At 39.2% G+C, this 144,179-nt stretch overlaps 1 protein-coding gene across 2 annotated transcripts; it reads right to left on the bottom strand.

Moving 5' to 3' along the window:
• Positions 1–26,472: 26,472 nt before the first annotated feature.
• On the bottom strand, positions 26,473–133,726 carry ppp1r16b (protein phosphatase 1, regulatory subunit 16B). 2 transcript variants are annotated; one of them, XM_036571427.1, is made up of 12 exons: positions 133,577–133,726; positions 92,219–92,273; positions 91,894–92,122; positions 88,129–88,199; positions 71,179–71,324; positions 69,808–69,911; positions 56,738–56,862; positions 46,334–46,459; positions 46,102–46,177; positions 45,774–45,903; positions 45,402–45,543; positions 26,473–30,164 (listed from the first exon to the last, which is right to left on the bottom strand). In XM_036571427.1, exons 2-12 carry the CDS (start codon positions 92,264–92,266, stop codon positions 29,721–29,723), a joined length of 1,641 nt encoding a protein of 546 aa, XP_036427320.1. In that variant the 5' UTR covers positions 92,267–92,273; positions 133,577–133,726; the 3' UTR covers positions 26,473–29,720. The 2 variants fall into 2 exon arrangements, with proteins under 2 accessions (XP_036427320.1, XP_036427321.1); XM_036571428.1 differs by having other exon boundaries at positions 91,894–92,273.
• Positions 133,727–144,179: the final 10,453 nt, after the last annotated feature.

Here is a 144,179-nt window from a genome sequence, read left to right as displayed (position 1 = left end):
CATCTAGCCATATGCCAAGGTATTTGTACTCATTGACTCTTTCAATGTCAGATCCCTTCAGGGTTGTGATTTTAAAAGTGCTAAAATCAATGTTAGAGGCTCTGGAAAACAGCATAAATTTAGTTTTCTCAACATTTAAAACTAGTTTATGGTTGCTAAAAGCCAACCGTAGGACATTAAAAGAACGCTGTAGTTTATCTACTGCAGTACCAATATAGTCAGTCGAACAGTACAAGATTGTCATCAGCATATGAGTCCACTTTCAGTCAGCAATTGAGGTGGCAATGTCATTAATACAAATATTAAATAATACTGGTCCAAGGATCGAACCTTGAGGGAGCCCCTTTTGTTATTGGAAGTAGCTCTGATTTATTCTGTCCTAGGGCCACACGTTGCTGTCCACTGGAGAGATAGTTTCTAATCTAGTTAGTAGCCTTGAGATTGAAACCAATGCTTTGTAGATTTTTTAAGAGTAGGGAATGATAAATTGTATCAAAGGCTTTAGAAAGGTCAATGAAAATGGCTGCACAATGTTTCTTTTTATCAATGGCACTGAAAAGATAATCTAAGATGAGAGTAGCCGCAGAATTTAGTAAGTAAGTAAGTAAAGTTTATTTATATAGCGCTTTTTACAACAGGTGTTGTCACAAAGCAGCTTTACAAGGAAATCAGCATTACAGAAAGAAATCCAGGTCCAAGCCCCCATGAGCAAGCCAGTGGCGACAGTGGCAGGAAAAACTCCCTAGGAACAGGAAGAAACCTTGAGAGGAACCAAGACTCAGAAGGGGAACGCATCCTCCTCTCGTCGACACCGGATAGTAAACACTGTTAGTACAAAAACAGGGAAAACAGGTGGAGCAATGATTAATTTTCATTAGTTTAGTTCATGCAGCAGCAGCGGCGGCAGCATCAGCATCAGTGGGGTCAGGTTGTGAGGGTGAGGTTTGCACGGCGTAGTACAGCATGGAGCTTGATGGTGGTCAAGCCGGTCCAGAGGGCTGGCGAGCAGTGGCACCCGATCAAGGCAGAAGAGGCAGCTGCATCAGACGCACAGGATGGGCAGCTGTTCAACTCGGCAAAGGAAAGAAAGAAAGGAAAAACACAGAGTCAGTTCTGTAATGGGTGATTGATTAATTTGATTAGTTTAAATGATTGATTAGTTCAAATGATTAATTTGATAAGTTTAGCTTATGCAACAGCAGCATCAGTGGGGTCGGGATTGTGAGGGTGAGGTTTGCACGGCGTTGTACAGCAAGAAGCTCAATGGTGGTCAAGCCGGTCCAGAGGGCTGGTGAGCAGTGGCACCCGATCAAGGCAGAGAGGCAGCAGCATCAGAATTAACAGGATGGGCAGCTGTTCAACTCGGGAAAGAAAGAAAGGAAAAACACACAGAGAGTCAGTTCTGTAATGAGTGACTGACAGAACTGAGAGTCTGTTCTGTAATGGGTGTCAGTACTGTAATGGGCGACTGATTACAGATTAAAGTGTAAGCAGAGCAGCAGAGACTCTGGCAGGTATAGAACTGACAGGGAAAACTAATTACCAAAGGCTTGCATACCCAGCCATTACCATGTCTTGGGATGTTTTAAGACATGTCTAAAGACACATTATGAAGACATCTTAGGACATCTTAAGGCATGTCTTAAAAAAATGAAGACATGTCTTTAAGACGTCTATAGACATGGATCTTAAGATGTCTTGGCTATAATAACATCCCAAGATGTCTCAAGATGTAAGATGCATAATATTCATTTTTAAATTTTACCTAAACATTTTTTTAAATAAATATTTTACTTTTGTTTTTTAAAGGAATATTAAAATGTAAACATTTTACGTTATATATAGCAAAAGCTAAAAAATTGAATTTTTTAAATTATTTATTTTTTTATTTATGTAGGATGCATAATAGTATTATTGACTTTCATATATATTATTTTATAAACATACAAACATTACATACCTTAGGACATACTACAGTGACAAATCTCAGAACAAATTTAACAATAAAAGTAATAATAATAATAATGATGATAATAGGCACGTTTCCCAGTCTGTAACTTTCTCTACAGTGAGCCATTTTATATCAAACCACTAAATAACTTTGTTTACATTGCAATGACAGGATTATGCAAAATTTAGAATAATGTGGAATTGCCCTTTAAATGTTTCTGTTGCGTTAGAAAAGCTTAGGGAATCAGTGATAGGATGAAAATTTGTTTGTGAGTTCAGACCATGTCTTCAACATGGTGGTAGTGTGAGGGAAGACTCTAATGCAACTATTTTTTAATACAGTGCCGCTGCAAAATTTAAAAATCTAATTCAGTGCTTTTAAATACTATTTTTATAGTAATTAACCCTTAATGAAAACATTTTTACAATTACTATTTTACAGACGTTTCATTTCTTAATGCAAGTGTCATTTTATCAACTTTTATAATAACAATAATAACAATAATAATAATAATGCACATATATTAAAATTTTAGTTTTGTATTTCCTTGTCAATCTGTTAAAAATCTTGAATACTTCTACATTCAAATAATTTATTCAGCAATCCAAAGCCCATCCATAGCCCATAAACAGTACACATAGCCTAAAAAATATAGATTACAGTTATTGTTTATTGTTGTTTATTGTTTATCCACTGGTAAACTTTTTTTTGAAAATTCTACACCCATACATCTAAAGGCACAAAATTAAATAATAATTCTTATAAATAATAATAATAATAATAATAATAATAATGATAATAATGATAGATTTCAACTATGCCTCAGAAAATAAATATATAATTTAAACCTAGGGAAATAAGACTACTGAAAAGAACTTTTTTTTTCAATATTACAGGAAAACAAATACAAACAATGGCCATTCTGAAATGGTTGCTGCCTTCTGAAAAGGATAAACTTGCTTTTTTCAATCAATAGATCCCCCACCATTTACAACTGTGTATATGCATAGTACAATAGCATCGTCACACTTCATATGTGCTACAGACAAGGAAAAACATGTTAACTGACTTTGAATAGAAATTTGGAATATACTGCACTAAATACACAGTTCCACAAACAAATAAATCTGATTTTAAGGTCTGCTGTTATTCCGTATATAAGTTATGCTAAAGTTATTAGCAACGTAGTACTATGAACAATTATAAATGATGGGAAACAATTTTAAGACAAATTCATATGGACTGAAAAGAAAAACTGACCAACAGAGTAATACAGAGGTCTGAACCCCAGCAGCACTCCTAACATATCTGAGCCAGATAATGATCAGCTGTCAAACAATTAATACCAGACTCAGATGTGCTGGTAGCTGGAATAGAGCCAAGCTGTGGACATTTTATGTGGACATATGTGGACACAGGAAACAGGACACAGATAACTCGATGTGCATATGTCCATGCCATAATGCCTGAACACTAACATTACTGATATCACACTGCTAATGTTACTGATCTCTCCTTTTAGAGTTAAATCCATGATGAGTGAGAGAGCTGTCAGAATCACAGCCCATCGCTTCTTCCTCTGTTTTTTCTCAGTGTTAGTCTTCTTTGTCAGAGATATGAGGGAATGCATCTGTTGAAAAATCAATTTTAAGACAATAAATTTGAAATTACTTTTGGATCTGCATACACAAGCAGGCTGGATTTAAAGGGGACCTATTATGCTAATTTCCAATGTTCATAATTTTATTTTTGGGGTCTACTATAATATATTTACAAGCTTCAGTGTTCCAAAAACAAATAAATTTTTCTCATACTGTGAATCTCTACTCACCCTCTGTCTGAAACGCTCTGTTAGAGCTCCTGTGTCTTTAAACTCCTCCTTCCTGATGAACCCAGTACGCTCTGATCGGTCAACTCGCCCACTTGGTTCTGACTGGTCAAGCGGCAGAGCAGTCTGCCAATACACGGCCTCCGGTAGATGCGATGCGTTGCGTTGTGTGAGGGCGTGCCGAGCTCGCTGGTAGGTGGGCAATAAGGATAGTGTTATGGGATTACATCATCTTGTAACAAAGGAAAATAGCTGGAGTTCCAACTAACTCCAGCCCTCAGGCAGCTGAGAAAAGTGGTTTCTGTGGGAGAGAGTTTCTCCCTCTGGCTTGAACTTTCAGCTTTGTGTCTTTGCATTTACATGCACAAAATCTACATAACACACTAAATGAAAGGGAAAGCCCTTTATATTATATATTCCCTTTATATGTAGAACATAATGTACAGTATACATACTTTTACTCATCTAAAATTGACTCAGGCATTCAGTACACAAAGAAATGTGACAAGGCTTTAAATAATACCTATGTATGAACTCCAGTGTGGCACCCAGCTCACAAGCACAGCTGATGCTCAGGCAAGGATGTTCAGTGTGATGAAAGAAGCATCAAGATGAGGCCACTTGGGTAGGAGCACAGCTGAGTATTGAGAATGATATGGACTGCCACCATACTGGATGAGGCCTAAAGAGAGGATGTTCCTTTGGAAGGATTGAAAACAACATAACTGATTAGATAATGCACAATTCTATTGTTTTCATCCTCTAACATGCCAAAGTCAACACATGACAGAAATGATCATTTGCTGTTGAAGCAGGTGTGAGCTTAGTACTGATATCTGTATCTGTTAAAAGCTGTGTTAAAGGATAATTCCACCATTTTTTCTGCACAACTTCATCATTAAGATGCAAAAAAGTAGCCTGATATGAAATGTTCCACTGTGGAAAAACTTACAGAGTCAGAGTTGTTCACAGTGGGAGTGACAAGAACCAGACGTCTGAAGAGTTCAATGCCTCTAATCTCTCTCACAGAGAATTATTACATGAAATGATTATTAGTAAGTGCTAAACTGTATTACAGCATGTTTACCACATGCTGTATGCTATAAACTGTAGCGCTCTGAGACTTGCAGTATTACACATTAAAGCACCATGAAGAAGTAAATTCATAAATATTGATACATACATACATACATACATACATACATCATCTAAACCGCTTATCCTTCTGGGTCGCGGTTAAATATTGATACAGTGATATTGCCATATCGATATTTTGAACACAGTTGTAATGGCAAATAACATACTAATAAATTGAATGAACAAAGCGCAGATATTTGAGTACTCTAACCCAGTTTTACCTAAACATTCTGCTCTTCTCTATTACAATAAATACTTCATGAAATATATTTGTTTGAAATACCCACCAATTCAAAACATCTGTCTGACATTCATATAGGTTTATTTAAAAAAAATAAAACTTAAGTCTCACTCAGCTTCAGATGATTTCTGATGAGAAACATCTAAAACAAAACAGACACATGAGGTAAATGCAGCAAAACAATGAACGTAAATACAAAACAAACTGGTCATTATATATTACTGACTAAAATGTAGCTGAGTAAAAGATAGATTATTAATATAAAGCACAAATAATATCTTTTAAAAATATTCTGGAAAGTACAAATCCACCAAGACGTTACTAGAGTAAATGTAACTGAGCAAATTAAGATTATTACTACCCTCTCTGAACTACACAAACTGACAGAATATGTTCAGTTTCATTGTTGTATTGTTCAGTGTGCTAACCTTGCTGCACTGTGATCAATCTTTCATTCTGAGGCAGCCTTTCATTTGTTCCAGCTACCTCAATGCTTCAACTGACTGATTCTGCTGCACACTAGCGTAACATCTCACCTGTCCATCCGCCAAACCTTACGAGCTTCCATGGCTGCACTGCTGGATGAGACAGCTGTACAGAGCTGAAGCTGGGCGGTATGTTTACAGTGCGCAGCTGGATGAGACAGCTGTACAGAGCTGAAGCTGGGCGGTATGTTTACAGTGCGCTGCTAGGATGAGACAGCTGTACAGAGCTGAAGCTGGGCGGTGTGTTTACAGTGCGCTGCTGGCTGAGACAGCTGTACAGAGCTGAAGCTGGGCGGTGTTTTTACAGTGCACTGCTGGGATGAGAGAGCTGTACAGAGCTGAAGGTGGCTGGTGTGTTTACAGTGCGCTGCTTGGATGAGACAGCTGTACAGAGCTGAAGATGGGCGGTATGTTCACAGTGCGCTGCTGGGATGAGACAGCTGTACAGAGCTGAAGCTGGGCGGTATGTTTACAGTGCGCTGCTGGGTGAGACAGCTGTACAGAGCTGAAGCTGGGCGGTATGTTTACAGTGCGCTGCTGGGTGAGACAGCTGTACAGAGCTGAAGCTGGGCGGTATGTTTACAGTGCGCTGCTGGGATGAGACAGCTGTACAGAGCTGTGAATGTTCACAGGGCGCTGCTGGGAGCGGGTGCTAAGCGACATCTGACGCAGCCGCGAGGCATAAACAGACACGCCGCTTAGCCGCTAGGTAGCTAGCTAATTACATACGCTAACCTAACGCTGGTGTCTTCACTCGGCAGATCGACCCAGAAATACAGAAAAAAAAGTTTACTCCAGCTGACTGTTAGTGAGGCTGCTTACTCATTTTGCATTTTGTCACTACTCACCTTTTGAAAGCAGATTCTGACCGTTGCAGTCGTAACTCCAGTCGCCACTCCACTCGATCCAGTCAGTTAACCTTAGTCAGCTACGCAGCTGAAAATCCTCGTTTCTGGGAGCTGAAAACGTCACCCGGCAGGTGGCGCTGTCTTAGTAAGGAATGTAAGAGAGTCTTATCGAGGTTTAACACTCGCTAAACAAACTCGATAAAATTGCCCGCGTTAGCGACCTGAGAGACTCGCTCACTGTAAACGGCTCGTAACGGTCGCGTTTGGCTTTAAACGGAAGAACGGCGGAGAGCGCTCGCGCTTCAAAACCGAACGTCCAAGAGGCGGAGTCTCGCGCTCTAATTGGTCTGAAACTCCCGCCAGTCTTTTGTTTGTCCTCCCATAGATCTTTTTTTTCTGGTTCGCACGGCTCTGCTGTACTGAATTAACTGTGCTGTTTTGTTTTTGTTTGTTTGTTTTTTTAATCTAGACACAGAATAGAAAACTGCAAACTCTTGAAATACATAAGACAGCTGTACAGCATTTTACAAAGCGTCACTGGAGGCCATGTCTTAATATATTAAAGTCAAAGTATGAAGTATGAAGTATGAAGGACATTTAAACAAAAATCTGTTTATTATGTAATTTTACGTGGTGAAACAATATAGGTCTTTATATTACTACTCAAGTACATTTGTTTATTATTGTTTGTGTTTTCCAAATACCTGGAGATAATAATTTTGAAAGTTATACATGGTATATAAAAAGTTTGTTCTCTCTTTCTGTTGGGCCAAATTAAAAGTCCTAATGGTCTAACTGTGGGCAGCCCTGATCTGCTTAAGAAAATAAACAGAAGTGTAGATGTTGAAGAGAGTGAACCAAGTGCTTTTTTTGAATTAAGTTTTGGTGGTATGTGATCTCTAAAGTACGCAGGTTAGCTGTTAAGTACATTTACTTCCTATTAGTTCAAAGTTGTTTTATCTTGGTTCCTAGCTTGTTGTCTCTGGTTACAATTGTACATTTGAAAATAGATCAATGTTGTTTTAATCATAGCATGTTTTCTGCAAATGAGCAAAAGGCTGTGACTGACTGTGATTGTAACATTTACCAATGGAGATAAAAGTTATTCTGCCATGAGCTTCAATGATATAAGGAAACGAGTTTAAACATTTTAAGGTAAGGTAAATGGTTTAAGAATTGATTTTTTCTTTTGCTCTTTTGCTACTGTAAACACATTTCTGCAACAATCAAAAAACAAAACATCCAAGAATCACAAAAGTACAGCAAGTAAAACCTTAGTGAATGTTCTTTTAGTAATATCACACAAAAACCATAACATTACAGCAGGCTGTTTCTTGAGGACATACTTGTTATATTCTCATTATATTCTACATTAGGGAGTGCCGTGGTAATCCTCAGTTGTAATCTTCAGTTTGGCAGTACCACAGGAATACCACACTCATACCACAGGACTTTTTGTAATGGACTACTCTTTGGTCTCAACTGAACTGTCTTAAGACACAACATCTCTGTGTCTTAAGACAAAGTGATGTCTTAAGTCATGCCTCATCTTCAAGACACACAAAATAATTACTTCTTTGTCTTAAGACGTTAACCTTCATGTCGCAAGACAAAGACAGTGTCACTCATACGTCTTAAGACGTTCTTGAGATGTCTTGGCGTAAGAAAATGTCTCAAGACATCTTATAAATACTGTCAAGACATCTTAAGACACAGTGACAGCTGGGTATGTGACTATACAAGTAAGTTTTTAGCCTAGACTTAAAGACTGAGGCTGTGTCTGAGTCCCGAACATTAACAGGAAGATTATCCCAAAGCTGGGGGCCTTTGTATGAGAAAGCTCTCCCCTCTGATGTAACTTTATTAATTCTAGGTACTAATAGTAAGCCAGTACCTTGTGATCTAAGTAGGCGTGATGGTTCATAGTGAGAGAGAAGTTCACGCAGGTACTGAGGGGCGAGTCCGTTTAGAGCTTTATAAGTCAGTAAGAGAATTTTATAATCAATGCGAAATTTAACTGGCAACCAGTGTAAGGTTGATAAAACTGGGCTGATATGGTCAAACTTTCGGGTTCTAGTAAGAACTCTAGCTGCAGCGTTCTGGACTAGCTGAAGCTTGTTTAGGCTTTTGCTGGAACATCCAGACAGCAGGGCATTACAGTAATCTAGCCTTGAAGTAATAAATGCATGAACTAACTTTTCTGCATCCTGCAGAGATAATGCATTTCTCAATTTAGCAATATTGCGGAGATGCAGGAAGGCTGTTTTAGTAATATTAGTTATGTGTGCGTCGAAGGACGGATCAGTGTCTATAATGACACCAAGGCTTTTTACAGATGAGCTTGATGCAACTGAGAAATTGTTAAGTTTAAGTGTTAAATTAGACAGTCTGTTTCTAGCCGCTTTTGGACCAAGAAGTAGAACTTCTGTTTTTTTTTGGAGTTAAGAAGGAGAAAGTTACTCGACATCCAATCTTTTACGTCTTTTATACAGTCTTCAATCTTGCTAAGTTTAATTTTATCATCTGGTTTGCATAATTGAGTATAACTGAGTGTCATCGGTATAGCAGTGGAAAATTGATGCCGTGTTTACTGATAATGGTGCCCAGTGGTAGCATATATAATGTGAATAATATAGGTCCTAAAACAGAGCCTTGTGGAACACCATACTTTACTTTTGTGAGGGCAGATGATTCACCGTTTATATTAATAAACTGATAGCGATCATTGAGGTAGGACCTGAACCAGGAAAGAGCTGTTTCTGTTACTCCTACAAGGTTTTCTAGTCTGTCTAATAAGATAGAGTGGTCTATCGTGTCAAATGCCGCACTAAGATCGAGGAGGACTAACAAGGACACATTTTTTTGGTCAGAGAATAATAATAGATCATGGATTTGATTCCTATGCAAATAGGAACTTAATTGTTTTACAACAACTTTTTCCAAGATCTTAGATATAAAGGGGAGATTCGAGATGGGCCTATAATTTGATAGTTGTGTCAAATTAGATGGGCCTATAATTTGTGTTGTGTTTTTCTCTAAAACCACGTTGGTACTCTGATAAGACTGAATTTCTATGCAGAAATGCCATGAGTTGATCATTTATTAAGATTTGTAAGATCTTGGCTAAGCATGACAATTTTGAAATGAGTCTATAGTTATTAAGATCAGCAGCATTATATGTGCTGTTTTCCAGATACTGGGAATTCTGCTTGATAAAATAGATAGATTAAAATATATGTAATAATCAGGGTTGCAAGCCTCAGAAAAAAGGGGTCCAAACTGTCCTCTCCTGTATTTTTTTTTTAGTATTGATGGTGTTAAGTGCTTTGGCCACTAAGTGAGGAGAAAAAGGGTGAATTGTAAAGAGACCATGTCTTACAGAAGAGGGTGTATCTATTTCATTGAGAGGTGCTTCCATGTTAATATTATTGAATAAATGTCCAGCAGCTGCAAAGTGAGTATTAAATGCATGGCAAATCTCTCACAAAAAGTTTATTGTTAATTATAATATGATTTGAAATGGGCATTGATTTGCTATTGAGCATATTAATTGTCTTCCAGAATTTTGAGGAATTTGTAGCTGAGTTTGTAAATATCTGGAAGTAGAATTCTGCTTTAGCTTTTCTGATGTAAGAAGTACATTTATTTCTTAGCTGCCTAAAGGTAAGCCAATGGTCTCTGTCACTATTTCTTGTAGCTATGGCCCATGCTTTATTTCTTGCATTGAGCAAGGAAGATATTTCTGAATTGAACCAGGGGTTTGATGTATCTCTGATTCTCGTGTTTTTACAGGGGGCACACTGACTGGAAAGTTTTGCAAAAATGGTCTAGCGCTAAATCAATATCTGGAATTTCAGAAATGTGGTGGATCCCTCTTCCCAGAGGGAAGGGATTGGACCAGAGATAAAAATCCTTTGCCACAGTTTCTTTGATGTTGTTACAGCCAATGTGTATAATCACATTGCGAACATTTGCATGTTTAACGAGGAGGCTGGGAAGTTGCTGTGTAATGTCATTTTCCTTGGCACCTGAGAAGGAGTAGGTGTTTAGGTGTCCCCAACAATCAAGGTAGATGGTGGAGACTGCCGCATGAGCGGCGAGGACCAGTGAGAAGGCTGCCTGTCGGTGTTCAAAGATGGTATCCAGCGAGAAGTTCGCGCGACAGCGTCCAACAAGGAGGCCTTACACTGGCATCCAGCAGCGCAGACCGGCAGGAACACTGCGTCCAGGAAGCCTGCGGTGATGATTGCGGGTGTCCACCGAGAACTGCTGGAGAAGGGCACCTCAGCTCCAGCCGGTGCGACCCCGGCGACCCTCCGGGTGTGGCTGACAAAAGCACAGGGGGGCGAGAGGCAACCAGGTGAGCCCCCCGCCTGAGCGTCCACAAGCTCTACCAAGGTGGAGAATCTGTTGCTCAGGAGGATATTTTGAGCCAGAGAGTGCTGAGCCGAGCACCTATCGCTGCACGAGTTCCCACAGGCCACACTCCACAGCTTCATCTAGTTAGGCGTGGAGCAGCTCATCACCTTGGATCCTGCACCAAGTTGAGGCCAGGGATATTCGAGTTGTGACGAGGCTACGTCCACCCCGGTTACTGAAGTCAGGGCCTAGCATTGAGTCTATTAGGTTCTCATCCTCCTTGATTTGGTGCAGAAGCATGATTCTGCCCTCCAACTTTGCTATCTTCTGAGATAGATAGGTACAGCTTTCGCAACCATGCAGAGAGGTGAGTGTGGGCATGATGAAAAACAACCAGTATAAAAATAAAAATAAAACAGATTAGCTTAGCAAGCTCTGTTGCTCGCTGTGCTGTGCTCGCTGTGACATGCTCGCTGTGATGTGCTCGCTCTGTCGCTCGTTGTGACAGAGTATCGCTGTGGATTAAAGCTGGGGACCTATCCTGAGTAAGTAAATGCAGTCTGAGGGCTATCGGGCAAAGAAAAGCATAAGGCTTAGATGTGAGCAAAAATGAATGTGATTCTATGGGAGAAATGTGGGATGAAAAAAAGACAAACAGATAAGTGCAGGTCAGAACAACATTGAATCTGTGTTTGGAAGCCTGCCCTGAGGCAGTCTATGCAAAACTGTATCTTTCGGTTAAGCAGAAGTACAGTGCATTATCGTAAAATGTTTCAGCCCAGGTGTTGCTAGGAGGTTGCTATGGTTTCCCAGGTAGTAGCTAAGGTGTTGCAATGTGGTTGCTAGGTAATTCAAGATGGTTGCTAGGGTGTAGCTAAGTGAGTGCTATGATAACCAAAGTGGTTGAAGTGAAAATTGTAAACGATCTTTTATTATTCTCTGACCAAGGAAATGTGTCTTTGCTAGTCCTACTTGATCTTAGTGTGGCATTTGACACAATAGACCACTCTATATTACTAGATAGACTAGAAAACCTTGTAGGGGTAGCAGGAATAGCTCTTTCCTGGTTCAGATCTTACCTCACTGATCGCTATCAGGTTGTTAATGTAAACGGTGAATCATCTGTCCTTGCAAAAGTAAAGTATGGTGTTTCACAAGGCTCTGTTTTAGGGCCTATATTATTCACATTTTATATGCTACCACTGGGCACCATTATCAGTAAACATGGCATCAATTTCCACTGCTATGCCGATGACACACAATTATATATATCAAGCAAACCAGACAATAAAATTCAACTCAGCACGATCGAGAACTGTATAAAAACATCATAGACTGGATGTTGAGTAACTTTCTCCTACTTAACTCAGATAAAACAGAGGTTCTGCTTCTTGGTCCAAAAGCTGCTAGAAACAAACTGTCTAATTTAACACTTAAACTTACTAGTTTCTCAGTTGCGTCAGGTTCATCTGTAAAAAATTTTGGTGTCACGATAGATCCTGATCTGTCCTTTGACGCACATATAATGAATATTACTAGAATAGCCTTCCTGCATCTCCGCAATATTTATAAATTAAGAAATGCATTGTGTCTACAGCATGCAGAAAAACTAGTTCATGCATTTATTACCTCAAGGCTAGATTACTGTAATGCCCTGCTGTCTGGATGTTCCAGCAAAAGCCTTAACAAGCTTCAGCTAGTCCAGAACGCTGCAGCCAGAGTCCTCACAAGAACCAGAAAGTTTGACCATATCAGCCCAGTTTTATCAAACCTACACTGGTTGCCAGTTAAATTTTGCATCTATTACAAAATTCTTTTACCGACATATAAAGCTCTAAACGGACTCGCCCCTCAGTACCTGAGTGAACTTCTCTCATACTATGAACCATCGCGCCTACTTAGATCACAAGGTGCTGGCTTACTATTAGTACCTAGAATTAATAAAGTTACATCAGGGGGTAGAGCCTTCTCATACAAAGCCCCCCAACTTTGGAATAATCTTCCAGTCAGTGTTCGGGACTCAGACACAGCCTCAGTCTTTAAGTCTAGGCTTAAAAACTTACTTGTTTAGTCAAGCCTATGGTAATTAGTTTTCCCTGTTAGATAAAAGGTGTAGATCTGGGGGTTCATGGATATAGAGTATTATGGTAAACTGGGAGTGCTGGTGCTGTCATCCCGCTGCTCTCACACGCTCACTCAGGTTTGCTGACGGTGGACCGGAGGGTCGCTGACATCTCAGGGAGCCCTCATGTCTCTGTTACCTTTCTGGTTTCTCCCTTTTAGTTAGGCTGTAATAACTAGACCTGCCGGAGCCTGTGCTGCAGTCTGTTAATACTGTTAATACTGTAATCTGTGATCAGTCAGTCTTTACAGAACTAAATCTCTGTGTGTTTTCCTTTTCTTTGCCGAGTTGAACAGCTGCCCATCCTGGGCAGTCTGATGCTGTTGCATCTTCTGCCTTGATCGGGTGCCCACTGCTCGCCAGTCTTCTGAACCGGTTTGACCACCATTGAGCTTCATGCTGTACAACTCTGTGCAAACCTCACCCTCATGAACTGACCCTCCTGATGATGGTGATGCTGCTGCTGCATAAACTAAAACTAATCTAATTAACCACTGCTCTGCCTGTTTTCCCCATTTTGTAGTATAATATTGTATACTAATGCTGTTTGCTATCCGTTGTCGACCAGAGGAGGATGGGTTCACCTTTTGAGACTTAGTTCCTCTCAAGGTTTCCTCTTGTTCTTCAGGAGTTTTTCCTTGCCACTGTTGCCATTGGCTTGCTCATGGGGGCTTGGACCCAGATTTTTCTGTAAAGCTGCTTTGTGACAACACCTGTTGTAAAAAGCGCTATATAAATAAACTTTGACTTGAATTGACTTGACTGGTTGCAAGTGTGTTGATAGGTAGTTGCTATGGTAATCCAGGTGGTTGCTAGGGTGTTGCTAGGCAGTTGCTCTGGCATCCCAGGTGGTTGCTTGGGTGTTCCTAAGTGGTTGCGATGGAATCCCAGGTGGTTGCTAACGTGTTACCAGGCAGTTGCTATGGTATCCCAGGTGGTTACTAAGACATCGCTAGGTGGTTGCCAAGGTGTATCGGTTGTTTATTTAGTGTTTGTTAGGGGGCCAAGTAGTTGCAGGTTGGTGTTGGAACTGTATAAATGGGACTGTACGAGAGGATCAAGAAAGTAAAAAAATGACAAATAGATGAGGGTGGGCCAGGATGGCTGTGGGTTAGAGCTTGGGGATCTGCCCTGAGAGAGTACCTGCAATTTGGTGGCTGTTGGGCAAGGAAAAACACATAAATTATGTTGTGTGGTGCAAAAATTAATGTGACTCTATGGGAGGAACGAAAGATGAAAAAAATGACACAGAGAGTGTCTCTATAGCTAAGGATTAGAGCTTGAGGACCTGGTCTGAGTGAGTACATGCAGTTTGGTATCTGTCTTTCAATGGAATAATAGGGCTTGTGTGGGGGCAAAAATGAGTGGGAATCTATGGGAGGAAAGAAGGAGGAAAAAATATGACAAGCAGATGAGTGTGGGTCAGAACAACATTAAATTTGTGCTTGTGGGCCTACTCTGAGACAGTATATGAGAAACTTTCAGTGGTCTTTCGGTCAAGCAGAAGTACAGTAGATGGACATGCCACTATTGCACCCTATTCATTTCCATTTTGGATAAAAATTGTAATTTAACGAAGATTGTACGAAACCTTACATGAGACCAAATAGCTATAGACAAGCACACCATCCCCAATCAGACTGAACATTCTGGAGTTTGAAAGCTTATTCCAAGATGCTGGAAAGGAGACGCCGATCAATAGTTGAACTTCACATTGAGGAGGAAGAATGCAGATTCTGTCCCGGCCATGGAACAATGGACCAGCTTTTCATCTTTTCATGGATTGTTGAGGTGGCACGGGAGTTTGCCAAACCAGTCTACATGCGTTTTGTGGACTTGGAGAAGGCTTATGACCCTGTTCCCCGAGATATCTTGTGGGAGGTTCTCCAGGAGTATGAGGTGCCAGGGCTACTACTCCAGGCCATTCAATCCCTGTACTCCTGGAGTGAGCGCTGTGTTCGTATACTCGGCATTAAGTCAGGCTCTTTCAGTGTTAGCGTTGGACAAGGTTGTGCCTTGTCTCCACTCCTGTTCGTGATATTCATGAACAGGGTGTTGTTAGGATAGGTAGGGTGCGCTTAGTTAGACAGTACACTGTCCTTTACACACTTCATCCACTGGGGGGTGCTAGCTTGCCTCCAGGTACTCTGGGGAGCATAAAAGCCCCAGAAGTAGAGTTTCAAGGGCGAGAGTCGGCGTGACGGAACATGTGGTGGCGCAGAACTTGAAAGTGAAAAGCTGACTGCTATCCTCCTCTTCTGAGTCGTTGTTTGGTGTGGGGAATTTGTCCCAGCATCCCACTTTTAAACCTCTGAACAGAACTGATGGGCTTGTGCTCTGCGTCCTGGAGGGATTGTGCTTAGGCTGGAGTGGTGGAGGTAAGGTGGTCCCCCCCCACCCCATTAACATTCACTTTAGCTTTGTACATACTTATCAGTCACCTGCATGCACTTAGGTTAGGGGTTTCGATTGAGTATATATTTTTTAAGATCCCTAGACTAGAACAAGAGTTAGTCGTTTAAACCCTTAACAGTTGGGGGCTCATCCCGGCGTGTTAATAACAGTAAGTTTAGAGTGACGTTAATTTATAGTGATTATCCAGGGTGTAGTGTGTGCGGTGATAGATTTGGTGAATGTGTGATTTGGTAGAGTTAATTGGGACTTTTATATTAGGATTAGCATGTAGCCGAGCAGAGTGTGGTCGGTGGTCGAGGTTTATTGCTTATAAGAGGTGGTTTAGTCCATTGGCTGTGTTTTGTCCTAGCTCGTTAGCTTAAAGAGTAAGTTTGTCCTTTTGTGTCGCAGGGCTTGGCTGGATTACTAGCACATTGGTTATCCTTGTTGCATTTAGAGCGGTACTTGTTTGTTTGTTGTGTGTACTTTAAAAGTCATTATGGCGGCGTTTGATGTGCAAGAGTTTTGCGGTGGTGATTTTGATCATAGTGATGTACGGAAACTGAAAAAGGAACAGCTAGTTGCGGTGGCACAGTATTTGGAAGTAGACACAGAGGTGACAATTATAAAGACAGCGTTAGTTGAGGGGCTTACAGAATGGCTTGGTCTACCTGACCCTGTTAGGGAGTGTAAAGAGAGGGAATGAGAGAAAGAACAGCAAAAGGAAAGGGATGCTCATCAGGTACAGATAGAACAATAGTGTATGTCAGTTCAGCTGGAGTTAGCTCGAATAGCTTTGGAGCAGGAGAAACTTAAAGCTACAAATAGTCAGGAGCAGCGGAAACATGATGTGTGTTTTGATTTTAATAGCAGTTTAAGGTTAATGCCTAAGTTCAGTGAGGGTGATGTGGGTTTGTTTTTTTGACTCTTTTGAGAAGACTGCTAAAGAACTAGAATGTCCAGAAGAAAAATGGCCTTGGCTGGTTCAAAGTGTCTTGGTGAGAAAGGCTCAGGAGGCGTATGCTGCATTAGATGTTAACCAGTCAAGGGAGTATAAATCAGTGAGAAAAGCAGTTTTGGCAGCATATGAAATGTGGCCAGAAGCTTATCGTCAGATGTTTAGATCTCTTCGCTGTAAGCAGGGTGATGCATACATGGATATGGCTCGGCAGCAGGAAGTGGCATTCGATAGGTGAACAGCTCATGTTGATGGAGCAGTTTAAGGCCAGTATACCCAAACATCTAGAAATTCACCTTAATGACCAAGTGGTGCACTAGGTGAAGAAGGCAGCCATGATGGCTGATTCTTATGAGCTGACTCATAAAGATATATCTGGAAAAGGAAGTTTAGTAGGTAGAGAGTACCGTAGACCCACATATGATGGGCCCAAGTCTAGTGGGGCTGAGCCCAAATCAGGGCTGCCACCTTTTAAGTCCTCTACCTTGAGGAGGGCTGACAAGTTGTATCAGTCTTGTACTGAGGTTTTGTGTCATTACTGTAAGAGGCCTGGCCATATAAAATCAGGTTGTCCAGTTATTGCTAAAAAGGAAGGAAGCAAGCCTGTAGTTCTTGTTGCAATTGAGACAGTGGTGAGGTCGGAGTTTGCTCTTGGTCCAATGACAGATGTATATAAAGAATCTGTTTCTGGTGGTACTGTGGCTGTCTCACTAGAAGGGGAAGTGGTGCAAGTGACCATATTAAGAGATACTGGTGCTGCTTTGTCTTTATTATTGGACAGAGTTTTGGAGTTGCCCGAATGTATGTCAGCTGGGGCCTCCACTTTAGTGAAGGGTTTGGGTCGTCAGTTTGAAACTGTTCCATTATGCAACATTTATTTGAAGTCTAACATGGTTAATGGCCTGGTCACTGTTGGAGTGGTGCCGTCTCTGCCTGTAGAGGGGGTGACTCCCATTGTAAAACAGGTGCCTTGTGAGATACCAGAGACAGTAGCTTTAGAAACAGAATACCCAGAGGTATTTTCGGTGTGTGTGGTGACACGTTGAAAATCTTGGGCTGCTGAGAGTGGGTCCTCAGCTATCCAGGACAGTGCCTATAAAAGAGTGGAGACTCTGGCAGGAATGGGGGATTCCCTAACTTTTTCAAGGGAGGCACTAATAGCAGAGCAGAGTCAGAACCCTTCTGTTGCACCATTAAGGGCTACTGCAAGTAGTTTTGGTGAGTCAGATAGTGGCTGAAGGATTTTATATAGAAGAAGAGGTTTTGATGAGAAAATGGAGGCCTTTGCAGTGGCCCGCTACTGAAAGTTGGACTATGGTGACCCAGGTTGTGTTACCTAAAAGCTTTAGGCAGGAAGTGTTGTGTTTAGCCCATGAAACATCTATGGCTGGTCACTTGGGGATTTGTAAAACTCAGGAGAAGATAATGAGGCATTTTTACTGGCCTAAAATGCATAAGGATGTGGTGGCCTATTTTCACTCTTGTCATGCTTGCCAAGTGGCAAGTAAACCAAATCAGTTGATTCCTAAGGCACCATTGCAGCCTGTGCCAGTTTTGGAAGAACCTTTTTCCGGAGTCCTGATTGTGTTGGTCCTCTGCCTAAATCTAAAAGAGGAAGTGAATATCTTTTGACAGTAATGGATGTAGCCACCAGGTTCCCCGAGGCAATACCACTGCGAAACATCAAGGCTAGGGCTATATTTGAAGCCTTAATTCATTTTTTTTCTCGAGTTGGGTTACTCAAAGAAATTCAGCATGATCGTGTTCAAATTTCACTTCAGGGTTATTTCAAGAGATAATGTATGAGCTGGGAATCAAGCAGAGTATGTCATCAACATACCACCCCCAGTCTCAAGGTGCAATTGAGAGGTATTATCAGACACTTAAAACCATGATTAGAACTCATTGTGTACAGAATCCAGGGGACTGGGACAGTGCCTTGCCATTCTTGCTTTTTGCTATTAGAGACTCCACAGGGTTTAGCCCTTTCCAATTGGTTTATGGCCATGAAGTGCTTGGCTTATAGCCATGAAGAGCTTTACCAGTGAGCAGGGACATGACAAATGCTATCTTGGATGAATCAGTGGGAAAAGCAGCAGGGGCATGAGAAAAATAAATCGAGCACTGCATTAAAAATCCCTTACACAGACCAGGGGACCCGTCGTATTTATCAGGAAGGGCTAGCTTGACAGAAGGGAGTGAAGTGTCAGAGGGAGATGGGGAAAGCTGTACTGGGGGCTGCAGGGAGACTTGAGCAGACAGAGGAGCTGGAATCTAAAGGTTACGAACCACATGGAGCAATTCGTCAAGGGTATTTGTGAGGTGCACTAGCTGTTGTGTGTGAGAGCCCAATAGTTGGCCTTGAACCAAAACAGCAGCACTGAGATTAAAAATGGGTCTTCTTGATTCTGGGTGGGCGAAGTATTCTGTAATGAAGACTCTCCAGGTGGGTTTGAATCCATGATTCCTGTTTACTCAAAACACAGTCCAAAAAGTAATCATAACAGAGCAAAAGTACCAAAGAGAGTCAAAGAGTTCAGAAAAAGGTCCAGGCAATCCAAAAAATCCAACAGATGTGAACAAACAAGGCTTGGTATGCAGATGAACTGGCAATACTTCACAGAGATCCAGTGTGAGTGAAGGTCCTTATAAAGGGAGGTTAATGAGCTGCAGGTGAGAGAGGTCAAGGTGTAACTATGAAGCAAGTCAGTACTCAGGTGAAGCTGACCTCTGGTGACAAAGGCGGGTATTGCACCTGACAGGTTCCATTCACCTAAAGGTGCTTGGACCCCCAAATAATAATAAGAAAAATCAAATAAGAATACGAAGTTCCAGTAGGGCTGTACACACTGTGTGGTTGAACCTTAAAAATCCTGACATTTCCAATAGGTTTTTTTTTGATGCATGTAGTGCATCAAACCATATTGGAAATGTCAGGATTTCAAAGCCTAATAAAATTATGATATTATGAATTATGATGGTTCCAATAGGGTTCTACGCACTGCATGCTTGAACAACAACAACAACAACAACAATAATGATAATAATAATAATAATAATAATAATAATTCTAGCAAAAGCAATGGGTTCCATGCACCTGAAGATGCTTAGACCTCTAATAAAAAAAATCAGAGCAATTCCAATAGGGTTTCATGCACCTGCAGTGCTTGTACCCCTCAACATCCAAGCAAAAGCAAAAATGTTCCATGCACCTATGGGACGTAGACCCCAAATGTGGCTGCAAGCAGCAATTTGCAGGGTCCAAGCACCATTAGGTTAATGAGGCCTTAGGTGTCAGCCTTTGGTCATAGAAGACATAAAACAGACTCTTGAATTTTTAGGAAAGACCACCATTTCTTATGATGAAGATCCCTAAATTATATGTCCAGAAAAGCTTATACAGATCGATTTATTATCCCTGATGGGGAATAGAACACAGGACCTTTGTGTTCAAAGGCAGATGCTTTAATAGCGAGCCACAAGAGGCCCATGGCAACAGTGCATTTTTGAGAAAATGTATTGGTAGAGAGTAATCAGACACTTATTTAAATTATTAACAAACTTTCTGGTGATGCCCAGTTGATTATCAACAACATTAAGATAGGATTAGGTTTAGGAGTAGGTGTAGGCTTTGCCTTGAGATTAGGGATAGGGTTAGGTTTAGGGTTATAGACAGAATTAATAAAATCTTTCACACGCAAATTTAAGTTCTGTTGCATTTAATAAATATTTAGATATTTAGTTAAAGATAGACTGAGCATATACAAAGCATTCACAGTGGACCATCCAAATAAAGTGTAATTGGAACTAGTTCCCAACTTTGAACTATTGTGATTATTCAGAATACACCCTTAATTTGTCATTCTGTATATATGTTTCAAATTCAGTTATATTCAGACAATTAATGATTTATTTCTAGCCCTTTAAGTGAAAAAAAGCCAGGTCTGACTCATGGTATATTTCAACATTGCCATTTGCAGTTACTGCTGAAGAAAAAAAATATGACTCTTGATTCTGTAATCAAGATTTGTTAAAATCAAATTTTCTGTGAAGTTAAGCAACAAACCTATATTTACAAGATGCTAAGGCTCATTAAGATGTGTAACTTGAAATTATTGTCATGTGTTTATTTTAAACCTAGACAAAAATTATATTTTAGTTTGTTGGCAGCACATTAAGCAGTGTAAGAGCCAACTTAAGCCCATTAAAGTCAATTTTCATATGTTTCCTCAGCTGATTATTGTGAATGTATGTGTCAAATTTGGTCACAGTCAGAGCATCACTGATGGATTTATGGCCTCTTGAGTCAGAATAAACCAGACCAAACTGATTAATTCATATCTTGCAGTTATGTCATGCTTAATATGCAAGATGTTTAAAAATAATTATTGACCTTGAGACATCACAGGTTTTTAAGACCATGTTTGAGAGAATGCATTAAAAATCCAGGGAGGAACATGAAAGAATTACATCAGAATTTGTTAAAAGAATTGTATTTGCAAACTTTGCGAGCCCAGATTGATGTCTTGTGGCCATTCTCTGCAAGAAAGTCAATATTTTTAAAATAATTATTTACCTACAGAGCCTATAGATTATTTTAAGACCAAATTTGAGACAATTAGATTAATATCCACAGACTAGTTCAAAAAGCTCATTTTTCAAACTTTGAACAAATGCAGAAAAACATTAAAAAAATTTAAATGACTTATAACTGATTAAATGTCAGATGCAATATAAGGCTTAGTTAGATGCAATTATTATTGAACCAAAATAAAATTTATAGGACTAAATAGTGCCACCTCATGGCAAATAGAGGTAAAACTTTAAAGGCTATTAGAGATTGCCTATGTGGAAAGGTCATTCAATTTTTGTGAAGATTGGCCAGTGCTAAGCCCTTCAAATGCCTATTGAAAACTTATATGGCAGCCATATATTTGTCCAATTATTGAGCTGTTCTTAATACCTCTGTCATAAAGTAGCTCAACAAAACATCATTCAAAATTTCAGCTCAATCGACCAATTGCGTGTTGAGATTTTTGGATATTATAGTGCCCCTAATGAATAATTGGTGTCAACCTTGGTGAACTTCCTCAAAATCATGTACATCCCAATTACTTTTCATCAAGGGCCACATTCAACCAACATCGCAAAGGTATAGGCCAGTGTGTTATTCACATAATGTTTTATACAGTACGGTACATAGTTTTTATTGTAGTTGTCCTATTATTATTGTTATTATTATTGTTATTACGTCTATATAATTAGGTAGGCCTAACGACAGGTATTTGATTTTGGTCACAATTCAGTGAGAGAAGTGACAGCAGCGGGTTGAAACAAGAGACCTGAAATAGAGAAAGGTGCTCTGTTGTAGTGATGCAAAGATGCTAATCGAGGTGTGCACTGGATCGTCTGTTCCTATGCTAGCTTTTGATAATGTTCATTGAGGAAAATTATGATTTACTAATATAGGTGGAGGGAAATATTATAAGAAGCTGCATTGCAATCATTCCTGCTTCTCTGAATTGGGGAACAATGATAATCCAGAACTCACTCACGCTACCATGCTTGTGCTGGTCTTTGAGCAAATCTGATTTTGAAATTTCCAAGATCTCGAATTGAAGAGATGTTTTGTCCAGAGATGGAAGCAACCTTTTGGCCTCAGCAGTCCACTGGCCATCTGCAGAAACTGAACATCTTTTGCAAAAAACAAAAGAGGATTTTACTTGAGAGCTGGAAGCTCTCAAAACGCTTCTTGAAATTCACTAGCAGTCTCGTCATGAACGCACACATCACAAAGTCTTCTTGCATTTTGTTTTTCTCACAGTGTTGCCACAGTTTTAGAAAGTGCGGTTTTCTTATCTGTAGATCTAGTTTAAACAATGCGAACTTTAACTGGAAAGCTTCAACTGCCTTATATATGTCTGCAATGATATAGTTCTTGGCTTACAGTTGCAAATTTAGCAGATTTAGGTGAGACATGATGTCACAAAAAATGCACATATCCCACTGTTTTGCTGTCATTCAGAAAATTCAGAAATCAGAAAAGCTAACCTGCTTACCAGGCCTTTGTGTTGTCCAACCATGGGTGGAGCGCCATCAGTGACAATATACATGATGTTGTCCAAATCCAAGCCATTTTTTAAGCCAAAATGGGGTGCCGTGAGCAAAATGTTTTCTTCTTTTCTTATTGGTTAGAGCTGGTTTGAGGCTATCCAGCAGAGAATCTTGTACATTCCAGAGGTATATTTTCCTTTGTTTTGTAGGAATTACATTTGAATGTGTACGTGAACTGAAAAAAAAAGAATATAAACGTGTATAAACATGTTAAAACTTACCTGTTGATGTTCTGAGCCTGAAAGGAAAAAAAATATTAGTTATTGTGAAAGTTAATGTATATTCATTTGTTGCAAGTGAAGAAAGTGCTTGTGAGTAACAGTGAAATGAGAAGCGACGTAGCCACCTACGAGTTGAGCGGTTCTTTGAGATTCATCTTCACTACGGACTGGTGAATTAACAAAACACAAGACTAAAAGACTTTATTCTCTTTCCTTTGGTGAACAAGCACTAGTATTTCTTTTACTTGTTTTGTTACTTATTTGGGTTGTTTATTTTTTTGCTGTTGACAGCATTATTCCAGTTATTAGGGTGAAAACAAAGGGTTGAAATTAGTCAAAACTATATCAAACTAAAATAAGAAATAACAATAAATCCTAAATTATAATAATCCAACTAAACTAAAAAGATAATTTTGCACTAAACCCAAAGTCTTAAGCCTTAATGAAATCAAAGATAACTAGACCTTAAAACCATTAAACTAGAACACAAATAGGACCACATTTAATTTAAGCGCTTAAAAGGGTCAACTTGAACTAAGGAACAGAAGTGGAAAAAGTGGTTTAATAGATGAATGTCTTTTTACTTTGTGCTTTGTATGTTTTATCATTGAGTGAAGCCACACTCTTGTTCTCGATATACAGACAGAAACTCAAAACCAACAAGCCTGTTGTCACAACAGTGAAGAGGTGAACCAGTGAATATATTGAAAACCTACAGGTCGGCTTTGAATTCACAAACTGTTTTTTTAAGGAGGTGACAGAGAGCCTAGATGAATACACAGACACCATAATGTCATAAATCAGTTTCTGCAAGGAGAGCTGAACAGCAATAAAAAAATGGTTTTCAGCTGAACTCAGACAGCTTCAGAGAGAAAAGGAGGCAGCATTCAGGAGAGGGAACAGAATTCTCTATAAGGAGGCCAAACACAAGCTGGACAAAAGGATTAAAGCAGCGAAGAAGAAATACTCAGATAAGCTGAGAAGCCACATTGCTAAGAACGACCCAATATCCGTCTCGAAAGGCCTCGAAGAGATCACCAGCTACAAGGTGAGAAAGACTTCTCTTCTCCAGCTTATCAACAACCTGAATGAGTTCTACTGCAGGACTTTCTCTGCCAGTCACCTGCCATCTTCCCCCACCTCTCTCGCTTCTGCCCCCTGCTCATCTCACCATTAACAAACAGGACGATAACAGGATTTTCAGCAGACAGAAGATGAGAAAAGCCCCAGGACCTGACTTAGACTCTTCATCCACCCTAAAACACTGCTATGACCAACTTGCACCTCTTTTCACAAACATCTTCAACAAATCACCAGAACTTTGTTTTGTACCCACATGCTTCAAAACATCTACCATTATTCCAGTCCCCAAAAAACAAACTGGGCTAAATGACTACAGGCCAGTAGCCCTGACCTCTGTAGTCATGAATATCTTCAAACGCCTAGTCCTTGGTTAATACCTGTAGTTCTATATGCCTCTTCTTTAATTGATTCTATCATTTAATGTATCAACCTTGTCATTTTATATTTAATCAATAAATAAGCCATTTGATTGACGTTGTCAATTGTGAATGTGCGTTTAATTGCATTGACTAATTGCATTGATTGCAAGATCACTGAGTGCAAGGTACCCTTGACTCTAATTTGAGATTAAAGTTGTAACAAGCTAATTAAATTGCTTATTTCCTCAACATCAACCTTTGTGAAAGTTGTATCATAGTCAAAGTATATTAGCCCTTACTAAACTATTCCAGACAGGTACATATTTGATACACAACCACAACTTCTGATTTGAAATTTTCCTCAGTTTCCATGACATACTAACTTTCTGCCTTGGATTTGACACACAGCTAAAATAGACAGCAAGTGGATTTTTTGCAATGTGTGTAAAACTAAATGTAATTTCTTTTTAACAGGGAAAATAATAGAAACAAATGTTATAATCAGTTAAATAAATGATAAATATAGGTAACATTGCATATTTCCTGATTTGAGTTAGCTTTCTTGGAAAGTGATTTCCACCTTCCTCATACCATTTAAACCTGACTAGGAATGTGTTTTCTGGAGCTTTTGTGGAGAGATTCTGCACACGCTAAGCCTGCTTAGTAGTAAACCCCTTAGAACATTACGGGTTCCCCTTTGAGTCTTGATTCTTCTCAAGGTTTCTTCTTTATAGGTCTCATACAAGGAGTTTTTCCTTGCCACATTCAGTGATCCCTCATGTCCTGTGGATAGTGACATTATTAACCTGGAAGAACCCACTCCCATCAGAGAAGACATTTTTCATCATCGCATAAAAGTAATTAGTCATTATAATAACTGATAATACCTAACAGTGCACTGCAGTGACCCTTCCGTCCAAGGGGACAACTGAACCCATACCATGCCAGCAAAACAGTAATTAATTTAAGAATGCATAGTGTTTCACATTTTAGCACTGTTACTGAAACTTCTCCATAAACAAATACAGAAACATTTTAAACAAGCATGTTAGAACATAAAAAAAAACAAAACAAAACGAGGTACAAATATGAAACGAACTCAATGATGGTTATCAGCTAAAGAAAATAGACATTTTATTAAAAATATATATTAGTGCAGCAATCAATATCTTACATTTTTTTAAAAACCAGTAGTTATGACCTTTTCATTTAATTACCAAGGCTTATAGATATTCAGCTCTAGGTCACCGTATCAAACATTGTTCATGAGATAATTTAGCTTTATTACTGAGTTGATAGTCCAAGTCATTAAGCAATGAGTCTAGTACATTCACATGGAGATACAAGGATCAATTTCATAAACCTTGGCATATAGCAAAGTGAGTTTTAATTTTCATTTATTAATTTACATGCTCATGTGCCAAATGTTTGATTTGGTCTCTGGCTTCAGAACTTTATGAAGTATTTGTCTCACAGTATTTGCAACATTCATAGACATTTATTGCATGTTATTATTAGACTCAATAGAACACATCATGGAAATACATTTACAGTCTTTATATTTCTGTTATTAAATAAGGGTCAAAAGGACAGAATGATCACTGTGATAGGCAGCTATGCTTTATGTACTTATTTTATAGAAGACTATTTGGTAGCCATTAAAAGAGTATAATGTTAAAATGGGTGGAGAGGTCAGTCAACTTCAGTTTCTTTAGTCAACAAAGTCTGCATCTGCTAGACCATCAGTGACTAAATTATCTGTTGTTGACCATAGTATAAAGTTGTAAGTTAAATTTAATTATATGTGTAATTATATTGAAATCACTGTAAATTTCTCTCTTTCATGTTCGTGACAAAACAGTACTGCCATAAATCTAGCATCCACAAAAATAACATACAGTATCTTGTCTCTGTTCAGCAGGATATTCTAGTCTAAAGATTATTAACTCTTTACCTGAAGTCATTTGCTATATGCACACTTAGCCATGAAACTATATTTACATTGGTGACATACTGGTAACTAACACAGTCATATAAAATTTCTACCTAAAGTAAATAAAGAAATTCAGTCATTGATCAGTTGCAAGTGAATCCAGTGTCAGTTCATTTCCAACAAACATAATACATTTTTAATAAATTATCTTCAGAACACCTAGTTATAGTCACAACAGATATATTTATACATAAATACTGTACAGACCACAAGCTCTTTGTTGTCATGTGTAGATTAAAATTAACACAAACACAAAATAAATGCAATGAAAACACTGATTACGGTGTGTAACACTTATTGTGAAAAGGTTTTAACTACAGCTACGTTGACCAGAATCTTCCACAGCAGTGTTTTATTCTTTCTGTTTTTTTTTTTCCCCCAAGGTTGAAGGTAATGAATGTTAATCAGCATGCAAAGCACCTGAATTTGTAAAAGTTGTGGAACCTGAACTATGCAGCTGGAGAGTTTAAAGAATAGCTAGTCTCAAACTAGATCTTACAGAGTATTCTCTATATCTCTCATTCCCTTCTTGTTTGATCATGGGAGCTTTCCAGAATTACTGGTCCATTTAAGAACTTGAGAATAATTTTCTCAAAAAATATGTCACAATTATCAGTACCCATGCATGCCTTAGTACACTCCTTTTGGCAAAATATTAGCACCTAGTTTTATAATACTGGATGAAGTGGGAGTACATATTTAAACAGATCTCAGATTATTCTAGTCTTTGGTCCTTGCTTATTGGCTCTCATCTTCAGTTCACATTTTCAATAGTTTGAAGACAAGGGAATGCTCGATTCCGTGGCCAGGAAACAATTTTTTGTTTGGACTTCGAGGTCAATCCCTGTCTTAGCCACATGGCCGAGGTACCCACATTTTGATCTAAAATATCATAATATATGGCATGTATCATAAGATTTTCAGGACCTTTGGAAGAAAAAAGTCGCACAATGTCACAGATCCACCACAGTGGGAATTAGGTTATTTTCTGCTAGACACTGATTTTGCTAAACACAACTTTGCTGTTTGTGAGGCTTCTTTTGAAAACCTTACAAATTGTTAACATGAAATTGACAAATTGTAAATTGTTGACTTAAGATGCAATCGACAGCTGAAAATTATCACAGTCATTCAATTGTTTTCCTTAGCCAAAGTTTTGCTTCTCAAACCATCCCCTTCCCTGTGCTGAGGGCAAAATACACTTGTGACCTTTTCCAGGCAGGTTAATCACAGTTTCAGCTGTTTCAATCAATCTACTTGAATAAATTTACCCTGTGGAATTGTTAGGTTGATATCCTTTTCATTTTGACACCAAAGTGGTACACAACAACAAAAAGCCACAGCCTTTATTGCTTATCTTTATCATGGGTGACAGTATTTTGAAAGGTGCTGTAAATAAGTTGTGAACTTATTAGGTAGGCCTACTTTGCACATGGCCATTTTATCAGGTACACCTAGGAACCACTATATATGTGCAATTTGTAATAGGCTGAGCATATATTACCATTTATGCTGGACTCTGTAACATATTACAGCAATCTTGTTCTGTAGATGTAGATAATAGCAGTGAAAGACTGTCGTAAACCTCTGCTGCTACTCCTAATATGTTCCAGGCTGGAATAAGTGACATTATCACAAATGTGCTAGTAAATGCACAGAAGAACATGGAATTGTTGACTATAAAATAAATTAAACAACTGTCTATTTTGACCGTTAGAATGCAAGGGGATATTTGCAAACACCTGAGAGCTCTTTTGCAACTCTTTCTGAACAAAGTTTGTTGCAAGTGTTGTAGCATAGTTAGCAAATAAACTTATTTTTTATGCTATTTGAGGAACATAAAAGCTAGCAAAGTTAGCTGCTACACATTGCCAAAGATTTTTGCTACAACTATGTGTGCACATGCGCCTTCACATCACAGCCATTCTACTGTAGCTTATAATAAAAATGTGATATCACTGGGGTAAAAGATTTCGTAATTGGTGTACATAGCCTATTCATGTCATTGGTGTAAGACTTGGCTTGGTGCAAAGTTAACAAAACCTACAAATTTTTCATCTTTCCTTCGATGAAAAGGCACTATCATAGGACCACTGCTGACCAGATATTTCAAGTGAAGAAATATTATCAGTATGGCAGTGATACCACAATTGTGGTTACATGTTAATGGGTATTGCAGGCACAGCAGCATTGGTAGGATTTCTAAGCCCCTTAGTGTTACTGTTGATATGAGAATAGTTTGACAGCCACAGATATACAGCCAACAGTGATCCTGTGATGAAAACTGACCACTGAAGAAGACCTGTACACCTGACAGGTGTACCAACAACGTTAAATTTTCGAAGGACGTTTAAAAACCTTGAAAGTCCTAACCAAGGACCGAACCATAGTTTATGTTTTTCTTACCTTGTATACATTTGATTCAATTAGTTTTGGTTTCACATTGCAATTTAGCGAGTGCACTAAAGAACATAGCATTACATACCTACATCCTGCTGTCATCACCTACATGGGCTGTGTCTCCCTATAGTTAAACACTGATTGGTTTGTAGAGGAGTGTGCAACCGACGTCTGTGTGCTGTCAATTAGGCAGGTTGTCAATTCATTTTTTCCCCAATTTTCTCCCCAGTTTAGACACATCTAATTCCATCCACTAATTAGTCAAACAATATCACCAGTGCTAGAAGGGCAAAAGCTTGCACAGGCTTTCTCCGAGACTTGTGAGGCGAGCCACCGCATCTTTTTGATCTGCCACTAACACAACGTCATCGGACAACTGAATGCACTCAGAGGAAAGCACCAAACACCAATTCTTTTGCGTCAGCCAAAAGATGTCCGCGCTGGCTAGCAGTGTACTAGGTGATGGGGGAAGACAGGGGTCATCCTATCCACCCAGAGAAAACAAGGCCAATTGTGCTCTCTTCTGTGGGTAGCCTTTAACTTTTTGAACAGAGAAAAATGAATATCCTGTCGTCCTCTACGGAAATAAGGTATACAATTTGGCATTTATGTGTTTTTTTAAGTTGACTTTTAACTTTTTTTTGGACCATATTACAATTAAATATTTCGCTTTCTGTAGCGGTTCTTTTTCTTTATCTATTGTTTAATGGGTGATGACAGCTTCCTGTAATTAGTCCAGAAGTCCGAACAATGCAAATGAACCGAATCATGGTTCAGTTTGATCTGGACCAAGTGCGCCTCTTTTTGTCGGACCAAATTTTGGTCCTATGGCCGGACGATGGTCCGTGGCACCTTTCACACTTACTATTTTGGTTCGATTCAAATGCAGTAGGTGTGAAAGCACCCTAAGAGTTGAGGTGTGGCTGAAATTTGTGTACAGGAACAGATAGTATACACCAATAACTGCATACCTGCAAAGTGCATCTATACATTAGGTGTTCTTGATAAAAATGGCCAACTAGTGTAGATGCAAAGTAGGTGTACCTAAACTAGCAACGCTGTTGAGTCCTGATCACAGAGCACCAGTAGGTGAAACAGACACACATTTTGAACCCTGTTGAAGCAGAATAATCTGAGGGTAGGATTATTGATATCCTTTTTTGCGGTCCTCACTGTACCCAAACAGTCAGCTGCTAAACGTTGCTAATAACATGGCCTACTATTGACTTATGAAATGCAGCAGCACCCATGACTTTTGGTGCCCGCCTCCTCAACTGGCTGCTTCAGTTTGAGGAGAGGGGGGTCTCCACTAGCAAGAGTGAAAAATACTGTGGTGCCATTAGATGACACACATGGCATGCAGGAGTCTTCAAAACTGTTCTTAATCTCTGTTGTCGCCATGGAACCATTGCTGACATGACCATTGAGAATGGGATGGTTAAGGAGTTTTGCTGCAGCACGCTGCTTTTTGAGTTCAGAAAGTGTCTGAGGGCGCTCCTTGGGCCAGGAGTCATCAGGGGAAATGGAAAAAGTGTTGAAACAGGCCTCATTAGTCAAAGAATCACCATTAGACATGGATGGAGGCATAGGTGTGGTCAGGGTCAAGAAAATGTTATTCTGTTGCTCTCTATCCTTCAAAACATGATGTTCTCTGTGCTTCTTCACAGACTCCTGGGGGAACAACAGAAGAGAGAGAAAAGGAGAAGATGGCAGATTAAGATGAATAAAGATCAACATGGTACATACATACATAAACAAGAGATAGCTGGACTACCTTTTCATAAAAGTTACAGCTCAAATTATTGTACAAAAAGAATCAAGTCAAAAATAATACAGCACATTTATTTATTAAAAAATTAGGGTGGAAATGTTGGGTAAATTTTCTGAACTTTTAAATACAACACAAAATATGTTTACTAGAAGTATAAAATTATTAATTAAATTAAAATTACTAAAATTTAAAATATTTTTAAAAATCCACAGCTTTATTCAGTGTTTATCATATGGATGTCAACACTTCTTTAAACATGCAATGCACAAATATAGCTAAAGCAGGAGTGACGTAGTGTGAACGGCAAGCCAGAACTGCCCCACAATACTTGTTAACTCATTTGAATGTGACTCACGAGCAGATAGTATTTGCCAGTCTATGATAATAATAATAATAATAATAATAATAATAATAATAATAATAATAATAACATTTAGGCACTGCCCTATTAACTGTACAATTTGTCACTAGCCTATACTATGTGATCCTTTTATCGCTGCTGAAATAGGTCTGTTTTGATTAAGCACCTATAGACTACAAAATAGCTGGAATGTTTGACTTTGTGGTGTTTCTAGACAGAAACTGATAGTAAATCATCGGTGCAAGCGGAACATTGTATGCTGGCCATAAAGGCAAAGCAAAACCCTCATCTGACAGCACAGGACCTGCAGCAAGGTATAGCTGAGACAGCAGAAGTGTTTTTTATTCTTCATTGAAGAGCTACTAGAACGAAACCTTACTGGCAACCTCATCACAAAATTCACTGTATGAAAAACAAAAAGATAATCCAAAGCCATTTTGGAAACAAGTGCTGTGGACTAATGAAATAAAAATTGAACTATTTAGCCACAATCACCGAAGGTTTGTTTGGAGAATTAAAGGAGTAACATTTGATAAAAAAAAAGAACACCCTGCAAACTGTTAAGTAGGGGATAGACTGTGAGAGAGCTACAGGCACAGGAAACATTGATGAAGGAATGGATTCCACTAAATATCAACAAATTCTGGAGGAAAATGTTACACAGTCAAGAAAGTGAAGCTGAAAAGAATCTAGCTACAATAGAACAATAGTCAAAAGCATATCTCAAAATCCACTATGAACAAGTTACAGGGTACATATTATGAAAAACTCACTTTCGGTGTTCATGCACATACTTTTGATGTATGTGCATGAACACCGAAAGGTATACTTTTGATGAGAGACCCGATATCCCCCGCAAGCTGAAGAGGAAGAGACGTGGGAGTCGTGCCGAAGCTATGCATTGTGCCAGAAGGAGACGTTATAGACCTGTTCTTCCCTCAGTCGTCATGGGAAATGTAAGATCTCTTTCCAATATGATGGATGAGCTGACGGCGACAATCCGACATCAGAGGGAGTACCGCGAGTGTAGCGTCATGCTGTTTATGGACTCTGGACACAGTAGTCACTTTGGACGGCTTCCAGCTCATAAGGGCAGACAGGACATTGTAGAGCTGTAAGACGAAAGGAGGGGGGCTGGCAGTATTTGTGAAGATAGATGGTGTGACTCTGGGCACATCACTATTAAGGAGCAAATCTGCTGTAAGGACATTGAACTGTTAGCTGTTAGCATGAGGCCGTTCTACATCCCTAGGGAATTCTTGCATGTTATCACGATAGCTACGTATGTTCCCCCCTCTGCTAACACTGAGGCAGCCTGTGACGCACTGCACACAGTTGTGAGCAGTCTGCAGACTTTGCACCCACAGGCACTTATACTCATCTCTGGAGACTTTAACCATGTTTCTTCATCCTCCACTCTGACAAACTTCACACAGTATGTAACATGTCACACCAGAGACAATAAAATACTGGATCTGTTTTATGCCAGCACCAAGGAGGCATATAACTCATCACCCCTCCCTCCCCTTCGAAGATCAGATCATGTGCAGAGAACTCTACACAGAGTCAACCCAACCCAGAGTGCTCAGACAATGATCTGAACAGCTGGCTTGATGTTCTCATTGACATATTCAACATCTCTCTGAGCACTGCAGTCGTTCCAACGTGCTTCAAGTCCACCACCATCATCCTTGTGCCAATGAAGTCTCCAGTGTCCTGCCTCCGGTTGCACTCACTCCCATCATCATGAAATGCTTCGAGAGGCTTGTCATGAGGCACATTAAAGACCAGCTCCCCCCTTCACTGGACCTCCAGCACCACCATACTAAATACCGGTGTCCCTCAGGGCTGTGTGCTTAGTCCACTGCTGTTCACTCTGCTGACCCACTCACAGCTCAAACCACATCATCGCTGAGTTCGCTGATGACACAACTGTGGTGGGTCTGATCAGCAAGAATGATGAGTCAGCATACAGAGAGGAGGTGCAGTGGCTAACGGACCGGTGCAGAACCAACAACCTGTCTCTGAATGTGGACAAAACTAAAGAGATGGTTGTTGACTTCCGAAGAGTGCGAGGTGACCACAACCCACTGAACATCACTGGCTATGCTGAGGAAATCGTCAGGAGCACCAAGTTCCTCACTGTCCACATCACAGAGAACCTCACCTTGTCCTTTCACACCAACTCTATAGCCAAGAAAGCCCAGCAGTGCCTCTATATTCTGCGGAGACTGAAGAAAGCTCTCCCCCAACCCATCCTCACCATGTTCTACAGGGGGACTGTGGAGATCATCTTGAGCAGCTGCATCATCGCCTGGTTGGGGAATTGCACTGCCTCTGACTGCAAGGCCCTCCAGTGAATAGTGAGCACAGCTGAGAAGATCACCAGGATGTCTCTCTCCCCTCCATCATGGACATTTACATCACATGCTGCATCTGCAAAGCCACCAGCATTGTGGATGACCCCATCCATCCCTCACACAGACTTTTTTCACCGCTGCCATCTGGCAGAAAGTACTGGAGCATCCGTGCCATCACTGCCGTGCCAACACATACTCTACACTCACACACACACACCTCTTTTGATGCTCTACTTGCACTGGAACATTGCTGCCAACACTGTGTTTACTCAAGTACTGTGTATATACTACCTCAGTAACTGCTGTGCTCACGTATGTTATCTGACTGCAAATACTCACATATCACAGGATGTTAAATATCTTTGCACCTTATTCTCACTACCTCATGCTCAGAAATGAGTGCGGTGTCAGCGCTGCACTGTCCTGTTTGTTTACTGTGTCTAATGCTCTTTTAATTATCGTATTTATTGTATTGTTTCTAGTTTAATGTTTTGCACCCTTATGTCTGCATGTTTGCACTTTGTACTGTCTATTTTTGTTCCATGCTGTACCTTGTTCCTGGGGAAACGTAATTTCACTCCACTGTGTATTCGTACATAGACGGAATGACAATAAAAGCCTCTTGACTTGACCGGACCTGTTTTTTCCTCTGCCTGTGTACAAACCATTTGTGCATAGGGAGCCAGCAGTCACCCGCACAGTGAAGAAATGGTCTGGGGAAACTGAAGAGGTTATAAAGACTGTTTTGAAACAACTGTGTGGGAGGAACTGTGTGATCCTTATGGGGAGGACATCGACAGTCTCACACACTGCATAATCGACTACATAAATTTTTGTAGTAGCAGTTCATATTAAAAAATTATTTGACTGAAACTTTGTTTCCAACAGAGATGTGTGGAAAACAGTGTACCCACCAAGACTGTTCGGTGTTTCCCCAACAACAAACCATGGATTAACCCTGATATAAAGGCTCTCCTGAAGGAGAAAAAGAGGGCCTTTAGATCAGGTGACAAAGAGAAACTGAGAGCTGTGCAGAGGAAACTGAGAAGGAAGGGAAGGGAAAAGTCAGGGAGAGAAAAGCCAGCTGCAGAAAGAAGATGGAGGAACAGCTGCACAATAACAACATCAGTGGGGTCTGGAAAAGCCTAAAACAGCCTAAAATCATCTCTGGGCACAAGAAATCCAACCCCCAGGCTGTAGGGGATCAGAAATAGGTTAACAATCTCAACCAGTTTTTCAATAGATTTGATCACTCACCCCCCCTACGCACCTAGCCCTGCTGCGACCCCCCTCTTCTGGACTCTCAGGGCACTGCCCTGCCCTCTTGCCCACAATTACCCCCCTCTTCACAACTCTCACCTCACAGCCACCCACCACTGGTCTCTCTGCTGTCAGTTCAACCCCCCTATCCGCATACTCCAGCACCCAGCCCCCCTGCTCCAATCTGTGCCTTACAACAGCCCAGGTGAGAAAAGAGGTCAGAAGGATCAAAGTGAGGAAAGCTGCGGGTCTGGATGGCATCAGTGCCAGGCTCCTTAAGTCCTGCGCAGACCAGCTGTGTGGGATAGTTGAACACATGTTTAACATGAGCCTGAAGCTCGGGAGGGTACCACAACCGTGGAAAACATCTTGTGTGGTACCAGTCCCAAAGATGCAGCAACTGAAGGACGTCGGCAGCTACAGGCCGGTGGCACTGACGTCACACCTGATGAAGACGCTAGAGAGGCTAGTCCTTGTGCATCTCCGTCCTCTGGTGAGCTCATCTATGGATCCACTCTAATTTGCCTATCAACCTGGCATGCGAGTGGATGACACAGTCATCTACCTGCTACACAGAGCTCTTTCTCACCTGGAGAAGCCTGGGAACACTGTGAGAATCATGTTCTTTGATTTCTCCAGTGCTTTTAACACCATACAGCCTAGGCTCCTGAGGGACAAACTGGAGAACACAGGGGTGGATCACCACCTATCAAATTGGATTCTGGACTATCTCACCAACCGACCACAGTATGTGAGGGCACGGGACAGTGTGTCTGACATGGTGGTCAGCAGCACAGGGGCCTCACAGGGAACGGTCCTGACACCATTCCTCTTCACCCTGTACACTGCAGACTTCATGTACAGCTCACCAAACTGCCATCTACAGATGTTCTCTGATGGCTCAGCAATCATTGTACTCATTACAGATGAGGATGACAGAGAGTACAGAGAACTGATTCAGGTCTTTGTGGACTAGTGTCTGAGGAACCACCTCCTGATCAATGTAGGGAAAACCAAAGAGATGGTGGTGGATTTTCGCAGACGCAGTCACCTCCCTCCACCAGTGAGAGATTGGACTCTTATAAGTACCTGGGATTTTACCTTAACAATAGACTGGACTGGTCAGAAAACACTAGTGCACTTTATAGAAAAGGCCAGACTCTACCTACTTAGGAGACTGAGGTCATTTGGAGTGCAGGGACCTTCGTTGACACCGTTGGCATCAGCCATCTTTTATGGAGTTGTCTGCTGGGGCAGCAGCATCTCAACTGCGAACAGGAAGAGACTTGACAGACTCATTAAGAGGGCCAGCTCTGTCCTGGGAAGCACCCTAGACCCAGTGCAGACGGTGGGAGACAGGAGGATGTTAGCCAGACTAGCATCCATGCTGAAGAACAGCTCCCACCCCATGCATGAGACCCTGGCAGCACTGGGCAGCTCCTTCAGTGATAGGCTGCTTCACCCCAAGTGTGTAAAGGAACACTATTACAGGTCCTTCCTTCCCGCTGCTGTTAGATTGTACAACCAGCACTGCTCCCAGTAGAACCCTCCTCCACCCCCCATTAGACCTCACACACATACAGAACATAAACAGTGAATTGCAAAATGTGCAAAATACCTCTACAGTGTAAAGATTTTTGCTTTTCTATTATAATGTTTATATTGTTAACTCCTCACCATCCCATGTGTAATATAAATCAACACCTCATGTGCAATACTTCATGTAAATTTTGGGCAAAATATCCTTACAGTGTATATATCTTAGCTTGTATTTATTTATAATTCTTTATATTGTTAATTTTTTGTGAAGGTTATATATAGAGTTTATATTTTTGTCTTATTTTTTACTTTTAGTATTAGATATATTGTCTATATAGTAACAAGTAACAAACTCCAAAACACTTGTTAAGTAATTAACAAAGTTATTTCTTGCTTGTTAATTTCTCTTCTTGTTTCTTCTTTTCTTTTTCTTGAGTGCCTTGCTATCCCTTTGCTGCTGTAACACTGAGAATTTCTGCATTGTGGGACTAATAAAGGATTATCTTATATTATCTTGCCATCTGGACCATGTTCATCAACCCATTTGTCCGCTGTGCTTTTAAATGTCTGCCATTTGGAGTCTACTCAGCCTCAGAACATTTCCAGTAAAGTATAACACAGATGTTGGAGGGATGTGAGGGAGTGATGTGCCAAGCAGATGATATTGTGGTCTATGGCAGGGATTTACCAGAGCACAAAATGCCATAAAAAATGTTTGTGGGCATAGAATCACTTCTGAAGGGGTCGCATTGGACCCAGACAAAGTTAGAGCCATTATAGAGATGCCAAAGTATTCCTGTATTGCAAACATCAGAGGGGAAATGGCATGGGCATGTCAAACTACCTCAAGTTCTTACCCACTTTTTACTTGCCCACCGAAGGATCTTCACTCTGGGAGGAATGAGAGAGGCAGAGAAACACTATGCTCAAAATGAAAAACAGGCATTAGTAAAGACCTGAGCATGTGAACCCCTGTCTTCCTACCTCCTCTGGCTGAAAATTAGGCTGAAGACAGACCATTAACCTTTGTGGCCATGTGATGAGCACAAAGCACTGAAAGAACATCTTTAAATTTAGAATGAGATTACTCAAGTTGAATATATATGTGGTGAGCAGCTGATTACAGCAGGCACATTGTCCCAAGCACTGAGTACTGGAAGGTATAATACTGTCAGATGTGCAAAACAGACAGCGATTCAGAGTAAACCCTTGTTGACCACATCTATACCAGTGATGCCATGGCAATTTGCAGGTACTGACCTGTTTACCTGGAAGAAGAAAATACTTCATTGTGGCTGACTACTTCTCGTGCTATATCAATCTGTTACATGTTAATGTTCCCTTTGCCAACAAAGTGAGATTGTCCTCGCCGCAGAACCAAAAGTCCAGAGGGTACGGCTGGATCTGATCCAACTCCTCCCACGTCGTGTTTTAATTGGTCTAGCTAGAGTGGAGCTGATAAAACGGACAGTGAGTGTAGAAACAAGGTAGAATGAGCTAATAAAGTGGCTTATCAGGGTATATAACATTTAATATGATTTTTTAGGCATATTGACAATCATTTTTATTAGACTTATGGAAATGTGTGGCAGTGATTCCAAATCCTTTTAAAAGTATCGTTATAAAGATTTTAATTATGAAATTCCAGGATTTAGTTGATAAAACACCATTATGTGGGTTATTTTGACCTGTCATAAGTGCATTCTAGTGTTTAAAAACGTTCATCGTTTTCAGCTAGAACCCGTCTATCATAAGTACTCTTGAGATGTAGGCCTACAGAACGGACCTTGTACCAGAGTGTGAAAAAAGCTTTTCGAGTTTTGACAAATGAGTGTGAACATCGTGAATCATGAGCGATTATAAAGGCTGTGTTGTGGCGTTCAGGACAGAGTAACATCGAGAAAAACACAAAGACACCAGCAACACCTGCGGGCTTCCCACAGATAAAAACGCGACAGGGTAGACCAATGAAAGAAGTCGTAGGAGGAAAACGTAAGTGACACATACTAGTTTAAAGACCAAAAGAAATGCGATGATTTTAGACCAATGAAAAGAAGACGTGGGCGGAGTTGGATCAGGTCCGGCTCCATCCCTTTGGACTTCTGGCTCTGCAGCGAGTGATAGTTGAACAAAGTCACTGTCTTTAGTAATCATGGCACCACAGAGACAGGAATGTCGGACAGTGACCCACAGTACAGCTGTGCTGCTTTCAAGAGCTGTGCGGCATTTAACAGCCAAAGTGTACAACTGCCCAATGAGAAAACACAAGGCACAGTGGCCCATAGCCCCAGTGGTCCTACTTTGTGAAAACTGATGAGAACCAGAATCTGGAAACCGGAGTTTAAACAGCTACCCAGTGAGAAACTAAAGGTACACAAGAACAAACAAGGTACACTTACACAAGAAGCAGGAGCTCCATGTCTTACTTGGTGAAAACTAAGGAGAGACTGTTCAGGAAAAACCAGAACCACCTGTGACAGACTCACCAACCACAATCCTATAATCTCTCTGACATGAACATTATCCAAGAAGCTGGTAACGCACACACACACACACACACACTGTGGAGTGCAATGCTTATGTTGCCAAGTCAAGTAGAGTATCAAGTACACCAAAGAGCCTGTGAATGATGCTGGAAATAAAAGGAATGAGATTTATTGGATTATTCCATAAGACAGTATGTATTAGCTCTAAATGTCCCTGAAAGAAACAGGCAATTAGTGGTGTTAAATATTGTTGATATGATGACTGCAGCTCGTCACACAAACTGAGCACAGCCTGGCCACTAACTGCGCACTCCTGAGGCACAGAATTTAAAAGGTGATGCGAAATCCTGGAGCAGTAAACAATCTTGAGACAAAAGAGAGTCCAGTTATAATCCAGCTATAGAGTTTGTGAAACATGACATCATGGCCTGTTTTCTCACACACATATATTTGGGGACTGTTTCACATATTTTGCTGCTTGCACACAGAGATCTGTGAGATGTGATGATTTTTGCTGCCACAGTTCACTATTGCAGGGATATTAAAGATCCTGGTGGGCCCAGAGACCCTGCAGAATTTCAGGAGCGATGCTCATGCATGTAAGTAACATGCATCAGGACCCTATGCTTATGTAGTGCCAAATAAAAAAAAAACATTGTTAGCAAATCTCCAAGGAGAATGTGATAAACACGAATCTGCAGCACAAACAGAGGGAACAAAAATAGTAAAGTGTAGAATACCAACTTATTTAGAGACCAATTTTTATTTTAGGTAGTCTGTTTTAGTTCCGGCACACTTTTCCTCTTTAATTCTTTTCCTTGCAAGTAGAAGTGATATTGCCACATATCCTAATGTGTGCCCATGCTCTTTTTTCATATAGGAAAATTCTCTCTCTCTAAGACCAAGGCTTATAGTTCCTTTATCTTAACCAGATGGTTATTGTTTAAACAACAGCTAGCATACCACTGATTAATCAAAATGGACCACACAGTGGAAACATCCTAGAAGCATAAACAATACCATCAGCAGGTATCAAATGGTCTCTTGTATGTAGGTGCTAATATTTTTTTTTTTGAAGAGGGGGGTAGAGCAGAAGAGCATAGCACTTTTCTCTTAAAAAGTCAAATACCCATTTAATCCTCATATGTCAGGAACACAGCATGGGAGCAAGGGTAATGTCAGGTCAGAGTTCATGTTCAAATGCCAATCACCTCTTATCAAAGTAGTAGCAGCATTGGTGTAATTTCCAATGGTGGGTCAGGGGTTAAACCCCTCCAATAATTATAACTCAGCCATGTAGCTCCCCAATAATTATTTTTGATAATTATTTGGTTATAAAACATGATTAAAAATATACAATACATTATACTAGAGCATGGCACCATTAGTTAAACCATATTTTCATAAATATTGATGAAAATATTTTTGTTGCCTACCCCCCCAGTTCCAAAAACTTAGCGGCACCCGGGGCTGGAAACAAAAAAAATGTTCTCCAGATCCACAGAAGATCCTTTGTCAAGCATGTCACATTAATCTGTTGGTGTGACACTAATGACACTAGTGTATACAATATTGTAAGGTATTTTTGTATATTTTATATACAAACATAAAATATATACATTGTTATATTCTTAAAAACTACCATGGTGTCAAAGATCTATTGTTTTACTTACTTGTTTATTTCAGTACTTTGGCTTTAATTTAAATTTGGCTTCATATCTTGAAGATTTTTAATGTACTTACTTAATAAATCACATTATGTTGACACAGAGATAAAAAGGTAGTGAACGTATATAAATTCACCTACCCAGGACAGAAACAGGGAGCCACAAACACAAACTTAGCAAATCAATAAGAAAAGGAACGGCTTGCTTAAATGGTTATAAACATAACAAATGAACAGAATTTTGACCAAACCATTAAATGTGATGTATTGCAATGCTCTGTATTCGTTTGATAGTCATATTTTGCATCTGTAAACCTGCTTGTGTTGGTAAACAGTAGAACAAACAAAACAATTATTTTTTTCATTTGCTGAATTATGGCAGTAAATTAGCCCCATATGAATGGAACAAGGCAGTGAAGACTTATGTTAGACTGGTAAAACGATAAAAATGCTAGTTATGAAAGTAACTGTGGTTATGTGAGTAGTGACCGTCAGGGGCCTTAATTACTGAGTGGATATTTGCCTTCATATGCAGATTCAGACCAAGAGGATGTTTACTCAGTGAGTCACCCTGTACGCCTTGCACATAATGTCATCATGGCTATATCATCCCGTGACTTACTGCAAAGTTTCTCGAACACCTGGATCTTCTTGCTCACTCCAAATGAGCAGGAACCCTAGCGGTCATCCACTACTTACATAAACACTGTTACATTTGTACATAGTGTTATGTTTTGTTATCTCCTAACTTAGTGAGTGGATTACTTTTGCCCATGCTGTCCCTAGGAGTGCAAAGTTTGTGATGTGGAACAGAACAGCTAGCATCAGGTCTGATGACTCTGTCACATTGACATTATTAAATCAAGAAGTGCAGGTCATAGACCATGTGATTGCTGATGGACTTAATAAAATAAATCATAAGAGCACTTCCAGCAGGAAAGCCGGGTTTGGCCTCCATGTCACATTCACATTGTCTTGACCTAAATGGAGATACAGTGGGCTGACAGTTAATGCGTATAGCTTATATGCATGCTTCGCTTGGGCACAGCAAGCAAAAACACGTTTTCAGTGACAGCCACTTGAGAGTGGCTTGCGCGCCAAGGGTTCAAATGGAGCGGTGCACATGTAGTCCAGCACCTTGGGGAGCTCCCAGGGCAGTGGCCAGGATGAGCGAAAGGAGAAGCAGAGGAGATCTCCCCATCTCTGGTAGCTCCTGCAGGAATGAAAGAAACTGTCTGCACAAAAGCTGATCTACTGTATTATTCTTTCTTTAGGCTTTTTTTTCCCGCCCACAAAACCCTAACACCTGTCCTCATATAAGCCATGGGTAAAGTAGCTCTAGCATTCATGATTCATAATTATATTTCTCAGACATCACCATAATCTGAGGTGACCCAGCTGGAGAAACTCCGTTTGTGGACGCCTTACCTGGCTACGCAGCTGGCCAAGAGGGAACTGACTTCCTGGGAGAGTGGTAATGCATTAACTGTTGTGGACAACAGTAACCTTGAAAGGAACTGAGAGAACTGCAGCCTGTAGCTTGCCAACATGATGTATAAGACCCATTGGTCTGTAACTGTCCTTTTCCAATAGGCCAAATGTTGGGCTGACAGCAGCACCATAACTGGCTAAGGACCGTCAGTGATGGCCAATAGAGTTTGTGCTACAGTCACAGGGGTGGCATGCTGTGAATTTGGAAGCACAGGCAGGTGGCCATCCTGGTACTTAGAACCTGGCGATATGATACATACCACAATACAGAGGTTACGATTCAATATATTGCAATATATTGTGATACTGTAAGCAATGCATTTAATTGCAATTTCTTCAATCACCAGCTTCAGTTCAAATTCCACCGTAAATAGTGCAGCAGTTATTATTACAATGGCGCTGCACAGCGTCCAAAATTTGAAACCATTGTTTTTAACACAGGTATGCACGCTGACACCGACACAACATCCTGTAGCGTGCCGGTGCTCCATGACTCCAAGCACTGTTCAATTTTTTTAGCGTGTCACAGCGCACAATGCAAAATTTTGCCATTACTACATTAAATTAAAGCCATACTGACACCAGAGGAGGCCACAGTAGATCACTTGTGGCTTGAAATTTACACAGAGGAAGGCAACCAGTGTTTAATGTAAACAAACAGATGCTAATGGTAAGTTTAAGTTACCTCAGGTAACTCAGCTACTGTCGGAGCCTTTTTCAGCTCAAAAACAGCCAGTCTCTGGAGAGGTTGTCACAGATGCCAAGCATGTAAAAGAGTAACTACACCCTAAGACCTTTTTTTTTCTTTAACAGCTGAAATGCATTGCTCTGTAAGAATAAAATATGCCAGCCTTGCTCTAAAATTAGAACACATCTCTCCAAACTGTAAAAATATATTTTTATCGTGGTCAGTTCCGCCTCTGCAGCGCCCCTATGGTTCAACTCTGCTATAGGCGCGGATGATGTCATCGCACCACAGTATGCAAATCAGTCAACCAAAGTTACCACCTGATGACTAGAGAGGGTACTGTCTCTTCGCATGTAGCTTTTTATCCAGTGTTCTAGTTATTATTGTTAGTTCTGAGTTATTGTGTTTGTAGATATTACAGTTTTAGCCTTTTAGTCTTAGCTAGGTTACTTTAGCTAGGCAGTTAGCTAGCTATATTTACTGTCTAGTCTTTCAAATTTAGTCAGTCATTCAAGTTTAGTTGAATGAGGGGAGCTTCGCCAGCTTTATGGAGGTGAAACTGTGTTATCTGCCTGAACAACGTCTTCACCTGAAGCCTGCTGTCGTTCCTTCATCTGCAGAGCACCTAACATTTTTGGCTAGGGTAAGTTAAATGCTATGTTTTACTACAGAGCATTTCACCTAAGTTAAGCACGTTGTCAAATGTCTGTTTAAAACTGAAGGAAGTGCTTTAATTATAATATAACGCAATATGTGGATGATGCCGTGTGATTTACATTTCAAGTAATTTTGTGGTCGGGAATTTAAACTAAACAGTCTAAAAATGAAGAAGAAAATGAACTAGCGATAGCCTACCTTAGCTATAATCTGCATTTGCACCACACCATGCCGGCCAAGACAATGAGCCTTTCAGTGCAAGATACAGTCGCTGGACTGGAAAACATTTATGAAGTTCACAGCACCCGCAATCATCCTAGAGTTCTGCAAGCCATTGTGTACCACTGTGTTCCAGCTCCAGTCCTGGAGCCCTCACTGCTCATTGTTATATGTTTAAAGAAATACACTATTTGTTTGAAATTCAGGACATCTAAGAAATCAGGACTTGGGTTTTGCTGAATGTGTATCTTGCTGAACAGATCATTAGAAGCTACTTATCACGGTTTTAGTGAATTTCCTACCATTCAGATGCCTCTCTCGCTGCTAATGATTTTCTGAGGTTAACTCTTTGGTGGCTTGAGTCAGTGGTTCAAAGCGGTAAGGCTAAAGACATCCTGCTTGATCAGAAACGCCTTCCCCCATCGAAGAAATCATCAACCTTGTACGACCTCTTAGTCCTAAAGTGCTATTTGATTTTGTCACTTTCCATACTTTCTGGTAGCTAAAACACAGCAGCCCAGCTCACCCAGTTTCCCTCCCAGCCCCACATCCAAACCCATAGATCGCTGCAGTGCCCCACCCAAAGTGTCCCTCCCATTTTTGAGCATTTTTCAAATATGAGCTAGGAGTGAAGTTAGCTGAAAGTAGGGGGTGTACTTATCTTTAAGTGATGCTGAAAACTTGTTCATTCAATTTATCTGAATAAAAATGAACTTAATAAAAACACCTGAACCTGGTATTTTTGGGATCTCCATGCTATCATTCTATAGGAGCACGCTGCTATGCGACACGGTGTGTCTGGTGTGAGAGAATGTAATCTAAGGTACCATTTAAGGTAGAACTGGAAATTTCAAACAAAAAGCTGGCAAATGAGAAGCTGACTTGAGTCTGTCTAAATCTCCTTATCAGAAAATTTTACCAGCATTAAAAGAATAATCAGAATATTTTGATAGCCTAAATCACCGTCTCAGAGGGATAAATAGTAATATTAAACTGGACAATACAACAGACTGTACAATGGACTTTAAATAATGATATGGACATGCTCACTCAATATGTACTACAAAGTTTTAGAACAGGAGTGCAAGTCCTTCAGGTTCAGCCATCGGTATCAGTGGTATTACTACTCATCTACGTTTGCTAATGGTAAAATGAGTGCTGCGCCCCCTGGCTGAGAAAAGCCTTTCAGATATTCCATGTCCCACACCAGAGTAGAAAGCACATCCGCAGCTCCATCCACTGTAAAATCCCCTTGTTACTAAATTCTTTGAAAAAGGTCCCTCCATTTAGTTAGTACAGTGGACCATTTTTTCCTATGCAGTGTCTGCCCCACTCCATCTAGGAACCACTTGGCTGTTTCCCTAGCAAAGCATGGCATGGCTTGCAGCGCAGCTCCACTCCTGGCTTCCAGGCCTGCTTGCCTCTCTTGGCTGCAGGTTAAGACCAGTTTATGTATGATTTCACTAGCATCTACCCCGAGGCACAAAGGGCATAAGTCGTAGCCATTATTCTGAGGGACTCTGTGGAGCCACCCAGGTAATACATGCTGTTCAACCGGTACAAACTCCCAGCATCATGCTAGCCATAGCATGCTAACTCGCTGTATTGCAAAGCACCTTCAATTCCGATGCGAGAGCTTGAAGCCTCCGCTAGTGCAGTGACTAAGCTTGAGCGAGCTCCCCAACACCGAGCTTGCTCAAGGTCATGGGAGAACTGTACTCCTCAGAGGTCCATACCTACAACAAGATGTTCAAGGTGTGGTTGGACAAGGAGTTGATGACAAGAGCCTGTAGAGGATGAAGGAGCCGGGGCTTTTGGAACCTGAGATACTTACCTGAAGGCTCCGCTAGCCCCGTGGCAAAGCTCTTTCCCCAACACTGAGCCCACTCAAGGTGAAGCAACAGCTGCAATTATCAATGACCCACGGAGGACAAAAATCGAAGCTCTAAAACTATGAAGCTGGGCTGCATGGTTGGCCTGATGGCAAGAAGTGAAAAATCCCATTTGCAGTGAGTCACAGGATGATAGAGCCTTAGTGACATCACGTGCAGGGGTCACAGGGTGTATACATTTATATCTACCTCATTACATTTGTATACAGGGCTCACTTGGTATACATTTTCTTGGTGTGAAGCTGCGCATGCAAGAGATACAAAACATAAGTAATTGGCAAAAAAAGTTTCAAGCGAATGGTTGACTGTCATTCCTCATTTATGTGTAGCTTTTCTAGTCATTTTTGAGTCCTTAGATGTGCAACCATTATCAAACCATCTGATGCTCTTTCTGTTATCACAACATCCATAAGACTGACTTTGACCGATTGTTGTGCATTATTTACTATGTTTTATGTCTATATGGATTGTTTCTAATTACAACAAAAAGAGTAAAATATAAACAGACAAACACTCACTGGATCGCTGTTTTCCTGATCAGACTCCTTCTCTCTCTCCTCCTCTTCCTCTTTTCCTCCTCGCCACACAATAGCCTCTGTCTCATATTCTTTCTGGCACATTTTATGTCTGTCTGACAGGCTAGCCCTCCTCACCACTTTTCTAAACATTTGCAAACACACACACACACACACACACAAACAGATGCACAAAAACACAAAATGTGCAGTTATGTAATAACTGTAGTTTATTAACATGCCTGTACATCCCATTTTCCAATAACAAACCATATATTAGTTCTTCGTTTAAGAAATGCTGTTCCCCTCTCTTACTGCAGCACGAGTAGTGTGTGTGTGTATTTGTGTGAACGTTCACTTGATGTCAGTGCATACCCACGGCTTCCTGCACTGCTTGTGCGGCGACACAGTGAGGTCTTGTGCTTCAGCTGTGACTTTAAGATGATGTCATGCTTGTGCTTTAAGTCCAGAAGATAATTCCTGAAGTCCTCATCTTCACAAAGGTCTAATAATGCAATAAGCATAAAAACTGTGTCTGATTTTTATGTTTGTTTGTATAATTTATAAGTGTGCTATTAAAAATAGATTGGAATAATCTATGTAACATATTTTAATAATACTTACCTGAACACTCCCCCTACTAGAATTTGAAAGCATATGGCTGTTAACTGGAGTAAAGGGGGAATTTTAGATGTTTTGATACCTATGGGTGTCTCCTCCATGTAGGTCTTGGCATTTAGACTGGCCCCATGAGACACCAACAGCTCAGCTACAAACATCTACAGAGCGAGAGAGAGAGAGAGAGAGAGAGAGACAGAGAGAGAATGTGTGTGTGACTTAGAGAGAGGTAAATATCAAGTCATTTTTTTTTTTTTTTAGAAAATGTGTAGACGTCTATATCTGTATGACTTGTAAGTGTGCTTGTTTGATGGTACCTGTCCCCAGCAGGCTGCAGCATGTAATGGTTGCCACCCGTCAGAATCTCTCAGGTCCATCTTGGCTCCTCCCTCCAGTAATAGCTCTGTTGCCTGCATATAACCATTAGCTGCCGCAACATGGAGCTAAAACAAAAAACAATCATATGCGAAACATTAACAACAAATCAACATACCTGAAAAATCTACCTGAAACATCTAGACATATGTTGATAAGTCTCATTAATAATGGCTGCATTTCACACTTTTACCATAACCTTACCATATTATATATAAGCACTAAAATACCTGGCTATGATTCATTTATAAATTTCTACAATTAGTATATGTGAATATGTCGGTGTGTGTTTGTGTGTGGGTGTAGTGCAGAAACACTGAAGCTACTAGTTTCTATCAATGGTAATTTATGTCAAACCAGATCTTCCTAATAGTTAGCAGTTGCATGGTTGCAGACTTGGTCTAACTCTGTTATAACTATGCTATTACTACAGAGAAATGCGGTTGTAATATGTGGTTTGACACTGTCTTGCTAAAATAAGCACTGCCTTACCGGAAAAAGACATTGTCTGGTCGGCAGTATATGTTGCTGCAAAACCTGTATATATCATTCAGCATTAATGGTTTCTACACAGATGTACTAGTCATCCATGCCATCACAGCTGGCTTTTCTGAGCTTATAACAAACTGAACAGACTATCTTCTCTTTAGCCTGGATGACATGGTGCCACGATTTCCAAAAGAAATTTCAAATTTTGATTTGCTAGACCACAGGACACTTTTCTACTTCACTTCAGGCTGTCTTAAATGAGCTTGGGACCAGAGAAGGTGGTGGTGATGGTTTCCAGCACAGAATCATGTCTGTTTTAATGCAGTGAGGCCTGAAGATCCAATACTGGTTTTTGGCCTTGTCCATTGCATAAAGATTTCTCCAGATTCTTTCAGAGTCTTTTAATGATTGTAAGTACCGCAGATGATGAAATCCTCAAGTTCTTTGCTGTTTTACATTTTTTATTACTAAATTGTTGCTCTATTTGCCCAGCAGTCTTTTCCAGAGTGGTGAACCCCTCCCCATCTTGACTTCTGAAAGACTCAGCGTCTGTGGGATGTTCTTTGTACACCCAATTACTGAACTGTTGTCAATTAGCATAATAAGTTGTGAGAGTTGTGTTTTTTTAGCATAACAAAACTTTACCAGTCTTTTGTTGCCCCTGCTCCAACTTTTTTGAAACAGGTTGCTGCCATCAAATTAAAAATTTGGCTTATATTGTTCGAAAAACCATAACATATATTAGTTTCAACATATGCTGCCTTTGCACTAGTTTCAATGAAATATTTTTTTGGAAACAGGGTTGTAAGTAATGAGGTTGAAATATCAAAAGTAGCGTGCAGCAAAAGTCACTTTACACTACCACAGCCAACTAGGTCCAAAACGTTTATAATATCAGCTTTTAAAATTTGACCTACAATATGAAAATATTGAAAATGAAAATACACAGTACACCTCTTGCTGAAATGAACACAGTTGAGCTATACATTAAGCAGTTTGAGCAGTATTAACTATAGCAATGATAAAAAAAAAAAGCTGTGTTATGGCATCATCAGCTTTGGCAGTTGAATTCAAACTGTGTCAAGAGACAAAAAACAATAGGAGAACAATAGGAGCAAAAAAAGAAATCTCCATAAATATATATATATATACACACACACACACACACACACACACACACATTATATATATATATATATATATATATTATATATATATATATATATATATATATATATATAATATATATCCTTTTCACTAAATTTGAGTCCAACTTCAGAAAAAAAGACAAATGAGATTAATCACGACTAACTACACAAAATAAGGTGATTAAAAATTAGTTTAATTGTTTGACAGCTTTAGAAAATATACATTTAACACAATTGTCAACAGATTGCGTTTTTGTTATCCGCAACAAGTACATACGTGAAAATACATCTGCCGAGTGTAGGTCAGGGGACAAACAATGAAATGAAAGACATAAGATATGCAAGACAGGAGTTCACCAAACCAAGAGCCTCCTTGCACCCTGGGCCGATGAAGTTTTCTAAGCCAAGCTTCTGCGTCTTTTTTAAAGACTTGCATCTGCAAAATTGTCAGGTTTGATGGAATACATAAAATTTAGCAACTTTCTGTGCCACAAGATAAATACTGTAAAGCCCACGACAGTATGTCTGTTTGAAGTTGTATTTTGCATTTAACGCTGAAGCTCTCTCTGGTGGCCAGAGAATACATTGCCATTACTGATTCTGTGGCCAAGATGTGAGTCAAATTTCCATATTTCCCACACAATTTTGGAAATTATTGCAAAGTTTTAGATGTTAATAAGATTATCTTTATTTCAATCATAGAAAGAAAAAATGACATTTAAGTAAATTTGTGTTAGATTTAGCATTTTAGAGACCCATGGAGACCAATTTAATCGACACTTTGCATGCCTCCTCAGGTGATTGTTTTGAGCAAAATTTCAAAATTTGGCTATAATCAGAGAAAGAATGATGACTTTGTAGTACATTGTCAGAAAAAAGCAAAGCCAAACAGAGTAATTGATGTCTCACGGCCATTCTTTGCAACAAAGTCAAGATTTTTGACAATTATTTACCGAAAGACTCATTGTCTGTTTCTGTGCTTTGCATGAAGTGATTTATGTTTACCCCCCAAAAAATCAATAAGACTTATTCTTGTTCATGTTGTATAGTGCCCCCTAATGGCCAATTGAGGTCAAACTTTATAGGCTAATAGAGAATGCCTATGTGGACACATTCAATTTCTGTGATGACTGGCCAATCCTAAGGTCTCCAAATGAGTGTTGAAATTTATTTGGCCAGTGGCGGGTATATCTGTCCAATGATTTAGGTGTCCTTAAGACCTTACTTATGTTGTGGCCCAATGCTGTGGCCCTTATCATCAGGTGAAGTTCCATCAACTTTCAAGACTGCATGAGTACTTCCCATCCTGAAGAAGCCCATGCTTGACAGCTCTGATGTCAACAACTACCAACCGGTATCACTCCTTTCTTTCCTTTCAAAAATTCTTGAATGTGCAGTCTACAATCAACTGTCTCTCTCTTTCTCATGCAGAACCAGCTCCAGGACCCCAAACAGTCTGGCTTCAAACCAGCGCACTCAACAGAAAATGCCCTTATAGCAGTGACCGAGAAGCTCCAGTCAGCAAGATCAGCCAAACTGTCATCTGTCCTGATTGTTCTTGACCTCTCAGCAGCTTTTGACACGGTCAACCATACAATACTTCTGGACGCCCTCACCAAACTTGGAATCACTGGCTCTGCGTGGAAGTGGTTCAAGTCCTATCTGGTTGGTTGCTCTTATCAGGTAACATGGAGAGGGTCCACATCCTCTCCACGCAGGCTCTCCACTCTGGTGTCCCGCAAGGCTCGGTGCTGGGTCCTCTTTTCTTTTCTCTTTACACTAGTTCTCTTGATGATGTGATATCCTCTCATGGCTTCTCTTATCACTGCTATGCTGATGACACTCAACTAATGCTTTCTTTCTCACCTTCTGACACATAGGTTTCCAGTCGCATCTCTTCATGGATGGCAGCTCACCACTTGAAGCTCAATCCTAGCAAGACTGAGCTGCTACTCATCCCTGCAACTACAGGTCCTTGTCATGATTTTGCCATCTCATTTGAGAACTCTCTGACTGTTCCATCTGAAGAGGCAAGAAGTCTTGGTGCGATTCTGGATGGCCAGTTACCATTCTCGGCTCATATCACGAACCTAACTCAGTCATGCAGGTTTCTCCTGTACAACATCCGGAGGATCCGACCCTTTCTCACTCGAGAGGCCACCCTGGTGCTAGTTCAGTCTCTTGTCATCTCAAGGCTTGACTACTGCAACTCGCTCTTGGCTGGTCTTCCTATGCAGGCCATCAAGCCTCTGCAACTCATCTAGAATGCAGCAGCATGGCTTGTCTTCAATCTTCATAAGTTCAGTCACATCACTCCACTGCCGCCCTCCCTTCACTGGCTTCCTGTAGCTGCATGCATGCAATGGCCAAAACTCGAACTGTACCACGAGCCCTTCGAGCTTCGAGTACAGCTCGGCTTGACCCGCGATCCTTCAAGATGCGTGGAAGAAAAGCATCAAGACTCTTCTCTGTACTGGCACCCAGGTGGTGGAATGAACTCCCACTGGCTGTCCAAACAGCAGAGTCTCTTGCAGGCTTCAACGCAGACTGAAGACACACCTCAGCACTTAAATGAGCACTGAGTTAAGTATTCATTGTAATGTACTGTACTGCACTTACTGAAATGTATTGCACTGCACTGTGTTTAACTCTGTGTTTCTACTCTCTAGGTGTCAACATGCACTTTTGTTTCTAGCAGTATCTGAGCTCAGGACTAGCTTTCTCTCTAACCTATTGGTAACTAGCAAAGATACTTTCTCAAGATAGACAAAGCACTTTTTTTAAGTCGCTCTGGATAAGAGCGTCTGCTAAATGCTGTAAATGTAAAATGTAAAATGATACAGCATACAAAGTTTCAGTTCAACTGACCAAGCGGTTGCTGAGAAACTGATTTTTTTTTGTTGTTTTAGCACCTGCTATTGAAATATCGGTATCAAACTTTGTGGGCTTCCAGAGAATCATGTGGGGTGTAGGCCTGTTAAGTTTCATGAAAACAGGTCAGAAGTGCTTAATTGACATGTGGTGGCCAAATTTTTTTTACTTATATCCTAATTCTTTTAATAAATCTTGAGCAGGAGACTCTCGTGAACATTTTGAGACCAATATAACTTGGACATGTTAAAAATTTCAGACTAGTAGAAAAATTCATGTTCCACATATTGTGCCAATTTTAATGCAGGGGTTTGGGGTGGAGCTATATAGTGACAGTGGGGTGTTTTTATGGACTTTTGGAAAGATTTAGATCCTGAAAGAATTTTAAATCTAGGGCTCACAGTTCAGGAGATATGGGCCAAAATATAAAATGTTCAGGCCAACTGGGCTCAATTTGTTTGTCTTAGTAGTGGGTACAAAACTACACCTACCCTCAGAGTTTGGTGTTTGGATGACTCGTGGTGTCTACCCTACAAACCTTTTTAGGGAAAAATAGAATTATAATCAGAGGAAGAAGTAGAAGAAATGTAGCTGGAAACGGCAATCATCTGGGCCCAAGAGGACAATGAGGGTTTATGTAGTGGCCTTTTTAATGTAGTGGTCTTTTTAATTTGATTTTTAAGAAAGATCTCCTTTTCTTATGATTAAGAACACTAAGTTATACGTCCACTACAATTTATACTGCGACATTCAACGTCTATGACTGGGGTTTGAACCCACGACCTTAGACTTCAACAGCAGATGTTCTTATGGTGAGCCACAAGAGGCCAGTGGCACAGCTGCAATTTCTGAAACAAATTATTGGAAGGAAGTAACAAGGAACCATGCACCATTTTAGTATTAATTAAGTTAGTTAATTAAATGCATGTCCATGACAATTTTTACAGCACCATCCAACATCTATGATGAGGAATCAAACCCACAACCTTAGTCTTCAAAGGCAGATGTTTTCATTGGTGAGCTACAAGAGACCCACGGCAGAGCACCATTTTGGGGACTAGTTTCCACCTTTGCAATTATTGTGATTATTGAGTACTATAATTGCAAATTCAATCATAACACACCCTCAGTTTGTCATTTTGTAGATTTCTTTCAAATTTGGTTAGAATCAGACAGTTATTGATGTATTTTAACTTTTTAAGGCAGAATAAGCCAGGTCACACCAATTTATTCAAATGTATTTAATTTATTCATTGTGCTTAAAAGTCATGATGTTTCAATAATTATTTCTCTTCAAATTCGTAGACTGTTTTAAGAACAATTTAATTTGATTAAATCTCAAGAAGCAGTAAGAAAATGTCCATTTACCATCTTTTTTCAACTGTGCAAATACTGTAGGGTTTTTTTTAAGACTTGTACTTCAACAATTGGCTGACCTGGTGGAATGCATAATATTTAGAAATGCTCTTTGCCAAAGGACAAATACAGTAAAGCTTTCCTCTGATTGTATATTAAATTCATTCACTCAACACTGAGTGCGGTTACATGCACTTAATAATCTGATAACCGCAGAAAATCAAATTTTGTCAGTAATCTGATCAACATGTTTACATGCACTTGAGTAATCAGATAAGGAAACTGCAGGTCTACACGAGTCAGGCAGTAATCGGATTTCTGCTTTGCAACGAGCCAATAAACTCACAGAAGAGGACGTGATGTAAACGTAAGGTAAAACGTCATGCTGCAGCTTTTTTTTTTAAACATTGCGCAACTTTACCTGAAAATATGAACATTAATCATCTAGAAGATAAAGAATATTTAAATCCTTTATTTCGTTGGTTTCAGCACCACTCCAAAAGTGTTTTGTTGCCATCTTGCAGCAACTGTTGCTGCGAGATGGCAACAAAACACTTTTGGAGCGGCAACAAAACACTTATGGACTGAGAAATCCAAAAGACATCGGAGTATGAGTACACATGCACTGATCAATCTGATTACTAAGCTAAAATCCAGCTCTCTTTATCAGATTTATTAACTGGATTTTTAGTTCGGAGTATGGTGTTCACATGACAATTTGAATTTTTATGAATAATTATGAGTGCATGGATTATTGAGTGCATGTAAATGTACTCATTGACCTTTGCAGTTAACGATTTGGCTCCCTCTGGTGGTGAAATTTTGATTCAGATTTGCTTAAACCAAATTACAGGATTTCCTGTACACACATATATTTGCAAAGTGTTAAGGCTCATTAAGATGTATAATTTGAAACAATGTCATGTCTTTATTATAATCTTAAAAAGGAATAATTACATTTTAGATTGTGGCAATATATTGAGCATTGTAAGAACCAGTTTAAGCCAAATCAAGCCAAATATCATGTTTCCCTCGCTGATTATTTTTGTTAAAGTACATAAAGCATTTGATCACAATCAGAGCACCATTGACAGATTTATGGCCCAGCGTGTCATAACAGGCCAGGCCAAACTGATGAAAATCACTTTTCAAACAGAAAATTTACAGATTCACAGAAAACCAATAGAGTTTTTTTAAAAGGCTTGTCTTTGCAAAATTGTCAGGCTTGGTGGAAAGCATAACATTCAGAAATGCTCTTCACCTAAAGACATACAGTAAAGCTTTCCAATAATTGTATATTTCATTAATCCGTTCAACATTGACATTTGCAGTTCCTGGTTTGGTTCCTTCTGGTGGCCATAGAAAAATACAACACTTGTTGCTCTGATCAAAATTTGCTTAAACCAAATTATAGGATTTCCTGTAAAGTTAAGCAACCTACACATATTTGCAAAGTGTTAATTCTCATCAAGATAATTTGAATTAATTATTAATTAATGATTTGAAACAATTGTCATGTCTTTATTATAATCTTAAACAGGAATAATTACATTTTAGATTGTTGGCAGTATATGGAGCATTGTAAGAACAAATTTAAGCCGATTAAAGCCAAATGTCACGTTTCCTTAGCTGATTATTGTCAATGTACGTAAAAAGCAATTGGTCACAATCAGAGGACCACTAACAGATTTATGGCCCATTGTGTCAAAACAGGCCAGGCCAAACTGATTGATCACTGTAAGAGCCAACTTCAGCCAATTCAAGCCAAATGTCATACTTTTTCTCAGCTGATTATCATCAATGTACGTATTAATTTTGGTCACAATCAGAGCATAACTGACAGATTTGTGGTCCCCTTGTTTCAGAATAGGCCAAACCGAACCGCCAATTAATCCATAACTTGCAATAACACTGTGCTTAAAAGGCAAGATTTTTAAAACTATTATTGACCTCGAGACTTCCACGGTTGTTTTGAGACAAAGTTTGAGACGATGCAAAAACATTTCAGGAAGGAGTATGAAAACATCAGATGATTTACAGAAAAACAATAGTTTTAAAAGACTTGTGTTTTGCAAAATTGCCAGGCTCGGTGGAATACACAAAATTAGACAGATAGATAGATATTGCAAACCATATGACCATATGTATGTTTGGAGTCATTATTTGCATTTAATGCTGATACTCCCTCTGGTGGCCAGAGAAGATATTATTAGTCCTGATTCTATGGCCAAGATGAGATTAAGGCCCAAACCCATTTTTATCTTTTTACCCTTAACCCCTTATTTTCGAGTGTCACCCTAACCCCTTGGAACTGAGTTACAAGGGGCAGTGGTTGAAATCTTGCCCTACAAAATGGGACAACCCACAAATTAAAAAAAGAAAAAAAAAAACATTGTTTCATTAACAGGCTACTAGCAGTGCTCTGTAGACGACCCAGCCCATCTTCAGTGATGGCAGAGAAGGGAAAAGTTCAGCAACCTCGCTGCTGGGCTTTGGTTACAATTTAGGGCATCATATGCTTTCAAAAGTGGGTATAAGACAATTATTTATTATCGCCCACCGCTAATTCTTTGGTGATATGAAGCTGAAGTCAGCTATTCACCAGCTTCTTGCTCAAATTTTCCCGTTCCACCTTAAATGGTGCACCAGTTACATTCTGGTGTTCAGGCGTCAGTACTGCTGGAATATTTAAGGTGGAACGGGAAAGTTCGCTAGCTAACTACTGAGACATTAGCACACTATTAGCAATTTTTTTATACTTGTTATGAAGAAAAAGACCATAAGACATTGAAATGACATCAAACTAAGATAATACAATGGTTATCGTAATTTTGTAACGGAGAAAATACTTACATTTGTGGGTTTCTTTGGTCACTCACGCAGCCATCTTGCCGGTTTTACTTTTTTTCTCATAACACTCCGTTTGGAGTGTGCCTCTGAAAAACCTTTGTTTGGAGGGCTATGTAGCCCTAACACTTTGCCATACCCCTCCATCTCAACAAAAATTGGCACACCCTAACCATAGACGCGAACACGCAAAACAGAGGGCTAAGGGCTAAGTGGTAGGGGCAAGGGGTGAAATGGAATTCGGCCTAAGTCAAATTTTTATATTTCCTCTGCAATTTTGGAACATACATATAATTAAATGTTATAGATGTTAATGTGATGTGTAATTTGAAATCTTAATCTTTTCTTTATTTCACTCATACAATAATATATGCACTAGATTAAGTATTGAAGGGGTGTATAGAGATCAGTATACATGAAACTTTGCATGCTTCCTCATAAAATGTTAATGTGCATTTTTTCCATGTTTTGTCACAATCAGATAAAAACTAAATAATTTATAGCCCCTTCAGTCAGAAAAAGCTAGGCCAAACGGATTCATTGATTTCTCACGGCCATTCTTTACTACAAAGTCAAGATGACTTAAGTTGTCTTCTCCTCAATCAGTTTTAGGGAAGAAAAAGAATAAGAAGAAAAATCCTAGCAAAAGCAACAGTGTTCCATGCACCTAAAGGTACTTGGATCCGTAGAAATTAGAGCAATTCCAATAGGGTTTCATGCACCTACAGTGCATAGACCCTAAAAAGTGAAATGACGTGTGTAAATGTGCTTTTTCCGAGGTAAAAATGCAATCAGATCTTACCCAGTCACACTGGGTTTTTTTTTTTAATGAAACGTTTAAAGTGAATCCAGCCAAGTACTTTCAGATAGGGTCCAGATAAGAAACACATGTTGATGCAAGGTGTAAATAGGCTCTCTGTGTAAAAGCCTATTTCTGTAACCTATTTCTGTAAGCTTACCATAAACTATATGGGGAGGAAGTAAACAAGTAAAAGCACACGAAGTCCGACACAGTCACTAGGGTGGGTCTCTCTTCTATGGTTGCCCCCTAAATCCAATCATGGATCAAAGATGAATCACTCTGTATAGGAGTATATTTAGGCATCACTGACAATGATTTGTCACCTGTTTCATACTTCAGGTGTTAAATTAGGCGTGCTAGAACAAGAAAGTTCTGTTACTTTTTACAGCATAAATGTTTACTTGTATTTATTTACTGTATTTAGTAGTGGTAGAACACTTTCTAGGGTAGTAGAGAAAATAAAACTTGAAGCATTCAATCCCTTGATCAAGTTCAGCACATCAGTCTAAGAAATGGTCAGTAGAACCATTTACCACACCAAAAAGCAGGAAGACCTGATGGAAGACCTTTCAATGCTTTTTCATCCAGCGTTTCAGTCAAGACATATAAATGGTGAATATGTTTTTGCAAAAAGTGTTTTAGCTTTATATTCAACTCTCTACCATTGGTATGCCCTCTGCTGTTTTATTTACTTCTTTAATCCAGTTATTAGATATGCTAGAGTTTTCATTGCCAAAACTGATGGCAGTAAATGTGTAATTGTGCAAGTTTGAGTATCGTGTCACTGTGTTGAGGCACTGATTCAATAAATATCATTGTGCTTATGTGTTTACCAAAGTGGTTCCCTGTGAGTCATGCTGATTGATGTCTTCTCCATTACGTAGAATATTCTGAATATCTCCCAGCATCCTCCTTTCCACTGCTGCTCGAGTCTCATTGATCATCTCCTGTGTAATCCCTGCAATTCACCACAAATTTACATGAAAAATTTCCTATTGGATGAATGAAAAGATTTAAAAGATTAAAGAATTAAAAACAAAGTTTGCTATTTTTCGAAGACAAATGTTAGTCATACTCTATCTATGCTTGACAGGAGACCTAGATTTCTGTGAAGCTAGTACTGTTGTATTGCTGAAAGTATGACAAACAAAGCATTAGTTCATTAGTAATTGCATTAAGAACTACTACTTTCATTATAAAGAATTAACTATTCTTTACTACTTAGGGATGCATTTATTTATTAATCTTAACACTTATTATTCAATAAATTAAAAAAAAAAATACCCTGTAAACTGTATATTTATGAGAAAGAATAAATGAAATGTGGAACAGGCCAACATACAGACATTTGCAGTTTTAATTAAAATTTTTAATTAAAAGTTAATTTAAAGATTAAGTGCTAGGCTACTGCAACCTCAAGCTTCAAAAATCTTTAATCAAATTTTACAGAAGGTATGGTGCTCATTATAGTCTATGTGCCCCTGTTCTTATACTAAACATCTTGACCACTGACTGCATATAACCATCCTTCCAGTTAAAATGGCTGTTACGCATCAGGAAAAAAAAGCAGAAGACACACACACACACACACACACACAATATGTCATTGAGTTCAAGTGTTACTGAGTTCAGGTGTTCCAGCCACACACATTGCTAACAGGTTTGTAAAATCAAGCACATAACCAGGCAGTCTCCATTGACAAACATTGGCAGTAGAATGGGTCATACTAAAGGGCTGTGACTTTACATGTGGCACCTTTATAGGATGCCACTTTTCACGTTTGTGAAATTTCTGCACTGCCAGATGTGCCGTGGTCAACTGCAAGTGCGATTACTACGAAATGGAGGCATCTAGGCGCAACAACAGCTAAACCATTAAGCAGTAAGACCAGACAAACTCAGTGGGGCTGCCAAATCCACCTGGATATACACTGACGTGGTGGTGGTGTGTTAGTGTGTGTTGTGCTGGTATAAATGGTTCAGACACAGCAGTGCTGCTGGAGTTTTTAAACACTGGTGTCCACTCGCTGTCCACTCTATTAGACACTCCGACATTGTCAGTCCACCTTGTAGATGTAAAGTCAGAGACGATAGCTCATCTGCTGCTGCACAGTTTGTGTTGGTCATCCTCTAGTCCTTCATCAGTGGTCACAGGACCCTGCCCACAGGATGCTGTTGGCTGGATATTTTTGGTTGGTGGACTATTCTCAGTCCAGCAGTGACACTGAGGTGTTTAAAAACTCCAGCAGAACTGCTGTGTCTGATCCAGTCGTACCAGCACAATACACACTAACACACCACCACCACGTCAGTGTTACTGCAGTGCTGAGAATGATCCACCACCCAAATAGTACCTGCTCTGTGAGGGTCCATGGGGGTCCTAACCACTGAAGAACAGGGTAAAAGGGGGCTAACAAAGTATGCAGAGAAACAGATGGACTACAGTCTGTAATTGTAGAACTACAAAGTGCACATATATAGTACGTGGAGCTGATAAAATGGACAATGAGCGTAGAAACAAGGAGGTGGTCATAATCAGGCCTGATTGGTACAGCTACAGCTACAGTGAATGTGGCATGATCTGATATTTAATGGAATCCATTCATCCTTCTACCCGTGCAGTGTTCCCTGTGCCACTGCAACAACCACCGACAACCCCAAAGCATAACAGATCTACCCGTGTTCAATGGTTAATTGTTCCTTACTATTCAAGCAGTTCATCTTCTAGATTTTAACTTGACTTCCACTTTTCCCCTTTGCCATAACATATAATGGAAACGGCAAGCTGGAATTTTTTTTTATAGCCTTCTTCTATGTGGTAGGCATCAAACAGTTTTACTTAGATCAGATAAGCCCATGGGAGTGTTAGTGCAAGTTTTGAAGAGTCTGAGAATTTATGACACTCTGGAATTCTCATCAACTGATAATTCTTGACCTGCCTAATCAGTTCTAATGAGTCAATTAAGACCTAACATGTTAAGTTCTCAGACTTTACAACTGGAAGAGTGTGTACTTGTAATTCTAATTTTTTAGTTAATCAAATAAAGTAACCATGCACTACCATTTGCAAAAAAAGACCAAAACAGTTTAATGTGAAGGTTGTGCTTAATGTTTTTCACTTCTAAAATTACTAGAGTTTGTAAGCGTTGCCCAAATTTCTGCATACATTTACTATTTTTAACTATTATTATTATTATTATTATTATTGTTATTACTTTTTTTTACTGTTATTTCACAATAAGCCACTCTGAATGGCTTTGCTAATATTTTGTTTGTAAAATGCAGTGCATACATAATTTGCTACTGTAATAATCATCAAATTGTACTGGGTTATGCTTACTCAGTCTCCATTCTTAGGATTAAGGCTGCACCTATGAATTAATTTTCTAATATTGTATTGAACATTACCTTGAATATTAGAGTACTCTCTAAGAATATGAAAAGCTCAAAACATGTTTCACTTTCGTAACTACATGGAAAATATTTTTTGCTTTATTATTATTATTATTAGCAGTATTAGATGTAAAAGTAGTACATTGAACAGCCCCAATCAAATAAACTGGGAAAATTAACATGTATAGTGTACATAGTATGAGACACTTGTGCAATGCTTCTATTTTGCATTTTACAATTTCTAAGTATTTGTTATGTCCCCCATTTGCTCTAATGACTGCAATTGCTCAAGCTAGCATGGACTCCTTAAGTTTGTACAAAAGCCTCTGATCAGTAGAGTTTAAAAATGTGTTTCAATGGAAAGAATAAGACAAAAAAAAAACAAAAAACTTTTTGCACAAACATGGTCACTTTTACAAATTTGCTTAATAGTGACCTAGAAATAGCATAGAATATCAAATAATACCTTATTAAAAAGAGATGTTTTGAATTGTGCCCAGGTTTTTACTGCTTTCCTTTCAGCCAACCACCAATCCTTTGCAGTTCCTGTTAACACTGATGTTTGAGTAGCAAAAATTTCAGAAATCAGACAATGGATATACAGCTAAGAATTCCTCACATTTTTCAATCTAGGATTACTTGCGAGTACAGACACATTCTCACAACGGCTAACTTGCTGTGGCCAGTTTCCTGCTTTTGGTGTAGAAGTAGCAGTGGTGTGGACTCAATCTGTCTCTCTCTACGCTTCAAACAGTCGACCACTGCCTGTCCCAGATCTTTTATATTTAACTCTAGCAAGCTCTTTACTTTATTACATTCCCTTTCAAGGAGATACTGCCATTGCTCCTGTGTTGCTTTGACCTGACCTTCTATATCTGAACACCATTCATTTACTTTAACCTCCACTTGAGTTAGTTTGGTTTCTAAAGTAGTTACATTAGCTTCTAATGCTTGTATTCTGTCAGGGATATCAGTGGCTGACTTGTTTACTGGTGGTAAATTCTCTTCCTCTTCTATACCTTCTACTATCCCTACATCTTCTTCCTCTGCCTCCTGAAAAGGCTGTTCGTCTAAATACATTTGACTGAAAGTCTGCATTAGTTCACTAAGGTGCTCTGTGGGTTCTCTGAGTGTAACAAATGGTCCTGAAGTTAAATCTAGATCTGGTTCAAGATCATCCGCGTGTTACAAACAGTGGGGTTGAAGCCGTAGCCTGGGAAACAACACCTTTTTGAACTCAAGCTGTTCACTTAGTGAGATCAGTCCTTTGTTTCCTTCAAGCAGAGACTTAAACCCTGATTCAGACTCAAAGACAGTTCTTACTCAAAAGACTACACGAATACAACACTGGATGATACCTGTTTGTGTGTTTTGTAAATATTATGGGTGTAAAAACATATTTTGGCAGTCAATGGAGCCTATGTAACCATGGGCAATAGTTACAAAATATGTCTCTTATACCCATGGATACAGGACTGCTAATAGAGCCAAGAGTCCAAACTACAGACCCATCTCCAAAAATACTGGGACATTGTGTGAAATGCTAAAAAAATATATATATAAACTGATCAGAACTTTCTGACTTAAGATACAAAGAGGAATCACAGTCACCAGATGTCTGGTCAAAATCTGACCAGTCATGTTTTATGGCCCCCAAAATTCTCTAAGGAGGAGGCCTGACCATCTCTCCTCTCAACCAGCCCAGTATGACTGGAAACTTTTGACTTAACATAAGTAAATTCTGGATGCAAACTAAGCTTTATAACTTGAAAACTTTCATTCTGGGGGTCCCTCTGTTTATATCATAATAGAGGTTCACCAGAAATATCCTCAGGAAATATTAATATTAACCAGATAATGTACTTAGAATTTTGTTTACTCTATACTATTTAACTTTTCTTTCTTAGTGATCAGGTTTCTTTCACAAGTAGGATTGTTTGAGATTTCAAGTAGCCTTATGTAACCATTGTGCGAAATATGAGAACTTCAAATACAACCCCATTTCCAAAAAAGTTAAGAGGCTGTGCAGAATGTGAACAAAAACAAAATGCAATGATGTGCAAAAAAATTGGTACAGGGGGCACATTTACCACAGTGTTTCATCACCTCTTCTTTTAAAAACACTCTGTAAGCATTTGGGAACTGAGGAGTCCAACTGATGTAGTTTTGAAAGTGAGCTGTTTTCCCATTCTTGTTTGATATAGGATTTCAGCTGCCCAACAGTTTAAGGTCTCCTTTGTCATATTTTTCATTCATAATGTGCCAAATGTTTTCAGTGGTGACAGGTCTGGACTGCAGGAAGGCCAGTTTAGCACCCAGCCTCTTTTAATACAGAGCAATGCTGTTGTAATACATGCGGAGTGTGGTTTGACATTGTCTTGCTGAAATAATCAAGGCCTTCCATAAAAAAGACATCATCTGGATGGCAGCATATGTTGCCAAAATATGTATATATTGTTCAGCATTATTGTTGCCTTCACAGATGTGCACGTCACCCATGCCATGCACACCAATGCACCCCTATACCATCATGAATACTGGCTTTTGAACTGTACAATGATAACAAGCTGAGTGTTCTTTAGCCCGGAGGACAGTCTATAATTTCCAAAAAAGAAATTCAAATGTTGATTTGTCGGCCCACAGGACACTTTTACACTTCACCTCAGTCCATTTTAAATGAGCCTGGGCCCAGAGAAGGAGGCAGCATTCCTAGATCCTGTTTTAACTTGCATTTGTGGTTGCAGCGACGAACTGTTTTTACAGACAGTATTTTTCAGAAGGGTTCCACAACAGAATCATGTCTGTTAATGCAGTTCCACCTGAAGGCCCAAAGATTCTCCAAATTCTTTGAATATTTTAATAATATTATGTACTGCAGATGATAAAATTTTGCTTTACATGTTGTGAAATGTTATTATTGAATTGTTGCACTATTTGCTGTCTTTTACAGAGTGGTGAATCCCTCCTCATCTTTACTTCTGAAAGACTCTGCCTCTCTGATATGCTCTTTTTATACCCAATCATGTTACTGACCTGTTGCCAATTAACCACCAGGTGTTTTTTTTAGCTTTACACAACTTGACCAGTCTTTTGCCAACTTTTCTGGAACGTGTTGTTGGCATCAAATTTCAAATGGGCATTTATTTTTCAAAAAACAATAACATTTCTCAGTTTTAACATTTGATATGTTGTCTTTATACTATTTTCAATGAAATATAGAGTTTAAATGGTTTGCACATTATTGCATTTTGTTTTTATTTACATTTTGCACAGCGTCCCAACTTTTTTGGAAATGGGGTTGTATAATAGCTTGTATGTTCTTTTGTTTCTAAGAATATTTCCCTTTAAAACAGTAATAATGCTTATCAATGAAATTACATGCTTACAGTGCTATGAAAAAGTATTTGCCCCATCACTTGATTTCTTCTATTTTTGCTAATTTATCACATTTAAATGTTTCAGATCATCCAACAAATTTTAAGATAAAGACAACACAAGTAAACACAAAACACAGCTTTAAAATGATAATTTCTTTTCTTGAAGATGAAGATTATCCAAAACCTGTATCACCCAAATGAAAAAGTAATTGCCCCCCTAAACCTAATAACTGGTTGTGCCACCTCTGGCAGTAATAACTGCAATAAAACATTTGCAATAACTTGCGATAAGTCTTTTACATCGCTGTGGAGGAATTTTGGCCTACTCTTCTTTGCAGAATTGTTCTGCCACAGCTTCTAAATGGGATTCAAGTTAGGGCTTTGACTTAGCCACTCCAAACATTAATTTTGTTTCTTTTAAGCCATTCAGAGGTGGACTTGTTTGTGTGCTTCAGATCACTGTCCTGCTGCATAACCCAACTGCACTTGAGCTTTAGGTCATGAACTCATGGGCTTACATTCTCCTGCAGGATTTCCTGATAGAGATCAGAATTCATGTTTCCATCAATTATGACAAACTGTCCAGGTCCTGTAAAGCAAAGCAGCCGTAGACCATCACACTACCACAACCGTTTGACAGTTGATATAATGTTCTTATGGTGGAATGCAGTGTTAATTTTACACCAGATGTAATGGGACATGTCTTCCAACAAGTTCCACCTTTAACTCATCGGTCCACAGAATATTATCACAAAAGTCTTGGGGGTCATCTAGATGTTTTTTGGCAAATGCAAGACGAGCCTCTGGAGTCCCTCTGGGGTCCCAGAGCCTTATAAACAGCTTTGTTTCCAGACTGGTAGACTTCAATAACTTTGTTTCATATCTGAATTTGAATCTCTTTAGATTGTGGCATATACTGCTTTCTGAAACCTTTTAACCTGCCTCACATTGCCAGACACATTCTATTTAAGTGATGTGTAAATTCAACAGGTCTGGCAGTAATCATGCCTGGTGTGGCTAGTGAAACTAAACCCAAAAGTCAATTGAATTTGGTAAACCTCTTTAACTCAGTGGAAGCACTGGTGGTTCCAAAACGCACTTCGTCATATTCTTAACTTCGTAACTTTCATATTTCATAAGCTACATTCAAAAGGTGGGTGTCATATGAGAGCTGTAACTGTCTTCTTTCCAGTCAAATAGATGAGTAATGTAAATTCCTAGGATAGCTAATGATAATTTGACTTCAAGTAAGTTATGTCTCATGACTACGAACCACGAAATATGAATTACAATTATGAATATTCATATTATACACAAAATTAAACTTCAATCAAGTGTACAAATCATATATCAAACGAAAGGGCTGATTCCAGGACTATGTAAATATACATTATAATTCTGTAAAATGACCCAATTTTGAGTTATTGCATAAAATATGTGGCTTTCATTAGCACTGATTTTGAATTGAACAATATATTTTTTTACTTTTACTTTCTTATTTCCTTCAATACACACCTTAGACTTATAAACCTGACGTTATTAAATTCTTGAGATTCTTCTGAAACTAATGACACCTCATTTGTCCATCTATGACCTTCCTATTATAAATAATCCACTTACTTATTCAAATAGGTCATAACCTGTGAGAATGGGTCTCTTATTTTGAAACGTAATGAAAAAAAGAAAGCGATGATGCAAAGACGTCATGCCTTATATTTTCATGAAGGGAGGGCCTTGACCTTTCATATGACACCACCCATGAGACTCTAGACCAATCCCATGCTGCGGGAGGGGCTTGCGTAAAGGGACCAGTAAATAACCGTTTTATGCACAGACCAGAAAAAGGCGCACAGTATAAGCGCTAAACGTGTTAGAAACACCTCAAAAAGGTTTGGTTTTAGCGATGGCCTGTAGAAAGAAAGAATTTACAAAGGGTTTCAATCAAAAGTGAAAGAATTAGAAACTGCACATGCGCTCGTGAATCGTTCTTCTTTTAGCAATGAGCGCACGGAAAGAGACGCGCGCTGAATGAGAAAAGAGGAGCATCTTTTTAGCAGGTATGTCGGTTCGGTTATAGGCTTTATGATTATTATTAGACATTAGAGGTGTTTGTATACTAATGTGTCCTACTGATACTAATGAAGACTGCTTTCAGGAATGGAGTCTGAACTCTTGAACTGAAATAGGTTTTGAGCATCTGACAGACAGTTGCTGCGCATCTCACTCTGACAGATGCTGAATTATGTCGTGTATATATGTATTTGGAATATTCATGTTTTCCAGCAATGGACAGAAGCTCTGTGATGCTATAGAATGTTATTTGAGTTTGAGTTGATTTTGCATTTTGGAGAGATTTCTGGCCTTGGTGTGAACCCAGTACTGTCAGTATAGCATGGCAGCGTGTGCTAGTGTGAGCTAATGCCCACCAAACAACCCATACATGGTATGTTTGGAGAAATTCTTGTTAGATGCTCTTTTAGTAGTTTGGAATGAAAAGGACACTTGGAGACACCGAAAGAACACTTGGAAATGCCACCTGTCATCCTTTACTCAGACTTGAAAAACTTCATAGTAAAATAAGCTGAACTCACAATTTGTTTTTCTACTAAAAGATCACCCAGTTTTGCACAAATCTGAGCTATAAACTGGTTTTCAGATGGGATCTCTTCAGTGATTTGCTCTGTAAAAAAAAAAAAAATTCTAAAAAAAGAGGATCTAAGATTTTTGGCTTTCAGCAGTAAATTGTAAGCATATGGCATTATTTTTATGATCATGAAACACGTTTTCTGGTAATTTAAGGGGAGCGTTTACAAAAAAAATACCAACACTTTACATTTATTTCATGCAGTTCCTGTATAATTTGCCTTAAGATTTGGGCATGTAAATTCAGATGGAAAATCCAAAATATACTTTGGAGAATAAGTGGCTACCTGGTCGATTTAGTAGCTAAGGAGGAAATTACATTTTCACATAGGGCCAAGTAGCGCTGAACAGTACAGGGTATCCCAAAAAAATTGACATCATTTGAGATGTGATTATCTGAGTAACTACATGTCCTAGGCAAACGAAATTAAATAGGCTTCATGCTGAACAATCCAAGATTTATTTATCAAAATAATCACAAGGTGTCAAGTTAGGTGACCGTGGTGGCCATTTCAACAGCATTACATTAAACATTAAAAATTAAACTTGGTCAGTTTTTACACATTTTGTTAAAATTCATCATTTGAGATCTGGAGACTTGGCTATATGATTAGACTATGAAATGATGTCAATTTTTTTGGGACATCTTGTACTTTTCCTTAAATATATAAAATTATAAATTAAAAACAGCATTTTATGTTATGTGTTTGTTTTGAAGTTCTAATTATTCATTTTTAAAGTTCTGATTGTCCAACGATAGGTCATCGTGAAATCTGCAAGCATAGTTATAGAATTACGGACAGAAGTAAACAGTGCTGACTGCAAGCCCTTATACAGAAGTTTGCTTCTGCCAGCCAATGTGTAACTGTGGCCTGATGTCACCAGCCAAAAGTAAGTTGTGTTTATTGTGTAAGTGCGAAATAGGTGAATTAAACACGAATCTCCTGCTACACTTGTGTTAAATTAAAAAACAACACAAAAACATAATATTTACTATGATTTTACTTTATGAACTTAACAACACTTTATTATTTGAGGACCAAAGACACAAATTGATCCAGTTTTGGAAGTTAATTTTTCGCCATTCATCAGTCATACAACTCTTCAACTACGCAATCGTACAGAGCCTTTACTGTCGTATTTTGAGCTTAATGCACTACTTTTTAAAAAAGGAGACAGCTCTGGACTGCAGGCAGACCAGTCTAGCATGTGCACTCTGACCACGCAGGCTTGCTGTTGTAACGTACAGAAATGTGGCTTGGTGTCGCCATGTGAATAAGCATGGGTGTCCCTGAAAAAGACTGTCTAAAATGCAGCATATGTTGCTCTACTATATTCCATTGCTTTTCTGGCTGCTACATCAGTGACTGCTATGTTCACATATATCTGTTCATCTGCTAATATGTCATAGTATGTCACATCCTCCTTTGCACAACATATTCTCAGTACAGTGTAGTACCTGTGTTCTGTTTTGTATTTATTGTAATTTATTTATTGCACTGTATTGTCTGCATGTGTATATTGTATTGTTTTGCATTAATGTTCTTGTATTGCAAGAGTCCTACAGGAAAGTTGTTTCATTTCACTGTGTACTTGTATATACCTGAAATGACAATAAAGCCTCTTGAACTTCAAAATGTGGTGCTTTCACAGATATGCAAATTACCCACTGATAATCCAGACGGTCCTTTTCTTCTTTGGCTTGAAGAACAGGATGTCCATGATGTTTGTAAACAATCTGAAAGGTTGACTCGTCAGACCACAGTACACGTTTTCACTGTGCATCAGTCCATTTGAGATGAGCATAAGCCATGAAAAAGCATCAGTGTTTCTGGACACTGTTGACATATATTCCCCTAGGCATAATTGTACTGTCATAACTAGGAGTAGGAATCACAGGGCATCTCACGATACATTACAATATGCTGCACACGATAATGATGATACCACGATACTGCGATTCTGTGATACTCTATATATTGCAAGACAATGCTCTATGATACATCACAATATCTCTGTAACTGAAAAAAAATAAAATACTCCTCAATAGGAACATAGCAGGAATTACATATTTATTAGTCAGTTTCACAGAATTTGACAACCAATATGAAAAATGTAGCTTAGCTTCATGCCTCTTTAACACACATAAACTGACTGCGTGTGTCATCGTTCCAATATAGCCATAAAATAGCCATAAACTGACAGAAAGCAGAACGCTTGTGGGGTTAAATTGTAGAACACAACTGTGTCTCACTAAAATATTTTCCAACTGTGTAAACCTAAAACGTTTTCAGCTAAATATTTTTGGCTCAATATGTCGTATCTTGGTTCCAGTGTTGGAAGCATTTGGCGAGAATCTTACTTTTTGACTACACTGTATAGGCAAAGGTCCTTGCAAATAAAACAATACTGATATCCCTTGGGGATGTAAAGAGGTTTGATTTAAAACTGTTAATTGTAGGCTGACTCCGAGTTGTGGCAACATTAGCTGTTTTCTCAACAACCAGATCAGGATGATAACAAAGAAGGTTGCTATGCATGTTTGTTGTATTGCCCATGTACTTTAACGAGACAGTTCTTGCAAACTGCAGTCTTTGTCTATTTCATTTGTCCCTAGAATGTCTTAAAAGCCAAAGTGGCCCAGACCTTAAATTTAATGCTACCTTGACTGTAGTGGCAACTTAAATTCAGTGCTACCTTAAATGTGCTGCCACCTTAAATTTACTGATACCTTAAATACAGGGCTATCTTAAATGTAGTGCCACCAAAAAAAAATATTTTTGCTGTTATTGCCGTGCATTAGGCTGTAAGCATGTAAGTTTGTGTGTGTCGTGTACGAGTGTCTGTTTGAGAAATATGCATTGTGACATCACTTGTGGCAGTTACATTTGAATGTCATGAACATTGAACATTCCGCCATTCATTTCCTATGGGGGGGGGAATCGGCAATTATCATCTGCTGTACGAAAACTATATGCCGGATAAGCACAAGCTTATTATTCGGGTACAGGATCTATGATTCTGCAAAGTTTCATGCTTATACATCAAATGCTGTAGGAAGAGAAGCCATTCAAATTTTGATTGTGGAGTAATAATAACTAGAAAGGGAAGGTTCATTAATGAAAGAAAACCCTTAAATTCAGTGCTACCTTAAATGCAGTTACACCTTAAATTCTGTGCTACCTTGAATGAATTCCACCTTAAATTCAGTGCTACCTTTAATCCAGTTCCACCTTAAATTTACTGATATGTTTAATTCACTGCCACCTTCAATGCAATTCCACACTAAATTCAGAGCCACCTTAAATGCAGTTCCACTTTAAATTCTATGCAAATTAAATACATTGCCCTCTTAAATTTATTGATACCTTAAAGACACTGCCATTTTAAATTTACCGATTTCTTACAAATGCTGCCACCTTTAATTCACTGATATCTTAGTCACTGTCATCTTAAATTTACTGATTCCTTAAATGCACTGCTACCATAAATTCACTTCCAGCTTAAATTTATTGATTTTAAATACATTGCCACCTTAAATTTACTGATATCTTAAATGCACCGCCCCCTAAATTTACTGACACCTTCAATACACAGCCGCCTAAAAGTTACAGATTTCTTACAAATGCTGCCACCTTTCATTTACTGATATCTTAAATTCACCGACATCTTAAATTTACTGATTCCTTAAATGCACTGCCACCTTAAATTCACTGACATCTTAAATTTACTGATTCCTTAAATGCACTGCCACCTTAAATTCACTTCCAGCTTGAATTTATTGATATTTTAAATACATTGCCACCTTAAATTTACTGATATCTTAAATTCACTGTAATCTTAAATTTACTGATACCTTAAATGCACTGCCTTCTAAATTTACTGACACCTTCAATACACAGCCACCTAAAAATTACTGATCCCATACACTGCCACCTTAAATTTACTGATACCTTAAATTTAATGCCACATTAAATTCAGTGCTACTTTAAATCTACTGCCACCTTAAATGCAGTGCCACCTTAAATCCATTTTTTGTGCTGACACAGCTGTGCGTTAGGCCGTAAGCGTGTGAGTCTGTGTGTACTGTGTATGAGTGTCTGTGTGAGTGATGTGCATTGTGATATCACTTGTGGCAGGATTTTGGTGTTTTTCAAGGCAGATTATTCACTGATGATGATGCCAACTGTGCTTGTTTGACATGCAGTCAGATGTCCTATTTTAATCCCAATTTATAGCTTCTCATATCATAGTCACAGTATCCAACAACTTAATCTAACATCACATTTATGTCCATACTGTGAAGTCCTAATGTCTACTGATGCACCCGTTTGATTTTTAACTCTGTTCAGGTACTCTTGCTGTTGTTGTTGGTGACGATACTGATGATTTACTGAAAAAAGATAATATATAAATCAGAGGTAGAGTCATAACGGTACTATGACCAGGGGGACCCGAAGCTGCTAAAAGTTACTGCAGTCAAAACGCACCTCGGTTGGCCATAGCTGTCTCAATGATGTCAAGAGTGGAATCATCTTCACAAAGGTCATAGGGCATGTTACCATCAGAATTGACTGCTAAAAGGTCAGCACCACTGCAAAGAAAAGAACAGTTAGATATATATTACAACTCGCAATTATTGGCAAACTCCATAAGGAGAGTAAAAAAAGGTTGTGAAAAAAATAATTTGCAGTTAATTAGCACAATCTCACATTAAAATATAAGAAAAAGTCTAAAGTTCAATGTAAATCTAAGAAAAAAAGCAGATTTATTTATTTATTATTTTTAAACATGACTGTGTGTCACATTTTTCCAGCATAAAAGAAATGAGTCTTCTCCTATAATGCTTGATCAGGAGAACACAGAGCAAAAAATCTGAGACCTCTTCTTATTCACAGAAACTCTCCAGATCCTTAAGGGTTCTGAATCTTCTCTTTTTCGTTTTCCAAGCAGGTTTTGAATGTTTTTATCATCCTGCTGGAAGATCCAACCATGACCCTTTTTTTTTTTGGCAGATGTGTTTAAATTTTCATTTAAAATCTCTTGGTCATTTTTATCATTTTTATGCCAAATTCACTTTGAGTGTTGTCAAAAACCTCTTTGGTATGGTTTCCAAATGATCTGTTGGCATGGAGGTGGTGTCTAATTGTAGTTTAGGAGAGTCAGTGATCCAAAAATGGTGCTATCTTCTGTATTATCTTTAAAGACTTTTTTTAATCTCTTGCTATCTTGCTCACCATGTGTGATGGGCTAAATACACTTGCATCCTCTGCCAGGCAGGTGCACTACAGCTGAGGCTATTTTAATTGTCCTAATTATTGCTTTAACTGTAGAGCAGTTATTTGACATTTTCAAATACTACTTGACATTTTCAAATACTACAGTTTTTGACAGCCATGGATGAACCATATGGTCGCCAAGAGTGAGAAACGACTTGATGGCACTAACAATAGCCATTATCTGATTTATAAAAGTTTAACACACTTTTGATTCATTCCATTTTTGTACTCTCTAACTTTTCCAATGTTGAAGAATGACTAAGTGAATTTAGCATTTAATGTACAACGCAGAGAAACAGAAAGTCATGATTGACCAGCAGGTTCCTGAAAACTCTGTTGAACTTAAATTTAAAAATAGTGGGAACCTGCTTCAGTTACATTTTGGTCATACAAATTTCTAGGGGGCGGGCATCAATTGTTAACATAATTACTAAAATATTTTGATAAGGTTTTTTGTTAATTCATCTCTTATTCTCAGTGTGAGACTGAGATAACGAAACACATGATAATTTTTTTGATAATCACAGAAGACGTTTATTTTTTTTCACATTCATACACACACGCATGCACATGAACACTCACTGTTGGATGAGGATCTTGACAAGGCCAGTATGTCCACAGGTAGCTGCAGCATGAAGCGGTGTCCACAGTTCATTATCCTGAGCATTGACACTTGCACCTCGATTCAACAGCAGCCGAACCATATCTTCATAGTTATCTATACAACACTGGTGAAGTTTATAGAGAGTGTGGGAGGGAGGGAGAGAGGTAGAGAAAAAAATATATACAATTAAGCACATTTTATATTAGGCTTATTTTATTCTTATGTTTTAACACATTTGACATAAGGCTAGGCAACAGAGCTCAGAAACTAAATTAAAAATAATCAGTTAGCTCTGAGCAGAATCAATAAGCTTCTGTTCTTGCTTTCCAAACTCAACAATATGAGTTGTCCAACTGAGCTCTGCACAGTTTGGCATAATTTAAACACACCCATCAGATAATTAGCAATTAGCATGAGTTCAATTTGGAGTGTTAGGAAAGAGAAAATGCAAATCTCTGCTGCGTTGGGAGAAACCCAGGAAAGAACCCAGTTTAACATGCCTTGGTTAGAGTAAAATTAATAATCAGCAACACAGAAGCAGTAGTGTAAGCAAAAATACTTTTTGCACTACACATCAATGAGAAGGTGAGCTTAACATAAATCCAATGCAAAACCTATTCCTGTAAAGCATGCCATTAATTTGTTTGACATTACACAAATACAAGTTCACTGTAATTCCAAATTTGAAGCACACTCCAGTTGGGACAGAACCATGTGCACCACTGTGTTACATCACTTTTCCTTTTAAGAACACTTAATCGCTTTTGCACTGCAGACACAAACTGATCCAGTTTTGAAAACTATTTTTTTTTCCATTCTTCTGTTATATAAGTCTCAAGCTGTGCAACTGTAAAGCACCTTCATTATTGCATTTTGCCCGTTTTAGATAGGAGACAGGTCTGGACTCAAGGCCATCTGCACTCTCTGATTACAGAGCCATGCTTTTGTAACATGCACAGTGTTGTGGATGGTGTGGATGGTTGCAGAAAAAAAAAATCAGCAAATTTCAATTTTTGAGAGCAACCTTTCCACAAAATTTTACTGCCAAATGCTATGCCACTGAGACTCTAAGCTAAAACAGTGTCACTAGTGGTTGTGCAAAGGGGGAGAAAAACAAAAAAGTCTCTCACCGCCACAGATGGCAAGAAGCCTCTGACTGCAGACTGTGGGAAGATTTTCCTTGCTGTCATGATTTAAATATTTTTTTCTTTATGTCTCTTGACAAGTCAGGTTGACCTTGAAAAAATATATGAAAAACTAATTAAATATTTTTTTTTTTTTTTTTACTTTTACTGTGTGTCATGAGTAGTTTTGTAATGTTACAATCTGCTGCCAAGTGTAAGCGGCTACTTAATATCTATTTAAGATGTCTTGGGTAAATGACAGGTTGTTGTCATGCCTATTTTTACAGTTCAGGAAATAGTTAAACAGTTCCAATTAACTGTGACAAACTTGTCTGGACAAGGACCCATTTATTGTGCCTCCGTGTGCAGTGAAGAGGATGGTAAGAGATGCCGTATATTATTTACAGCACGTAATCCACTTCTGTAAATATGCTGAGATTTTCTCCATTGATAAGAGAAGGCAATGTGTTCAAGGGTCCATTGCATGCTATTATCTTTACAAATAAAGGAGGAACACATAAATTATCAAGATAAAAACAAATAAACGAACAAACAAACAAAAACAAACAAACAAACGATAAACACTTAAACTGGGCAGTGCAGTGATAAAACTGAAGATATAAAACTGGAAATATGTACTCCCTCTTCTTGAACTATCCCTGTCCAGTCTGTGCTTTTGTTGCTTTTTTGGTTCAGTACTTTTATCACATTTTAATTTGGATGAGATTCCACCGTTCTTCAGTGGTTGAAGAACTGCGAAATCTTTCTGGCATAGCTTTACAAAAAAGCTGGAACATCTCTACAAAGAAGTTGCTCTCCAAAGCCTAATTTCACTTCAATCATTTTTTTGCCATCTCACACAATGGTACTTCAGAGACTTTGACATAACTTAAACCATTACTGTGATGGTCCAGTGGAAAAGACACGTGGGTACGTTTCACGTTAGGGTGCAAAAGCGGGTGTTTATTGAATCTCAGTGAAGAAAACACACACAAAAAATGTAAATTATCTAGTGCGAAAAACAGGAAAAGAAAAAAACCTAAAGAAACTCAATAGCTACAAATATATACAACTCAGTATGAATAGTCCATTATTCAATGCCAATTTCAGCGTTTTTTGGGCTCCAACCACATTCCATCAACCCTCTCTACCAGACTAACGCACTCTGCTCCCTCTATGGCTTTTACAGAGCTAAACAGGAAGTGAAACAGGAAGGAAATTCACTATAAAAACTCACCAGACAAAGGCTACTGTTTTCTTCCATGAATGAAGACATGGCTACCTTTCTCTGGGATCTATTCACAGGTAAGTACTTTTTAGTTTTAGTAATTTAGTTACTCAATTAAACTTTTTCTTGACTTCCCCAGTCATTCAGAAATATAACAGTGCTTAAACGGTTTAGTTACATTGCTAAGGCAAGCAACATTCACTCTTAACATTTTTAAATAAACAGTTTATATTCAACATAAAGTTTTTTTCTCTTTTTTGTTAACTGCAGGTTTGCTCTTGTTCACAGTTCAACTTCAGCTTTCCAGTTTAAACACTATCAATTAATAAAGGCTATTTAAAAACAGCATGTGTCTGTTTGTTTGAATATGAAATGTCCCCAATACATAGAAAGTCTTTGCATATATATATTGTGCTGGAGGGCAGCTCCGTCACATTCCCTCCCCCATCTCCAGCTGATGGAAGGGGCCTCAGGACCCTTCCTCAGCTGCTCTGGACAAAGAATCTGCCACTGTGAAGCACCAGTCCTGTATTTAACAGTATATTTAAAAAGTTGCAAGGACGAATACCACCTGGTGATTCTAGCATTTGAATTTCTCATTTTATTCAACCACACAAGAGCTCTGTGGTCTGTCTCTAGTTCAAAATGTCTACCCAATAGGTAATATCTAAAGGAGTCCACTGCCCATTTTACATTGTCCTTGCATCTCCTTTTCAATTGTGGAGTATCAAGTCTCACAAGGACACAGTTTCCAGCTAATAAAAGCCACTGGTCGGCGTTGGTCCCCATCCTCCTGTAACAGCACAGCCCCAGTCTTAAACCTGAGGGATCGGTTTGCAGAATAAAAGGTTTTGAAAAGTCAGGACTCTGCAAAACCATGTCCTCACACAGAGCATCTTTCAGGTCCTGAAATGCCTTTTCACACTCTTCTGACCACTTCACAGTCCCTGGTGCAGATTTCTTTGTGAGGTCAGTAAGGGCTGCCACTCTAGTGGAAAACTGCAGTATAAATTTCCAGTACCAACCGACCAGTCCAAGGAAAGATCGCACCCTCTTCTTTGTTGTAGGCACAGGAAAGGACCTGCCAGTATCCTTTGCTCAGATCAATGGTAGTGATGTACTTTGCCCTACCCAGCCTCTCAACCAAGTCATCTACTCGTTGCATCGGGTATGGGTCAAACTTTGACAGGGTTTTGATCAACCTGAAGTCAATGCAAAATCTCATTGTCCCATCCTTTTTAGGTACCAGCACTATTGGGCTGCACCACTCACTATCTGAGGGTTCAAATCACCCCCATCTCTTAGTATTGTCATAGTATTGAGCTCCTCCTGCAACACAGGTAACAGTCTTTCTGGGACCCTGTAACGCTTCTGGCAGGCTGGTGTATTTTCGGAAGGTGAATCTTGTGTTAAACCATTGTGGTGTATCCAGGCTTCTCTGTGAAGAGTGTCAGGTCCAGGAAATTCACCACCTGCTCTTGTTTTTCTGATGATAAGGGAGACAGATCCACAGGCTGTCCTGCTGGCTGAGTGGGGAAATACTGCCCTGACAGCTCTTCTTCTTTTACGGCTCGTACCATGAGTTGCTGCATTGTTACAGTCCCTCTGCAATACTCTTTCAGCAGGTTGATGTGGAACTTTTGGTGCTTCTTGCTCCGCTCAGGCATAAACAGCTCATATGTCACTGGTCCCACTTTCCTGGTGATTTTATACGGTCCATGCCATTTGGCCAGGAGTTTACTTTCACTGGTTGGCAGAAGCAGCAACACTTCCTGTCCTGGCTTGATCTCTTGAGTATGGGCTTTCTGGTCATACCAGGCTCTCTGACTGCTCTGTGCCTTCTGCAGATGCTCCTGGGCCAGCGGCGTCATCTCCTCCAGCTTCTCCCTCATCTTTACCACATAGGCTACCACATTCTCTCCAGTGGCCTTGGGTTCCTCCCACTTCTCTTTCAGGAAATCCAATGGTTCCCTCATGTGTTGTCCATAAAGCAACTCAAAGGGAGATCCTGTAGATGCCTGGGGAATCTCTCTGTAAGCAAAGAGAAGATAGGGAAGCTACTGGTCCTAGTCAGTACCGGTCTGAGAGACAAATTTACGGAGCATTGACTTCAGGGTCTGGTTGAATTGTTCCACTAAGCCATCTGTTTGAGGATGATGGAGGAGGTCTTAATGCCATGTATGCCTACCAGCTTGTAGACACCTTGCAGTAAGCTAGATAGGAAGTTCGCTTCCTGATCTGTCAGAATCTCCCGAAGGAGGCCTACCCTTGCAAACAGATGTATAAGAGCATTCCCTACCTGCCTGACCTTCACAGTATGTAAAGGGAAAGCTTCAGGCTATCGTCTAGTAGAATCACATACCACCAACATATACCTGTTCCCTGTCCTGCTCCTTTCCAAGGGGCCCACTATGTCCATTCCTATCCTCTCAAATGGAGTTTCAATTATAGGAAGAGGATGCAAATGTGCGGTAGGGACTGATTTGCCTGATGTTAAATGGCACTCCTGACATGTTTTACAAAATTCGGTCACATCAAAGCATGTTTGGCCATGTGAAACGTGCACCAATGTGAGCTAGTGTTTTATGTTTACCCAAATGTCCCGCCCAAGGTATGGAATGGCCTAGCTTCATTACAGTTAACCTTAGGGCAGCTGGAACAACTAGCAGCTCAAGTTTACCTCTACGTTGATATAGGTTTCCTTTTTTCAAGACATAAGCCTCTTCAATTAGCCCTTTGCCCTTCTGCTTTACCCCATCAGTCTCAGACACCTCTCTTACACTCTGTGCTCTTGTCATTATCATACACTGTTGAGTTTTAGGAAGCAGGTCTACAATCACTGAAAGATCCTGGCCGAAAACTACAGGATGAGGTAACTGAGTTGCTACCGCTACAGTCATCAGAAATGTTTGCCCATCTACTGTTAAGTAAACCTCAGCAGTAGGGTAACTTCTTTCATCCCCATGTACACAGCTCACCCATACTCTAGCCTCCTTCCAGTCCTCTCTAGGAACCAGACTTTTCCTTACCAGTGTCTGAGTACCACCTGTATCAACCAAAGCATTTTCTTGCTGACCATTTATCAGTACTGCAATAGTTGGCCCTATCTCCTGTTCAGCTACAACTTTTGGATCTGGTCTGGGGACTGTACACAAAAGGGTTGACTTAGTTTTCTGACGCTGACAGTAGGGTTTAGTATGACCTAATTCTCCACAGTAACAGTACCTAACTTCTTCTTTACTGGCTCTTTTTATAGGCATGTCATTTTGAGGTATACTAGTAGGTATTTTAGGTGGAGAATGTCTACTCTTAAAGTATGTTTTGCTATTAGCATGACCAAGGCCCCCATCATCCCCTACAGACTTACTTAGCTCTCTAAAGCCTGGTGGTACTCTCTGCTCCTCCTCCTCTCCTGTTTGGGCACTGGCTCTTCATTGGCGTCCTCCTCAGGCCGTCCTTGCTGGCCCACCTGCTGCTGCAGTTGTGCTGTAGGCTACTCCATTGCTGCTCCTGTCTGATGGCTTCTCGCTCTGCCCGCTCATCCCTGGCGGCTTGGCTCTCCATGAATCCCTGGAGCTTCTCAGCCAGCTCTTTCAGTGACGTCTCTGATGCCTTGGCTGTTGCTTTTCCCTGCTTTACTTCACTGGGACTGGAATCTTTGCCTGAGCTGTCTGCCATACCTCAGCGTCTCAGGATCATACCACACCAATTTTAAGTGGCAAAATCTCATGAGAAACAGTTCCTGATACTCTTTGAGAAATGCCCAAAAATGTTATGCACACCTTGAAAAACCTGTAGTACTTCTGACACCAACTGTCCAGTGGAAAAGACACGTGGGTACATTTTAGGTTAGGGTGCAAAAGTGGGTGTTCATTGAATCTCAGTGAAGAAAAAAAAAAACACAAAAAATGCAATTTATCCAGTGAAAAAAAATCAAAAGAAACACAATATCTACAAAATATATACAACTCAGTATGAATAGTCTATTATTCAATCACAATTTTAGTGTTTTTTTGGCTCCAACCCCATTTCATCAACCTCTCTACCAGACTAACTCACTCAGCTCTCTATAGGGCTTTTATTGAGCTAAACAGGAGGTGAAACAGGAAGGAAATTCACTATAAAAACTCACCAGACAAAGGCTACTGTTTTCCTCCATGAATGAAGACATGGCTACCTTTCTCTGGGATCTATTTACAGGTAAGTACTTTTTCCCTTCTTATTTAATTTAGTTACTCAAACCTTTTCTTGACTTCCCCCATTACTGTTCAGAAATATAACAGTGCTTAAACTGTTTAGTTACATTGCTAAAGCAAGCAACATTCACTCTTAACATTTTTAAATAAAACAGTTCATATTCAACATAAAGTTTTTTCTCTTTTCTGTTCCCTGCAGGTTTGCTCTTGTTCACAGTTCAACTTCAGCTTTCCAGCTTAAACACTATCAAGTAATAAAGGCTATTTAAAAACAGCATGTGTCTGTCTGTTTGGATATGAAACGTCCCCATTACATAGAAAGTCTTTGCACATATATATATATATATATATATTGTGGCGGAGGGCAGCTCCGTCACATGCATTGTGCAACTAGTGGAATGCCCTTTAGTGATAGTAAACTCAACCAAACATTTTTGTAGCTTCTGATTAGCTTGGAAAGGAATAAACAGGTGTTTTGGCCTACGTATATATACATTGTATTGTCTTGGTTAATATGTCTTTTGAATATTTTGCTTGAATTGCCTGCTTCAGATTGTCCATTTCAATGTGACTCAGGTCAAATAATCGTTTAAAAACAATACGTTCAAAAAATAAGGGAAAAAAAAACATTCTAAACAGACAGCAGCTACTCTTTAATCAAGTGTTTCTTCACTGTATGAAGTATTACTCAACATGACAACTCAAAATGTGTTCATAAAAGAAAATTATAAGCACTGATGTGTTTAACTACGTAAATACCTCGATCCATATTGTGATGATCAAAATAATATCCCAAACAGAATAGCATGAACTTTTTACATTCTTTTTTTACATTGCTTAGTCCTACAAAATGTGTGTGTACCTTTCTAAACGTACAGATGCTTCAAATCATGCAGACAGCACACATACACACACAAACACAAACACACACACACCAAGAACAAAAAAATCTGTTTGTATATACGGTAAAACAGAGATTGAGAATAAAAGCAATGAGATTAAGGAAAAACCGCAAAGCATGTATTTATCTCCTCCTACAGATTTACTGCAGTACAACACTAGTTCTGTCATTGTCACCCTCAAGGGGCTGAGGGTGGACACAACACAATCAGTTAGTCACCAAATCCACAGCATGAAAGGGAGACAGTCAGAGATAAATTCAGAGGTGAACAGTAAAGCACTGTGAAGTTGAAAACCACCAACTAGCCCAATGTCTCATAGCTATAGTAAACAGAAAAGAGGAAATTTTAAACACAACGCAATTTGCTGACCTTGCATTTAACTGCCTAGCTGCTGTAACAGCTAATAGCTTACCATAGCCAGTACTGGCTAAATATCCACAGGCCCACCTTTCACACAACTAGGCAAAGATGTACGGTGCAAACAGCTTTCATATTAAAATTATTGATACCATAAGTTCACTGCCACCTTAAATACAGATAGCTACCTTAAATTTACTGATAGCTTAAACCTACTGGTTCCATAAATACACTGTCACCTTATGGTGTGTTGAGTGTGTGTTGTGTGTGGAGTGCTTGTGGTGTGGAGTGGTTGTTGTGTTCAGCGTATGTTGTGTGTAGAGTGTGTAAATGTATTATGTGCACAGTATGTGGTGTGTTTGTAGTGTGTATGTGTGTGGTGTGTTTTGAGTTTGGTATGTGTTGTGTTGAGTTTATGTGGTTTGTGGTGTGATAAGTGTATATTGTTGTGTGGTGTATGTGGTATGTTTGTGGTGTGTGTGTGTTGTGTGTCTTTTTCAAGATAACTTACTAATAATAATAGATAATAAGAATACAAAAAACAGTAAGTTGGCTTTTCCAAGCCAACTTAATAATAAGAAGATTACAAAGAACAGTAAGTTGGCAGTTTCAAGCCAACATAACTAGAAAGGGAAGTTTGTGAACGAATTTTAAGTTGGCTTGAAAAAGACAGCAAATTGCGTTAAAATATTAACATGGTAGAAGACTGTTTATGGTTGTTAAAGTGTTGATAAAATGTTGCTAGGCGGTTGAGGCAGTATACAAGGTGGATGGTAATGTGTTGCCAGGTGCTACCTTAAACTGCTACCTTAAATCCACTTCTACTTTATATTCAGTGCCAACTTAAATGTAAATCATAAATTCACTGTCATCTTAAATTTACTGATACTTTAAGTTCACTGCCATCTTAAATTCAATGCTCCTATAATCTACTGCCACCTTAAATCTACTGCCACCTTAAATTCACTGGCACCTTAACTGCAATTCTACCTTAAATTCAGTGCCATAGGCAGTGCACATGAAAAGCCGGCAAGTCTCCATGCTAGACTAATGTCTAACGGCTAACGGCTAATGGCTAACCCTGTGTTTTCTACCTTTAATTTATTAACTCATTACATTTTCATGTCTACTCTTTCGACCACAAACTGGACTAACTCATCTCGGACTGCAACTCACTACATGGCAGGTGAAGGAATTAGTATGTTTTGCACCACCATATGTATACGACAAAATTAATACCTTAAGAAGAATTTCAACAGGTATACTGGCCCGTTATTAGGTGTAGCTACCATGCAAGTATATAGTTACTGATTGTGACCCATCTGTCACAATGTGCAATTTGTCAATGGAAAGTGACTATCATATGGCCACCGCTGATCTGATACTATTTATCTCAGCCCAGAAAAGACACTGAATGGTAGAGGTAACTGTCAACTCCTACTTACATTCCACTACCATGTTGGTGTGACTGCTGTGCTGAGAACTGTCCAACACTCAAATAATATATGGTCAGCAGTGGTCCTGTGCTGGTCCCTTTCTAATGTGTTAATATAGTTTCCTTTCAAAAGTAATGAAGTTCAAAGCTCATTAGCAGTGCTGTACTGAAACACCAATATATGGAGAAAAGTATTGGGATACACCTCTTAATCACTGGATTCAAGTGTTTCATTCAGTCCCATTGCCACAGGTGTAGAAAATCAAGCACCTAGCCATGGAGTCTGCCTTTACCAACATTTCTCAAATAACATGTCATTCTAAAAAGCGCACTGAATTTAAGCTTGGTACTGTTATAGGATGCCATAATTGCAACAAATCAGTTTGTACAATTTCTTCCCTCCTGGATATTCCATGATTGACTGGTGAGTGGTTCTATTGAAAAGTTGAAGCATTTAGGAATCACAGCAACTCAACCATGAAACGGCAGACCACATAAAGTTACAGAGCGGGGCTGCCCAGTGCTGAGGTGCATAGTGCATAAAAGTCGCCTGTGCTCTGCGGACTCAATAATTGTAGGGTTCCAAATCTCTTATGGCATTAACGTCAGCACAAAAACTGTGCACCAGGAGCTTCATGGCATGGGTTTCTATAGTCGAGCAGCTGCACAAAGCAAGGTCCATAAAGGCGTGGTTGGGTGAGTTTGGTATGAAAGAACTTGCCCTGACTTAAACCCCATCCAACACCTTTAGGATAAACTAGGACAGAGATTGCAAGCCAGGTGTTCCCATCCAACAGTGTCTGACCTCACAAATGCTCTTCTGGATGAATGAGCAAAAATTTCCACAGACACACGCCATAATCTTGTAGAAAGCCTTCCCAGAGAGGAAGAGTGGAAACTGTTACAGCTGTTATATTAATGCCCACGGATTTAGGTATATCATAAAAGCTCCTGTAGGTGTAATGAGTAGGTGTCCCAATACTTTTGTCCATATAATGTCCTTCTACCTTATAGACCATTTTCATAGGTGTGAAATTTACCCAATCCAAGCCCTGTCCAAACTTGGTTACTGTTGATAGGTCAAGCCATTTGAAAAATGGTGGCTAAAGTCATTGAGTTAAGCATGTAGGGTTATGTTTATGGTTATGTTTCTTACCTCCTGACTGCCAGGGCTGGAGTGGACGGTTCTCTAGCTGTGCCAGTTGCAAGCCGAGAAAGTATGTCAAACAGTCAACTCATGACACCAGTCGAGCCTTTGTAGGCTTGAGTCACACTGCAGTCTTCCTCCTTCTATTGTCACTTCTCAGTCTGAGTAATTTGTCAACTCAATGCAACCCAGTGACTCTCTGAGCTTTGAAAACTTTCGTCTTCTACAGGCTTTTTCTTTACTGACCTTCTGGGCTTCTGGAACTTCAGGAGCAAGCCACTGCCATCTGAGCCAATCTGTCAGCAGTGCTCAGTGTCACAGCTTAAGCTCATCAGCCAGCCTGCCCTACTCAAGACCCCTTGTGCTGTGCTCAAGCTAGAGTGGTGCCCAGCAGCTTCATTTCACACCAGTAAGTGGACCTTTTACAACACTAACACCAGCTAAGCTAACAATGCTATTAGCTATGTGGTACTTCTGAGAAATCAAGGCCACCTGACTCAAAGACTACGCAAGGAAAACCTTATACATGATCGAAGGCAGGTTTGGCTAGCCCATACATCTCTAGTTGGCTCATGCAGGACCACACTTTAGATTCTGTCGCTTTGGCTGGCCATGTGTTTGGCCCCGCTGTTAAGGAGGCTCATTCGACCAAAAGGTTGTTTGCACTATGTCAGAAGGGGTACAGGCTATAGTTTTGTTGCCAGCCCCAGCAATGCCCTTGAGTCATTCTGTCATCTATCTTTTGCCTCAAGCTGGGCTAACTGGTGACATATCGGACAATACTGCAGCTTCAGGGCTTACCCATAGCTGCTGTGCAGGTAACTGCACTGGGAATGCTCCACATCCATTCTTTCCAGATGTGGATGTAAGGACTTGGGCTGGACCTGGTGCGTCAAAGAAGAGTGAGAGTGCGTATTACCTCAGAGTGCCTCAGTCAGCCCTCAGATCATGGTGCTCAAGTGTATTCCTGTCTACTCGCACAGCCATCAGACAAGATCCCTCCACAAAGCTAGGTGATGACGACAGATGCATCCACCACTGGATGGGGGTTTGTGACACAAATGGGTGCGATTTTCTCTCCAAAATATTTTCTCCCAGCCCTGTGAGGAAAACATGTTCTTGTCCACTCAGACAACCTGTCTGCAGTTTATCATGTGAACCACTATGGTGGCACCAGGTCATGCAGGCTACTGAAGCTCACATGGCACCTGTGGACAAGGTATGCTTTCCCTCCCCTATGCCTTATTCAAACACTGTTGGACAGAGTGTGAAGGGAGGGACAATGCATCCCTCTAGTGGCCCCAGATTGTTGTCTCTGTTGCAGGGGATTTTGTAGAAATTCACCATGCACAGGGACCTCATCTCAAATCTGAGGCATCAGGTATGGCACCCTTGCCCAGAGTGCCTCTAGCTGTGGTTATGGCCGTAGGGGATACCTTTGAATTAACAATGTGTTCCCCAGAGATTAGAAATACAATCCTGAATACAGAGCCCCCTTCTATTTCAAAGGAGGGCATTTATAGACTGGTGTTCTAACAGTCAAGTTCTAACATGCACTGTCAAAGTGGTACTTTCCTTTTTGCAGCCCTTGCTTGATGAGGGAAAGACCCCTTCTACCCTGAAAGTTTACGGGCAGCTCTGGCTAGCCGCTTGACCCAACCAGAGCGCTCTTCTTTGGGCTTCCATAGCTGGTAACCGACTTTCTAAAGAAGCGAAGAGATTGCGTCCACCGTGATCACTTAGTGCACCACTCTGAGGCCTTGGTGCTGGATTTCCTGTGTCACACACCCTTTAAACCTCTGGATCAGGCTGCTCTTAAGCAGTGTTCATTAAAGACAGCAGTTTTACTTTCTATTTATATGGCTAAGCGTGTCTGTGAGCTACGAGCACTTTTAATTAGCCCTATATGACTGCAGCGGGGCCTGGATAATGCACTTTTTATGTTGTGACCTATCCTGGCCTTCTTACCCAAAATTCTCTATGCTGCATTTATTAATGAGTTCATCAGCCTAGTAGCTTTCATGGACCAGTCTGATTCCATATGGTACCAACTGTGTTCAGTTCGGGCTCTGAGGACGGTGTCAGTGCTACATCTGCGCTACAAAGAACGGATCAGTTGTTTGTATGCTTCTCTGAGTCAAGATGGGGTTTGCCGCACTCTAAGTAGCGGCTTTCCCAGTGGCTTATGGAAATGATCAAGTTAGAGTATGAGGCTGTCAGCTGTTCCCTGCCCACACTGGAAGAAAGAAAAGACCAGGTTCCAAAGGAAGACTGCAGTATGACTCAAGTATATATAAGCTTGACTACATCACATGCTGGTGTCACAACGTGCCTGTTTGGCATACTTTCTCGGCCTGCAGCTGGCAGGCAGAGAAAGTAGGCTACAAATTCTTTTCTTTTGAAGTTACTTTTCTTAATAAAAGTGATCAAGGAACATATAAGAATTCCTTTTCACTAATTACAATCTATTGGCCGCCAGGGCCGTATTCTCAGTTGTTACAGGAATTCTCGGACTTTCTATCAAGTTTAATAATGTTTTCAAATAAAGCAATAATTGTCGGAGATTTTAATATCCACTTCGACAAACCTCAAGATGCACTAAGTAAGGCATTTGTATCTATCTTAGACTCTGTAGGTTTCACTCAAAATATAAAGGGGCCCACTCATTATTGCAGCCACACTTTAGACTTATTTTGACCTTTGGTGTAAACATAAATAACTTAGCCATTCTCCCTCAGAGCACAGCAGTCTCAGATCATTACTTAATCTCATATGAAATTCGCTTTAGTGGTAATGTACGTTCATCACCATGCTATCGTGTTAAGCGGACTATAACTTCCTCCACAGCTGGTAGCTTTATCAGAAACTTCCCACAATTATCAGCTTCTATCAGCTGTCCATCTAATCCTAGTGCCAAGTGCTTAGAGGATGCTTTTCAATCTACTCTAGATAATGTGGCTCCATTAAAAAGTAAAATAATAAGGCAGAAATAAATGTCCCCTATGGTATAATGATCATAGTCAAGCTTTACAACAGACTGTCAGACAACTAGAGCGAAAATGGCGCCTGACTAAACTAGAAGTGTTCCAGTCCGCCTGGAGGGAGAGCCTTACAGATTATAGAAAAGCACTTACTGCAGCACGCTCAACCTATCTCTCCTCTCTCATAGAAAACAATAAGAATAATCCTATATTATTATTTAGCACAATTTCTAAATTAAATAAGAACCAAACAGTTACTGATCTAGAGATGCCATTAGCCTATAGTAGCAATGATTTTATGAATTTCTTTAGTGATAAAAATAAAAAAATTAGGCAGAAAATTCAGAATGCACAGTTAAACTCTACAAACTTGCTGCCTTATAATGCCAGTCAAGATCTTGAGAATATTGTAACTACTGCAGAGAAGCTGGAATCGTTTACCTTACTTCAACAAAATGAACTAGTTAAAATGGTTTCCAAAAATCTTCTACTTGTATGTTAGATCCGATTCCTATAGGTTTACTAACCAAGCCTCTCTTAGCCTTGGCTATATCCCAAAAACTCTTAAACTAGCAGTAATTAGACGTCTGATTAAGAAAGCTAACCTTGATCCCTGCGAAATATCAAATTATAGACCTCTCTCAAATCTCCCCTTTATATCAAAGATCTTGGAAAAAGTTGTGGCAAAACAATTAAGTTCCTACTTGCATAGGAATCTTATACATGAAAAATGTCAGTCTGGTTTTAGGCCACATCATAGTACAGAGACAGCACTAGTGAAAATTGTAAACGATCTCTTATTATTCTCTGACCAAGGAAATGTGTCTTTGCTAGTCCTCCTTAATCTTAGTGTGGCATTTGACAAGATAGACCACTCTATAATACTAGACAGACTAGAAAACCTTGTAGGGGTAACAGGAATAGCTCTTTCCTGGTTCAGATCTTACCTCACTGATCGCTATCAGTTTGTAAATGTAAATGGTGAATCATTTGTCCTCGCAAAAGTAAAGTATGGTGTTCCACAAGGCTCTGTTTTTGGACCTATATTATTCACATTATATATGCTACCACTGGGCACCATTATCAGTGAACACGGCATCAATTTCCGCTGCTATGCCGATGACACACATTTATACATATCAAGCAAACCAGATGATAAAATTCAACTTAGCAAGATTGAGGACTGTATAAAAGACTGAATGTTGAGTAACTTTTTCCTACTTAACTCAGATAAAACAGAGGTTCTGCTTCTTGGTCCAAAAGCTGCTAGAATCAAACTGTCTAAATTAACAATTAGTTTCTGAGTTGCGTCAGGTTCATCTGTAAAAAATCTTGGTGTCACAACAGATCCCGATCTGTCCTTTGACGCACTACGTTTTACTAGAATAGCCTTCCTGCATCTCCGCAATATTGCTAAATTAAGAAATGCATTATCTCTACAGGATGCAGAAAAGCTAGTTCATGCATTCCTCAAGGCTGGATTACTGTAATGCCCTGCTGTCTGGATGTTCCAGCAAAAGCCTTGACAAGCTTCAGTTAGTCCAGAACGCTGCAGCCAGATTCCTCACAAGAACCAGAAAGTTTGACCATATCAGCCCAGTTTTATCAAACCTACACTGGTTGTCAGTTAAATTTCGCATTGATTACAAAATTCTTTTACCGACATATAAAGCTCTAAATGGACTCGCCCCTCAGTACCTGAGTGAACTTCTCTCTTCCTACAAACCATCGCGCCACTTTGATCACAAGGTGCTGGCTTACTATTAGTACCTAGAATTAATAAAGCTACATCAGGGGGAAGAGCCTTCTCAAACAAAGCCCTCCAACTTCGGAATAATCTTCCAGTCAGTGTTCGGGACTCAGACACAGCCTCAGTCTTTAAGTCTAGGCTAAAAACCTACTTGTTTAGTCAAGACTTTGGTAATTAGTTTTCCTTGTTAGATAAAATGTGCATATCTGGTGGTTCATGGACATAGAGTATTATGGTAAACTGGGAGTGTTGGTGCTGTCGTCCCGCTGCTCTCACACGTTCACTCAAGTTTGCTGACAGTGGACCGGAGGGTTGCTGACATCTCAGGGAGCCCTCATGTCTCTGTTACCTTTCTGGTTTCTCCCTTTTAGTTAGGCTGTAATAACTAGACCTGCCGGAGCCTGTGCTGCAGTCTGTTAATACTGTAATCTGTGATCAGTCACTCTTTACAGAACTAACTCTCTGTGTGTTTTCCTTTTCTTTGCCGAGTTGAACAACTCCCCATCCTGTGCGGTCTGATGCTGTGCTTCTTCTGCCTTGATCGGGTGCCCACTGCTTGCCAGCCTTCTAGACTGGTTTGACCACCATTGAGCTTCATGCTGTACAACACTGTGCAAACCTCACCCTCATTAACTGACCCTCCTGATGCTGCTGCTGCTGCTGCTGCATAAACTCAAACTATCTAATCAACCATTGCTCTGCCTGAGGAGGATGGGTTCCCCTTTTGAGTCTTGATTCCTCTCAAGGTTTTTCCTTGCCACTGTTGCCATTGGCTTGCTCATGTGGGCTTGGACCTGAATTTTTCTGTAAAGCTGCTTTGTGACAACACCTGTTGTAAAAAGCGCTATATAAATAAACTTTGACTTGACTTGACTTGACTTTACTTGACTTGTGTGTGCGTGTGTGTGTGTGAGAGAGAGAGTGAGAGTGATGGCCCAAATGTATGGTAGGAATGCATTTTTTATTTTATTTTATTTTATTTACTAGTTGTAAAATGTTTGTCAGGTACTGTGCACTTATGTAACCAAAACCAAATTCCTAGTATGTGTAAGCATACCTGGCCAATAAAGCTTGATTTTGATTCTAATGTAAAATAAAGAAAGCTAGTCTATAGAAGAGTAATATTTGTTACTTCTAGACCAAGACAGCATCAGGAAACATAATGCAATCATTTCTGTTTTCCAAGCGCGCATGCATGGCTCCTCCTGAACAAAAGCCTACCCGAGGGCGAATTCTATAACTAATCATGGCCAGTAATTCTGGTACAATACAGTTTTAAGAGCTGCATGTGTAAATGACATAAGTCCTAAGCATTATCTGTAAAGGTACCCTAATAATGTCCCAAGTTTTGGGTGTAAGAGGCTTACATAAACACCAATCACCATTACCCTGTCTTGTCCTTTTTAACTCAAGTTCTTTGGTCAAAAAGAATGATAAGTTGGATTTCATTATCCAAACAAGATCAGACTTTGCTGACTGCTTGATGATGTGTTTCACTGAGACTGAGCCTTACCTCGATTTGCTCACTATATCCTTGTATACTCCTATCTGAGCTTACAACCACAACATTAAGCAGATTTAGAACAGATATCTGAAATTCATTCCATAACTAAGGTAACAAAGGTATAGGGATCTCTGAGCTTATTATATTACATTTGGTTAGACCCATTTCATAATGTCAAGAAGGTTGTTATGTAATGCCTGTGTCTATAATAAGGTCATAATAGTGCCCTAACCCAAGCCAGGTATTTGGATGGCATGATAATCCAAAATATCATCATGCACATTAACTGTGTCACAGTTCTTACCTGGTGCATTGCAGTGAGGCCATCTTCATTACAAAGATCTGGGTTAACACTGTTCTTTAGTAGGTATCTCACTATGAGAGAGAGAGAGAGAGAGAGAGAGAGAGAGAGAGAGAGAGAGAGAGAGAGAGAGAAAAAAAGAGAAGTGATTTTTCATGTGCTGGCTGTTAGTCAAAAAAGAATGATGTTTAATATAAAAACAGAAAAAAATGACAAATGCATATAAATTGGGCATATTATTACTCTATTACAATATGCTATATTTTTATTGCAATATTTTTAAATTGATTTTCTTCAGTTAGTTCTAAATGCACCAGAGACCTGCCCATGCATGTTATAGTGATAGTTTCAAAAAGTTTACCACTGCAGTTCTCATCGATTTATATGTTGCCATTTTAATGAGATAATGAGATTCTTTATAAATCTTTATATATATATATATATATAATATATATATATATATAATATATATATATATATATATATATATAAACAACAAAACAAAACCAATGAGAGAGAGAAAGCAAGAGAGAGAGAGAACGAGAACATATCTCACTAAACTCTGTTTAAAAAACTTCTTGGGTGGGGTAGCTTCATGCCAAAGTAGGGAGTGGACCAGAGACACTTCCAGAAAGATAAAAGATAAATCAACAAACAGAAGCAGGAAGTAGAACCCCACCCCATAACTTTGTCTTATCATAAGGAAGGGAGTGATAGTGAAGAAAATAAAGAGGTGAAAACCACACTATGGACAGCTCATGGAAACCATGCTGTTGGCTTCAGATGATGTATGAAAAAGTTATAAAGCCATCTAATTCTCACATGGACCGACAGTAACTATGGCCCTGTTATATTGTGTGTGGGTGCTAAATCATGGAGGAACAAAACTACATATCTTTCTATTTCAAGATACAGTTGCAGCAGAGGCAAGTGAGAAAGGTGTGTTTCTTACAACCACTTCCATTGTATGATTTTGCCATAAATATCTGTGGAGCAAAAACTTGCCAGTAAAAATTAGAGACAACCTAAAAAGGACATATAAAATAGATGATTAAAAACAAGTACATAAAGCAGAAACTGAGAAACCATAAGGGATGGAAACAGTCATATACTATATACATTACACATCACACAAAAGTATGTGGATACCCTTTCTAATTAGTGGGTTCAGCTATGTCAACCATTGCTAACAAGCACACCGCCATCTCCACAAACACTGGCAGTGCAAAGGGTTGTACTGAGGAGCTCACAACCTTAATCATGACACTGTCATAGGATACCTCCTTAGTACAAATTCAGTTGGTCAAATGTTTGCCCTGCTAAAGCTACTTTGTTCAACTGCAACTGCTGTTATGGTGAAGTGGAACAAAAAACTGCTGCAAAAAAAGGCCATACAACTTTATAGAACAGATTAGGTTTCCATGGCTGAAAAGCTGCACTTCAGCTTAAAATCAATATGTGCCATTGCACAATCTGGAAGTTTGACCGACAAATCTTGGTTTAGCAAACATCAGGAACATGCTACCTACGCGAATGCATGGTTTGGAACTGTTTTTCATGGTCCAGGGAAGGGAAATCCTAATGCTTCAGCATACGGTGCCAATCTAGAGAATCGCTTCCAACTTTGTGCCAAAAATCTGAGGAAGGCCCTTTCCTGTTTCAGCATGACAATACCCATGCACACAAAAAAATTATTTTGGTGTGAAACAAAATGACTGCCATTCATGAAGACCTAACTTCGACCTCATGCAACACTGTTGGGATGAACTGAAAAGCCAACTGTAAGACCTAATGTCCGTGCCTGACCTCACTAATGCTCTTGTGGTTCAATTCAGGATAAACAATGAAAGGTTTTTAAACTAGTTAGAAAATTTGAAAGACCATGATTATCAAATAGCAAGGGCTTCAATTTTTGACTCATTATTAGCAACATTGTATTAAGCAGCCCAACAGCAACCATGTAGAAACCAAACACCCATATGTTGTATATGTAACATAGCCACAACCACTTTCTAACATGCTCAGTTTTTTACCGACCAACCCGTACAAGTCACATAACTTAATTGAGCATATGGGGTGAGCGATATAGCGAAAAATATAATATCCTGATACCTGAAAAATGTTTATGATACACAATATGTATCACAATTTGATAAGTTTGATAAGTTGTAACTGACAAAAAACTTGTTAGGTGCCACAACTAAAAATACTATCAACATCTATAAGTGCAATAATCTTTATTCAATGTTTGCCAAATAAACAGGACTAATTATGCTCTCTTTGTAATCAAACATGAGATTGGTCAGTGTTCTATAAATGCTGACAATATTCAAGATACGTTCAGAAAAGCATATTGTGACAGAATTTGTCAGGATAATGATAAAAATTATTATATTGCCCACCCCTATTAGCATGTATACTAAAACGTTAAGTTTAGTTTTTAAATCTCCATATCTCTATTGGCAGAACAATCACAACTATGTTAAATCATTCATTGGATGTTAAGAACAGAATAATGTATACTGTCTGCTAAACTCTGTGAGCCTGCTGGGGTGAATCCTAGCGTTCCAGATGGATTCCAGACAAGATTAAAATTATCAATAAAAATCATCTTGGTTGAGAAGTAGGGTATGGCTGTATCAAACACCTAACATTTAAGTCTAAGTATGAACCTTAAGGGTTAGGTTTCTCTTAGCCAAGGTAATTTGTTAAAGGTGTTGTACAAATCCCTAAGATGTTGCTCTTAGCTAAAGGAAGATGGTGAGGGGTTTACTACAGTCATTGAGGTTTCACTGTAGTAAAATTCTATCGTGTCCATGACAGTATTCTCTTATTAATGCAACTTTTTACTATTAGCAACTAACCTAGTGAAATAACTGACAATGCTAAACTTTCACTGATGCTATTCCAAAGGTTTGCACTTTGGGGGGAAAAAAAAAAAAACAGGTCAAAAGAGAGGCATGCACAATTACACACATTGTATTAATAACGCAAGCAAAAATGTTCTAAACAATTTTTCAAATTCTAATATTTGAGTTTTTTTAATCTTCTTAGTAATATTCCTTAGTTTATTCCTCTTAGTCAACCAAAATTCATGAGATTAACATATGATTAATTTGTAGCATTTAAAAGGAGCTCTTACTGTAACATTCAATGTGCACTCTGTATACAGTTAGATATACTTGCATAGCTGTCTCTGCTAGCCAACAATCTTCATTTAGCCCACTTGAATAGCACAGTACCAATAACAGAGTACTACAGATAACTACTGAAGTAATGTTATGTGGACAGAAAAGGCAAAAAGAGATTTATGGCTTAAATGGGAGATGTTATGTTTGGCAAAATTGAACACTACATTCCAGCATAAGAACCTCATCCCAACACTGAAACATGGTGATGGCAGTATCACGGTTTGGGGATGTTTTGCTGCTATTGGACTAGAACAGCTTGCCATCATTTAATGGAACTATAATTTCTGGACTGTATCAGGTAACAGAAGGTGGGTCTTGCAGAAAGCAACACAAGCAGACAGCAGACACAAACACCAGTTAGCCTACAAAAATAGTTAAAGCAGAAAAAAGAGAACTTTCAAGCAGCGCTGTAAATAAGCTGCATGTCCTTTGCAAATGGCATGATATGTAAATAAGGTACTACTGGGCAGAAACTTGTTTACAGTTTAAAATTTCATAAACCTGACTCAGAGTAGTCAAACCTACACCCGTTTTTATTTTGAAGATTCTAAACGCAAAAAGTGCATAACTTTCCTACCTTCCTCCACGTCATTCCTTGCTGAGGCCTCCAATAATGCCACATTTGCTGCAAATGACACACGTTTATGACTCTCTGCTGCATTCCCATGGTTTACAATTCCACGTCGTTTGTCAGTCTTTCGCTTTCTGTTCTGCATCTCCTTTTCATAGATAGCCCATCGTTTCAGCTGCTGGGTACGCCGTTTCTGAGCTGCTCGCAGGCGTTCCAGGCTGGGCACCTTGTCCAACTGTTGCAATTCAGTCAACAGTTCAAGATGACTTGTCATGCTGACCTATAGACTGGTGGCCACAGTTGGAATGTTGAAAGAGGAAAATAAGAAAACCTTAGTGAGGGCTCCTCCAGCAGTTTTCCAGCAGGTTTTGCCCATCATACGTTACCTGCAGGAACAAAAGAAAAGAATAACTCGATGTTTTGCATCCTGGATGTATTTTAAATTTCACTGTCCATCAATGTCAGTGATTGTCCATCTATGTAATGAGATCAGATTAGATTTTTTCAGGCAGAGTGCCTTTCAGAATTATTAGTATGCTTGGACAGTAATGTACATTTAAACAAACAAGTATTGTCTGCAGAATTGTTGCAATAAACAATATAAGGAGCACATGTAAGCATAACAGATGCTTACCCTATAGCCTACGCTTTTCCTGATGGTAATGTCATTACCATGTTATTACTAACTATGCTAGTTTCTAATATTACTTAATAAATCATGAAAACAATATCCTGCACTGATGGCATTTAACACTGATAACATACAGTGGTTCTCCATGTTGTTTGATTGGAAACCAAAATACTGACAAATGTCTATAGTGTTAAAAAGTGTGTCACAATTTTCTAAATAGGTGCAATGGCACTTCAGTGCCCATTAAAATCAAAGATATATTTGCTGTTTCTTTTGTGCTTTTGCTCAATTGCACATACATTTACAGGAGTTTCCCCCCCTTCAAACACAAACTACTGGGAGATTATTATGATGAGCCACCTGGTCAGATTTACCAAGGCTGATAACAAATGCTGACTGTGCATTATTTAAAGCCTATATTTAAAGTACTGCACATAGATAAAAAGGCTGCTCAAAATCATGCAATTTCCAAAAGACTGTGTGCTCAGTAATATTAAACAGGGATTTTACAATATCACATTGTTTCCAAATGCACATCCCACTAGCCAAAAATGAACATTTCAAAACAAAAAATAGAAGCTAATTTCTTATTGAAATAATCACATACTTTCTCAAGGAGTAAAAATGCATTTTTTGAGTTAGTCATTACTCTGACTCACTACGTCAAAATAATGAGTAGAAATAAGTACTTACTTCAACCTAATGAGTCACATTTTGAACCTGAACCTGAAAAAAAAAAATCAACTTTTTTCTGCTACCTAGAAGAAACTAGGTTTCATACAAAAAATCTTGTGAGCAAAACACGTGGTTGTATTGCGCTGGTAATGTTATTTATGAAGATGCACCTGTTTTCATTTGCACAGAAGTTCTAAGTACATAAGCCGATAATTTGGCCACCCCTCACCAGCACAAAATGTTGGTAGCCTGTCGCTACTTAGCACATCTCTTAGCAAATCGGCCCTTTAGTCTCTACCGGAGAGAAGATCTTATGTAATGGGGTTTCATGTGAATCTACCCAGTTATACTACAATGACTGTACAAAGAGAATGGTTAAATAAGGTCAAAGTAATTAAAATAAAATTTTATTAAAAATACACATCTTGATACATGTGAAGAAGAATGAAAGGTCAATTATTTGCACAATATTGCCAGTTTAGTACCCTATTCACACAAAAGACTGAATAAAATTCAGTTAATTATTTCTATGCTCAACACAATATCCTGTTTTCTCCAGAGCATAGCTAGACGCTGCTTCCCACTTGCATTTGCCACTTGCTAGATCCTTCCATAAGTGATTAACTTAATTTAACAGAAGACAATACACAGCAGTCCACCTTAAAATGTGCAGCACACAAAAAAAAAATTCTCCACCATGTCCACAAATATATCGACTCATAACGGAAGTCTGTAAGCTCAGTTTTAGGAGCATTGACCAGTTTTTCACTTTCTGTTCCAGAACTGAAAATGCTGTTTTTGACCATTTTCTGCAGTAATTTTTTGGATCATCTGCAGGTGTCTTGATGTAGCACTGTAGCTTTTTGTTGACCAAAGCCTCATTAACACATATCTGCCTATTCTTGAAAATGTGTTTTTTTATTTCGTCCACACCAACAGTGTTTTCTAAAATATCTTTGCCCATACAAGAACGCAAAATGACCTGAAATTCCTCATAGGAGCATGCCAGCCCAATAGGTGGCAAGAACATCTCATAAAATTTGATGTCAAACACCTTAAGAGAGACACTGTGAGCATGTGTGCTATAAAAAATACAGTGCATGAAGCTGAAGCTGAGATTCTCTGACAAAGTGATGGCAGCATGTTACAATTACAATGTTTGACTTCACACAGGCCGGCTTCCCTTCATAATTCGATATCTCACACAGATCCAATTTCTGCCAGAAAAGCAAGCTTAAAAAAGCTTTAAAAACAGCAGTTAATATCAGGCAAAAAAGTGAAGTTATTTGGGCATTTCTCTATAACTTTAAGAATTAGGGTGCCAGCATTTTTTTGATTAGTCTGTTGCTACAGATTAATTGCTAAACTAAATAATAATCTCAAATGAGAAGAAATCTGTGTGCATATTAATTTGTCATAAGTACTGCATACGGCTGCAACTGTATATATATATATATATATATATATATATATATATATATATATATATATATATATATATATATATATATATATATACACACACACACACACACACACACACACACGTGTTTCCCTTTCATGACAATTAAAAAAAAGATTTTTTTCTTTTTTCTTCTGTCTTCTTCTTCTTGTTTATTACCTCTTGTATGATTACTGGAATCTATTGTTTATATTTTTGTTTTATTTATGCTTTTTAATGAAACTTAAAATAGCCCTGACTAGGCTGCTGAGATTGTTTAAACATCAGTGATGAGTGGTGCAGGAGAGCAGAATAAACGTTATGAAACAACTTAGGTTACCTTAACTTATGAAAACAGCTTTTTTGTCACTTCTTGTGAATGAGCAAGGGGTGACCACATTTTAGATTCAATACAGATTATTTTTTCTATACTGAAGTTTTTAAGCCCCTCAAAAAACTTTTTATGCCCAAACACATGCTAAAGTCAACTGTGTCTGTCTTATTGCCTAGCACAGATTTTTCTGCTCCAGATGGATGACTAACTAGCAATCAAGTTGTTGCTTATTATTCTTGGAAAGGTAAAAAAAGTATACTGATTTAAGTAAAATTCTTTGGTTGCAGCACGGATTAAAACAAATATCGTCTCATTTGAGAAATGAGGCTAACAGAACATCATTTGCCAAGAAGTGTTGCACTGTAATAATCAGATATTTTTTTAATCAGATTACGGAAAAAGTTGTTGCACCTGGAGTGTAATGTGTAAGATACATTTGCCCTTCAATCTCGCCTTGCATATGATACTACATCATCAAAGGTTTTTTGTTGTCAGTTTATCACAAAATGCAGTGAAAATGCTTGAAAAATTTCCTTCATAAATGCTATTATGTATTATCACTACAGTAGATAAGTAGTTAGATACAGGTGTGTGTGTGTGTGTATGTATGTATATACATACGTGTGTGTATATATATATATATATATATATATATATATATATATATATATATATATATATATATATATATATACACACATACACACACACACACACATATACATACATACATGGAAATTCAGCCTTAGGATTTTCTGAGGTATGATCTTACAGATGTTTAATACTGGGCTGTTTTTGAGAATGTTAAGAATGTTAAATATTGATCTTGTAAGAAATTTGTATCCAATACATAGTTTGAAACATAGTCATTTCATGTTTCAAACTATGTATTGGATACAAATTTCTTACAAGTTCAGTATTTAACATTCTTTAACATAAAACAATGCACTATGGGAGTTATGAATTTTGGCTTTTACACCCAAATACTCCACTTTATGTCCAGTTTCAAATTGTGCACACATGGCTGAATTCAAAGTTGTTCTTTGTTAGACATAGTGTGCACAGTACTAGCTGCAGTTGCCATTATTTTAAGACCCACACAGTGCACTTTGTAGAGAGAAGGGAGGCTTTTGAGATTCTGCCTAAAACAGTTCATGAAAATGTTGAATCATCTAACCTGAACACTTTGTGCTGATTCGCTGAACTGATTTGTTAGGTTCTGCTAGAGAACAGCACTGGTGCCAGAGCAGTTGATTTTAACCTAGCTTTTAGCTTGGTCAGACTGTTCTAGCCTCTGCACTAGTTTGACTTATTTTAATCTCTACTGAAACTGCCCCTCGTTCTACAGATATGATGGGATTCATCTCAACATGCTTGGTTCACAGATTTTAGGCCACAGTGTATTTTTATTCTGTTTTTCTGAACTCTGAATGACTCCTAAATGCCAGCAGTCTTTGCTCAAATATTCTAGTAATTAAGTAGTAGGCCAAGGATTAGATATTCATCCAAACACAAGAGAAATGCTATGCAAATAGGCATTTTAACGGTTTACAAATACAAATAATCTTGTCTATATTGAGCCTTCTCTGCCGCCTCTCTACTTCTAGTCTTTAAAATCTAAAACTGCAACTCTACAAAAGATGCCATAATTTTTCAAAAAGGAAAGGGCCTAGACATAATCCACCTAAACATTAGGAGCTTACTTCAAAAGAACAAAATGGATCAACTGAAAGTTCTGATCATACAGTCTGATCCAGATATTATACTACTAACAGAAATCTGACAGGCACTCCATATGAGCTGCCAATGTGGCTTTAAATAACGTCATTCCATATGTTACGGCTGTGCCTATATGTGTCTTGTTCTTTCTGTGTTTTTCTCTGTGTCTGTTTGTGTATCCCTCCATGTCACTAGGTGGAGCTGTCCCCCGAGAAGGCTGCCAGCGAAGCCCCTCCAGGAAGTCAATAAAAAGGCGGCAAAAATCCAGACACAGACAGAGAGACAGAGAGAGAGAGAGAGAGAGAGAGAGAGAGAGAGAGAGAGAAAGAAAATAAAATAAAAATAAATAAATAAAAAAAACACTTTTGTTTTGGGCTGTTTTGTTGGCTGTGTGCTGCGTGGATGTTTGCTGTTGCTTTGTGTGAGTCCTGAGTTCTGTGCGTTTAGCTAAGGTTTAGTCTCTGTTCATTGTGACTGTGCTGGAAGAGGGTAAGCGCCATTTTCTTTGTATATACCTTTTTCTCCTGTTTCTCATTTAAGTTAGGGAGTTAGGTTAGTTGCCTGTCTTTTGTTTGATTTTGGTTTGTTTAGGTTAGTTAGATTTGTGGGTGGAGTTAGAGTGGGTTTGTTGTTTTGGCCTGGCTTACCCCTGGAGAGATGGCTTGTTTGTTTGTAAATAGTTGTAAATAATTGTAAATACACTTTGAACTGAGCAATACCTTGTGTGGTTTCTCATACACCCCACTGTACTATCATTTTCTGGCCTTATAGCCTTAGGCAGGAACGCAACACCATATGAAATAAACAGAGAAACAAAAGGTGGTGGAGAAACAGTTTATATCAGAGCAATTATTCAGGCACAAATACTAACTGCAGTTTCTGGAGAAAAATGCTTTGAAGTCCTATCTATGAAGATGTGCCTAGGGAAAAATCACTCTTTTGGTTTAACAGGAATATACAGGGCTTTTTCTGCTCCTTCTTCTGCAATGAATGCATTACCTGATCTTTTATCTCAATATACTGCTTCAGAAATGCTGAACCTTGGTGATTTTAATTTGAGATGGTTGACTAATGCATCTGATCACAAAGAAAATTTGTGTCAACTTCACCCTCACACAACTTATTACTGAACTACCAAGGCCAAATCTAAAGGATCAGTTTCAAGATACAATAATATTAAGATAGCACCGCGAGGGTGGCAGCCTGCTGAAGCAGCTTGGGTTCCCTTTTGAGCTTTTTTCCTACTTTCTGTATTTTTCTCCTTTTCTTTTTTAAGTATTTATACTATTTGATTGTTTGCCAAGGGCTCTTGCACCATAGACACCAAACTTGTACAGTTTGCCCTGGTCCATTTTTCTCTGTTTACAACCATGTCTGGAGATCCCGTATGGAGCTCTGTTGTTTACAGTAGGGATCAGCTGTTAGTGCTAGGCAACTCAGCGGTGCTGCAGGATGAGAGACTCAATACTTCCCGCAAGCTGAGGAGGAAGAGACAAAGTTGTGTTAGAGCTCTGTGTCGTGCCAGGAGATGTTAAAGACCCGTTCTTTCCTCAATCGTCATAGGAAATGTGAGATCTTTTACCAATAAGATGGACGAGCTGACTGTGCTGACCTGACAGCAGAGGGAGCACCGCGAGTGTAGCGTCACGCTACAGAGCGTTCACAGAGTGATGGCTAACTATGCTAACTCTGGACACAGTCGTCACTTTGGATGGCTTCCAGCTCATACAGGCAGACAGAACATCGGACAGCGGTAAGAGGAAAGGAGGGGGGTGGTCAGTATTTGTAAATGACAGATGGTGTAACTCTGGGCACATCACTATTAAGGAGCAAAATCTGCTGTAGGGACTCTGAACTGTTAGTCATTAGCATGAGGCCATTCTGCCTACTGAGGGAATTCTCGCACGGTATCATGATAGCTGTGTATGTTCCCCCCTCTGCTAACGCTGATGCCGCCTGTGACGTCCTGCACGCAGCTGTGAGCAGGCTGCAGACACAGCACCCACAGGCCTTATTTTGATCTATGGGGACTTTAACCCTGATTCTCCGTTCTCGACTCTGACAAACGTCATCCAGTATGTAACACCAGAGACAACAAAATACTAGACATATTTTATGCCAACACCAAAGAGGCATATAACTCATTACCCATCCCTCCCCTTGGAAGATCATAACCTGGTTCATCTTCTGCCTGTGTACAAATCTCTTGTACACAGGGAGCCAGCTGTCACCCACACAGTGAAGAAATGGTCTGAGGAGACTGAAGAAGCTTTGAAACACTGTTTTGACATGACAGTGTGGGAAGAACTGTGTGATCCTTATGGGGAGGACACTGACAGTATTACACTCTGTTTAACTGACTATATAAAGTCTTGTGTGGAGAACACTGTACACACCAAGACTTCAGTGTTTCTCCAACAACAAACCCTGGATCAACCCTGCTATGAAGGCTCTCCTACCCACATACTCCAGCACCCCACCCCCATGCTCCAATCTGTGCCTTACAACATCCCAGGTGAGAAAGGTGCTCAGGAAGATCAAAGCTAGAAAAGCTGCAGTTCTGGATGGCATCAGTGCCAGGTTCCTTAAGTCCTGAGCAGATCAGCTGCGTGGAATAGTTGAACACATGTTCAACATTACCCTGAAGCTTGGGAGAGCACAGTACCACAACTGTAGAAAATATCTTGTGTGGTACCATTGCCAAAGACGCAGCACCCGAAGGGCCTCAGCAGCTACAGGCCGGTGGCAATGACGTCGCACCTGATTAAGATGCTAGAGAGACTGGTGTCTGAGGAACCATCTCCTGATCAATGTGAGGAAGACCAGAGAGATGATGGAGAACAGCTTCCATCCCATGCATGAGACTCTGGCAGCACTTGGCAGTTCCTTCAGTGACAGGCTGCCCCACCCCAGGTGTGTAAAGGAACTCTATCGCAGGTCCTTCCTTCCTGCTGCTGTGAGACTGTACAACCAGCACTGCTCCCAGTAGAACCCTCCTCCCATCCCCTGTTAGACCTCACACACCTATAGTATAAGTAAACTGTGAATTCATCACCATTTCCTGTATAACCATAACCAAGTGAAGACAGACTGATATGAAAAATGCACTAATGATCTAAATGTTGGAGAGGAGGTTCTTCAGTGGCTATGTTTACATGCAACGATTTTTGCCAATCCGATTGAATACAATCCGATTACAGATTTAGACTGAGGTGTTTATATGCACTCTATTCAACAATCTGATGGAAAATCTTCGTTTACATGCTCACTACAAGTAATCCGATGCAAAATGACGCGCATGGGTGGAGTAGCGCTTAGAGTAAACGTTACCATGACAGCGAACATCACGTGAGGTCCAGACCAGTTTCTGCTCCGCCATGTTGAGCGGTGTAAACTTCGCCGTGACGCGACGCACATGCGCAGAACATACTTACACGTTCCGATTGGAATGTAATCGGATTCAGGCGTTTACATGGCTATTATTCTTCTATTTAACGGATTATTTAGAAGTTTACCCACCTCGTTTAATCGGATAGAAATTGTATTCCGAATGGCCTCAATCGGATTAGACTATTCTGATTGAGGTGTTTACATGGACATATTCTATTCCGATTGAGCTATTAGTCGGATTATTAACGGATTATCAGGCTGCATGTAAACGTGGCTAGTGTGATTTTCTGGTAAAAGGGTGGGAAAAAGTGGGGGAAATTCAAGGGATGGAAATTCAAATAAAAGTTATCCAAGTGCAGCAGAAACGCAAAAACAGCAGCAAGCAATCGCTCAAATGTAGTAGCAGGATTCGCTCAGGATTTCTACACTGTAACTGGCAAATGCGCACATCAAGTCAAAATGTAAACAAATCACAAACCTATCAGAGAAGAGCTCGAGCTTACAGCCAAAATGGTTGTCATTGTTACACTGTTGTGCTGAGCAGCTTGCTTACCTGCTAACATGTATCTAGCTAGCTAAGTATCCTTACCAGTCAGTGACACAAAGCAAACAGGGTTCATTTACCTCCAACTTCCAGCACTCTGGAAATTTTTCTCCAAATTGTTCTCATTCATTTAGAGATGGAATGGCAGAGAGATGCTAGCTATCAAAAATAGAAGCTATATCACAAGACCACATCAGGCTCCACACCTGTCAGCCAAGAACACGTCTGAGGCTACAGGGACACTGAAACTGGACAAGTGAAGATTGAAAAAAAAAATGTTGCCTGGTTTTTTTCTGTTGTGACCAAAAATACTTGAGTAAAAGCATAGATACTGCTGGAGAAACATTATTCCAGTACAGATCAAAGTTATTTACTCAAATTTTTACTTATGTTTAAGTACCGAAGCACTTGGTTTTAAAGAACTTTTAGTACATTTTCTTTTTAATGTCAATGCACTGTTGTATTGTTGCTATAATGCATTTACAGAACCTAATGACTTAAACAACCTAACGAATGCACTGACTTCCTTGCAGAACCTGTAGAATAAAAGCATTGTGAAATATGCTACAAAGCCTAATGGGAATGCTACATCACTGCCACCTACAAAAAACGTTACCTGAACTTGTGAACGAGTAGAGAAACCAGGTAGCTTAAAAACCAGTTGAGACATAACATCACTCCCAATACGATAACTTGGCAGGCAAATCCATAAAAATTCATAAAACGTCATTTGACCCACCACTGCATAAAAACTGCAACTCCTACAAGCACAAATAACTTAGTTTAAAATGTTTACATATCTTGGCTTTCACAGGTTGGAAAGCAAATTTTTGAAGGCATTGATGAACCCATATAAATCTTTCTTCACTTCAAAATTCTCAAACATGGACTTCAGATATGGCCATGAGTGCTCTGGTGAGGAACGTTTATCTTCATCATCTCCATCTGCCATAGTAGCAGCCATCATTACAACCGCCAAATTCCATTGTTCAAAAAATGCAGCATGCACTTACGTTTCTAAAAACAAAATTGATTCTCAAGTAAAAGTACAGATTCTCAAAAATTTACTTCAGTATTCAAGTAAATGTACCCTTGGCTGCGACATGCAGTCGGTAAGGTCAGACTTTGGTGTGAACAGCGTAAATACATGTACCTAACCTGCATTGTGTTACCAGTTCAAGGCAGTGGTGTGGTAAAGGTATGTGGAATTTCTTCAAAGCATCATTTGAATGCCACAGCCTATCTGAGCACTGTTGGAGACCATGTGTATCTCTTTATGGCCATAATTTGCACATATCCTAAAGATTACTTCAGGCAATGAGTTCATACACTTCAATGGCCTCCCCACTCACCAGACATGAATCCAGTGGAGCACCTTTGGGATGTGGCAGAACAAGAGATTTGCAGTATTAGTCAAGAAATTTAATTCAATTACAGGCAAATAAACTAGGTCATTACATCACAAAGTCTTTTTTGTTTGCCAGTCATTTTTGACCATGATAAAGTGGTTGAGAACTTGTTTTCTTTATCTCGTCAAGAGAATGTTGTCAAATAAAGAACAAGGTTGGTTATTCTGATTGAGACATTTTTGTGCTTATGCGTTTCCTCTAGCTGGACCTATGTTCGAAAACACTGGCATTAGGTGCTTCCCCCATACCAGTCAGAAATAATGCATTTTTCATCAGCTGTTCCTTATCACTTCCTCACACAAACCTCTTTCTTAAGTTGTGTGGGGGAGTTAGTGAGCATTTTTAAAACAACCCTTTATTGTGGTAAAATCACTGCTGCACAGCTTGATTTGATTTGAAAACAGGATCACAAGAAGGTAACAAATAATATCAAATAATATGCGCATATAATGTTACATTCACTTTTATTAGTAATGCATTGGGTTACTATGGGGCCCTTAAAGCCATTGGGCTACAGTAGGGTAAATTACACACTGTCTCGGCTGTGTGTGATTTACTTTGTGTGCAAAATTTGCAGTATGTTCTGTACAGCTTAAAGGATCAAATTTGTAAGATTTTTAGTTGAAGGAAAAACAATTTTGAAGTTACATCAAAGATGTCTATGTACCATGTTGCAGAGATATCTACTGGTGTTAGCAAGCTAACCAACTAGCCCCAACCATTCATGTCTCGTAATACCACTTTGTGCCTCAAGAGGCAATAGTGAGTCACTGTAGTGTCAAGTGTGCCATCAGTCCAACATGAGAGGATGAAGAAGTAGCCTGCTTACTCAAACCACATTTAGGCAGCAAAGAAACAGAAGCAACATTAATAGAAGCAAACCAAGAGTTAACACTGGTGTTGCTTTCACCACTGGAGACAGCTCTTGGTTTGTAAAGGGATTAAGTTTGATGCTGATCATGCAGTGTTTCTTATAAACAGGGGGATGGGTGAGGAGGGAGGAGGAGGAACTGCGTTCACACTGTGTGTTACAATTATGCTCCTTTAAGAATCACAGTTAGGTGAATTATGAAAACCATATAATTACAATACTATATGATTTTCCATCTATAGCTGAACTCCTAAGTGATTTCGCTATAAGAACAGAAAACACCTCATTTTTAAAAATCACGTTTGCGCAGCTTTGGAAATTGTTTATAGTCTAAAGTTTCTCTAGCAGGGAGCAGAATTAGCTGCAAATCTACACCAGAAGATTGTAATCGCACGTTTGTAAAAACATTCATTGAAACAAGAAGTAAAATAATTTTTAGAAGACATTGGGTTACTCTATATTCTAAAATTTATTATGTGCGTTAAAGGTTTCTAACTAAAAGCATATAAAAAAGCATATAAACTAAAAATATAATAGAAAGTAGGTCAAAGTGGCAGAGGGCTGCATGTATTTGTTGGGGGTGGGGGTGATATTATCAATAATCTCGAGTTTTAAACTAAAAAAATATTGTGATCATTATTTTTATATATCGGCCAGGCCTAATTTTATGCATTATTAGGAAATTATGGGCTACTTTTTATGTCCATTCTTTTAGGTGAAAAGCTGCTGTTTCATTCCAGAGCTTGGAAAAGCTGCCATCTTTAATCACCAAAGCCATTTCAGAGGAAAAAATTGAGGAAAAAACAGAGCAATGTCTTGGCTCCTGTATCAAACAAAGAGAGTACTCCCAAGACTTGCTACAGCAGCATGATGTGACCAGTCTTCCACTCCCATTCAGTAGCCCACCCCCTTCACAGACATAACAGAAACAGCAGCCTGAAATACAAACTGAAAAAACAGAACTAGCCACAGAAGTGGTTAGAGCAGGCCTTACTGCTTAATATGGCAAAGTCTAGCAACACACATTTTCAGAGTTGGTACAGGTATAAGATTAAATATTTGATTACGAAACAACCACAGAACATAATCCTTAACTGAAGTTCATGTTGGTAGTGATAAAAGAGAGCTGACGACACCAATAGCAACACCAGCTTCAGCACAAGAGGAAAACACACACTGTCTATATGTATGCATCAGGCTTTTTATTTTATTGTTCTGTTTTAAAACATTAGGTTATGAAAAAAAGACTTTAATCCCATAATATGGTGTCACACAAGTTTTAGATCAAGTCTGCATGTCTCACCACTAGCATAAGAAAGTCAAAAGCCTCTTGTGCATCATTGCGTATGTGGTAGGGTTTTCAAACTTCCACTCATTACAAGAGGAATTATCACCTCACCTGCAACAATGATGCCATCCTGCTGCATGCTCTGAATAACTTCTATGTTTGTTTTGGAACAACAAACACAAAAGAAGCAATAAGGATCACACCTCCCCCTGGCAACCGGGTATTGTCTGTGACATGAGGTGAGGACAAGCCTGCTGGAGGTGAACCCACGCAAGCTGCTGGACCTGAGCATTCCTGGTTGAGTGTTCAAGGAGTGCCCCACGAGTTAAGTGAAGCCTTAACAGACATCTTCAAGATCTCCCTGGCACAAGCTGCCTTCCCAATGTCCAAGTCCTCAGTGACATGTCTTAACAACTACTGCCCTTTGGCAATTACTCTAATTGTCATTAAGTGCTTTAAGCAGATAGTCATGGCTGATATTAAGGACCTGGACCGACACAAGTACGCTATATGGACCAAAGTATTGGGACACCTACAAGAGCTTTTATGTCATGCCATTCTAAATCATTAGGTATTAAAAATGGTCCCCTCTTCGCAGCTATAACAGCTTCTACTCTTCTGGGAAGGCTTTCTACAAGATTTTGGTATGTGTCTGTGGGAATTTTTGCCCGTTCATCCAGAAAAAAACACTTGTGAGGTCAGACACTGATGTTGGACGAGAGGGCCTGTCATGCAATCTCTGTTCTAGTTCATCCCAAAGGTGCTGGATGGGGTTGAGGTCAGGGCTCTGTGCGGTCCAGTCAAGTTCTTCCACACCAAATTCAAACCCAACCATGCCTTAATAGACCTTGCTTTGTGCACTGGGGCTTTGTTATGCTGGAACAGAAAAGGATCTTCCCCAAACTGTTCCAACAAAGATTTTCTTTCACTGAAACTAAGGGGCCTAGGCCAACCCTTGGAAAACATCCCCAATACATTTTCCCTCCTCCAACAAACTTTGTATTTGGCCCAATGCAGTCAGAAAGGTAACGTTCTTCTGGCATTCACCAAACCCAGACTCGTCCATCAGACTGCCAGATAGAGAAGCATGATTTGTTATTCCACATAATATGTTTCAGAGTCCAGTGGCAGTGTGCTTTACACCACTCCATCCGACGTGCAGCACTGTGCTTGGTGATGTAAGGCGTGCATGCAGCTGCTCTGCCATGAAGCACCTGGCGCACAGTTTTTGTGCTGTTGTTAATGCCAGAGGAGGTTTTGAACCCTGCAGTTATAGAGTCAGCAGAGTGTTGGCAACTTTTTTGCACTATGCACCTCAGTACTTGGCGACCCCACCCTGTAACTTTATGTGGTCTGTCCTTTCATGGCTGAGTTGCTGGAGCTCCTCATTACATCCTATTACAGCACCACACTCAAATTCAGTGAGCTTTTTACAATGACCCATTCCTTCACAAATGTTTGTAAAGGCAGACTGCATGGCTAGGTGTTTGATTTTAAACACTTGTGGCAAAGGGACTGAATAAAACATCTGAATTCAATAATTAAGAGATATATCCCCGTACTTTTCTCCATATAGTGTTTATATGCAAAATTGCTCCACTGAGGATGTTCACAACAAGCACACAATGTCATAATAGTATTCATCAATTTCAGTTCAACATTGAACACAGTCATATCCCAGAAGCCAGTCAGCAAACTCCCCTCACTGAGTCTAAGCTTAACACTCTGTTTACTAGGTTTTAGACTTCTTGAACAACAGACCACAAGACCTTTACATATCAAGCGTCAACACTAATTTTTGGATTGCAAAAATGCAACATTCTTGTTATTCATCCTGTTTTTGTGAACTTTCACAAACAACATGAAATGACTGGCCAGTCCCTGTTGTCTTTGGTTTTGGAAAGGCAACAATCAAGCTGACTGATAGGCTATATCCCAACAACTAGAATTTTTTGTGAAATGTCAAAAGAATTACTTTGTCTTCTGCTTGTAACAAACGGCACCTCCAAAAGCAGCTCATATGGGGTTCACACTGAGCTAATGACATCCAAGTTACATGTGGATGCACTTCTATTGATTCAGCTCCTAAATGAAATGAAGCTTTCCATGCTCCTTTCACTTTTCCAAAATGTAAAGTACCCCACTCAATGTCACCATTTGCCCATAATAATAATAATAATAATAAGTAAATACATATTTATATAGGACTTTTCTAGAGAAGGTCTCAAAGATACAACATAAATACAATAATACAATAATATTACATTAATCGCAGCAAAATACTAAAATCCACACTTCAGGAGCTATTAAAAGCAAGAGAATAAAAAGTCTTCAAATGTTTTTTAATACATGAACAGAGTCTGAGTGTCTGATGTCAGTGGGGAGAGTTCCACAATTTCAGGGTGTAAACTGCAAAGGTCCGGTCTCCCTTTGATTTTAATTTGGTTCTGGGGACAGTTAATAGTCCCTAGTTTGAAGACCTTCAAAGTTTAAAGTTCTCATATTATTTACAGGACATAAAAGCTCAGTGATGTATGTTGGGGCCTTGTTCTGTAAAGCCTGATATGTGAGCACTAATATTTTAAAATCTATTCTATAGCTTTCAGACAGCCAGGATTTTCTAATATGGTTTAATCGAGCTAAATTTCCTTCGGGATCAATAAAGTATCTATCTATCTTTCCTTCGGGATCAATAAAGTATCTATCCATCCATCCATCCATCCATCCATCCATCCAATATGCTCCTTGCATACTGAGTGAGTCCTGGTAAGAAGATGGGCTCCTACATTTTGAACAAGCTGCAGACTAGCCTTGTCTCTCAGGTAAACAAGGCACAACAGTAGTCCAAAGAGGAGGAGACAAAAGCATGAATGTTTTTTTTCCAATGCCCAGAAAAGAGTAAAGAAGCCTCTTGATGTGCACAGTGAAGTTGAGGTGGATTTTTTCACAAAGGTCTTAGCTTTCAACCCAGCATGATCAAGAGCTAACTGCACCTTTGATTAGGACCCATGATTAGGACTTCTGTTTTGTTTTCATTTAAGGTGAATTTCCTTGGTTTGTCAGGTTCCCCAGTTATGGGACTAATAAAAGATTTTCTTATCTTATCTCATCTTAACCTGAGGAACTTACTAGATATTTAGATTCTGATAGCCAACAGATGTCCTATTTGATAAAAAGGAATGAAACCACTTGTGCTGTCCCACTTGAGTATCACTTAAGTGCCTTAGGTGTCAAAGGGTATCACAGGCTGCCCTACTGTCCAGAAGAATAAAAAACAAATCTTCACCAGTATCAGTGGGCATTAAAAGGACATTTAAAACTCTAAGCATAGTTGTCTCAGTGCTACGCTTTGTGCCAAACCCAGACAAAAATTTTTCAAGAATGCTATTTATATTCCAAGATGGCGCCGAGTATGGCTGCCGTGTTGCGAGCTCCCGCTTACTTTTGCAGTTTTTTGTTGTTTTTGTGTTTGTTTTTAACTCTTTTTGCACTATATGTATATATTTTAGTTAAATTGGTTTTATCTATTCTTCTATCCTATCTATAGTTTTGTTTATCTATGTGTAAATACTGTTCTCTGCATAATTTGTGGAACTCGCACTCAAGTTTTTCACTCACCTGTGTCCCTGTACTCTTGTGATGTGACAATAAATCTGATTTGATTTGATTTGATTTGATTTCTTCAAAAAGCTGCTTGAGTTAAACCGAGACAGCATTCTCCACAATCTATGAATTAAAATGTAGTTTAGAAACGAGCCTAAAATTATCACAAATTGATGGATCGAAGTTGTTTTTTGGCTCAACACAAGCCTGTTTAAAAAAAAGTCAGGAATACATCCTGAGGGAAGTGATGCGCTTATAATATGCAGGTCAGTAGGTCACTAACCATGTTTATGAAGAAAAAAAAAAAAATCTGAAAACTTTTCACAGTCACTGTTCAAGGCTAGAACAGCAAGGGGAAGCACCATTTATGAGGCAACGAATGGTCAATCAAGTTTTTTTAAATGAGCCCCCTCACATCTCTTAATGCGAATTAAAAGCAGCTAGCAGGTCTGTTAAGTGAAGATAATGAACCTGCAGCTAGGACTGCTTCCACCTTCCCTCAACTTGTCTGTTTTTTCCCCTCAGAGACAGTAATTATGTTGTGGCTGATGTGTATAGTTTTGAAGGGAAAAAACTGTGTCTAAATATTTTGCATTTTCATATCATTTATTCACATCACATCTGGTGTTCAACAGCCTTTAAGACAGTCCAGAACAGTATCCAAAACAGGTCCGCCTGCTCAATCACCCTAAATGCTGGAGCTCCCCAGCCCTGTGGATTGAGTCCTCTTATGTACATTCTGCTCACCTACGACTGCATCGTCAGACATTAAAGCAATCAAATCATGAAGACTGCTGACAACACTGCAGTCTGCACTGTAGGGTTCAACTCTAACATCAGCAGCTGGAGGTCTGGTGCAAGAATAACAGTCTCTCTTTTAATGTCAGCAAGACAAAAGAGATGATTGTGAACTTCAGAAGGACGCATATCAGTGGTATGACAATGGAAACGGTGTACTGCTTCCTCAGAGTCCACATCACTGACAACCTATCATGGTCCTGAATGCCTCCTCCTTGTTGATGAAGGAACAACAGTGCCTCTACTTCCTGAAAAGACTGAAGGCTAACCAATTCATCGCTGGGCCAGGATTTCTTGCCATCAAGGACATCTACATCAAACAGTGTTGTAATATTATTTCATCATTTTTATTTTAAATATTTTTGCAACTTATCTGAACCATTCAGACACAAGCTATATTGAAAACATAAGGTTATGTATACAATCACTGTTCCCCGAAGGGGAGGAATGAGGTACAAAACATACTGTATGGGATAACGCCCTTGCGTGTCCGGCTAAAGACACCTTTAATCACGCCTGCAAGGCAGATGATGCATAATCACCAACATCTTTCCTCAGTTCAGGATGCTGCTTTTCACTCAGTAAAGGGCGAGGCAGGGCAGACTGTGTTGTACCTTATTCCTCCCCTTCAGGGAACAGTGGTTATATGCATAACCTTACGTTCCCCATCAGTGGATTTACTTGGTACCACACATAAACCCCATGCAACAGCAGGTGAAGACTGCTCCACATCAGAAGGGAGTGGGACAGCTTGAGAAGAGAAAATGAACACGTGCCCCCTTTCCTGTTTATGTAAGACACCACAGTGGTGTTGACTGCTCTGTGCTGTCCTCTCAGACTGGGAGGAAGTGCTGTAGGGACAAATCAACTGCGAACAGCTCAAAATAACTGATGTGGAGCGAACGCTAAGCAGGAGACCACCTCCTTGTGAAACAGAAATCAGCGAGCCTTGACACACCAGGCAGGGCTCCCTCCACAGGGATAATGCTGTCATAGACCACCACTTTTATTGATGCTGTTTCACCCAACAGCTGGAGAAACAAAAATGCAGTTTGCGCCTCAGTTGAAACTGTGCGAGGCAGCGGCAAAACACACATTCTGTGCTCTGACAGACATGCTTTGCTGGTGAAAGAGCAAATTTCCAACCTCAGAAAAAGGAGTTAGGAGGTTTTACGGGGGAACGAAGTGAGGAAGTCCAGGAACAGCAAGAGGTGGCGTTTTGCTGTTGGGACAAGAGGAAGGAAAATCCCCACAAATCTTGTTGCCTTTTTAGCCAGGTGGGGGGCAAGCCACTCCACATACAGTTTCTGCACCGCACATTAATACAGGGAAAGGAAGGAGGTATCGGCCTTGTCCTGTTTTCCCTCCGCAACTGCTGAGCCAGGAATAACCTGCAGCTCCTCCTGCTCATGCTCTGAGAGAACATGCTTGTCTACTCCGTGATCGAATGGACAGTCATCATCAAGGTCAGCTGCTGGCTCAGAGACCCAAGGCTTGTTTGAGAGAGCCAACGATGGTGAATCCAATTTGCACATTTCTTCCAAGCTCTCCGTGTGCTCAGGCCAATTAAGGCAAGGTTCCCCTTCATATTCAGCTTCTTCCAAGTGGGATGACTCAGACTGTTCACAATACAGGAGATCACAGTCCACAGCTGCTTGTCTAAGATTTTTTTCAATGAACATCACACTGCGTTCGAGGGTTGACCGCCTAAGCTAGCAACAAAACACTCATGCATCAGGTTGTGCTAAAGCCCTCCTAGTATGGATGATTCCCAAGCAGACTGGGCATGCATCATGTTAATCTTTCTTGCAAATAGCAAAACCACTCCCTTGGGGACGAGGAAAGATGGCTTTCTTGCCAGACCAAGAGGTTGCTTGCAAGCTCATTTCAGAAAGCTTTTAGCAAGGCTAAACAGGCTTGCAGAGAGTCTTTGCAAAGCGGACTTTAGAGACTTCGAAAGAAGCAGCAAAATCTTCATAACGCACCATGTAGTTGTTGCTGTTCTTGCCTATTGGAAGAGTACTTCAAGTTTTTTTTTTTTTGCTAAAAGCACTGGGTTAACTAGCTAGCTAGATTAGCAAAGAATGTGTGAGGTGTTCTTAGTGAGGTGAGGAGCATAAGAACTGATGAGAGACATTGGTGACGAGGGGTTATAATTAGTGGGTGGGCCCACCTGCCCTCATCACTATGCGCCATCTGCCTTGCAGGCGTGATTAAAGGTTTCATCAGCCAGCAACTTGAAACTACTTAAGGGATATCATTCTGAACTTATTATCTCAGTACTAAAACATTAAGTTTTTTAAACATTTTAAGAGCTACAATACTTGCAACTTTTCTAGCACCAGTTCTACCTGCTTAAAAAGCCAATTCATATTGAAAGCAGGTAGTAAGGTTTTTTCCTAGTCTCCCATCTGATGGAACAGATACCCCTCAATTTTAATCTATGTGTCAGTCAACACCAACTTTCCTAGGAATGCCCCTCAATGCTCTACCATTCAGTTCTGACTTTTTTAAGCATGAAGTCTACTTGTTTTATCTTGTGCATAAGCAAAAACTCCACAAAAATCCATTAAAATAACACCTTTCCATTTGCAACAGCATTCAACTACAATGTCATGATCATGCAGACACAGTAGTTGCAGACAAGAGCAATTAAGGCACTATGTCAATGGTATTTGTGCTGTCATAAAAACTGAGCCAGATAGCCACACAAATAGCATTCAAAACCTGTGATCAGCTGATTGGGCTGTCATGTTTAAAACGTGCTGTAAAACTGTTTACTTAGAAAAGAAGAACAGCTCTTCCAGCTATTACAGCCTCTTTATTTCACAGTGAAATGCTTATGCTTCACTTATGCTGTGATTAAGTGTTGAGCATGGTGTGAACAGTAAGCTGTAACCTGTACCACTGCACGGTTCTCTGTATGTGCATAAATAGATAGAGAATGTGAAGATCAAATCTCTTACAGGATGATTTGCCTACAAAGGCTATTTTTTCTCCTGGGAACACATACAAGGAGACCAGGGGTTTCAATCAGCAACTGCAGCTTAAGAAACAATTGGGGGTGGCTAATATGACAATATTTTATTGTTACCATGATAAATATCACAATATAAATTTCTGAGCATATCTGGGATATTGTCAGGACAAAGAACACTGACCAAACACTGTTACATTCGTTTAATTGGATTTAGTACAGTGCATCATCATATTCTTAGTTTTTGACAGTACGTTTTTTGTTTTAAATGTAGCACTTATCAATTTATCTTTACTATTTATCAAAATCACAATAATATTTATTGTGTTTTGTAAAAAGCATTGTGATTTTGTCCATGACAATAGCACTTGCTTGAGATATTTTCCAAAAATACTCATCCCAATAATTTTTCCCCCTTATAATACTCTATACTGAATGTAAAAAAGACATAGCACATCAGATTTCTGACACAGCAAAACCTCTTGCTTGTTTTAACTGGGATAATTGAAACCATCAGTAGCAAGCATATTACAAAAGCTGTGCCTGGAAGAGACCAAAAACAGCTGTGTCTTCATCACAGGAGGTGGTATTTGCCCCATGTGCCTCTAATACACATGCAAGCAAACCCACATACTAGCAAAGTTCACCACTTCCTCTGTCAATCTAATATAAGATGCAGATCTATGTCTGCTTCAGTGAAAAGAAATTAAGTCAGGCATGCAGCTATTAAAGCAGTGTTAGCCAAAGTCTTACTGAATGTATATGTGACTACTAACATCTGTGTATGTATGTAAGTGTAGCGTCTTCAACAGGGACATACTGACGACCTGAAACTCAGACACAGATTACATTAAAAACATATATACCAATACACAGGAAGGTAGTGGGTATTGCATTTCCTGTGCTTTTGCACATGTAAGAAATAGTCTGTGAGATTGAAAACAAAGTCTGTGTGAGTGTGCAGGAGGAGAGAGAAAGAGAGAGAGAGAGAGAGAGAGAGAGAGAGAGAGAGAGAGAGAGAGAGAGAGAGAGATGCAGAGAAGCAGTGTTCTTTGTACTGTTTACATGAGTTTTCCCTTTGTCCACATACTTATATATCGAATTTAAGAGTTTTGTAATTACATCCCGAAATCCTGTTCCCTTTATGCAAACAACAGTTGATCCATCCTATTAAATATTTTGTCAACACACACACACACACAGACATTTTCTAAACCACTTATCCTTCTGGGTCACGGGGGGTGCTGGAGACTCACAGTGGTCAGTGGGTGGATATTTTGTAAACAATTAAAGCTTAAATGATTTTCTCAAAACATTTTTTATTTTGAGATGTTAGGGCCACTGGTCTAAAATCATTCAAATCCTTAGCATCTTTAGGAATAACTGGAATAACTACAGCCTTTATCCACACTGTACTGGAACTTTTCAAAATCAGAAAATATCTGAAAATATAATGAAGTACCTTGTTCACCTGATCAGTGCATGCCTTCAGCACTCTATTTGGGGCAGGACTCTCTTTGACTGATAGCTCAAGGTGCATAATACAGCGATTTTTATCAATACTCATGTAATCAGTAGCAGGGAGAGGGAGTAAAAATAATTCTCAGCAGTAATTGTCAAGGATCTTAGAAAATCAATAACAATATGCCATTACTATTGTCCCTTTGAAGGAGGAAACTTTCATATTTCCATCTCCGTTGTTCCTTTTCTCACATGTCCTGTGAGAGGTTGTTAAATTCAGGAACTAATTCAGGATTGGTTGGCCTACTTGGTATATTATAAAGACAGAGGGAGAGGTAGGGAGAGGGCAGAGGAGTGAGAGAAAGTGAGAGAGCGAGAGAGAGACTCTAAGCCTTCAGTCAAGTTTCTTTTTGGGTCAGTGTCTCCCCTGTTGACAGCTTAAACCAGGCCAACTATAGAAAGGCAAAGAACGAATAAATGAGTTTAGTGAGTAAATGAACAACCTTATAAGAACACAGTTCACACTCTACCGGTGAACACACAGGATGGTGGTGTTTAACAAGTGAAGATGAGAACTTTGGGATGTTGTTAAATAACAAGGAGTAAGGTAATGGAGATCATACAAAGACAAGAGTTTCAAAGTGAAACACCTTTTATGACAGAAGCATTAATACATGATGAAAGTATGAGAGTAATATTCAGTTGCTGTCGGAACAAAACCTTATATCTCCAAAAAGTAACTTTACAGGAGGAGAAAAAAACTTCCTTCAATGAAAGGTAATAGGCCTGGGCGACAAAGCGATGTAATTGGATATTATTGATGATGGATAAGTAACCCAATGCCGATGTGCAAAAGGTGATAATTGGCGTTTTAGAGAAAGAACAGCGAGAGAACTAAGGTGGACTAATTTACCATTAAACGGTTTTTGTAGTGTTTTACGCTACAGAAGAAGATAAAGCAGTTTCTACGCAAACTCCTGATCTTTATTTAGGGCTGTATTTGGCTCCAGCCTTGCCTTATACATGTAAAGGTTCTTCCTTCAGTTTCAGCTTTGCTACCTCTCATGCTGGCCTTACACAAAAAAAATGACTTAAGTGATTTGACTGTTGCAGACAAATTTCAAACATCGGAATAAAACCATGAGTGTTGCTAGAGTTGTGGTGTGCTCCCATTATCTCAGTCATTTGGTGTAAAGTGGTCAGTATAGCGGTCTTAGCTGGCTCACGCAAATAGTGAGAGAGAGAGAGAGAACAAAGGAGAAAATGCATGTGAGAGCGCCTGAAATCTCTGTAAACAACTGAATTGAAGAAGCATCTTTTTTTTTTTTTGCTTTGTGTTTCAGTGGTTTCTTATTTTATTTTTTTTTTTTGTGATTTAGTTCAATCAACAATGCTGAAACACCATTTTTTGTTGATGTATGAATCCTTATATTAAATTAAAAAAGTAACTGCATATTATACAGATTAATTAAAAAGAATTAATGGGTGATGATGTGACCAGATCTTTACATGCCCAGCTAATGTGTCTTCCCATTTGTACTACTACAGAGTGGAGAAGGAAAAAGGTTTCTTCTCCTGTTAATTTCCACTAGATACATGATGGAAAATAATCTCAAAAATCAAACTGCAGTCTTGCAAATAGTGACCCTTCAAGATCCCCAGTCTTTGCAAAATCATAACCTGTGACTAAAAACTTTGTGATATTGATTTAGATTTAAGAGGGTGTCAGACTTCAGTCTTTTCAAAGTCTTTGCATAAGATAATATTAAACACAGTTGATTTTGTCATAGCATCAAGACGAGAAAAAGACTGACTTTAGACCACCATCCTGACAACTTTACACTAACAGATCAGGATGACACAAACGCGACGCAACTCTAGCAAGACTTTCATGCAGGGGGTATTGGCGATAATCACGGTTTTTAACAATAAAATACCATGCTATTTTTAAATATCACCCAGGCCTATAAGGTAATGTAGCAGGACATTATTAAGAGTCAGTTTTGAACCATTTCCATTGGTCTGTTCCTCATTAAATTTTGACACAATGTAAGCAGCAGCTAGCCTTTTCAAATAATATTAGAAAATGCAAAACGACAAAAACTGAGATATGAGGTGTCGTTCTGAGAGCATTGATATCATATTGAGAAAGATTAAATGGAAAGAAAAAGAGACTAACCCTGCTGGGTGGAACACAGAAAAACTGTGTGTAAATATGAGCCCATGTTAGTTTTGGAAAGATCAGTACCCACAAACAGGGACTATCATGGCTGTCTCTCTCTCCCTCACTCTCACTCACACACACACACACACACACACACACACACACACACACACACACACACAGCAACACAGTATCTAAGCTCATTTAACAAAGGGTTTAGTGCAGGGTAAGACACTGAATAGAAATCTTTGTATAATCACCATATTCATAGTTGTTGACAATTTTTTTTTAATGGCACTTTTTGTCTGTTCTAACTGATAAAACTTATTGTTATCACATATCAAGAACATAATATTGTGATAAGTACTGTAAAAACATTTAAGAATTGTGATATTGTATTTAAAAAATCCACAACAACAGCATTTAGCATTATAGAGGCATTTTCCAAAAATATTTATCACATAATGCTCAGCTATAAATTTAACATTAAATAGAAAAAGCACACCAGATTTCTGACACAATAAAATCTCATGCTTGTTCTAACTGGGTTAACTGAAACGGTCATAAGCAAGCCCATGTTTATTTTTGAAGCACTAACCTTAGCAAGCTCACTGGCAAACAGCTGTTTAAGCCACAGAACATATCACTGCTGTGTGATATTGTGTTTCAGAGATAATCAGATTAGGACAGTGTAGGCAGAATGTCCTAAATCACACATGGTCATGGAAATGATGACAGATAACAACGTAAAAGCACATGACCATAAAGAACTACATAAAATGATAGTAAAACTTTGTGATACTGATTTGTGATACTTAATTTAAATTGAACACTTTGTATATTTTTCTTGTAATCTTTGTACATATACATATATATCTTTATACTTTTATTGTTTATTCTATTTTATATATTGTTTGTATATTTCCTGCTGCTCTGTCTTCTGTGCTGCTGTAACACCGCAAATTTCCCCGTTGTGGGATTAATAAAGGATTATCTTATCTTATCTTAGTAAATAACCTTTGTGTTAGCAACCTACCCACATATGCTCCCTAGATTGTCTGGTGCCAACTTGGTTGTAACTGATTCGAATTTTGGGCTACATCTAATATTTTAGCATTTTTGCCCTTGTATTCAAGCCCCAACATACAGCCATGCTGTTGTAATACATGTAGAATGTGGTTTGACATTGTCTTGCTAAAATAAGCAAGGCCTTCCCTGAAAAAGAAGTCGTCTGGATGGCAACATATGTTGCCAAAACATGTATATATTGTTCAGCATTAATGGTGCCTTCACAGATGTGCAAGTCATCCATGCCATGTGCACTCATGCACCCCTATACCATCATGAATACTAGGGATGGGAATCTCTAGGCACCTCACAATTCGATTCGATTACGATTCAGAGGGCTGCGATGCGATTATAAAACAAGTATCGATGCATCTTGATGCATTTTTTTTTCTATTCAGGATTTCTTTTTTCTCACTGTGTGAGGGCTTGGTACTTTTAAATCAAAGTATTTGCAATGATCCATAATGAATTTACTTCTAATATCTTTTATTAATAAAACAAATGGAAGTGATGTGCAGGTTAACTGGAAGGCTCTCATTCACTGATCTTGTTTGGAGCACATGAGACGCAGGCTGCCACTCATCTGCGATAAAATGGGCAGTTACGGTGACATAAGATCCTGTGGCAATAGATGTCCACGCAGCACGTTACAGCTGTCCTACCCGTTTTCTTGTATATTTTTTTGATTTTGTAACTTCGGTTTTGGTCTCTTTGTAGAGAGTGGCGGATCGCTGTGTCAGTAAAATTTCTTCGAGACGGGACGATGAATCTCAGCTCCAAAGTGTGCAACATAGCGTGAAAGCCCTGGTTCTGAGAACTGGCATGCAGACTGCAGGTTACATAGCAACGCAGTCTTGCCTAGCTAGTAGCTAACGAAAGGGCAGAGAGAGAGATTTAAAACGAACATATTGGACATAAAATGTTGTGGCTCCCAAGGTAATTAGATTTTTGTTGAAAGAACAAAATGGTTCTACTTAACATTTGGGTTGTCAACTCCTGATCTAACGTAGCTTTAAATGCAGAGGTGCCGGTCAGATTTCTTGCTCATCCAGTTGTGTTTTTGTTGTGTGCATGTCACGGAGTATCTGGGTGCTGCACTTCCGCACTTCCAAGTTCCGTCCTTTGCATTCCGTCAACATTACATTATAAATTAAAATTTAGAAAATCGATTCAGAATCGTCCACGTCCGCATTGCGATGCATCTAAGAATCAATCCCCCCCCCCACCTTTAATGAATACTGGCTTTTGAACTAAGCACTGATAACAAGCTGGGTGGTCTTTAGGCCGGAGGACACAGCATCCATGATTTTCAAAAGAAATTTCAAATGCTGATTCGTCTGACCACAGGACACTTTTACACTTCCCCTCAGTCCATTTTAAATGAGCTCAGGCCCAGAGAAGGCAGCAGCGTTTCTGGATCCTGTTTATGCATGGTTTCAAATTTGCGTTTTAGAGTTTTAATTAGCATTTGTGGATGCAGCAACAAACTGTTTTCACAGTCTGTGGTTTTCAGAAGTGTTCCTGAGCCCATACAGTGATTCCCACTACAGAATCATGTCTGTTTTTAATGCAGTGCCGTCTGAGGGCCCAAAGATCACGGCCAGCAAATACTGATTTTCAGCCTTGTCCCTTGCATAGAGATTTCTCCAGATTCTCTGAATCTTTTAATGATATGTACCGTAAATAATGAAAAACAAAAGTTACTTGCTATTTGACATTGAGAAACGTTATTCTTGAATTGTTACACTATTTGCTAATGCACTCTTTAACAGAGTGGTGAGCCCCTCCTCATCTTTACTTCTAAAAGGATGCTTTTTTATACTCGCTCATGTTACTGTAACATGTTGCCAATTAACCACCAGGTGTTTTTTTTTTTGTTTTGTTTTTTTTTTACACATTACACAACTTTACCAGCCTTTTGTTGCCCCGTCCCAACTTTTTTGGAATGTATTGCTGGCATCAAACTCAAAATAGGCAAATGTTTTTAAAAAACATTTCTCAGTTTCAACGTTTGATATGTTGTCTTTGTACTGTTTTCACATAAATATAGGGTTTAAGTGATTTGCACATCATTGTATTTTGTTTTTATTTACATTTTGCACCACGTCCCTATTTTTTTGGAAATGGGGTTGTAATTAAATAGTAGATTCAGAGGGCTATTAGACCCAGCAGTTGTGTTTAAAAGGATGAGTGGATGGATAAGTGATCACACATGGCTATCCAATTTTACTGTTTGTGAATCAGTAAGTAATTAAAATTGCGTTGTGGACAAAAAAAGACAAAGAAATAAGGCAACAGGGCTTAGTCAGTCCCGGATCATTCCATGGGTTTTACAGGCACCACTAGGGGGCCCCCACAAGCAATTATCACAAAATCTAAACAGCTGTCTTAAACTTTACTAGCAGCACATCCAAAAATGAGCTTATTTCAAATTTGTCTTTGTGTTAGGGTAAATCAGAATCTTGACGCTCTACACATCATCATTAAATATCCCCTTTGTTTTCTCCTCTAATCAATGCTTAGCAAATGTTTCACGTGGAAAGTCACTCACATGTGGAGTGAAGCTTTTTAATGAGCCGAGTTTAAAGGCACAAGCAAAAGCGAGTTTATGTACATATAAAACTGTAAAAAAAAATAAAAAAATACCACAGAGATCACATTTTTAAATCCATGACCCACACTTCAACATGTTTACCACTGCGTCAGTGTAAGTGGCAGAGAAAACAGCAGCAGTGGCAAGTTGCTCCATGTTTGTTTATTTGGGTCTCATAGTAATGGGAGAATGCGAGTTCAATGAGATCCGTTCAGTTCAGCAGTCCCTGAATGTGGGTACTGATCTTTCCGAGCAGCTGAAAAGTTGAGTAGTGTGTGATCCTTAATAGTTTGGTGTGTGATCCCAATATTTCAGTCTCCCAAAAAAATCTGCAAAAACCAGTTGAATAGTGTGAGATACCCAGTCTTTCTGTAATCCTTGGCCTCATGTATACAAGCTGTTGAAAGCTCCACTGAAATTACATCCAGTAAGATTAGGGCCTGAACATGTCTACCCAAGAAATATGTGGGCATCTAACATTTTCCTAATAAAGGTTTTGCTGCTGTAAAAGCAGCCAGCAGTATATTTCTTCACAATGATGACAAATGAAGGGTTTGGAAAATTATTTAAAAGAAAAATATATCTAGTGTTAAATGTATGTTCTTTTTATTAGGATTCAAACACCGATAGCAGGCTGTCTCAGGAATGTTAGGAAAGTACTAGACACTGCCAAAAATAATGCCCTAGAAAATAAGGTCCCTAGAACACCTTGAGAGCATAAATTACAGAAGTGAGAAGTAGCCAGGTGTATATGGCACCATTTCAGAGGAGTTAAATAAACTCTATAAGTTTTCAATGAACAATCTGATGATTGGGGTTTTCAGAAGTCATAAGAATCAATTTCCAAGTGTGACTAGATAAGGAATCCTGTACATCAGAATCAATGTCTTTGGTCTAGATCAATGTTATACCCAGTGGAATGTACCTGAATTTACGTAAAAAAGAGAAAATATTTAAAACTGAATTGGGGAGCTGATCATTAGGAAAAATTAGCTTGCGTGGGCCACACTACACATTTCCACTGTGCATTTCAGATGAGCTTGTTGTTGACACAACTTTTATGTGCATAGTACAGTCTTCACTGGCATCTGTGGATGAACAGTGTTTGACATTGGTTTTTCAAAATATTCCCAAACCCATTCGGTGATATCAATCAAATAAACATGCCTGTTTTTTATGCAGCGCCATCTAAAGGATCAAAGGTCATGGGCATTCATTTATGGTTTTCAGCCTTTCCCTTTAAGCACAGAAATGTCTCCAGACTCTGTAAAAATTTTTTAAGATGTTCTGTACCATAGAGAGTGATATACCTCTCCTTGCACATCAATGTATATATTTTTTCTATAGCTAGCTGAATGGCTACTGCAAGTCTGAAAAAAAATTAGGTAACACTTTCTATAAGGCCTGTATGTATAAGTCATTATAAACGCGGTTCTAAGTCTTTGTAACTAGGTAATAATGCTTTGTAAGCATGCTTATAAATTATAATTTTTATCATTTGAACACTTAAATGCAAAATAATTACAAAGCATGTACATAAAAACCAACACATTATTGCAGTTTATTATTTTATAAACTTTTTTATTGCAGGGCAAAATTGAAAGGCAAACCTGTGTGCCAGCTGTGTAAAATGCACACACTCTTGTTCACTGTCAATGATTCACATATACTGAAAGAGAAAATTACAAACTAACAAATGAATCTTTGACAATCAAGAATGTTTTGTAATTGCATAATTGTTGCAGCCCTATACATAATTATCATACAGTTATAGTATTAGTACTTGTCAAATGTCAGCCTAATGAGTAACAGCAATTTTACCATTTTTCTTTTTTGTCTAGTGTGAAGAGGAGTACTTAAGTACTTAAGACTACTTCAAAGCTACCGGTTACTGGATCATGATTTACCTGGAAAAAAATAAAATTTCAGATGTACAGAAAAACTAAATTTTTTAATGGAAAGATTTTCAAACATTTATCATTTGTGCTGTTCCATGTCAAGACTGTATTTAGCCTAAGTCTTGGATGCAGGGACACGTTTGTTATATCTGAACTTCCTAATAGGTAGTTACTTGTACCAGAAATTTCTTCCATTTTTGGGCAGATCAGCTCCTAAATAAATTCTTCTTTCTTTGACAATTGTGACTGGAGATGCTCTTTGTCTTGTTTGAGTATTTTAATAGTTTCTTCTCTGAGGTTCCCTTTATCCTTCTCAGCCTCCAGTTGCAATTTTGGCAGCTCAATGTCATGGCTGGCATTCGGTGCAGCACTCACTGAAGTGGACAGGACAAAAGATAAAAGATAATCTGAGTAATCAAAGCTGCATGCATAAATGAATGTTTATGACCTTTTACTTAACTTCCTTAACTTTAACCTAGTCATTTAGAGTTTTGAATGACCAGAATGACCAGTGGCAGTTTTGTGAAGCAAGTACATCTGCTGTGATAACACTATAATTATCTGCCAGCATACAGATTTAAGCAATATGTCCAACCATTACAGAGAAATCTGGTGCATAAAGTTTGAGGATTAAAGATTACTGTTAAAAACAAATAAACAAGAACACAGGATAACATCTAAAATTACAACCTATCAATGTTTTGAGACTGAGATGCGGTGACCGAGCCAGGGCCTTTTGTTCTACTGGAGGCTGTAGAAACAATACAAATACTGGTTGCTCTCAGCATTTGGATTTTCAGTCAATTAATTTTTGGCTAAGCTAACAAAACAGCTAAACAGATTAGCTAGCTAAGTTATTAGGCACTATGTTTCCAAGCTGACGTTAGTCACAGAAATTTGACTGTAACTTTACAGTAGAGTAATGTTATAGGCTATTGAAGGCTAAGCATGAAAGTTAGGCATATCTTAAGCTTAGGTATTTTTAAATAATACATAAAAGCTTCATTTATATGATTTACCTTTAGACATCTGGACAACTGTTAATGCTGGTTCACCTAGCCTGCGAACTAGCTAGAAATCCCAGAAAAGGAAAAAAAAGGAAAAAAAAAACAAAAAAAAAAGTGATTTTACAAAAAATGTGAGCGAACGTTACTCTTTCCAGTCTGTGTTGCAGTGGCACTTATTAACATACTCTGTATGAACAGCTAGATAAAAATAACACAGATAAAAAAAGAACTTACCAGTCTGCTGCGTGCAGAAAACACCCTGGATCACAAATGAAAAGTTGTACTCTGGATGCAAAAAAAGAGGCCTTTTGGAATGCTGAAAACATTGCAGATGTTATCATGAGACGCAACTGATGAAAACTGCTCAACATGATTGATATCAACAGTAAGTATAACACAAATCATTTTATCATTATTATCTTGGTGTTGTTGTTTAATTATGTTACTAATTCTTTCCTAAAAATAGAAGACATTTTACTATTAATATTGTTCTGACTTGTAGGTATTGTATATTTCTATGTTACATGCTCCTTTTTTTTAATGAGAAAATGTTTTGAATACTAGGGAAAGGTTTTTTTTTTTTTCTTTTTGATTGTACATTGCGTGTCAGCAGTGTCCTGTTTGGTTTTTTTCTTTGACCTTGTACACAAGTATCTGAATTTTTTTTTTTCTCCATTTTCAAAAATCCTCGTCCACAACAACAGCGTTTTTGCAGATCTTTAGATCCACATAGCTGACCACGCAAAAACGATTTAAAACACTCACACGACCATGCTGGCCCAGTAGATAATACCTCATAAAATTTAATGTAACTGCAGCCTCAAGAACATTGTGAGCGTTCCTCAGAGATTTTCTTATTGAACGTGGCGTCATGCAGTAAACTTTCTCATACAAAGCCCCCCAGCTTTGGAATAATCTTCCTGTTAATGTTCGGGACTCAGACACAGCCTCAGTCTTTAAGTCTAGGCTAAAAACTTACCTGTATAGTCAAACCTTTGGTAATTAGTTTTCCCTGTCGGTTCTATACCTGCCAGAGACTCCGCTGCTCTGCTAACACTTTAATCTGTGATCAGTCACCCATTACAGAACTGACTCTCTGTGTGTTTTTCCTTTCTTTCTTCTCTTTGCCGAGTTGAACAGCTACCCATCCTGTGCATCTGATGCTGCTGCCTCTTCTGCCTTGATCGGGTGCCACTGCTGACAGCCTCCTGCACCGGCTTGACCACCATTTAGCTTCATGCTGTACAACGCCGTGCAACCTCACCCTCACATCCTGACCCCACTGATGCCGCTGCTGCTGCTGCATAAACTAAACTAATCAAATTAATAATTTGCTCCACCTGTTTTCCCCATTTTGTACTAACAATGTTTACTATCCGGTGTCGACCAGAGGAGGATGGGTTCCTCTTCTGAGTTTTGGTTCCTCTCAAGGTTTCTTCCTGTCTCTTAGGGAGTTTTTCCTTGCCACTGTCGCCACTGGCTTGCTCATGGGGGTTTGGACCCGGATTTCTTTTTGTAATGCTGATTTTGTTTTGTTTTGTAAAGCTGCTTTGTGACAACACCTGTTGTAAAAAGCGCTATATAAATAAACTTTGCTTGCTTGCTTGCTTGACTTGCAGGCAAGCAGACCTTCATAGTTTGATATTACATACTTATTCAAAGTCCGATTTATATCAGAAAAAAAAACTTTTAAAGGCAAAAGAGCACTACCACTCTCTGCCGTATGGTTGTTTACGTTGACATGGGTACGCTGAAAAGACCATACAGTCCTGATAAGGCAGAGAGCTGACTTTTTCAAACTTTTTTTATTCTATTGGAATTATGGTTGTTTTCTCGACAAATTTGACTAAATGATCATCAAGTCACATATCTTTAGAATTAGTGAGGTATTTAAAATATTTCTAATCGAAATGACATCTAAATTAGTTATAGAATGCAGTTCAATTATAGAAGTTTACTTATAAATATTATCGCCTCCAAATCATCTCCAAATTGTTAAGCACACAGAAACGTCTTCGGAAACTGCTCTACCAGCATGACCAGCTTAACCAAGTTGGACTACCAGTTTAACTAGTAGACCAGCACAGTGTATGTTTTTGTTTAGTACAGCTGGAAATCCACCTTGACCATATTAGACCAGCAAGAATCTAGCTAATTACCACCAAAGACCAACTTAGACCATCTGAAACCAGTTATTAACAAAAATTGGTCTTAGATGGATTTTTCAGCAGGGATTATTAACAGCTGAACAAATTATCATTGGTTTTCTTTCAATTTGAAGGTATTCTCAAGGTCTTCAAATGCGGCAGATTGACCTCATAGATGATGGTGTGGCTGCCAGCAGCAGAACTCTCTCAAAAATGGCATCAGACATGAGAAAAGTATGTATCAGTAGTCTGCCTGGTACAAACTGCATACACTTATTGCAAACATATTAGGGAAATATCAGTGCGTACACTGACACCTTGAGAATACCTGCAAATTAAAAGAAAACCAATGATAATAATACAATCCTAAATCAAACATCAGTTGCTCTTTGAACGCTAGAGAATGATCAATGAGTATAATTAATAAATAAATAAATAAATAAAACATTTTTACGGGCTGTCTGCTGGGCTAAATTACTCCCTGATCACCTTAGGTTAACAGAAAGGCAGAAAGTATGTTAGTAAGACTGGTTAAGTCATAAAGGGTGTTTTGGTAAAATACCAATAACAGCAACTAACAGTAACAAAAAGATGTATCTCCGTAGAAGGACAATCTCTGGAAAGGCAACAAATATCCAACAGATGTTAATCATACATTTTAACTTTGATCAATTTATTCACAAGGCACAGAGGTTGTACCTAAAATATGCTGCACCACTGTTTAGTTGTGTCTATTTAAAGGGTGTCAAACGTATAACATTTCGTTGTCCTTTAAGGTCTGCAGGCATACTATCAGCAAAGTCCGCAGGTAAGGTGCAATGCAAGTTGGTTTTCACATAAAAGAAAAGTAAGTGTCTTTGAATACCACAAGCTCAGACAATATTAACAAATTTGCCATTTATATTTTAATAAAATAAAAAAACTCACCCACTCACTGACTAACTCGCTAACCTATTCATGAACTCACTCAAAAACCCGCACGCAAACCCACCCATGAATTCACTCACACACTCATTAACTAACTTACTAACTCAGTCACTCACTCACGAACCCACTCACAAACTCATTCATCTAACTTATTCACCAATACATTAATTTATTCACTAGCTTACCAAGTTATTCACTAACTTTCATTCAACTTTAATTCACTATATCACTCATTCACAAATGCATTATCATATTAACTCACTGATGTACTAACTTCCTTCACTCATTAACTAAGTCACACACTAACTCATTAATTTACTCATTAACTAAGTCACTCATTAACACACTAACTCACTTAACTCATTTCACTAACACACTCACTCATTCAATAACTAAGCCACTCACTAACTCACTTAACTAACTCATGCACTAACTCACTCATAAACTAAGTCACTAACTCACTTAACTAACTCATGCACTAACTCACTTATTAACTCACTCATTCATTACCGCATTAACTCACCAACTGCTGCACTAACTCACTATCTAACACAGTAACTCACTCACTAACACACTAACTCAGTCACTCACTTACTCATTAGCTAAAGCATTAATTAACTCATTCACTAAGTGACTCACTCATGAATAGCCAAACTGAAGATTCTACACAAGGGGACACTATTAGCACTGATATTTGCACAATTGCAATAAATGAGGTAAAATGACAGAAACAAAACATGTACTCTTGCAACACACTTTATTTGACAAGGTTTAACATTTCATTAACTAGGTGAAATAGGGTCCTCCAATATTTTTTCGCAAATAGGGTTTGGGCTGAAATATTTAGTGAAGTGTTCTTACTTGAATGTATATGTTTTCTTTCTTAGAGCCCTGAACATGTAATTTTCTTCTATCATCATTTCATAATGTTCTGTGTAAATCTAAAATGCATGCCATATGAACAATATGAACAAAATGTTGCAATTTTTTTCATAGTACCATCTGGGCAGATTTGGCTCTGCATGGCAGAGATTAAAAAAAAATGGGTATTTGGTATTCTAGAAGTTCACCAGACCACTAGAAGACCAATATTTAAGATTGTTTGAGACCGCTCTAGAAATGGCCTTATCCTCACCATACTCCTTCATGTTCGGAGAGGTACAAGCACTGTGACAGATGAGTAGAAAGTCTATAGGAGAGCTCTAACAGAAGAAGGCTACAACCATCACATAGTATGTCATCAAGGCACTTCATTGACCCTCATACAAGAGCAAACACACAGCATTTAGAGAGAGTATGGCAGACTTTTGAGGTTGATATTTGGCACCATCAAGGAAATCGTTCCATAAAGCACCTAAAAGAACATCCAAGAGTTATAGAATGGGAGTACTGGTTGGCTAAAAAACACAAGCATGGTGTTCTTGGGCGCCTCATTCATGATATCATCATGATATTTATGAGCCACTTCAGTGTTGCTGTGTGTGGACATTGAGAGACAAACAGTTGTTCAAAACAGTTCTTAATGTACAAAACAATTGTGTATGCTGTATCCCCTTTTTATAGTTTTGGGAAAATTAAGAAATTCAAGTTTTTAAATTGCAGTAATGTGTCTGCCTTTGTAATTAGTTGGAAACAAAATGTTTCACCTCACATTACAAAAAATATGTTTATAGTACCTTATATTTTTTTTTATAATAAAGAATAACAAAATATAAATCACTTTACCTGAAGCACTCAGTAATGGCATTGCAAACATTTACAATGTGGTTATAACTTAATATGTATTATAAGTGCTGTATAATTATGCACTGGTCATAATCCACTTAAAAGGCATTATAATGAATAGTGAACCTAAGTTACAAAATAATTAGTTACAGTCCATTGTAAGAGCGTTATGAGGCATAACTGGAGTTAATAAGTATGCTCACAAAGCATTATTACTAAGTTACTAAGAGTTGTAACCGCATTCATAATGACTTATACATACATGCTTCACAGAAAGTGTTACCAAAAATTACTACTATGAGAAAATAGGGACATAGGCTATGTCTGCTATGCCTGCTATTGAAGAATAGCTGCAGGAGATAAACACAATCAATGTGTGAACACGATTTGTGTCTTGAAAAAAATGTATTCTTTCTCACGAATGGATTAAGTGAACGCCACTGGTCTATCCATAAAGAAGAAAATGAAAACTGTCTAAGTTTGAACAATCGTTTTACAAAAAACGTGTGTTGGATAGGTGCATTATTCCCGTGTATGAGGAAAGTTTGTGCAAAATTTGATGCCTGTATGTCAAAACTGTGGACCGTGAAAAGTTTATAAAATTTTTGTGTATTATAATAATAATAATAATAATAATAATAATAATAATAGATAATAAGATTACAAACAACAGTAAGATGGCTTGTCCAAGCCAACTCAATGATACTGAGTAGGCCAACATATTTGAGAACTACTTCACCTGTCATTATAACAAACATTACTGCAAACATGTGTTCATGACCTTATTCTGCTACAGATTCATTGTGACTTGTGTGCTAATAGAAACTTCCTGCTGGAGAAACTTCAGACTGCAAGGGATTTTAGCTCGCTTTTTTACTGCAGCAAGTCACCTGATGCAATCATTTTCGATTCCATTCACGTAAACTAAATTAAGGGAAATTCATGCAGTAATGCTAGCATTACAGTCCACAGCAGAGATAAATAACACAGGCAGTTTCTTATAAAACCTGTCTGTCTGTCCGTCGGTCTGTCTCTCAGAAACTGACTACTGGTGCGTGAGCCTGCACACTTCTTAAACTTGAACCTCAGTTTCCCAACATAGTTTTAAGCTGTTTAATGGTAAATTAGCCTTCTCTAATTCTCTCAGTTCTTTCACAACAAAAGCCAAGTTGCACCTTTTACACATCGCCATTGGTTTACTTGTCCATCATTGACAATATCTGATTACATCTTTTTGTCGCCCAGGCCTAGTGCACAGTTGCGAAATAAAACATAGCTACATGCTTAAAAATGCCCATATCAAAAATTTAGCTGCAGTTCTATGTCTCACATTACTTGAGAGACTTTTGACCTGATACTTATGCTCAACCCCATTTCTTGTGAAAATGTATGAAACGGAAACTCATCATGCTGACGGAATAATGGAACAATATGACAGTGGGATGCTTCTACCTGGTTTTGCAAATATTATATACCCTCTAAGGTACAGTAATGATCCTAAGGCTCAATTGTGTACTTTAATGAGTTTTAAAGGTAAACTATATTCACTTTCCCAGGGGAAAAGTGCGCTTGATCTTTTCATAACCTAATGGTTTAAAATAGAAAAGTATAGGAAAAGAGCTGTGAGTCAAGGTGGAAAATGTAACTTTAAAAAATAAATTGTGGCATCCTGCTACTGGCTGGCACTGGCTCCTAGCAACTCTGGAGGCATGGTTATGCAGATGGCCATACACAAGGGCTTATGATATGCACGTGTCCTCTGACAAAGGGTCTTGTCAATGCTGTTATTTGTTGGTTTGAGTTATGTCTATGCGTTTGCTGTGTTGTTCTGTGTCAGGAAGTGGGGTTACTGTGTGGATGTTTTGTGCTGGTGGTTGGTCGCTGTCAGAGAGAAGTGTGTAGCTAGAGGTGACATCGCCCACGTATGCAATGTGTGTCATGCCTTTTCTGCTGGTGTGCTCAATTTAGAGCTCTAATACAGTTCCAACAGCCCTACCTCACACTGCTGCTGAGATATCACCATAGTTTTGACAGGAATGGATCATTTGACTAACATGGAAAAAAAGGCTAACCATAAATAATTTTGTGTGACATGCAGGCAGATTATCTTGCTTTTATTTGGATGCACTACTGCTTTAATGAAAACAGGTAAAAGTACCAGTTACTCCATTTGCTTTTTTGTTTTCAAATATCTGAATAATCAAATTTAATGAAGTTTACTGAATATTTGTTGCAGCCCCACTATGTTTGGTCACTACCTGCCACTGAACTGCTCAAATCTGCATGAAAGAGAAAGTGTCATGGATTGTATGCAGACGAGTATCGTTTGTGCGTTGGATCTGAAGCTCAGGCTGTTCTCCTTACTCTACAACAATGCATGGAAAAGTGCTGTATGAGAGCATCCAGGCTCCAGAAACCTCCTTGCATATACACACACTCACATAAGCACACAGCTTCCTGCTGGCCCCAGATTGGTAACTAGTCCTGTGAGATCACTTCCTCTGAAGGGTGTTCAGCTTTTACTGATTTTCAGAGGTGTGCTTGCTGCTGTTATCACTCTCAACATTGAAAATGCAAAACTAAATAAATAAACATGAAAATAACAAATCATCCATTGATAAACTTAACTGCATTAAAGATATGAGTGAGTGACATCATAGATATCTTACAGCTGTCACAATTACTTATAAGCATACTCTAATAATAAGCAGCTTTGGCTGAAGTGCTGTTGCATCAAATACTGACCTCAGTTTAAAGCCCTGCCTCTAAGCTGCATACAGGCATGTTTACCAACTGTAGAGTTTAAAACTTAATTAGGGAGTGGGATTTAGCCATGGCAGTACATGTTGAAAGTGTGTATGTTACATGTGTCAGTGTTTAAAAATATATATATATAAAATAACAAGAGAGCAAGATTGACAAGAGAGACAGAGAGAAAGGGAGCAAGAGTGAGAGAGAGAGAAAGAAAGAAAGAGAGAGAGAGAGCAGGCAGGATGTGGTAAGCAATGCGTAGAGCAGAAAATCTGCAGTCGAGTTTCTTCCCATACCTATGGGAAGCAAAATTGTAGGAAACGCTAGAAAGGTGTCTGTATCCAAAAGTCTGTAGAAGTATGAACAAAAGCTGCAAAAACACATATATTGATAGTTGGTTATTTATATGAATTAATGGACTAATTATCATTTTCGGCATTCGGCTTAAATGTGGCCAAAAATGTAAAGACCTGTAACAATAAAATGTTTGGCAATGTTCTGACATATTGAAGTACTGTTCACCAGGAAATAAATTACCACCATCGAAAAAAAATGGTACTTTGCTTAAGCCTGCCCATAAATTTGACCTACACTAAATATACTTAAATGCTTGGTTAACCCTTTCAGGTGCCAGTATTCATATACTGAAATCACTATTCAGGTACTCAAAAATACAAGCTAACAATTTAATGAAACATGACTGTTTTGCTTATATTTATGAGTACAGTTTGGGTGCCAAGCGTTCTTACTAAACTGGGAAGATCTGCTTTTAGCTACAGTGCACCAGTGGAAACTCTATTTACAGGAAACTCTAAAGCTTTGCTTGCTGCTGTCACATGAACATTTTAAACTTTTTAAACTGACCACTTCCACTCAGCCTGCAAATGTTTTATTTGATTTTAGTTAACTTTTCTAATGTGATTTTGGTTTGTTTTTGGTATTGTTTTACATGTATGCTTCTTTTTATTTCCTATGAACTTTTACTTACTAGTTTCTGCTTATTTATTGTTTTACATTTTCCATTCTTTTATTTACTTATCAACATTTTTATTTAATCCCTATTTGATACGTCATTTATTATGTTATTTAAAATGTTTACAATTTTATCTGTTTATTCTCCTAAATTTTACTATTTTAAAGATTTTTATTTGACATTTTTTTTTATTTTTAGCATTTGGTTTGTTTTTACAATCTAATTTTTTTTTAACCTCTCCGATATATTTAATCCTCAATTTCTGAATAGGCTCGGCTACTTTGTAAATGAGGGTCAACCTTAATGCATTTTGATTTCAAATAAAGGTAGACTGATTGATTGACATATGCTATACTTTGCTACTCTGAAATATGAGTGCCTGAACATTAGTTCAACACCAAAGACACACTGTTTAGGACTGAGAAGGCAGAAATAGTGCAGCTGCATCTCTAACTAGGCTAGCTGCTCTAGCTGATGTTAGCTAGGTCCATCAACAATGAAGAATGTATTTCTCTGACAAATGATATAGCACATCATCCAATGAGGAAAACACATTGTGTAGAAGAGAAGATGATGAGTCCTCATCATCCAATGTGACACTTGTTAGCTTTGCTTGTTCATCTGAAGATGCAGCCTTCTTTACTCATCCAATACTTTTGATTTCCCTTGGCTGTTTTTGAATAATAAAAGTTGTTAAAGTTATAAAAAAGGCCATAGATTATTTTTGACCAAAGTTCATTTTTTTGTTTATTTTTTTTCCTTTGGTGTTGTTTTTCTTCCCTGTTGTTAACCAGATATCCATTCATGAATTCATCCAGATCCTCAAATGTTAAAATCAGTTGGAACAGAATAATCCCTAACAGTAAGCTTTGTGCGACTAGGTTTCCAGGGCGAGCTGATGACATTTTTTCCATGTGAAAACTATGTTTACGAAATGAGTTGTATTTCAAGGTAAATAACCAGCTGTACATCATTATCTAGCTAATGTATGCAACACTGAAAGAATAAGCTCGCTAATGTGGTTTTTGTAGCCTACTGAATACATCTAATCAACAGAAACTGATATAGCTTAGGTTATTCCAGTGACTAATGTTGGTAATGTAACATAATGCACTTTAGTGATTTTTGTAAGGGTAAAGTTAGCTCATTCTGACAAATCACTAATAGTGCAAACTACAGGTCTTCAGTTCAGTTTTTCAGAACACCAGCATGAAGAGAAAGCTACCATTTAATGAACGTACTAATGCTACCGAATCAACGCCAGCATGTTTTCTTTCCCGGTGGTGGAAAATAATGTTGTATTTCTGTGGAAAGTTACATCAGACTTGCATATACTACTGTATATGACTACTTTAACCTTCATCTTAAGAAAGTGGTCCCAGATATCTGCTAACAAAGGCATGACACTGTAAATGAACTGCTGCCCTCAAGGTTAAGCCACTAACTCATTCTAAGTTAGACATCGTAAAACGCTAACCTAACAAAAGAAAAAATTGTTTGTTTTTTTTAATTGTCAACAGTTTTGATAATATCAAATAATTATTTCAGTGTGAAGAGTGCCTGTGTTCATGATATGCACTTGCCTGCTGCTTCTGATAAAAAAAATCAGATAACTGTTTACTCGTTCTGCAAATCCGTACTTGGGTGTGGTGTGAGGATGTGTACAAGGCACCAATCCAAAATATCCCTCTTTTTGTTCATATCCAGCACAGACCTCTCGCTACCCATGCGTACTTCATCAAACATTTACAGTGCAGAAAAGCAAACGATATACATACCACTTCAGTTTCAAATGCAAAATAACAAAACACTGTCACTACACCCTTAATACTTTTATTAAAAATGTTTGTGTGCACACACATCACTTTGGTTTGGGAGCACCACAAACAGTTCTGTTTCACATCTCAGCTTACAAAAGAACACTACCCTAAAAAGCACGACTGGATCATTAAAAATATACAAGCATACAGTCTCAAAAAAATCCCCTTTGAAAAAGCAACCCCCACATTTCAAACTGCTTCAGTCTGAATATAAGCCATATTAAAAGCTATTTAATCAATACTAGCCATTCTTTGAGACGTCAAGTTTATGATGAGTTGACGTTCTTCATCATTCTCTGATAATGTTAACAGTTTTCTTTTTAACCATTCACACTAATAACAATTAACTGAGCCCTCATGTCCATCAAACTTCAAGAACAGATGAGCTAACACAGTATAAAGGAGTCTGTAGGAGACAGTTGTAAAAGAACATGTAGTTATAAATATTGCATATATTACCATCACACAGTGTACCTATGAGGAAAATGGGGCATTTTGCAAGATCAAAATAATACTAAGAGGGTTGGTCCTTTCGTGGCCCTCTGTGGTCCTATGATGTCGTAGCCATACATTAAGCAATTTCCTTGAACTTGACAAGAACAGTCAACGCAAATCATTTATTAATTCATCCAGATAAGCACAGGTAAACATTTATCTATATTTGTCTTTTGCCTGCGTAAGCTACGTTGGACAGCTGTTTACATATCTGTAGCTTAACTAGGAGGTTTAAGTCAAGAACAATGATGTATATACGTTATATACGTACTGTATATATAGATCGAAGTCTCCGATATCTGCGAAAATACCATAAATAACAAAATAGTCCATGACGCTTGGCACGGACGTGACGTTAAATGTGTATAGGATCTGTAATTATTTGGCTTTTTACAATTTAGGCTGAGCAATGCAGCTCTTGTTAGTAGGAGCGAAGCGAACCTTTAACACAATAGGAGAGAAAAAACATACACATCAACACACTAGAGACATGACATAACCTAACAGCAGCAGGAAAACGAAGGAGAGAGGCACATCCGCTAGGTATCAGCCGCCTGCAGAGAATTTTTACCATACACATATGCAAGCGCACGATAAAGGATTCGGCGGTGCTCTGCGACTGGAGGAATTGACTGTATCACGGTGGTGGTGGTTGCCTAACTGGAACAGAACTAAAGAAGACACTGTAGCAAAATACTGCCACAACACCCTCTAAAACGCCTTTATCAACATATGATGCACCCGAAAATTAGGTAGTCACATCTTTGAGTCGCCGAGTATTCTCACGCGGAGAAGCGCATGCAGTTAAAAAGCAAGGAGATACTTAGGCTCGTAAACCATTCTAATCGCTCTACTGGCCACTGCTGTTACAGCATGCATAACTAATCAAACAAGCAAAGAAACAAATTAACTCATTTTTCTCCACGTTTACGTCTAAACGACCTAACGTAGGGTGGATCACTGTTTATAGGGGTACTTACCGTCCACTGTTCATTACGTTGCCTAAAGCTGCTACTCCAAATTTAGTAACCGACAAAACAAGCCAGGTTGCTCACGTTGGCTTTGCAAGAGATACTTGTATTCTGTGAAGTCAGCCACCAGAAGTGGTTTGAAGAGAAAATGCAATAGTGGCGTCGCTAACGGAGCGTTCCTACGTAACACGTACGTTCCCTGGGAGGGGCCTATGGTAGGCCAAACGTGCCAAAAACTCCCAAAAGCTATCGCCTACATATTTATAATCGAAAAAAACAAACACATAGTGCACTGAATCAGATACAACGTAAGGGAAATACGCTAGGGGAAAATTACTTTTTTATATGTTACATTTCTACGTAAAATATTAATGTAGCCTATACATGTTAACAGCTTGCTTTTTGTTGTAAAGAGGGCTGAATTAATACAGTACGTCCAGCAATAATTTGTTGAATTATCGATGTTCAATCAAATCAATGTTTACACATCAAAGTTAACTTAAATCAATGTGCCAATCTGACCTTAACTCTTAATCACTTTTCCAACCTGAATTATTACTGAAACAACACTTGTTTAACAAAAGGTCAACAGAATATCACCAGTTAACACCAGTTTAACAAAACGTCAACAGAATATCAGCACTACCAAGGCAATTTTGAAAAATTCTACTACTTCAAGTAAAGATCGTGAAAGCCATTCAGCCCTATGTACAGCAAGGATTGCACTGCAAGAACCCAACTGAAAAATTAAACTTTTTAGCCTATTAACACAACAGATAACCTTTAATTAGTTTCAAACACTATGTTCAGTAAATTCATATTTATTGGGTTGCAAGAAAATGAAAAAAAAAAAATCAACAATACAAAAAAAATTACATACCCAAACTGTAAATAATCAACAGTGTTAGGGGTAATAAGATATGATTACTTTTTTTGTAATGAATCAGTGTAATGCATTACATTTTAATTGTAATATTGTAGTCATGTTACAGTTATTGATGTAATAAGAATTACATTACTTGCATTACTCATTGCTTCCAAAACAGCAATAGTATTTAAACATAATGTATTTAAATCATACAGTTCCTCTATATAGATAATCCATGCCGGTCATTGTATGTAATTTGATTGTGCTATCTGCGACTGATGACTGCATAGCTACTATTGTGAATAGATGCAGTGTATATTTGACAAGCAATCTGTCATCTAATTATGCTGATCTGAAACTGATGGATCAGAATCTCCGCACTGAAGAAGAGGGAAACCCAATGTCACCTAAACAGGCCATGCTCAATTTTCATTCAGGAACAGCTTGGTAAGCTTTACATTTTATTTTCAAGGTAACTGTTTTTCAACTATAAATCATTAATATGGAGTTGGTCCCCCCCCTTTACTTCTATAACAACTTCCACTCTTCTGGGGAGGTATTCTACAATATTTGGGAGTGTGTCTGTGAGAATTTTTGCCCATTTATCCAGAAGAGCATTTGTGAGGTCAGACAAGAGGGCCTGTTCTAGTCCCCCCAAGGTGTTCCATGGGGTTGAGGTCAGTGCTTTGTGCAAGCCAGTCAAGTGGTTCCACATTAAGTTCACCCAACCATGGCTTTATGGACCTTGCTTTGTGCAAAGGGCCCAATCATGCTGGAACAGAAAAGGGTCTTTCCCAAACTGTTTCCACAAAGTTGGAAGCATACAACTGTCCAAAATGTCTTGGTATGCTGAAGCACTTTGATGTCCCTTCACTGTAACTAAGAGGCCTAGGCTAACCCCTGAAAAACAACCCCATAGCATTATCCCTCCTCCACCAAACTTTACAGTTGGTACAATGCAGGTAACATTCACCTGGCATTCACCAAACCTAGACTCATCCATCAGACTTCAAGATAGAGAAGCGTGATTTGTCACCCCACAGAATATGTTTTCACTGCTTCAGAGTCCAGTCCATAGTGAATTTATGCTGAAATTTTCAGCATAAATTACTATGGCGGTGTACTTTACACCACTCCATTTGACACTTGGCATTGTGTTTGGTGATGTAAGGCTTGCATGCAGCTGCTCGGCCATGGAAACCCATGCCACTGTGAGCCGGCTGATGAATGCCAGAGGAGGACACTTATTGCAGTTATTGAGTTAGTAGAGCAGTGGTGACTTTTATGCACTATGCGCCTCAGCACTCGGTATCCCCGCTCTGTAATTTTATGTGGTCTGCCACTTCTTGGCTGAGTTGCTCTGGCTCCTAAACACTGTGAAATGTAAATAAAAATCATATAAAGGTGATGTACACATGATTGGGTACAAAAGGAGCAACCAGGTAAGGCCTTGTCCTTTATGAGCAAGGATGGGTCAAGCCTCGCCACTTTTCCAAAAAATGCATCAGCAAATAATCCAACAGTTTATGAACAACATTTCTCAATAAGCAATTGCAACAATCTTAGATATCTCCCCCTTCAAAATGCACAATATCATCAAAACATTTGGGAACTCTGCAGAAAGTGCCTAAAGGAAAAGATCAATACCTACAACTGAATGCCTGTCACCTTCAATCCTTCAGACAGCACTGCATTAAAAAATGGCATGTTTCTTTGATAGATATCAACATATAGTCTAAGGAATACTTTGACAAACAGCTGTAAATAAACGCTGTTCATCTATTTCCACAAATTTCTGCAATTTAAGACTGTACTATGGACAGTGGTACTCTTGTCTGACAAATCAAACTTCAGATTGTTTATGGAAATAAAGGATGTCGCGTCCTCTGAGCCAAAAAAGAAAAGGAATATCCATATTATTACCAGCATAAAAAAATCAAAAAGCCAGGGCATATCATGGTATGGAAGTGAGCAGTGAGTAACTTGCACATCTTTGAAGGCACTATGAATGCTGAAAGATATATACACATTTTCAAGCAACACATGCTACCCTAGAAATGCCATCCTTTTCAAGGAAATCCACGGTAGCAGCAAGCCAATTTCTGCACATATTAAATCAGCATTGCATCATAATCAGAGAGTGCGGGTGCAAGAGACTGCTTTCTGTTTTTATTAGCATTTTATATACTGTCCCGGCTTCTTTGGAATTGGGGTTGTAAATAATGTACTGAAAATGACTAATGTACTGAAAAGGTGTTCTTAGCTACTTTCAATTTGGTACAGAGGTGTATGGGTTTTAGAGAGTACTTTAGAAGTAATTGATAATTAATTAATTTTTCCAAGAAGTAATAAGTAAAGTAATCTAGGGCTGGCATGAACAAATACACAAGTATTGATTTATTATGTTGGTTAAAAAAGGAGTCAAAAAAAGGTCATTAATATTTTGAGCTCATAAAATGATGTTCACAAATAGTTTTACAACATGCAGTTGTATATTACTTTTGTGTTCATGTGAAAATAAATTTGCAGGCATGTACACTATATAGACAAAAGTATTGGGACACATCTAATTGTTGAGTTCAGGTTTCGGCCACACCCATTTCTAACAGGTGGATAAAATTAAGCAATTGACACACACAACATTTCTGTTCTGTTGTGAAATGGAAGCACCTAAAAGCAAGAACAGCTTAGCCACGAGTCGGTAGACCACACAAACTCACAGAGTGGGGCTGGTGAGTGCTGAAGTGCACAGTGCCTATCCTCAGTTGAATTACTCACTAACGAGCAACATCAGCAAATTAACATGTGCATCAGGATCCTAAGATCGAAATGCACAATGCAAAATGGGGGCTTGGGGTGTGGGGGGAGTAGTGTAAAGGTGTAAAGCATGCCAGCATTGGACTCTGGAGCAGTGGAAACATATTCTGTGAAGTGACAAATCACACTTCTCTATCTGGCAGTCTGCTTGACAAGTCTGGGTTTGGCAAATGCCAGGAGAATGTTACCTGTCTGTAATGTTATGGGGCTGTTTTTCAGGGGTTGGCCAAGGCCCCTTAGTTCCAGTAAAGGGAAATCATAATGCTTCAGCATACCAAAACATTTTGGGCAATTCTATGCTTCCAACTTTGTGGGAACAGCTTAGAGAAGGCCTTTTTCTGTTCCAGTATGACTGTGTCCCAGTGCACAAAGCAAGGTCCATAAAGGCATGGTATGGACGAACTTGACTAGCCCGCACAGAGCCTTGACCTCAACCCCATGGAACACCTTAGGGATAATATAGAACAGAGATTGCGAGCCAGGCCCTCTCATCCAACATCCAACGTCCAACATCTGACCTCACATGCTCCCCTGGATGAATGGGCAAAAATTCCCACAGACCAACCCCAAAATCTTGTAGAAAGCTTCCCAGAAGACTGGCAGCTGTTATTAGCTGCAAAGGGGGGACCAAGTCCATATTATTGCCTAGGGTTTAAAATGAGATGTCATAAAAGCTCCTGTGGGTGTAATGTGTAGGTGTCCCAATACTTAAAGTGTCCATAAAGTGTATCTGAATGTGTGAACTTGTATCTCACAAATTCATGTTTTGTGCACACAGATATAATTTCCACATGTTACAAAGACTTTGTTGCTGTAGAGATATTTTGTGAATGTGTAATTAAAAGTCATGCGGTAATATTTTCAGTAGTCTGAGACACAGACACATAAATTTCCTATCTTCGTGTGTGATGCTGCAGTTACAAGCTAGGAGCTACGAAATACTGCCAACTCTGCTGCCTCAGACTACAATTTTCAGAACCCCTTGCTTCTGCCTTGACCTTGATTTTTGCCTTACTCTTTTGTCTTGTTGGGGATTTCTGGTTTTTGACTTTTTGCTCTGGCTTTTAGATTTTGTCTTTGGATCATCCTATTGCTATTAAAGATCTTATGTGCAGCCTTGTCTGCGAGCATCTGTTTCTGTCTGCCACTGTTACAGGATACTTTGCCATCATGCAGACGGTGGACATTGAGGCTGTTAAACAAACAAAGGTCAGCTTAAGGGACATCACCAGCAGATATTGGCAGGGGTTACTCAGTCTGTTGGGACCTCACACAACAACAAGCCTCTCTGTTTGCTCACCTCACTCTGTATCTGTCCCACTCTCTCCTACTACGTAAACCACTACAGTGAATATTAATTCAGTTTTTCCAGTCTGTAAGCCGATAAATTTGATGGATCCTGACAAATGTCGAGGTTTTCTGCTACAGTGCTCTGTGTTTTTCAGTAACTCCCCGTCTAGTTCTGATCAGGCTAAAATAGCATTTGTGATTTCCCGCTTATCTGACAAAGCATTAGAGTGGGCTACTGCTGGGTGGTTTCATCTTCAAAGCCTGTCTTATGAACAAATTTTAAAAGAATTTAAGACAGCCTTTGGTCATCCTCATGATGACTATGCTTTTGGAGAACTGTTGTGCAAGCTGAAACAGGGTAATCGCTCGGTGGCAGCCTACGCTTTAGAGTTTCGCACCCTGGCTGCAGGCAGTGGAGGGAATGAGCCTGCACTATTGGTAGCTATTTGTAACGGACTCAATTCTGAAGTATTGACTGAGTTAGCAAGCAAGGATAACAATCTGAATTTGGACCAACTCATTGATTTGTCTCTCCGCCTGGACCATCTATTGCAAAAACGGCCTATGCACAAGAGTTCTCCTATAAAAACTATGTAAACCTATGCAAACTCCAGCTCCTGTTCTAGTCTCAATTCCAGCTCCAACACCAGCTCCAGTCCCCGTTCCTGTTCCAGTTCCAGCTCCTGGTCTGGCACCAGTTCCCGTTCTAGTTCCAGATCATCTCCTGAACCCATGCAGTGTGATTCGTCCAGGCTGAGTAGAGAAGAGAGTTTATATGGAGGCATGTGCATGTATTGTGGCGCAGCTGGTTACATTCTATGAGACTGTCGCACAGGCCTCACAGGCCTTTTAAAACATTACACAACTTTACCCGCCTTTTGTTGTCCCCTTCCCAACTTTTTTGGAACGCATGTATTTTTCACAAAACAATTAAATTAGAGAACATAGCTCTATGACTGCAAAGTCATATAGATCATATATACTTATCACATTTCACAATCACTCTGGGTTGAAAGAATCTCCTCCTATACCCTTAGTAATGCTGCTTATATTCAGGTAGCTCCTCCCCTAGGATAAACCATTACTAACCTGGGGTAAAACAAGAGTACTGAATATTTATATAATTTACATACATCAGTAATTATATTACATTTACTCCACTCACTGTTCATATTCACAGTGATTAGCATTCTTTTACAACTACAGTGTACACTTATTAACACCATTTTCTCTTTTACAGGTTTTGTTCCTACCTCCCCTTCTACAGATGATGGACTCATCCAGGTAAGTAAAACTCATGCGTACACACTCAGTTCTCTTTTCATTTCTTAGAGATAAGGATGATCAGTCCACAGGGAAGAAAAGGTAAGAATATACAATAGTCTATACTTGTGATGTGTAAGGAGTAGTTACATCATCACAACTCATCCAAATTGCCCCTCATATTAGGTCTCCCTTGACCAGAAACGTCACAAGTCACTCACATTCCCCCCGAATATTCTGATTTGGCTGAGGTCTTTCGTAAAAAGAATGCCACAAAACTCCCTCCTAATCGTTCCTATGACTGTGCTATAGACATTGTAGAGGGAGCCACTTTGCCCAAAGCCAGAGTATACCCCTTAACTCAAGAAGAAGAGAGCATCATGGGAGAGTTTATCGATGAGGCTCAGGGTTACATTTGTCCATCAACTTCTCCTGTCGCATCAGTATTTTTCTTTGTTAAAAAGAAAGATGGAGGTTTAAGACCATGCATTGATTACAGTGCATTTAATCTCCACAAAATTCGCCTACCCTTTACCACTGATCTCCGTAGCACTGGAACAGCTGAGAGGTGCTCAGTACTTCACTAAACTTGATCTTTCTAGTGCATATAATTTGGTTCCAGTTGAAGGTGATGAATGGAAGACTTTCATTACCACAAGGGGCATGACGAGTACCTCGTAACTCATGTTAATTACGTTAGGCAAGTATTTCAACGTCTTCTTGACAACTACTTGTTCGTTAAGGGAGAAAAATACAACAGGTCTCGTTTCTCGTTTCTATGGATGATCACAAGGTCGAAGCAGTTGTTAACTGGCCCATTCTGAACTCTGTTAAAAACATAGAGAAGTTCCTTGGTTTTGCGATTTTCTATCAGAGATTTATCTGAAATTTTAGTGCCATAGCCGCTCCCCTGATAGCTCTCCTAAAAGGAACTGCAAAGATACCCTGGACACTGAGACGGCCTTTCAGAATCTCAAGACTGCTTTCAGTCAGCCCTATTCCTAAAACACCCTGATCCCTCCAAACCGTTTGTGGTAGAGGTAGATGCCTCTGAGACAGGTGTAGGTGCTGTACTGTCCCAACATAGTGGTATGCCAGAAAAGCTGTTCCCTGTCGTGTTCTATTCACACAAACCCCACCTGCAGAACGTAATTATGGCATCAGTGACCAGTCAAACTAACTCTTGAGGAATGGCGCCATTGGCTGGAGGGTGCAACTCATGCGTTCCTAGTCCTTACTGATCAAAAGAACTTAGAATATCTGTTACCATTACACTAGCCAATCAGCACAATCTCCACCAACTAGGCAATCAGCACACTGCCCACTGGCATCCCCGCCCCTTCGATCACAGCCAATCAAATAGCATCGTTAAACAGCTCTGTTGATGGAAAAGTAAGGTTAGCAGTGAATATGATTGCATTGTTGGAAATATCAGTAAAAAGAACTGAAATTTAGTCATTACCTGTGTTTGCAGAGCTGGATAAAGCAGCACTTAACAAACATTTTTGGCATTTTAACTAGCTAGTTAGCTAGCAAGCTAATGAGCCAGCCAGCAAACAAAGCAGCACGACAGATGCAGCATTGAAAGGCTACAATTGTGGGGAATAAAAAAAATTAGGAATATTTTTCATATAAAGATACTGCTGACATCTTGTCGAATGTTAGTGTAAAGTGCTTTTAAAGCTGAAAAGGAAAATGTGTGGCGTTCTAATTACAGTGCAAGTGACCTAAAAACATACTGATTAATATTTCATATCGTGTTCAACTTCTGTAATGTATAGGGTAGCTTACTTGCCTCCAAGTCTGATACTGGCAGTACATAGACACAAAGATTATTGACATTAAAGGTTGATGGGAATGAGCAGAAAAGAGGAACACAAGTTAATTATTGTCTTTTATTTGAAAACACCACTTAAGAAGCCCTGAAACAGCCTATAAACAGTCATGAAACTCCTTGTAATTTTACAATGTAGAGTTACAAAGACTATCCTTGCTAAGTACTCCTTAATTAAAGGAATAATTATTAATTTTTAAAAAATATTAATATAATATCAAAACACATTTCATGAAGCCATACATTGTATTTTTTATCTTTCATCAGAAAGATCATGTCTCTAAACTACAACAACATGAATGTCTTTACGGGGATTAACACTAAGCTGCTGATCTCCCTGCCTTCTACAAAATGGAGAAACTCAAATGAGATTGGTTCCTACTACAAAAACTGTCAGTGTGAATTTTACATTAATGTATGTGGGTATCTCTTTCTCTCTCTCTGGATAGCAAAGTTCTGGAAGAGTTGCAGAGAATGCAGAGTCTGGGTAAAGCCAGATGTAACCAGAGACATTTACTTAAGCAAGAGCACCTATGCCAGAGTAAAAGCAGCACTGCTGATGTCTCACACAACAGTCATACAAGTGAATATCCACAGACCTAACATACTCTTTTTACATTGTAATTCAGGAATCAACCATTATTTTCTTTGAACACCCTAAAACACATTCCTAAACACAGATACATATTTAAATAGAATACTAATACTAATGCTGCTACTACTACTACTACCAATGATAATAATAATAAAAATAATAATAATAATAATAGAATACCCTTCCTGGATCGGGGCCTTGTCGTGGCGGAAGGGCTTGTGTGGTCTAGGGATCTTCAGAGCTAAGTCGTCGGGAGCAACATGCTTCTGGTAGGATCTCCCAGGGCGAACAGGTCTGGAGTGAAGACCCAGACTAACTCGATCCAAAAACCTCCATGAAAAACGGATGCAAAACATCGTGTACCCTGCCCGGGAGAGGGTCACCGGGACCTACCCCTGGAGCCAGGCCTGGGGGTAGCGTCCCTCGGCGAGCGCCTGGTGGCCGGGCAGCCCACGTAACCCGGCCGGGCTCAGCCCGAAGAGGCAACGTGGGGGGACCATGTGGGCCCACCACCCGCAAGGTCCAGCATGGGGGAGTGGTGCAGTGCCGTACAGGCAGTGGGAGATTGCAGGGGGGCCCTTGGTGGCCTAGGCCCCTGCAGCAGAAACTGGCTCTTGGTACGTGGAACGTAACCTCACTGGGGGGGAAGGAGCCGGAGCTTGTGCGGGAGGTTGAGAGGTACCAACTAGATATAGTTGGGCTCACCTCCACCCACAGTATCGGCTCTGGAACCAAACTCCTGGATAGGGGTTGGTCCCTCTCCTACTCCGGGGTTGCACAAGGTGAGAGGCGCCGGGCGGGTGTGGGGATACTCACGAGTCCCCGGCAGTACAGTTGGAGTTTGTCCCGGTGGACGAGAGGGTCGCCTCAATGCGTATTAAAATCGCAGAGAGGAAAACTCTGACTGTTGTGTGTGCTTATGCACCAAACAACAGGTCGGAGTATTCGGCCTTCTTGGAGCAAGTGGGCGGGGTTCTGGAAAGGGTCCCAACTACAGACTCCATAGTCTTACTGGGAAACTTCAATGCTCATGTTGGCAATGACTGGGAGACCTGGAGAGGCGTGATTGGGAAGAACGGCCTGCCCGATCTAAACCCGAATGGTGAATTGTTATTGGACTTCTGTGCCAGGCATGGATTGTCCATAACGAACACCAAGTTCGAACACAAGGATGTTCATAAGTGTACATGGTACCAGAGCTCCTTGGGTCAAAGGTCAATGATCGACTTTGTTGTCGTTTCATCTGACTTGGGACCATATGTTCTGGACACTCGGGTGAAGAGAGGTGCTGAGCTGTCAACTGATCACCATCTGGTGGTGAGTTGGATCAGATGGCAGGGAAGACTGAGGGTTAGACCCGGTAGGCCCAAGCGAATAGTGAGGGTGTGCTGGGAACGACTGTCGGAGGCCCCTGTTCGGAATGATTTTAACTCCCACCTCCGGGAGAGCTTTTCTCATGTCCCGGAGGAGGTAGGGGACATAGAGTCTGAAGGGACCCTGTTCAAAACCTCCATTGTGGAAGCTGCCAGGCGCAGCTGTGGCCAAAAGCTTGTCGGTGCCTGTCATGGTGGTAACCCAAGAACCCCCTGGTGGACACCGGTGGTGAGGGAGGCCGTCAAGCTGAAGAAAGACTGCGCCCAGGCTGTATTCAGCAGGGGTGGAGAAAATCTGACTTCAAATGAGGATATTGTCGGTCGGTGGAAAGAGCACTTTGAGGAACTCCTTAATCCGGGTGACATGCCTCCCTCACGGGAGTCAGGGCCAGAGGCCTCTGGTGTGTCAAGCTCCATTTCCCTGGTGGAGGTCACTGAGGTAGTTGGCAAGCTCTTCAGTGGCAAGGCACCGGGGGTGGATGAGATTCGTCCGGAGATGCTTAAGGCTCTGGATATTGTGGGGCTGTCGTGGCTGACACGCCTCTGCAATAGTGCATGGACCTCGGGAACAG

Source organism: Colossoma macropomum, unplaced genomic scaffold (genome assembly GCF_904425465.1).
Source record: "Colossoma macropomum unplaced genomic scaffold, Colossoma_macropomum, whole genome shotgun sequence".
In the NCBI taxonomy this organism is placed as follows: domain Eukaryota; kingdom Metazoa; phylum Chordata; class Actinopteri; order Characiformes; family Serrasalmidae; genus Colossoma; species Colossoma macropomum.
Note: the sequence above shows the minus strand (reverse complement) of the source record. Positions and strands in the feature narration are given on the sequence as shown.

Bases quoted from the DNA above. Each gene is read 5' to 3' on its own strand.
- ppp1r16b (XM_036571427.1), bottom strand. From the start codon at position 92,266: ATGATGGGCAAAACCTGCTGGAAAACTGCTGGAGGAGCCCTCACTAAG. The intron at 92,123-92,218 runs GTTTTCTTATTT...GAATTGCAACAG, and splicing joins CTGGAGGAGCCCTCACTAAG to TTGGACAAGGTGCCCAGCCT. The intron at 45,544-45,773 runs GTATGCACTGAC...GCAAATGTTTAG, and splicing joins AGCAGTGCAGGAAGCCGTGG to AAAAGTGGTGAGGAGGGCTA.